The sequence below is a fragment of the Canis lupus genome, chromosome 2 (genome assembly GCF_003254725.2).
Source record: "Canis lupus dingo isolate Sandy chromosome 2, ASM325472v2, whole genome shotgun sequence".
NCBI lineage: Eukaryota > Metazoa > Chordata > Mammalia > Carnivora > Canidae > Canis > Canis lupus.
In genome coordinates, this window is record NC_064244.1 from 1,274,137 (window position 1) to 1,418,315 (window position 144,179).

The 144,179-nt window shown below is 38.1% G+C and overlaps 1 long non-coding RNA gene and 1 pseudogene across 2 annotated transcripts; both read left to right on the forward strand.

Moving 5' to 3' along the window:
* Nucleotides 1-36,939: 36,939 nt before the first annotated feature.
* LOC112678995 (60S ribosomal protein L36-like) lies at nt 36,940-90,747 on the forward strand (annotated as a pseudogene).
* Nucleotides 48,399-50,399, forward strand: LOC125752124 (uncharacterized). Of its 2 annotated transcripts, none has more exons than XR_007405041.1 (3): nt 48,399-48,476; nt 48,854-49,040; nt 50,142-50,399. It is a non-coding gene; the product is annotated as an uncharacterized LOC125752124 (long non-coding RNA). The 2 variants fall into 2 exon arrangements; XR_007405042.1 differs by having other exon boundaries at nt 48,410-48,476; nt 48,854-48,924.
* Nucleotides 90,748-144,179: the final 53,432 nt, after the last annotated feature.

The following is a 144,179-nucleotide window of genomic DNA, read 5'->3' on the forward strand; positions in this document are numbered from 1 at the left end:
CACTGTCCTTGTTAAGATCCCTCCTCCCTGGGTTAAGCATCTCCTCCCCCAAATCTTGTCTATTTATTGAGACCAAGTTATTCATCTTAAAGACTGCTTTCAACCTAAATATTACATTCTAGGATAGCGTAATCCAACAACAGTTTCTATGATGATGGAAATGTTCTATATCTCTTCTGTCCAATATGGTAGCTACTGGCCATATATAGTTATTGAGCACTTGAAGTGTGGCTGATGTGACTGAGGAACTGAGCTTTTTGCTATTTTATCTTATTTTATTTTAATGGACTTAAATTCAGGCAACCACATGTAGCTAGTTGCACCATATTGGAAAGTGCAGTTCTATCTAGGCAAAGTGATCAATCCATTCACTGTCTCTGGAATATGACTTGCTATTTTCCTCTCTTCACATATCCATAAGAGAAGGAACAGTGCCTTTTTTATTCACCGCTGCATCCCCAGTGCCTAGATAAAGGCTTCACATGTGGTAGGTTCCTAAAGATCAACTTTCAATGAAGAAATTTGTCTCTTCCACCTAACTATCTCTTCATTATTGTAAAAGTTGTGCTAATGTTTACATTTTTCAAAACACCAATAGCATGTGGTATTGTGTACCTCATTTAGCATATAAAATACAGTATAATTATATTGTTAAATGTATTCTGATATGCTTTGCTTTTGATTTTTCAAGTTTATTGAGAGCAGAGACCAAGTCATATAACCGTTGAATCCCACAGCACCAAACACTGGACACCACATGTAGCTAGTGCACAGTCACTATTGGTTCAATAGACAGTTTCCCTAGCTCCTTTATGCCACTGAAATCTCAGGGCACTGGCATATCACATTCCCTCTAACTGAGGCTCTGGCTCATCCTAAGAGGTACGCTTGACCATACTTTGTCCTGACATCCAAGAAAACAGCAGAATCTCACAAAACTTATGTTTCTTCTCTCATTAATTATGTGACCTAACTATATTTTCTTATACAGAGAATCAAAATAATCATAATTGTCATATCGAATCCCCCAAGCTATTTTGATTTAATATATGTGAGTATTTTATAAAATATAAAACGCCATGCAAATACAAAATATTTAAGTCAACACTTAGCTGAGGCATTGAGATTTTAGGCAAATTACTGGGGTAAAATACTAGGCCAGGGTGACTGGGTGACAGGCACTAAGGGGGGCACTTGATGGGATGAGCACTGGTGTTATACTATATGTTTGCAAATAGAGCTTCAATAAAAAATATATGTAAAATAAAATACTTATATCCTTAAAAAAATAAAATAAAATACTAGGCCATTTTTTCAACAAATATTTATTGAGCAAAATCACTCTGCTAGATACTGAGAAATCAGTAATAAATAAGAGCCACATGGTTCTATACTTAAAGAGTATCATTGTAGTGCTAGAGACAATTTTAAACAAGAAACATAACAAATCATGTAATATTGTGACATGAAGGGAAATGCAAGGTGTTATATGCGTGTATGAGTATAGGAGGAATTAACTAGGTAAAGCTGGGCAAGGAAGAGCATTTCAAGCAGATAGGACAGCATGTGCAAAGACCCTGGAGGGTGAAGAAGCAATGAAAGACCACAGTAGCTAGAAAGCATAAGTCAGGAATAGTGGGAACAGGGGCACCCATCGGTACCAGGAGGAAATGAGAGATAAGGCTGGAGAGATAGGTAGGGGCCATCAGTTTGAGCCTGTAGGATGGTGGTTTTTATCCCAAAAGCATTGGAAAATCACTGGAGCATTTTTAAAAGGTACATAATATGAAATGATTTGTATTTCTTTAAAGATTTTTTTATTTATTCTGAGAGACAGAGAGAGAAAGAGAGGCAGAGACATAGGCAGAAGGAGAAGCAGGTTCCCTGAGGGGAGCCAGATGTGGGACTCCCAGGACCCCAGGATCATGCCCTGAGCCAAAGACAGACACTCAACCGCTGAGCCACCCAGGCATCCCTGATTTGCATTTCTGAAAGATTCCTCTGGGAGCACTGCAGAGAATGAACTGGACTACTGCAAGAGTAAACACAGGGAGAATATTGTGAGCAAAAACAAAAAGTTCATGCGGTAAACTAGGCTAGAGGTGGTCTCAACAGAAGTGATCTTAATTCAAACTATGGTGTTAGCAGAGAAAAATTAAATCCATAAACGTACAGATGCAAGAGATTTGTAAAAGAGTAAAACCTCAAGACTCCTTGATTGATCCTCTATGAATGAATGTGAAAAAGTAATAGTAACCATAAGAAAGCACTGTAACATAACACCTACCATCAAGAGTAGTAGTAAAGAGCTGACAGTTGAGCCCATGCAGCCTGGCCCGAGGGTCTATTGGAGTAAACTTCAACACCTCACAGCTACTCATAACAGGAACTTTCTACTTCCCAGCTCTAGGCACTAAGACAGGAATGCTGTATGGAGTGGGCCTGGATATAAGAGAGCCACAAGTTTGTTTTTGGAGATTTTGAAGATGCAGTCCCTGTGAGATGTTCAAGTCATCAGACATACCAGTCTGGAGCACAGAAGGAAATTCTGGGGTGGAGATACAGAGAGTTGTTTATAGATAGGTGGTAACTGAAGCCATGAGTTTAGATCAGACACCAGCAAACTACAGCCCTACAAGCCATAGTTCTTGTAAATAAATATTTATTGGAATACAGCCAAGATCATTTGTTCACCTAACATCTGTAGCTTTTTTCTTACTACAATGGCAGAGTTGAGTATCAGCAACAGACAATTTACCATCCATGCAGCCTAAAATATTTATTACTTAGCCATCTATAGAAAAGTTAGCCAACACAAGTTTAAATGACATCACCTGGGGAAAGACAGTATAATGTGAAAAGAGAATTTGACCACCATGTTGGGGCTCTAAAGCTGAGGAAAAAATCAAGGCATGATGATGGCAAGATTGACTGATACTCTGTTGAATCAGAAGAGTTTGATTCTTAAGCATAAAACTGACTTAATTATCTTACAATTAGAACAAACTGGGATGCCTGGGTGGCTCAGCGGTTGGGCATCTGCCTTTGGCTCAGGGCATGACCCTGAGGTCTGGTGATCAAGTCCCACATCGGGGTACCTGCGAGGAGCCTGCTGCTCCCTCTGCCTATGTCTCTGCCTCTCTCTCTCTCTCTGTCTCTCATGAATAAATAAATAAATAAAATCTTAAAAAAAAAACAATTAGAACAAACTTCTTCATTTTTACATGGTCATTAACTCAACACCAGATTTAAAAATTCTCCCCCTTTGTAATCAATGTAAGATATTCAGCTTCAGTGGAATGCAAATATTGAATTTTACTTAGAGATTTTGACATCATAATTATTAGCTTATAATTATCCCTAGTAATAAGAAGTATCTAGCTGTTAGTGCTTCCTCTGTACTTGCCTTGTCCTGAGGGCTTACAATTATTTGAGTCTTACAATAACCTCATGTCTCATGCATTGTCATCTTCCTTACTGGGTAAATAAGGAATCAGAGGCACAGAGAAGTCAAGTGAGTTACCTGAAGTTGAACAGTATTTAGTAAAAGAGCAAGAAGTCAAGCTCAGTCCCCTATACTATACTTCCTCTCTGGCAAATAAATAGGAATATTTTACATATTCAATTAAATTTAAATTATACCTGTATTTGTATTAGATTTTACACTTCTCAGAATACTTGTAATTTGAACTTCACACAGTTTTACGAAGGTAGACTAGAGCAATTTTATTATTCCCTCTCTATGATCACACATGGAGTTTTAGATGGAAAACTAAGGCACAGGAAGATCAGTTATCCCGACTTAAGTTCATGAGGTTGTCAGTGGCATAGCCCAGACCAGAAGTGGAGTCTCATTCCTTTCTCTCAGCCTTTTTTCCTCAGGGGAAAATAATAATGCTCCATAACCCCAAACTAACATAATGTTTCTGCACTTTCAATTTTGATCCCAAGAGCCATAAAGTATACTGCTCAACTTCCCCAAGATTTTCCAGGAAAAAACAGTCGGATTTTTCAGATCAATTGACACCAGCCAACCCAAAAGGCAGGGAAGATATTTTTTTTAAATGGCTAACTAGCAGTTAGTTTAAATATCTTAACTTAATATTCTATTTTTACAAAATATTTTTACTTCTCAATATATAAGATATTTGCTAAGGGTTGTTTCCCTTGATTATACTAAAATATATTTTCAAATGACAATTTCCAAATAAGGTATCTTTAATAAAGCTACAGTGACATTTTCGTTTTGTTAGTAATTACTTTCCTGTGTTTTACCTTTGTGGGCAAGAGCTAAATGCTATATATATTTTTTATATATATTATATATGTATATATTATCTCCAGAGGCAATCTACTAAGCTATTCCTTTTTATGTTTACCAAAACACTGCCAGAGTAGAAAGATATCTTCTCAGAATAATTCTAAGTTTCTGAAAATCTGTCAAAGCCCTCTAGACAGTCCTGGCCTCACCTTACAGGATGCTCAATACGGCATTGTTGTTACCTGTACATTCTACATACCAAGAAGAAACAAAACATGTTTTATAACCATCAAAATCAGATGAATGTTCTCAAACATTTGGATTTAAAGTTTAAGACAGAGGTTGTCTTTCTGACATGTAAGAATGGTGCATAAGGTATAGAAGCTTATTCCTCATCTTCTGCAAATTCTGTGAAAATGAAAATTTTAAATGAGAAAGATAATACTCAAAATCAAGCAGGAGAGGGGACGTTAGTGGATGAAAAATCTTGACAAATTTTATATGGCAGCCTGTACAGAAGAGCAAAACCTGCCTTTGCAAAGCAGCCAAAGCCACAACCTAAAGGGCACATAGTTAGCCACACCATTTGGAAATAAGTTACCTTGTTCAACAGAGCCTCAAGGAGATGCAGGTATTGGAAAAGCAGTATTAAGGCTTCATCCTCCACCCTCTGCCCAGGACACATATACCCAAGCGCCTCCCCAATTCACCCCACCACACTTGAGCAGGAAAATGGAGGATTTTTTCCTCCTGAAAAAGCTAAATGAGGGAAACCTGGGATCTGGAAGCATGAGCCTTAATAGAGAGCAGAAGTGCATCATGGGCTACAGGAGTATTCATTCAAACATGCACACAGCATGATCAGACCCTTGGCCCCTGACAAAGGCAGCCCTCTAGTTGCCGGAAATTTCAGCAGAAATTGAATAGCTATAGAGAAAAGGCCTCTGAATCTGATCCGTTAAATTCATCCAATGAAAAATCCAGCTCCCTACTAGTTACCCAAAGTGAAGCCTCCCAGCTGGCAATCCTACCCAAGTTCACAGATGTGTAAAAAAAAAAAAAAAAAAAGCCCAAAAGAGGAAGAGAATAAAGACAAATGAGGCAAATAGAGAGAATGCAGCTGAAAGATACTTTAAAAACACGAACATCCTCAGAGAAATACAGAGCATTATATTACATCAATGAAATGTCATCAAGACGTTACAGTAAATGAAAAATCAGAAAACAAAAATTCTTGAAAAGTAAAATTATAAAAGGCATACAAACCTAACAGTTAAGTGGAAATGGAAGAAGTCAATTAGATACAGAACAGAAAGGGAACATCAAATAAACCTTTATTGTGTATCTCCCTGTCCTAGATATTGTTCCAGGTAGGAGGAATATGAAATAAACAAAAGTTCTGCCCTCATACAACTTATATTCTCACAAAGAAATAAAATATGTGAGAAAAGAATAATATTTGAATCCCAGTGACCAAACTTCCAAAAAAATATGAATTTCAGAAAGAGTAAATGGAAAGAAACAACAATAACAACAACAAAAAAAAGAGATGGAATAAAATTTTCAGAGAAACAGTACAGGAAAGTTTCCAAAATTAAAGGATATAGGTCTCCAGATTAAAGGAGCTAACAAATGTCCAGCATAACAGGTCAGAAAACCAAATATGGAGATTCCCTGAAAGCTTCTAGATCTAAGCAATGGATTACATTTAAAGTAAAAGAATCAGAATTCTCAATAGAAATAATGAGCAATAGAGAAATAATGAGAAATAATTAGGGTTAATGCCTAAAATATCTTGGAGAAAATTATTTTTAGCCTAGATACCTATAAACAAATTATCAAGTTTATATGATAACAAAATAAAGATATACTCATATGGTTGAGGACTCAAAAATATTAACTTTCACACACACTTCCAAATATTACAAATGAAGACAACAAAGATAAGGAGTCCAAAAATAGGAGAGTTTCAAACCATAAAGTTCAAGACTGATGATAGTATAAAAGGACTAAATAACAACCAGTCCAAATTGAAGGGCCCCAGGAATATAATTGTGAATGTTAGAGTGTAGACTTTAAATGTGAACAAAACTCCAGAGAACACAGCCATAAATTTCCAGCAATAATTCCTATAATACATCAAAAGCACAAACCTGGGGATCCCTGGGTGGCTCAGCGGTTTGGCGCCTGCCTTTGGCCCAGGGCACGATCCTGGAGACCCGGGATCAAATCCCACGTCAGGCTCCCGGCATGGAGCCTGCTTCTCCCTCTGCCTGTGTCTCTGTCTCTCTCTCTCTCTCTCTCTCTCTCTCTATGTCTATCATAAATAAATAAATCTTAAAAAAAAAAAAAAAGCACAAACCTACTCTGAAGAAGACATACATACTAAAAATTATCTTTATGGGCAGTCCAGGTGGCTCAGCAGTTTAGCACCAGCTTTAGCCCAGGGTGTGATCCTGGAGACCTGGGATCAAGTCCCACATCAGGCTCCCTGCACGGAGCCTGCTTCTCCCTCTACCTGTGTCTCTGCCTCTCTCTCTCTCTCTCTCTCTCCCTCTCTCTCTCTCTCTCTCTCTGTGTGTGTGTGTCTCTCATGAATAAATAAATAAAATCTTAAAAAAAAAGATTCCTATTATAAGTCCTCCACATTTTTAAAATTTCTCTTATACCTCAGAATTATCCACAAAATTCTATTTTATCCAAATCATTTTCCATTGGTCATTAGAAATCTGGCTTGCAAAAACATTTATACATGCCAAGAACTTATAGCACTTAAAACTGTGACTTTTAACCGTTATCACTTCCACATCACTATTAGCTGGTAAATTTTATCAATCTCTATTAATATTATCTTAATTTAAAGATAGATCTTTGACAAACCATGAGAGACTCTTAACTCTGGGAAACAAACTGAGGGTTGCTGGAGGGGAGGTGGCTGGTGGGGATGGGTGATGGGCATTATAGAGGGCAGATGATGGGATGAGCACTGGGTGTTATATACAACTATGAATTATTGAAAACTACATCTGAAACTAATGATGTAGTATATGTTGGCAAATTGAATTTAAATTAAAAAAAGAACTGCAAAAAAAGATGCATCTTTGTACTTGCATTTGGTTGTCAGATTTTATGGATTTATTATTCTTCAAAAACATGTGCATGAGTTAATTACAATCCATATTAGAAAAGAGAAAATAAGACATTGGACAATAAGTCAATGTCTTATTAAAATTAAGTCAGGACAATGAAATATATAACTGGAGTCTAAAGATTTGGTTTTCTGTCAGTACCATTAAAATGTGGAGCCTTGAAAATCAGCCAAACTTTCCAAATATCAGGCTCCTGGCAAAAGCTCATTAAGCACCTACTGCACAGAACACAGTGCAGGAAACACATGAGGAAAATGTTTGAAGCATGGTCCCTCCTTCCCTAAGAAAAACGTCTATTGGGAGATATGAGACATGTATGCCCATGAAAATAATTATGTGATATAAAGTCCATGAGATTAGTTTCAAGTGAATAATACAGTCAAAACATGTAAAGAGGACTAAAAAAATTTCTGGCGAGGGTGCTCAGAAAAGGTTTTGTTAAGATTCAAGCAAAAATTAAAGAGTAATATGATTTTTCTAAATATATGATCCAAGTATTCAATATAATTCAAATAGGATATCATTTATACAAGTTTATCTTGGCTATGTTATTTAGCCACCTTAAAGGTCAAATTAGGTCAATCACCATCATTCACCAAATTAGATCAATCACTGTCAATCACCATTTTTTAGCAAGGAATTGTTGAGGCAACCTTTCCCTTCCCTTTCACTGATCATTCTTCCCTTTCCCTGCCCTCAATCCTTGTTCTATTCTATCTCCTCACCCCCAAATACCAAATAAATGAATCAATTGCAAAGTTGTTTAAAAAACAAAATAGCACAAGTATTCAAGGACGTTATCCTTGCAGGTTCTATTACAGATTTTCACATGGATACAGTAGAGTTAAAAGTGCACCTGCATATTCTGTAGGGTTTCCACATTTCATTATAACTATACGAATTTTTTTACACTGAATTTCACACAATAGTGCCAGCTTGAGTTCTTCCAAGTTTACCATAGACCAAAAGACCTCAGGAAAGAGCCTACAAATGTTAAGAACTCCGTGCTTTATTTGGGAACCTGCTTTGGCACATTTAATATCAGCCCCCAGCCCCCCAAAGCAGGTCCAGTGTAGAGGCATATAAACGTCATCTGTCAAACTTACTGTGGCTACCAGTTCAACAGCCCAGTTGAAAGAAAGCTGTTAGTGGTAGTAGGGGTGTTAAAGTACCAGACATCACAAATCCAACTCTTTCAAATGTGGTTTTGTTCTCTCCTTATGATTGTCGTCCTGAATCCTGGATTCCCAGAGCAAATGTTTCTTAGTTAAACAAATTCATTCTAAATCCAGTTGCTGTCTGTCTCAGGGACCATTTCCCAAAACACGGCCAAGTGTGCTGCATCAGGCCTCATGACATTTCTGACCCCAAACCAACCACATCAGCTTACCATCAGATATCCATCATGCATGTGTTGGTAGAGCTTTCAAGGGGGCACATGATCTCTTGTCAAAGGGAAGTCTTCACTCCAGAAACTTTTTAATGTTCTCTCATCCTATCTTTGCTTACGTGTACTAACATGCCCTTGGCTAATGTTAAAAATGTTTTATCCAGAATTGCATCTGCTGGTTGTCATGGTTCCCAAACTAGCAGTCTCTTTGTTGCTTCAATACTATTATTCTTATTGATACCTGATATGGAGGATGATGAGATGGGCAATATTAGAGCTAACCATGAGAAATGCTAGCATTCTGCCCTGCCCATCACCCTTGTTGGGTAAAATTCCCAGAGAAGTGCTTTCACGTGGAACCCTAGCCAATTAAGGAGACTGAAGCACTCCTTTATTGCTATCTGGACTTGTAACCCACACCCCAAGGCTAGACCACTGGGCTCAGTCTCAGGCTCTGATCAGGACCTTTCCTTTTTCCACCAAATCCCAATCTTGTGATCAGAAAATAACTGACCACAGCTACAAGCAACATTCCCAAACATCCAAGCCTCCAGTCAAACAAGAGCAAGTTGGATGTGCAAGAAGGGGCTGAGCCTAGTGGCCTCCAACAAAGATAACAGGGCACATGGATCCTTGACGTTTTAAGCTTGTGAAGTAGCCAACCAGAGTCTTGGAATGTAGTGATCTCTACAGTTGAGAAAAGGAACTAGGAGGGAGAGAAAGATTCAGAACTTTCCTGTCCTTCAGATAACTTACAACTACCTTACAAAACTTGGTATGATATGTGAGGAATTTCTCCCCAAGAAATCATAAGGTTTTTGAAAGCAGGAGCCAATAAATAAATATTCCTTGAATTTCTTTGAATCCTACCTTCAGGAGCACTCACACAAGACTGGCTATGAAAAGAAACATTCATGGATCAGATTTCTTAACCAGCCTGTGGCCTGATTGATGCCACCTTGATGCCCCCCAAGACCTTTCTGATCTCATTTTTCACTTCTTTGTGTCTAGGCTTTACTTAGTACATCGTGCTGCAGTTGCAGGATCCTGTGGTGGTTTTGCCAGATGGTCCTAGGCCAAATGAAACTTACTGACCACAAGCTGGTACACACCATAATCTTCCTTGGGCTCCTGCTGATACATGGAGCATGGTGGGTATGCAAAGCCACAATCCTCTGGAGCACATGGAACTTTGCACTGGGAATCTCCTGTTGCTTTCACCGAACAAAGACACAAGAAGATTCAACAATTTTATATAAGGGCCAACAATTTTATATATTCTCAAGTTTAAAAATTACAACAATAAAAATAGAGTAAGATAAGGAAGTAACCATCAATTTGCCCAAAATGACCGTAGGCTTAAGTCTATTTAGCAGTTGCAGAAGGATCAGTCATTTGTGGAACAGAGATTTGTGTTCTAGTTCTGACTTGTCCACTAATTAGCTATTTGATTTCAGGCAGCTTGGTCCATTGGGTCTCTGCTTCCTCATCAGTAAATGAGGAAGTACAAAGTCTAAGGTCACTTTCAGCCTCATAAATTTACTAATTTTGGAAATAGTCCAGAGTTTTAGTTAGAAGGGTAATAAAATAATTTACTTCATGAATTTCAACATTTAGAAATATAAATTGGTTGTTCAGATGAATACTCTTGGCTACCAAGAGTGAATAGTCTCTTCTATCATTTTATTCATGTAAAGTTAAAAACATTCAAAGTCTGCACAGAGCAATTTTGTATGAATAATTTTAATTTAGTTTTTTTCCTTTATTTTCCTTTTTAGAAATAAGAAAAACAAATGGTGGGAAACACTAGTAATGTGATACTAAAATCAATGCCAATAACAACATTATGATTCTGACTGTAACCTTAAGTCACCCACAAGCCACGTAAGCTGCTCATTCTTAGAGCACTAAGAAGCTTTATACATTTCATGCAATGATGGAAATTCACAAAAATTGTACTGATATTAACTTCTGCATTTCTACTGTTGGTGAGGTTATTTAATATATTTAATCTACTGCATTAATGTGGAGGAAGTTTGACTAATATAATTGTGCAATATGTATTTGGAGAGATTAGTTTGGGAAAATGGCCTTTCTAGATATTACACCTATTTAAAAAAAAAAAAAGGTATTATATGTTCTCCTGAAGAACTAAAAATTAGGCTTAATCCCTAACAAAAGTATTTGGCTTCTCTCTAAAATAATTATCTAATTAAAAAAAATACTATTTCATCTACCCTAAGTGTTCTCCAACCAAATCTTCCAGTACTGTTGGGGAGATCACTTTATTCCTGGCTGCCTTCTTCTGCCAGACATTGCCTTTGACATCTCTGACATCTTTCCATCACTGCTGCAGGGGGAAAGCATGAAACGTGCTCCAAAGAAACTTGGGGCAGTGCAAAGTGACAGCAAGGGGAGCAAACATTGTCACACAGTCCCAGAAAGGCAACAAGCTCTGCAGGAGTGCAGGAGCTGTAGCAACTTACATACTTTTTATTGGCATGCATACCATAACTTAGAGGCACTGACTCTATTAGGAATTAAAATGTTCTCACCACTGCTCTGCTCCTTCAGGCCACAGTAATGTTGGAGGCTTATTTTGAAAATGTACTTCAGCAGCAAACTCTGGGGAAGGGAACTATGTAGGGGAGGGGGTCTTCATGCAAAGTCTGCACCATCAATAAGAAAAATGGGTAGCAGAAGCTGGGGCTACCTTGGGGATATGTACAGTTAGAGAGGATGGAAATAGGGTAGGAACTGTTTTATCTCTGATTCGATCTCAGGGAAAATGACTAGGTAATAAGAAGAAAATTAGAAGGGTCCATAGAAAATGGCTAGGAACTCTTCTCAAATAATACCTGAGGGACAATCCCCCCTGTAATCCAAATGTCTCTTGATATCTTCAATTCTAAGAAAACAAAGGCATGTACATATGCACAGAACTCAAAATTTTAAAAGTACATAAAGTATAGAATAATGGGAAAAACAAGAGCTTCTGGCATTAAGATAGGCCTGGGGTCCAATCTTTCATCCACACATTTGCAAACCCAAACAAGTATCCTCAGCTCTCTGAGCCTCCATTTCCTTTTCTGCTTCCTTTCTGTTCTGATCTGATAGGCACTGACAGGTGGTGCACACACGCAGGGCTTTCACCAGGGGAAGGCAAGGGCTTAGTGAGGATGGTGGGATCCATCTCAGTTGATGCCCTGTGGTGACAGGAACAAGCCTTTCAGTTTGAAGGATGTTACCCAGAGCCTGGCAGTCATTCAACCCACTCCCAAGGCTGATGGGTCAGGCAAACTCACCCCCCCCCCCCCACCAATCACCACCACCACCATTGAAATGTTGTTTGCCCTGCCTTTCACAACCCACAACCTTATATCAGTTTCCTGGAAGGTGAGTCATGGTAACACAAGAGCACACAACAGAAATTATATAAACTACATTTCCTTCTCCAAAACAGATTAAGAGGTGCAGTGTTGTGGACCTATTCAGATTGTCCGTTCGTGCTAAAGGGCACACGGAGGAGCTGGGAGGTGCCCAGCCAAGCAGAGGAAGCTGCACCAGCATTGACCTCATTTACCCCATTGACCTTCTCAGACTTTGGATCAGGAACCTGGCCAGGAGTGTTATTCTCACAGGGACCCCATTGTTTTTTCTATCAAGTCAGGGCCTGCTGTTCTAAGGATTTCTCCTGCTGTATCTCATTTTGGTCTCTGAGGAATCTATTCTCTGACAATGTGCAATGCAAAATTCTCCTCAACAGGAATCAGAGTTGCTGCAGACTGACTGGCAGCCTCCCTGAGAAACTGCCAACCGGGCCAGGGCTTTGATAACAGATCATGAGAGGCTGGAATCAGAAAGCTTGAGAGCCAAGCTCAGCTCCTTCCACCAAGATGGACCTCTGTCCAGTCTATCCCAATCTAAGAACAGTGTCCATTCCCCCAATGGACATTCGCTTACAAATAATCTTTCCCAGCTTTCAACAGTGTCCCAGAGCACAGTCCCACAGAGCACCTTTCAGAGGACCCTGAACCCCAAGCCATGGTTTCACTTCCTGCTGCCTGCCTTGGGAGACATGGCTGGCCAGGGAAAGGGGCCAGGGAAGAGAACTATGCTATTCCGCACACTCTGTCCTTGACCAATCAACTGAGAATTGTCTGGTTTCATAGGAATGTTTTGTGACAACAGCCCACAACCTGAACAGTCCCCTCACAAAAGGGACTTTTGTTGGCCATGTCTAGCTGCTGTTTTAAGCTCTACCTTTACTCCTTTCACTGTTCCTTCACCTGCACCCCCACTCCCAGACTGAAGTCTCCTCAGGGGAGCCTTTCCTGATCACTCTTGAAAAAGTTTGGCCTGGGTCTGTTCTCCCTCAAAGCTTCCTTCCTCACATGCCTGCCACATTCCCTGGCCTCTGTTAGTGCATTCCCAGAGACAGGGTCTGAATCATATTTTTCTCTGAACCTTTCCACCCACCATAGTTCCTGAATTAAAATCTAAAAGTAATTAAGCATCTGTGTTTGACATTTTATGCATTCGAACATTTGATTCTTACAATGATCATTCCCCAGTTTACAACTTGGGGAGACCCAGACCAAGTTAAGTAATTTGTGCAAGAGCACCCTGTGACTGATTCCAGAGTGGGATGTTTCCACTAACACCTGTAATTACACGTACTTGGTAGGCACACAATAAATGTCTGTCAAATTAATAAATAGATGCATAAATGTGTTTAAATGTTATCTACCTACTACATAGCATTTCATTTAATATAAATTTTCTTAATTTTAGGGAAACACCCAAAGAGAATAGAATTGTTCAGATATGATTACACAATGACTTTTTAATAAGGTCAAATGTAAGAGTGTTACTGATGAATAGCTCCCTTTCTTGCAGAGGAATATAACAAGTGGGACCAATTGTCAATTGAAGCAGAAAAAAATTTCTCTACTTGGAGTAACCACTCAAGAAAGATATTTTGGAATCCCCATCCCAAGAGATTTTCAAAGAAGATAATGTAGAAACCAGCTGTCCTGAATGGATTAGTCATTGAGTGAGTCTTGATGTCCATGGGTAGGTTGTTCTAATAAGAAGCCCCCTTCAAGAGTGTCATTCGCCATTCATCATTGGTACCTGAGGCCTGAGGTAGCAAGCCTCTCACCTGGAGACAGTAGGACTTCGTGGAAAATTTTGGAGCTGGAGTTCCACCACAGACCACACCTGGTGCCATTGTACAGGTTAGTTCTGGACATCATTGAGACATAGCATTTTGAATTTGTTTTAAAACATCAGCCTTCTCTTCCCTCACAAGCCTGTTGTCATGCCCTTCTCTTACTCACCTCTCTCCTCATTCTTTTCTTTGATCAAATTCTTCCCCACAAGAAATTTTTGCTGTTTACATACAGGGTAATAATTTGCTATAGTATCTGCCTTTTAAATACCTCTCTTCCAGAGCCCCTCTGGCCCCGTGGTCACTTATGACGTCTTTGAGCACCAACCAGCCTGATCTATTCAAGAATGCTTCCCTAACTTTATGCCTTATATGAAACACATCCAAGTACTCTCTTCACACACTCAAGAAAAACGAAAACACACACTCTTTATCTCTCTGGTAATAATTTCATCTTCTAGGCAATTGGTATTCATTTAATCTTTACCTTTATGAATAGTACCTACATGAATCCTCGTGTAGGTACTATTGGTACCACAATTGGTAATCAAGTTTATAAGAGTTCATCAGAAGCTTTTATCCTAAACTGAGATCATAATTAAGCACTATCACAAAAGTGCCTAGTTTGAGTCTGATCTGGTAACAACTGAGCTCCCATTTTGAAGTGAATTTATGTAAATATAAATGGTTATATCTTTAAAGCAGGAAAGATAAGAGGTGTATCTGCTGCTGCACGCAGGAGCCATGCTCCTAGGAGGGGCCCACTTTTCCTGTAGGTGTAATCGTGGCTGTCTAATATTAACGCTGTACTGACACATTTACTCTAACTTTGAAGGACCTTATTGAAACATAAGTTGGAGTTAGCTATGCAAAGTCTCACTGCAACCTGCACATTTTTAGGACCAGTTACGAGAAACCACTACAAGTGTTTCTCTGGCCTCTCATGTCTCTCTTCCCTACCACAGGGCTCTTTGGCCACAAATGACCTCAGGACTCAGCAGCAAGCCAGACAGGGAGAAGCACAGCCCCAGCAGCTGGTAGTTGTTAGGCAAAGCAGTGATAAATCACTTGTTCTACTGTCCCTGTTAAGGCTCTGAATTTGTAATATATGTACTGGCAAGTCCCAGCTAGGATATGTTTAATTATTTATAGCTGCTGCTAGATTCAATTTTTATAAGACTTGAGCATATGTATAAGTATTCTACAGTCAATGAAGCAAATAAAATAATATCAGGTTGAATATAATGCAATGGAGCTTTATTACAATTTAGAAAGAAAAGCTTTCTACATATTTAACCAAAGTCCACTGTCTGCTATCAACTACTGAGTCGCTCAGTGCTTGGCTTCCCAGTACAGCTACAGCACAACATGAAACAGAGTTAGAACAAGCATCCAGTAGCATGAGTGAAATGGAGCACACAAACTTACAGCAAAGCAAAGTGTGGAATTTTAACTACAGCAATACTGGTAATACCCTCTTGGGCCACAGTTACTGTCTGAAATGATGAAACCGATTCTTCCAACAACTCAATCTGCATGTTCCAATGTCTAAATGATGGTTTCTTGCTTTCTATTTATTACTGTGTGGTGAAACATTGCTATTTGAATCCTTGGCATCAATGGTTATTGAGCACTCCACATATTCTACTATTTCTAAAAACAAAAATTTCTTAAAGGGTAAGCATCATTTGTTTTAGAAATTCTGCTTCGAAGATGAGAGGGGAAAAGGAATGACTTACACAAATTAGGTGGGTACCTATTTCTAAAATGTTTCTGGTCACTAGCAGTTCATTTTTTTGTTTACCATTCACTTTCTTAAATTGCTTTATTTTACCTCTTCAATCTGTGACTAGGCCCAAGACCTAGAAAAAAAGTAAACACTCTATTAGTTGATTCATTTTTTTCCCTTCCCAAATTCACTGAGCATTTACTATACGCAGGACGCTCTGCTAGACAATGAAAGTTCAATAATTAGCTGGTCCCCACCCTCAGAAGAGGAGAGAAATATAAGAACTTGAATCAGTAGTTGCCGCATCATCATAGAAGCATTTGGACAAGGTACTATGACGGCCAAAACAACAGAAAGTAACTAGCTCTATGCAGGGTATTAATGGGATCATCACTCTAGAGATAAATCATCAAAAATGAGTAGTTCACCTGGCAGATAGGGGTAGGGTAAATCGGTCTAATGGAAGGAGACACATGAGAATAGCACTGAAGGCTGGATACCAGAGCACATACTCAAGGACACACAGGTGTGCGCTCCTGAAATGTTAAATGCCTACTGTGAAGCAGCAAAAGGTGATAGGGGCAGAGCCAGTATGCAGGGCATTACACACCATGCCAGACATTTGAATCTTAACCCTGAATATGAAAAGGAACCTTTGCTGGATTGTAAGCAAAGGGGTAAAACACTCCCATTCGCATTTGAAGAAGGAGGGGCTAACAGTAGTATGCAAGGTGACGGCAGGTAGGAGACTACCACAGCAACCTCAGTGGTAGCTGGAAAGGGCTCACACCAGATCACAACACAGGTGACAGCAAGAAGGGAGTGGAAAGTAGAACTCAGCTCCCTTACTTTTTCTATGACTCGTGAGTTACATCCTGGGTAGAAGAGAAAACAAACTTTTGAATGAAAAACAAGTCTTTTACGGTTTAAATATTGTCTTTAAGGTTCAAGATTCAACTCCCTATCAGCACTGGTTAAATAGTCTAAATAAGTCTATCCTTTTGGGGAAATGTTGACTCTCCAACATAGGGTCTAGGTGGATGAGGTATCCTACTGCCTCCTGCCCTTGGAGTCATGGCCAATTGCCCTTTTGCCACAGAAAGAAATGATCCAGAGGCAGGTAGGTGGGCAGACAAAATGAAGAGCATGTGAAATTCTCCTCTGACCACCTCTGCTTTCTCAGTTACACAGGAAGCAGGACTATCAGCTAAGTGAAGACGGAAGGAAAGGGAAGAGAGGAGGCAGAGTTGTGGACAAGGGCCAGGAGGATCAAGGAAATGTGGCCTGACTGCTTCACACAATAATGGCCACTACAGGCTTGTGATCATAAATTGACTTAGCCCAGTCAGCCTGGGCATGTGTGTTTCTCTGGCCACATTTAGCTACTCAGTAAGCACCAGATAAGTAGAAATTGGATTTAAGCTGTGTTCAGTTTTGCAAGGTAAGTCTAGAAGAGATGGGAAAGGAATAGAGGATGAAATAAGAAAGTGATTCTAATGATTAGCTGGTATCTAAGCTGGGCACTTGAGAGGAAGGAAGACAGCAAGGGGATGAGGGGCAATAGGACAAATGAACAGTTTGGTCCAAGTATTGTTGAAGACAGGGTAGGAAAGGAAGCGGGTGGAAATAGAAGAAGGATGTGGCTGGAGACCAAGATGCTTGACATGGATGTTATGGAGATTATCATTGCTGTAGGTTATGACTGCAGAATAAGAGGCGGACATGGAATCAGAGTGAGATCTTTGGAGAACTGAGACAACAGAATACTGAAAGGACCATTTGTGAAGATATTTAAATCGCCACAAATTAGGGTAATAATTGTATTGAAAGAGCAGCAGTGAGCCATGAGAGCAACCCCAGGGTTTGAGATGACTGCAACAATAGTAGAGCAGTGACAGGACATTCAAATCGAGGGCTTCTGAGAAGGCCAGAGAGGGAAGAGAGAGTCAGGAAGTAGTGATGCAAAGAGGAACAAGGTGTTAGCCAACCCCACACAGAGGCCCAATGTTAGAAGTGGAGACGCAGAGCAGCTTTTTGAAAAAGCAGCAGGGAAATGAAGCATTAGCTTCCAAGCTATGAAATGAGGCAATAGTACCAAGAAATGTGCTATTTATCTGAAATATTTCTTCCTGCTCAGCAGGCTGCCTTATTCACTATTTGCAAAGATTTTTTAAAAGAGTGATGATTCTGAGGCTCTTTAGACAAAATGTGTTAAGTGTTAGCTTTGTGAAGAAGGACGTTGCTCTTAGCTCAGAGCAAATGTGAGAGTCTGTTAACACTAAATTGTGCGTACTGTATTTGTCTTCAGAGGCAAGAAATCTAGAGTGACAGATCAGAGTTTTCCATTACCACTCACTTTAGTCTTTGTCTTGAGGAAATATAATAGGCAGCTTGGAACAGTGTACTATTGTTCACATTATATTGGTGGGAAGATTAAGCTCTTAATTAATCAGGGAATGGTAATTGATAATTATAAGTCCCTGAAAATAGTCATGATCACTTATAAGTCCATGAAATTGATAATTGTCTTTTTCCCTGAAAATGATCATGATTGCTCATGAGTCTTTTTGTAATGAATGCTGAATCATTGTTCACCTGCCTGGGAATGAGATCTCAGGATTTTCTCAATGTGGAAGCCTTCCCATTATTCATATCAGCCTCCTCTTTTGAGAGGGAGATTTCCAGATTTAAATATACCTGGAAGAATAAAGGAGCAACAGGGGGAAAAATTAATGAAAAGAAAACCAAACTTTTCAAGCAAAAGTGATTCGAATTCAATGCCCAAAGAAACCTGGTGGCAAAGTCACTTTAAAGATCAGAATTCAGAATCACAATATTAAACCTTGTTCTTAACTCTTCCCTCACTGGCATCATCTTTGTGGGAAGAAAGAAAAGAGGAGAGAAAGGGAAGTAATGACAAGCATGAATACAGAATAACTGCCAACAAGATTTTTAAATTCTCCTCCATTTCCTGACTTTAATGGTCTCAAGTTAAGGATTAACTTTATCCATGTTCTTCAAGTTATTGTTTTCCCAAAAACCATCTTTCTTGGCTATGTTGAGTCAAAGAATGAGTCAGAGAGTTCTTTCAAGTCACAGAATCTACAGTGCATCTTCAGCAGAAAAGTTCCTCTCCTGGCTGACCTGCTATTACCCTGGTGGTAAGAGCATCCACATACATCCACATAAATGAGACAAGCATGTAGCTGTATTTAGCAAACACAGACAATACTAATGTGTGATGTCATAGCATGAACCGCAAAAATGAAAGGTTCACCAGGAGAATTCTCCTGAAGAGGTCATGTAAATTGTCAGTACTAGACATGGTAGTTACACGATGCCTTGATCAGCCATTGTACTAATGTTTATTCAGACGGATGTAGAGGAAGAACTATTTATTCAGCCAACTGCATTTGCCTGTTTGGTCAGGCAACAGTTACCTTGGATTGTGAGACAAACTCAAGAGCTGTTCAGATTACCCTGACCGGCTGAACTAGAGCTCTGGCTAACTGTGTGCAGCATGTTCCCAGTGCTTGGTAGAATCAATGCAGGTGCACTCAACAAAACTGAAACAAGACAATAAAGATTTGCAGGACAGTTAGGTAAAGTTATTAGCTACTTAATAAACAATGACAAAAGATTATTTGCATTATCAGAAGCAAAGTCACCACAACATTTCTTTGAATAGCAACTTCTCCTGAAGCAATTTAAAACTTAGTTTTCAAAAAATAAAAAAAATAAAATAAAACTTAGTTTTCCATTGAGAACATTTTATTAACTATTATGGGAAATGAAACATCCCTGTAACTAAGGATTAGCCTGTTTTAATATCCCCAGTCCCACCTCATGCCAGCGGATTTGGAGAAGTGAGTTGAAACAAAGGCTGAATTTCCTGGTCCCTTTTTTCTGCAAACACATAAGAATCCTTCACTCAAACACATTCCCAGTTAAGACCATATAATCTTTTCACACAGGGTTTGTTCAAGTATACCTTTTAAAAGGGAACACATTTGGTTTGAGTGTCGCTACTCCTCTCATCTTTTGCTCTCCTTTTTGTCACTCTTGTCTCAGCTCTCAAAGCTCCCTTGACTGCCCCTAACCAACAGACAGGAACCCACATGAAGGTCTCCCATGGCCCCATGCATGCTAGCTCTTCAAAACTTATCCATCCTCTTTCTTTCAGCCCTAGTGTCTATAAGTCTAATTTTAGAAACAAATCCAATTGTGGGTATTAATGGATAATAATTTTTATAGCATTACTTCTTTTATGTAATATGTTTGCATTTAAAGTTGACACCTGCTAAAGTACTGGAAACCAAAGTCCTCCAGATCACTGGAGCTGAGGATTTTCTCAATGTGGCAGCCTTCCCACTTACTCAGATCAGCCTTCTTTGAGAAGGAGATTTCCAGATTTAAATATATCTGGAAAAATAAAGGACCCATAGCAGGGAAGATTAACAAAAAGAAAATCAAACTTCTCAAACAAAAGTGATTGTTTGCCATCTCTCTTCCTGCTCCCCAGACTGTTGAAGACCCTCCCATCGGTAATCCAGAAGGACACCCCTTGTAGGGTCACAAGCTCCAAAGGATATGAAGCTGCCATGCATATCTCATGAGTCACATGTAATTTTTCATGCGTCTTACACTCACTGATGCCCACTAAACTGTGATAAGGACTGACATAGTTTTCTTTATCATACTGTGACTCCAGCCCAGATGAATGAAGGTTAATTTTGCAGGAAGCAGCAACCCAAAAAACCTCTCTCCTCATAAGAGATTGGCATGTATAACCACTAGGATGGAGCATTAAGGGTTAGAAGTTCAGAACAATCCCAGAGAGGTAAGTTTTTTTTTTTTTTAAAAAAAAGACTTATGAAGGGAAGTTGAATGAAAAACTGTTGAATAAAGAAACACCCGATGAAGGTGGTTCTAAGTGAAAGCAGCAGATATTGGAGGACTGATGATATGAAGCAAAAGTCAAAATGGGATACCACCAAGAAGTCATTCCTTAGAGGACGTCTGGCACCAGAAACAGAAGATTGAGTTCAAAGCATGTAACTCAGAAAAGAGACTATGTAATCAAGGGGAACTCAGATGCAGAGTCAAAATAGGGAGAGATGAACAAGTCAGGAAATCTAAGAATAATGCATGGAATAGCTTATGATACTATTCAATTATTTGTATATTCAAGAAATATTTCTTAAACTATTATTATATATCAGAAATTGCTTTAGGAATATGTAACATAATGGTGAAGAAGATGTACATAGCCCTTACTCTCATGAAGCACATAATCTATCAGGGAAGATACATAATAAAATAAGCAATAACTATAAAGGAGACATAGAGGACACTCTGGAAGAAACACAAAGCACCTAACCACTCCATGTGGGTGGGAAATAGGTGAGGTCAAGTGAGGGTTTCCCAGAGGAAGTAGCAAATAAGCACAAAGATTAGGTCAGAAGTTCTCAATTCAATTAGATCCTTGCCCTCTTTGCTGCTAATACTTCACAGCATACTCCTTAATATGCTGAAATGAAATTAATAGGTAATGTAACCATCCTATATGTATAATTTAATCAAAATTATTTCTTTGCTATAATAAAGGAAAGAGCAAAAAAGCAAAAAATACATAATAAAATGCATTTCAGTATGCAAGTATATTGCTCATTTAATCAGGAGGTCATAAAATCAGCATGAAAGTGACAATCTCGAATACAGACTGCTATCAAGATTTCTAACCTAAAACCATGAGGCCATTGCTATCATTGGAGTGATTTCTTCTGTGGATGATGAATAGGAAAGTTTAAAAAAAAACAGAATTCTATCTTCCTTTGTTTTGCACAGATGAACAGGGAGTGTGGGCCCGGTGACACCTGCCCTCAGACTTCAAACCTCCAAAATGGTGAGACAATAAATTTCTGTTGTTTTAAGCCATCCGATTTGTAGCACTTTATTACAGTATCCCAGAAAACTAATAAACTTCCTATTGGGGAAGTCCTGCCCCAGCCAGGGCTACATGATGAGTAGGTCAGCCTGCCTCTGGGTCCCGTACTAGCCAGCTTACTTGGCTATCAATCCTAACACCACATTCTCCAACTTTGCTCTTTTTAACTTAATATTTCGACCTGTATCTGTCCCACCTAGCTTAAATTCTCAAATTCTTTAGATCCCCGAAAGGGTCAGGGGTTGGGAACCTTTCAGAAATACCAATGGCTAAATACGTATACCACAAATCTCCACATTGTACAGAATCTCTTTAGGGACAAAAATTATCTTTTCAAGAGCACATTTCTTGTCATCATACAACTTCCCTTGGTATTCCATACATTTTGCCAATAGCACTGCTAAATGAAAAGTTGATGAAAGAAATAAAATTATTGAAATCAAGCAGCTGTTGAAATAATGAGTGCTAGCCACAACTGCCATACTGCGATATATAACCTAATCTCTAGGCTAATGTTAGGGTAAAAGAACTTGGTGTTTCAAAGTGAGAGTGAACCTTAAGGACAATGTGCAGTGTTCTGTCCACAGAGTGGCAGGACTAGATGGGGTAGGAGGTACTCCTGCAATCCAAAATGACTGCATCTAGAGATGGGGGATCCATAAATTAGCAAAGAACAGAGATAATTTTCTGATTCTAAGGTCAGTTGCCTCTCCAGTGCACCAAATTGTTAGAGTGAAAATAGAGAAATAACTTCCAGGAAAAGCATTTCCGTTTTACAGGGCATGTGACTTATTTATAAATGGTTGCTCTCAGATCTTCCTGCAGCACCAGGAAATGTGAGATGTGGATTGCTCAGGCTTCTAGTGAGGCTGACACATCAGGACGGGGCCGAGAAGAGATATCAGAAACCTACACTGACCACAGAAAAAGAAATCAGCAGGGAAATGTGAGTCCATTTGTCTTCTGTCAAATTTGAAGATAATATCTATTCCTTCTTCAGAGGCATCCTCCATAGCAAAGTGGGAAAAACTGTGGCTCATTGCTCTGCCCACAATGGCCCACTGTGTTTCTGCATCTCCAACCCTGGAAACAGAGCTCTCCAGGATTCACATCTGGCTACAGCATGGATGAAGTGTGAACAGGTAGAGAACAATTCTATTCATCTCTGGGAGTTACTCTTACCAACAGAATAACTCTGAAACTTCTAGGGAAGCTCAGCAGATGTATTTCCTAACTTTCGTGTCTCCATAATAAAGAATTATTGGCAGCACAACATACATGTATGTTTCAGTCTCAGAGCTAGATATGGTTGCCAAGTGATCTGAGAACAAGTACTCTGTGTTTTGTATACTTTAGCTTTTAAGAACAGATATCCTTCCAAGGAAACAATTGTTCAACCATTTAGAAGTACCCAAGTACCTGACCTCTTGAAAGTGGAAAAAGTGAACCTGTAATGAAACTTAAGAATGCATTTTGCACCCTTCTCACTGCTCCCATCATTCCCTAAAACAAGCAGAGATCTGAGAGAATCTAACAAGTCTATGTCCATAGTCCCTTAACTGTCAGCTGGTTCCCTATAGAGCGTGTAATAGTTAATGGCTCATCTTGAAATGGATTTCAGCTGGGAGTTAGCACAGACTGAATTTAGACACTTCTTGGTTTAAATATGGCCTCCACTATTCTAAACTGTTTGATGAGATATTAAAGCTTTCTGAAGTTCCAATTTTTCATCTCTAAAATCCAAATAATAATATGTATTTCCAGGAGTTATTATGAAATTAAATAAAATGTATGAGAACAACTACCTTCTGTAGTTTTGAAATGTACCACTTATTTGCCCATGCCTTAGTATCCTTGGAGAATAATCAAGCACAGGGATGATGATGGTGGTGGTAATGACTATAAACGAATATGTAGCATGTACAACCTGCTAGGCACTATTCTAAACTCTCAATGTATATTGATTCACCTAATCCTCACAATGGCCCTACAAGGTGTTCTACAGATAATGAAACCAAGACCCAGGGAAGTTAAGTCACTTTTTCAAGGTCACATAGCTAGCAAGCAGTACAGCCAGGATTCCATTCCAGTCACAGGGGGTCCTTTGCAGGTAGTTGCTACATAGTCTGCACTCTTAATCATGACACATATTGCCTCTTGCAGTTTGATGATAACCATAGGTCTTTGACTCCCAGTTTCTTCTTTTAAATAAGGTTCTTTAGTCTCCTTTTTTCTGTTAGATTGAAGAAAGTGCCCCTGCATGTCTCTTGCAATCATTGGTCTAGAATTCTCCAGAGGTCTGAATGGTTTGTCCTGTCTTTCTTCCTCATCTGGAAGCCCTCCCCTCCCTCTCTGGGCTCCAACCACACGGGTTTCCTTTTGCTCCTCACACAAAGCATACTCTCTCTTCTGCATGGAGCACTCTTTTCTCTACCTTCTTTTCCTTGAATGCCCTCTATTTATCCCTCAGGTATCAGCTCAATTGTTATCTTCCCAAAGGAAGCCTTTCTCGACCTCCTTGACCAGATGGCCTTCCTCATATGCACAGCTCCATGGACCTCTCCTGAACAGCACCCATCCATGAGAATAGAGGCTGTGTGCCTTTTTTGCTCTTCGTGTGCCCACAAAATCTAGTCAAATGCCTCACACATAGCAGGAGCTCAATAAATATTTGCTGAATAAATGAATGAAGCTTGTTCTGTTGCTGAAAATGGCCAGCGATGTTAACCCTCTCATCGCTTCTAACTTACCTCTGCTACTCCCACTGGGCTCAGAAACCTTCAGAGAGCCCTTGGAAATACAGAAAGTGTCCTTCTATTATAGTAGAGGATTTAGGGGTCACTTCTCTTTAGTTGTTCAATATACATATAACTCAAAATGCTATGATTGCAACCCTTAGCTCATTATTACAATAAACATTTAAAAGACAATATATACATATACTTGAGGTCATATCCATGCTTACCTATGGCTAAACTGTAATCAACAAATTCTTGCCCAATCAAAATTAGTTGAATATTTGTAAATCCTTTACTAGAGAGTTCCCTAAAAGGTTATATTTTCCCCCAACTCGTACTATAACATTATTAGATTTCAAACCTCTTAAGCATGGTTTAGCTTGTAGCAGGCAGCAGCTTACCATTCTGGTTTAATTTGTCATATGCATGGCAAGAGAGAGATGAAATTCCAGTTAAGGAAATACTATGAACTTTTGCCTTCTTATATTCACTGTTCTTTTAACTTAGATATCTTCAGCTTGAAATACTTGGTAAGCACTTTATTCTTAAGGGCTATTTTATTTTTTGTTTTACTCTATGACTCTCCTATTTCTAGCCATGGGGTGAGTTACTCTCTTATTAAATTACAGGGAATGTGTCATATAAATATTTTAACATTTTAATTAATTGTATTTTCATTATGCTTGTCTTGAGGCTTCCTCAGCTAAGAGTAAAATGTATTAAATCTAAAATAGAAAAGCCATGATTTCAATTAGTTCCTGGAATCAGTTTCTGTTTTAGACCAAAAAAGCTGCTCTACTGTGACTGAGGTGGCACAGATAGTCTCTGTAGGGCTTATTCTAATGACAGTCAAGACTCTTGGCCCCAAGTTAGCAATATTTTTCCAACACAAACACACACACACATACACACACACACACACACACACACACACACACACACACAGTTAATACCTGTCATTACTCCATTATTTCTTAAGTTCTAAGATGAAGGCTTCCTGGCCTTTTAAAATACCACTTGAAGGTATTAAGCCTTATCAGTTCATAGCTTTGTTATCAGCCAACACCTTAGTTGACAACCAGCTGAGGGTGAGAGCTTGCTAGGAATGTGACCTGCATAGGTGCTGGGCTGCAGGAGGAGAGAAGGGGTGTCGGGAGGTAGAAGGAAAATGCTATGGGGGCAGAGGGAAGCTCTGGTGACAGCTTGATGCAGGATGCAGCTGGCCCTGCTGCCATTAAGCATGTTTGGCTCAGTGCTAGACTTCAGCTTCCTGAAGAGAAACATCCTGGCCTGTGGAGCTAAGGAGTTAAGGAATGAGGTTCAGTCAAGGGCAGACTTGGTTGGAGAGAAGTTTCACTCAACCAAGAGCAGGAGTACAGAGCCTGCTGTGGTCATCCATCAGTTCCTTATACTTTTCAGACTGGTAATATCAATACCCTCATCCATATTGACAATCAGCTATACCATCCATATAGACCAGCTAGCAGTTGTATAACATTACTGCATCCCAGACACCACTCTGAATGCTTTATATGTTAGATGATAGATGATGTGATTGGCCATCTTTTACAGATTAGAACTGAGGTTTAGAAAAGTAAAGTAACTTCCCAAGAGCAAACAGCTAGTAAATGGGAGAAGCAGGAATTAAACCCAAATTTGGCTAACTCAAAAGCCTAGTTTTAGCTACTGTATCTTTGAGCTTCTTTGTTTACTACTCTTTAACTACTCTTTTAAAAACTATTTTGCTTATTATCAAAACAACCCGGGGAATACAAAGGCTGTGCATGCTGTTATTTCCATTTTAGAAATTAAAAAGCCAAGCCACAAAGGGATATAACATTAATCAGCCTGGATCTGCAGCCAATTGCAGAGCACAGATAGAAACATGTCCCCCAGGTGCCACCCAAGACTTCTGGTAGAAGGTGTTATATGTTCCTTTACCTACCCCAACGATGAACACCAAATCTTTATTCATTTGCTTTTGTGTTAGCATTTGTTCTTTACCTACCATTGAGAATATATCTCTGCCAGAGATAAGCCTCTGTATCAAAACATCTTCTCCAATTTGTTCATGGATCCAGCTCTTTGAATATCACTTATGTAAAAATCATTATATTAGGAAATTCTAGTCAGGGTAAAGTACAATAACCATGATTATTATAAGCATTCCTAAGAAAGGCCTCCAGTGATCACTTAGATTCAGGAAAGTCCCCTGAAGAAATGGAACAGAAGACCCACAAAGTAGTTGCCAACAAAGCTTTCCAACAATTTTAACAAGCAGCCCTAATTTTTTATTGACTTAAAGGGAAATAGAGTCAAGAGGGAAATTCCAATAAAAGTGTAGGTAAGTCAAAGGTTTGTTTTTGTTTCTATGGATTAGTTCTCACACATTTGCTGTGACTAGACTTTTTTTTTTTTTTTTTTTTTTTGGTAATGTGTAATTTTAACTACAAACCTAGCATTAAGCAATGTACCAGTTTATTTCCTGATGAACTTGAGAAAGGTCAGAGGTTAATTGAGCCATGCCCAGTTAAAGGCCTTAAGCCTGAAGGTACAGCTTCTCACCTCAGTGCAGTGCATTACAATGTTATCAGAACCTTGGATGGTTCAGTGACTTAGTAACAAATGGACACGTGAATATCTTAGGTTTAGAGAAGCCAATCTAATTCTGTCATAACTGTGCTGCACTAAATAAATGACTCAAACTTCCTGAAACCTTAAGAAAACACAAAAGGCTCTTAGTCTAAGAGTCTAGACCTCACCAATATGACCTACATCCCTACACTCACTACAGAGAACAGAAGCAACTGAAATTTATACTTATCATTAACTATCCAGAGTCAGATCTGCCACAGGCTCCAAAGCTGAATTTTACTGAGGAAATTTAATAATACATATTAACAAATGGTCTAAAGGGGATTTAGAAGGGACCCCTCCAGAAAACACACACACACACACACACACACACACAAAAGCCCTGTGTTGGACACAGATTCCAGTGAAAAGTGAGTTCCAAATCAGACTTATCTTTGTTGTCTGGAAGCTCAATGCATCTAAAAGAGTCAAGGGGATCCCTGGGTGGCGCAGCGGTTTGGCGCCTGCCTTTGGCCCAGGGCACGATCCTGGAGACCCGGGATCGATTCCCACGTCGGGCTCCCGGTGCATGGAGCCTGCTTCTCTCTGCCTGTGTCTCTGCCTCTCTTTCTCTCTCTGTGACTATCATAAATAAATAAAAATTAAAAAAAATATTAAAAGAAAATAAAAAAATAAAAGAGTCAAGAAGAGCAGATCTTGTGAAACACAATTTATTGATTTCCATTTAGAACTTCAGTGAGAAGCTAGTCAGTAGATGAGGTAAGATAGAACAATTCAACCTCTAGATGTTCTTTCCAAAATTTTCTGTCTTGATCAGCAAAACTGACTAGAGAATGGTAATGAGGAGTCATGTGAAAGTAGCACTGAAGTCCAAAATCATAACAGGCATATAACTGCCGGAACAGGCATTTAAGGATCCTTTACAAATAGATAAGCTATGGCAACTGCTGTATAGATTTCAAATCATTTTTCTATTTTCTCCTAACTGTTCCTTGTTTCAGCCATAATTTTAAAAAGAAGAAGAAGGAAGAAGAGGAGGAGGAACTGAAACAAAGCTTGTGCTAGAAGCACTGGTCTGTGAAGAGCTTTCAAACCTCTCCAGAGTTAGCTCAACATATTCCTGAAACCCACATTATTTGGGACAAGAGAAGAATGTGTCAACAGAGTAGACCTATGAACTGATTTCTCACAGTGACAAACAAATGCAATGTCTTTGACAGAGAGGATTACAACTAAAGAAAGATTTTTATATTCCTGGGCATGCTCTAAGGCCTGGTCTATTCATTTAGAGCTTTGGGGACAATCTTTCAGAGTAATGAAAAATTACTGTCAGGCAGCCCGGAGGGGCTCAGCGGTTTAGTGCCACCTTCAGCCCAGGGCCTGATCCTGGAGACCCGGGATCGAGTCCCGCGGCGGGATCCCTGCATGGAGCCTGCTTCTCCCTCTGCCTGTGTCTCTGCCTCTCTCTCTCATGAGTAAATAAATAAAATCTTTAAACATAATAATAATAATAATATCTTACTTGTCCTACTGAAAAAAGTCTGAAGTTTTAAATGATTTTAATCACTAGTCTTTTAAAATTCCACTTTAAACAAGTTCAAAAATGCTTGATAGGAGGATGGAGTAGTGATATTACTCATATCTAGGAAGATAAACCAAAGGTACAAAATTTTTCTTGGCTTATATCTTCCCATATTTTTACCTTGGTATATAAACCTTTGGATCTGAAGGGAAGTATAGTGCTTAAAAAGTTGCCATTTAGAGTGAGTTTTTCTCTTTTTAGTCATATTCTCTTAGTAATTGAACTACTTCCCAAAGGTGGCACTTTGGGAAGCTCTAGCCACACTCTATGACACTTTCTGTAGCAACAATTTGAGTTTTAGTTATATCCAGTCAAATTGAGAAAGACCAGTCACACTGCTTAGATCATCTGAACACTCAGGACTGCCCCACCCCTGTGGCAGGGCCACAGAGAATAAATGAGCTAACCAAGATGAACCATGCATCCTGCTATGTGTTTGCCTTCCAAAAAGAAGTCTTCTGTCCCTAATAAAATCTATTTCAATAGGAATCCACTAAAAAATTGTAATTCAAATTTTAAAAATTTAAAAAAGAACATGTCTCTTGAGCTCAGGCAACAAACAGAATATAAAAATAGGTCTTAAAAAAATACACTGAAAAAAAAATAAGCAAGAATATGCCACAACTTTATATGTTATTGCCACAGGAATAGGCAAGATTTTTCTTGAGGTTTTTCTTAAGTTCCCAAATTCCATACAGTAAATAAGTGTTACTTTGAAAGTCATTAAAAACATAAAGTAGAAAGCAAATCTAGAACTTCTAGCCAAGATGGCATTATAAGGCTATGATTTGAAAAACTCTCCATTCACCATACATATTTTCTCACAGATACTATTTTTTAAAAGATAAAATTAGAAATACAGAGCAAGGGATCCCTGGGTGGCTCAGCGGTTTGGCGCCTGCCTTTGGCCCAGGGCGCTATCCTGGAGACCCGGGATCGAGTCCCACGTTGGGCTCCTGGCGTGAAGCCTGCTTCTCCCTCTGCCTCTGTCTCTGCCTCTCTCTCTCTCTCTCTCTGTCTCTCTATTTCTATCATAAATAAATAAATCTTTAAAAAAGAAAATAAATACAGAGCAATAATCTAAAGCAATAGATTAGTAGTCATAATGCAGAAAGAACCCCACATAATAAAAAAGTAGGTAAAAAAAAATACAAACAGATATCCAAAGGACACAAATAATGATTCAAAGGGGCACATGTACCCCAATGTTTATAGCACCAATGTCTATAACTGCCAAAATATGGAAAGAGCTCAGAAGTCCATTGATGAATAATGGATAAAGAAGATGTGGTGTATATATACAATCAAATATGACTCAGCCAGCAAAAAGAATAAAATCTTGCAATTTGCAACGACATGAATGGAACTAGAGTGTATAATGCTAAGTGAAATAAGTCAGTCAGAGAAAGACAAATACCATATGATTTCACTCATGTATAGAATTTAAGAAATAAAACAGATGAACAGACAGGAAAGGGAAGGAAAAATAAAATAAGATAAAAACAGAGAGGGAGAGGCAAACCATAAAAGACTAAAGATTTTATTTATTTATTTGAGAGAGAGAACAAGAGAGAGCACAAGCAGGGGAAGAGCAGAAGGAGAGGGAGAAGCAGGCTCCCTATTGAGCAGGGAGCTGGATACCACTTGATCCCCAGATCCCAGGATCACGACCTGAGCCAAAAGCATGTGCTTAACCAGCTGAGCCACTCAGGCATCCTAAAAGACTCCTAACAATAGGGAACTAACTGAGGGTTGCTGGAAGGGAGGTGGATGAGTGGGTGGGGTAAATGGGTGTTATATGCAACTAATGAATCACTAAACTCTACCCTGAAACTAAAAAAGAAAAAAAGAAGAAAGAAAGAAAGAAAGAAAGAAAGAAAGAAAGAAAGAAAGAAAGAAAGAAAGAAAGAAAGAAAAACAGAAAATTTCAAAAAGATACCCACAGTCTTTAGCAATCACTCTAAGTTTGAAAAAAGATATAATTTTATATGCATAATCTTAGCAAAATTTTAAAGTGTTAAGTTTCCAAGTATTGGCAAGACTTTGAGGAAATGGAAACTCTCATGTTGCGAATTGTTGCATAGATTCATACGTCATTTCAAGAATGATTTGGTGAGGTCCAGTGAAAGTGAAGATTGGCATATTGGACGACTGAATGTGGAAACTGTTACAAAGTACAACTTTGCCACTAATGCATAAGGAGACATGTGCTAGAATATGTACTGCTGCATTGCTTGAATATTGAACAATTAGAAATAATATAATAAAGAAAAAAGATAAATAAATTGCAGTATGTTCAGAAAGTAGATCACTTTAGATAAATCAAAATAAACAAGTATAACTGTGTCAATATGGATAAATATTAAACACATTAATTTGAATAAGAAAAGCAAGTCACAGAATTATATATGCAGTATATATCAAGTATCTATGACTTGCTTTTGGTATGCATTACCATTTGTGTGAACTTTTAAGAACACACATTGAATAAATGCCAGCTTCTTAATATTATCTACCTGGCAGGGAGGGGAGGAAATGGATGAAGAATAAATATACAGTTTTTCAAACATATCTCTGTAATATTTTATTGCAAAAAAACACCTTCAAATACTTTAAATATAGCATTTGTTATATCTGGGTAATTGAGCATATGAGACTATATCTTATTATTATCTATACCCTTTAAAATATTTGATATATTTCAAAATTTAAAATGTCAAATTAAGTGTCCATGGGATTTGTCAATTAATAGATCATTGTTGATTTTAGCTGAATAAATTTTGGGAGTGGCACAGCAATGTCCATATTTCAGAGGCTAGAGAGGGAGACAGAGTTGAGATAAAGGCTTGTTGTTGACACAGAGGAAACCCGAGCCCTCATAGAGACAGTGTGGTATGAAAAGAGCTGATGGAGAAGATAGAGCATGGAAGAGTGGGGAGATGAGAGAGACAATGATTAATCCCTGAGTTCATGAAGGATAATTGGACTGGGAAACTAAAGAGGAGGAGATAAAGTACTCAAAGTATTTGAAATGGTAAAACATGGAGCCTATGCTACATAGTAAGAAAGGTTGAGGTCATGGAACGGCTGCTAGAAGTGAGAAGCAGAAGGACTCAAGAGTGTGGAATGTTCTACAGTGTGAAAGAGCAGAGGTCATGGGATTAAGACAGGGTAATGTTGGGAATGTAGGAAATTGTGATCAGATAGCAGAAATCAGTAGCAGAGCAATTCTGGATGGTGTCCAGGTCTAAGCAAACACAGAGTGAACACAGTCAAATGGAAAAAACGGGTGCTGAGGAGGTTACACTTTACACTGAGTGGTCAAGGTAAAGGAGTGACCAATCTGGACTCTCAGATCATCAGGATTGAGCCAGGACCTGGGAAGGGAAGGGAACAGAGAAAGGAAGACTGAGCTAAATGCTAAATGCCTCAGTGATAGTGGGGGAGGAAGGGAATTATAAAAGAGGACACAGATGACCTTCCCTAAAAAGACTGACATTACTTTTGCCCAAAAGAACGTTATTAGGAAAGGTAAATACTATTAGCAGAGGTAGCTTCACCATTGCTTGGTCCCTCTTATGTGCACAGGCACTTCCAAAGATGAGGGAGGAGCCCCAGAAGTACATTCACAATGGCACATGCTTCAAGTTGCAGAGGTAAGATATTTTAAGTGAGATCAAGTGAAGTTTCGGTCTCTTTCTACTCCAACTTCCCCTCGGTCATATTACAAGAGTGTCAGGCCGAGTTGCAATGGCCTTGGGCATTTTTGGATTCCGGTGAAGGAGGTGAGTTAAGGGTACATTTAATTTGGATCTAGAAGGACATATTTATATTGTTTTCAGTCACTCCCATGTGGCTATCACCAGCCATCACAGGGTAGGAATGGCTTCCAGGAATAATCCTACCGTCTACCCAGCCGACTCACTTGGCATCATAATAGAAGGGTTAAGGCCGGAGGTTTCCTTGTTGTGAGAAAGAGTCCCATGGTGCTCAGTAATAAAAAATGAGAAACAATGTTTGAAACAGATGGAGGCAAAAGCTAGTTTGTGGGAAAACCTTTAAACCATCTGATGTGTAAAACTGTAAATTAAGGAAATGTAATGAAAAAAGCACTTTATCAGCATGTTGTGGATTAGTCCAATACGTATATTGTTTCTTGCATTTGTAAAGTTTGTGGTATTTGTCAGCTTTTGTAAATTTGTGATTTGCTGTATTTTTTCCATTCTAAATAAACATTCAATTCCATATTTAATTTTATATTCATAATTTAAAGAGGGCCCTCCAAAATTTTACAAGCTTCCTCAAAATTTAGATCCATTTATGATGGTTAAAAATTGGATTCAAAACAATAATAAAAGGTAATTAAGAATCAACTTTGTTTTTCCATCTTTAGTTCACAAGATTTTGTCTTTCCTACAAAGAAATATAAGATTTAGCCAAACATCACTTATTGTATTAAAATTTATGTAATCACTATTTTCTTAAAATGGAATCCAAAGACCAAGGAATAAGACCAAAATCTTGAATACAGCAATTCTTGCCAAGTTTAATGACCTGTTAATGGGATGAGATTTTCCATGATTTTATATTTCTAATTGCTTTTTTATTATTGTTTGGATGAACTCTGCAAAAAAAAAATATAGCAATCATAGCCTTTTTTTTAATGGGGATGCCAGAACTCTACTCATTATATAATGACTCCAACAATCCTGTAAAGCACAGTCCTTATGAAAATAATTCGAAGGTAGCAGGCACAGGATCTCACAGTCCACCTAAATATGGAAGAAATTAATTCTATCCATAGAAAAAGGAAGAAGACGACTGCAAAACCCATAAGAAATGGAAACCCACTCAGCTCTGCCTGTCCTGAAACAGCCTCAGTAAATGATGGTCATCTGACTTACATAAACATTCTTTTTCTTAATGCCAGGTTTTCCAAACACCTAGCCATTCAGATTGTAGATTTGAATTAGAATATTCTCTTTAACAAACTTTCAAATGATTTACTCACCCTAAAACCAACAAATGGCTAATCTCCTTGTCTTTCCAACAGACATCTCTGCATATTTTAAAGAAATCTTTTGAGATAGTTTGGCCTTTCTTCTTAAAATGCCTATAAATCTGTTTTGTTCTGCTATTTAAGAGAAAGCAATGACTTGCCTACTCAAGAAAGGTGTCAGCTGCTCATTGTGCTCATTCTCAAATTCTCCAGTGCCCTTGCTGCAGAGCACATTAGAACATAAAGTTCACCAGAGCTTTGTCTAATACCTTCCCCATCTGTTCTCTGCTTTGGGGGCCCTTGGTGAAATTTGCTGCTATGGGTAGTATAATTTGAAGACCACAAACAAAACCTGCTCCAAGACGAGGAGCATTTAATGAACAAAATGTTTTCTCTAAGTGCTCTTTGCCAGCAATTGGTATTTGGAGTGGGAGGCAGGAAAGAGTATTCCTTTTGTCAGAATTTACTAATAACTAGGAGAATTCATTTTTATTTTCTCTTGGATTACCTGTTTCTTTCTTTCTTTCTTTTCTTTCTTTCTTTCTTTCTTTCTTTCTTCCTTCCTTCCTTCCTTCCCTCCCTGCCTTTCTTTTTGGTACAGAAATAAAAACAGAAATCGGTATATTGCTTAATTCTCTGAATTACAGATCATTTGCTTTTCAAAAATGATTCCCTTGTAGAATAATAAGCCATATCACTCAGGATAACTGGCAGTGACCAAAAAGAAAACAAGATCTTAGGACTGGATGAGACTTAAAAGGCCATTCGTTCCTGTGCTTGCATTTTACCTGAAAGCTAGAGGGGTGGGATTTGCCATAGACTGCTAACAGCAGCAGACTCCAAGACCTCTACTTTCCGTTTTATTTCATTTCCCCATTATACTAAGATACTCCTTGTGAATTAAAGTTAAAATTAATAATTATATAGTTTAAAAGAACACCTTTTTCTATATTTTTTTACCTATTTGCTCTTCAAGAAATAGGTAATCTAATTATATCTTTTTAATCTGGCCCTAAAGTGTCTTCCATTCTCACCTCCCACCCCTAGCCCTCCGTAATCTGTGTGCAGCAGTAAACTGTCTTACTTGTTAAGTTTTTTAGTAACTAGACGGAAATGAGACCGCCAAGGCAAGCGAGGGTCCAAGAACAGATTTTATTGCAGGCACCCTCGGGCGAGGTTCCACGACTCACGGGGGAAAGAGAGTGAGTCGAGGAAGTCGCGCCAAGACAAGGTGGTAGGGGGTTTACATAACGTTGTAAGGCAGAACGGTTTCCTATTGGTCGGCTCATATGCAAAGGAAGGATTGCAATCCAACCAGTCAGAGTGACCCTCACTATGCAAAGGAAGGATTGCAATTCGACCAGTCAAAGGTGACTTCCTCCTCTGGGGTTTGAAGGGCATTGGGTTCGGTTGGGGAAGTCCAAAGGAGAGGTGTAAGGGTCTGCTCAAGCTGTCGTCCCAAGTGGAGGTGGTGACAGGAACTTCAGCCATTTTGGCGTATCCGCCATCTTGAGGAGTTTCCCTTCCCGCCTGGCCCCAACATTACTCAATACCTTCAAACTTTCTTGATACCTTCCAGCTTTGGTGATTTCACTCTTGCTTGAAACATCCAGTACTTTCCTTCCTAGTGGACAGGCAAACCCCATTAGCCATTCTAAACGTTAACAAATTCCTGCCTCCATTGCCCTGTGGAGTCCCAGTGGTGTGCGGGTACTTGCTCCCCTTGGGACACCATTCCATTAGCCCTGCATCCATCTCATGTGGAAATTTTTCATTGCCACTTTGTATTATTCTTACCACATGGGGCTTTATTTGACTTTTCCCATATTTTTGCCTTAATTTCTCAACTAAATGGGAAGACTTTTAAAAACAGAGCTATTTTTTGACATGATTCTCTGAACTCTCCAAAAAAGTATTTAGTACAGTTCCTTACTTATAGCAGGTACTCAATAAATATTCTATTTATCTAGTTTTGTCTGCCCCTGACACTGATTCTAATGTTTAGGTAGAATTCCATCCACTTGTGGTATACATACATTTAACATAACCTAGAAGAATTATTTATCTCAAAATGTTATGAAGATGATGAAAGAATTTGTTGAAGATGACTGAACACACTGTCTGCAATGAGAATCCTGACAATTTACTAGGTATACTTTCATATAATGAACTATAAAGGAAATACAGTTGTTCTGATACAAGTCCCCAGTTTCTCCTGGTTAAGAAAATACTGATAATCCTCCCCAGCATGGCTAGAGATATTACTCTATCTGGATCTTCTGAAGGCTTCCCTTTCTTCTATGCCACAACTGTTGTACCAGAATATTTGTTTCTTGCAAGGACCCATAAAATTAAGTGTTGGCCTTTGTTTATGCGCTGACTTTAAGAAAGGGGGTAGGTACTGACTCCCTACCAACTGTACCAACTGCAGAAGACACTAGAGATGCTGTTCAAACCTGCTCTGGCTGGTTGAGATTGCAGGTGCTTCTCCTTGCTGGAACTCTGGGTCTGTGATCTCCTTCATGGCTACAGTCTCTCCTAGGATCAGACTTCCTTCCTGCCTGGTAACTGTGGAAGGCAGGCCTTAACACCCCTTTAGTGGAAGATCCAGGTGTGCAGGCATGTGTTCAGTGTAATCCTCCTCTGCAACACAACTATTCAGCCCCCTGGGAACAGTAGCTTCAGTTCTTCATCATTTCATACCCAATTTTGTGTGGGCTTCAAGTCAATTCAAAGGAAACAGGGCCAACAATTTTTTTATCAGGCAGATGACAAAAGCTCAAAACGCTTGAATAAAGTTATATCTTTCACTGGGAAACCTTGGTGAAAATGTCAAGAAAACTAAACCTCCTTGGACTTTGTAACATCATTTTTTATGTGAAGAGTCCCTTAAAAACTATTTTAAATCTTCCAATATAAATGACCTCCATGTGAAATTCAACAGTTCAAATTATGAATTGAAAGTCTTCAAATAGGCTCTTATAGTTCCAGAAATATACATACCTCAGTACATACAAAAAAAGAGAAGCTACCTCTTTTAAATGAGTATTTCAAAATTACCTCATTTTTAAAAAATATTTTTTAATAGATTTTATTTATTTATTCATGAGAGACACAGAGAGAGAGAAAGAGAGAGGCAGAGACACAGGCAGAGGGAGAAGCAGGCTCTCAATCCCAGGTCCCCAGGATCACACCCTGGGCCTAAGGCAGCACCAAACCGCCGAGCCACTCGAGCCACTCGAGCCACTCGGGCTGCCCAAATTACCTCCTCATCTCTTGGTATTGAAGCACTGACTGCACCAAAGCTCTAACAAGTGCCTCAGGCACAGATCTTTTGTGACACTTTATACCTGGTTCATGGTTATTGTGACATCATGTCACCCTATCGGGTCTCCCTTGAGGACTGTATTGTATCAGATTCATCTATGTGTCCTATGTAGTAACCAACTTTGCACATTTCAGCTACTCAATCAATATGGCTGGGAAGGATATGTGAATAAGTGCTTTCTTATATTTGGCCAGGTCAGAAGAAAAACATACATTCTGATGCCAGAAGTAGGATGTCCAGACCCAACAACCACCCAAAGGTAACATATCAGTATTACTCTCATTGTATAATTCCTGCAAAGGAGAGTCACACACCTAAACAAGTGTGCTCAATATGCAATAGCAGGCTAAGAACTCTCAACCGATGAACCTACCTTTTACTCCAAAGATGGGCATTCTGTGAGTGACTTTCACTTGTTCTTTCAGTCACTCAGTAAAAATTTGCTGAAGTTATAAAACATGCTGGGCACAGTGCTAGATACCGGACATAAGAGATAAGCAAAGCATGAACTTTATTTTCAAGAAGCCTCCAGTCTATTGGAGAAGACAGATATGATGAAAATAATGCCAATTCAAGTGACAGATCAAAAAAGATCAAGTGCTAGGAAAACCAATAGAGAGCATTTAAAAATGGAATCTTTTTCCATGTAGGGATCCAGGAAAGATTTCCAACAGGAGATAATGTTTGAACAAAATTTTGTTAGAATATTTTAGAATGAGGAAATAGTCCATGCACTGGCAGGAAGTTAGGGTGAGAATGACTAGGTCAGGAAAAAGATTCGTTTACTATGGCTACAATATAGAATGGGGCAGGAGCAAGGGCTGAAAATGAAACTGAAGGAAATAATTTGGGACCAAATTGTTATAAACATACGATAGCAATATATAAAAATTTTGGAATCTACTAAAAAAATATTGAAGTGCAATACAAACTCGATGAAAGAAAGATAAAGCCATGGAAATAAGAAAGTAAGAAAGATCCGAGAGATGCACATCCTATACATAAGTATATCAGCTACGTTTCATTGGTTGCTTAAGTTTTTGAGAAGCAGCTGTGATTAATATAAGCCCAAAGGGCAGCTATTGACAAGATCTGGGGACTCACTGTGTCATCCAAGCAAGGTTAGAGATCTAACCTGGATAGAAGCAGAATGCTTGCCCAGGTCAGGGGAACATCCTGACACAATTGAGGAAGAAAATGAACTCCAGCCCTGGTTGGTCTTTTAATCACTCTATTCAAAATTCAAATTCCACAGGGGAGGACTCACATTCCTTAGCTAGGGAAAGGCAGAACTCCCAGATAAACAATCCCGCAGAATGTATCCAGTGAGGGAAGTGCAATTCCCCAAAAAGAAATCATGCTAGGGTCAATGACAAACAGCCAAAAAACACGAAGACAAAAAGTTCACTGCAATAAGCAATACTGCAGAAGGTGAAACCAGCACAAAGAGAGGAAATACTTAAAGACTTGAGAGGAAGAAATCCCTAGACTGAAGAAAGGCCTGAATCCTCACATCTGTATTTCAAACAACCAATTTGAAGCATTAAAGATGAGTGCAATGCCTAGATAGATCCTATGAGCTGTTTTAATTCCTCCAGGTGCACCCTGGGAGCTTCTTTGGCCATGCCTCTGGATCCTGCTCTGTGCAAGGGAAGAAGTAATCTATTGTTCCCATTACACTTAGAGAGATGGATAGGGAGAAAAGGAGCCAGGTCCACAATTGAAACTGTCCTTAAATGAAGAAAAATTCATTCTTGGGTATCTAATGGTCATGGCCAGAACAGATGGGTCAGATTGGGAAAGCACCGTTAAGGCACTGCTTCTATGTACTGGGCATGATGGGGGCAGGAGGATAAGAATACGGTTCAGATAACTTTGGATCACAGTATGAGACACTGTCTTCAGGGAAACCCTGTCCATGTTGGCCTTTAGGAAAATAGTTACCTAAGTTCATTTTTTAAAATTCCCTCCCTTTGTCCTTGGAAAGGGTGAATGTGTGTTGCCCAAGTGTTACTCACTGACCAAAAATCCCAGGGAAGGTGAAGGAAGCTTATCCTCACACTACACAGATAGAGACACGGGGAGGGACTGACCAGTGTGGTACAAAGTGCACTCTGGATGATTTTGCTTGACTCAGAAACCCAAACTCATGAAGGTTTACCGTGCTTAAGTCTGATGTGTTAGCCAAACCTTCTAACATGCTCTGGAAAATTTGTGGCTGTGTGGATTAGTGGGTCCTCTTACATACCCTGGAGAAATGAGGTACCCATGGAAAAATTAATGGAGCTCTACACTTAAGATTTGTTTATCGTATATAAATTATACTTCAATTGAAAAATATCTGCTAAGGCTTGAGGATAGGATGTTCTAACAATGTGGCAATGGGCTCTCTCAAGAGAGTGGAAGGGCTGGGTGAAACTCAAGGGAGAAAAGCAAGAATCAGGGTGAAGCAATGAAAGAATTCCAATGAAATGTTTATCTTTGTTTTATTCTTTTCCCTTTGCCTGTATGGAATATTATACTTGGCAACCTGTGTAAGAATTTTTTCCTGTTTTATAATATCTTCTAGTTACCCTCAAATTTTTAGTTAAAAAAAGCTATAAGATAGTCTTATGGGGAATTAAGGAATCTTCAGTAAAGAAAAGTTGGCCTTATCCTGCTGAAGCATAAAGGTGGCGACAGAAGCTTCACAAGGACAGATGAAGGATTCGAGGACTCAGTGGATCAGTCAACACTGAAGAAGGCAACGACAATGTTGAAGTATATACAAGAGCAAACGTTTATTTCCCTAAAATCTACTGCACAAAGAAGATCTTTGTTATGCCAAGCTGGGAGCTGATGCAAAGATCTTTGGAGTCATTCAAAAGATACAGAACAAAACTAAAGAGCATCCAAGCAGAAAGAGCAGATTACTGGGGGGGGGGGGGGGGGGGGGGGGGGGGGCAATAAAAGTTGCTTCAGATTTCTTCTCTGCAACTCTAAATACCACAAGATAATGGATCCAAGAAATTTATACTCATTCAAATATTCAAATACAAGGAAAACAGAAATGCAAACTCTCTCTCCCTCTGACGTGCTCTCTCTCTCTCTCTCTCTCTCTCACACACACACACACACACACACACACACATACACACAGAGAGTTTGGGAAAGTACTGAAAGAGGAAATTATTGAAAGATATAATCCAAAGAGATGGATAAGATTAAGTAACTCAAGACTGGGAAATTGGTAGTAAAAATTATAGGTAAAAATAATTACTCCAAGAATAGAAAAGATACAGTAAAAATTATAGCTAATAAGACATAAAACCAGTTCTAAGACATTATTTATATGGTCATATAAATGAAAGCAAGTCTCAAAAATATTATCATATATGTGTATGATGTAAAGGTAATTTAATAAAAATCATCTGTATCTAGAATTAAAATTATATCAAAACCAGCTAGAAAATGGAGTATGTAATAAGGAGGAATTATCTTTCTAAATTTGTCTTCTTAGAAGGAAGAAGTAGCTAGTTACTATTTCACTCATGGTGTGAACCTTAGAGAAAAATGTATTTAAATAGATTTTTCAAACTTAGTAACAAAGAAGGAATAAAAATAACATTTAAAGCCACTAAGTTACTTGAGAGATGAAATATCTAAAAACAACAAAAAAAAAACATAACTCTCGGAAGATAACATAACTCTCGGGATGCCTGGGTGGCTTATTGGTTGAGTGTCTGTCTTTGACTCTGGTCATGATCCCAGGGTCCCAGGATTGAGTCCCACATCAGGCTCCCCTTAGGGAGTCTGCTTCTCCCTCTGCCTATATCTCTGTGTCTCTCATGAATAAATAAATAAAATCCTAAAAAGGAAAACCTAACTCATAGTAAAAGACTTAAGTTTTTTTTAAAAAATAACAGCAAATCTCTACAATTTCTGTTTAATATTTTTGACCTAAATTGCTTTCATTCACATTACCTTTCCAGAATAATATTTCATTCTTGATATCAAATGCATTTGGTTTATCTTAACAAAGCTTTGATCTTTGCTTCTTGGGCACAAAGTTGTGTGGGGAAAATGATGAGACTTTCAAGATGGAAACCTTAATATTTCATAGAACTTTTTTACTTAACTAGTAAGCTCCTGAATTGAAATTTTGGCCGTAGGATGAAAATTTCACCATCGAGGGCAGAAAATACAACTCTTTTTCATTTTGTTTTGTTTTTTTCCTCCTATTTATTTTTTTCAGCTTTATTGAGGTCTGATTAACAAATAATCTGTGTATGCATTTAAAGTATACAATCTAATATCTTTATATACATACATAATGAAATGTCACCCCAGGCAAGTTAATTAAACTACCCATCACTTTCTATACTTACCTTTTGTGTGTGTGTGGTCAGGACATTTAAGATCTACCCATAACAAATTTCAAGTATACCACACAGTATTACTATGGTCATTGTGGTGTATATCACAATACCAGAACTAACTCACCTTATAACTGAAAATTTGTACTCTTTGACTAACTTCCCTTCACATCTTCTACCCTCAGCTGCTGGCAACCACCATTCTGCTCCCTGTTTCCATGAGTTTCACATTTTTAGATTCCACGTGTAAGTAAGACCATGCAGTACTTGTCTTTCTGTGTCTGACTTATTTCACTTAGTATAATGTCCTCTACACTTATTTGTGTTGTCAAAAATGGCCAGATTTCCTGCTTTTTTATGGCTGAATAATATTCCATTATTCCAATATTATATGTACTATATATAGCAATCTTACCAATAGTGTACAAGGATTCCCTTTCTCTACATCTTTGCCAAGCCTTGTTATTTTTTGGCTTCTTATAATAGCCATTATTAAGCCACAATAATAGCCACAGGTATAAGGTGATATCTCACTGTGGTTTTGATTTGCATTTCCCTAATAATTAGTAATATTGAGTGCTTTTTTTATACATCTGTTGGCCATTTACAAGTCTTCTTTGGAAAAATGTCTATTCAGGTCCTTTGCCTGTTTTTTTTTTTTTTAAGATTTTATTTATTTATTCATGAGAGACACACAGAGAGAGGCAGAGACACAGGCAGAGGGAGAAGCAGGCTCCATGCACGGAGCCCCATGTGGGACTCGATCCCAGGACCCCAGGATCACACCCTGGGCCGAAGGCAGATGCTCAACCACTGAGCCACCTAGGCATTCCATCCTTTGCCTGTTTTTTAACTGTATTATTTGTTCTTGTTTTTTTGTTTTGTTGTTGGAGTTTTGTTTTTGCTATTGAGTCATATGAGTTTCTTGTATATTTTGGATATTAGCCCCTTATCAGATATACAGTTTGCAAATATTTTCTCCTATTCTGTAAGTTGCTTTTTCATTATATTGACTGTTTCCTTTACTGTGCAGAAACTTTTTATTTTGGTGTAGTCTCATTTGCTTACTTTCGCTTTTGTTCCCCCACTTTTGGTGTTAGCCAAAAAATTATTGCCAAGGCTAATGTCAAGGAACTTTTTACCTATATTTTCTTCTAGAATGCTTATTATTTAATGTCTTACATTTAAGTCTTTAATCCATTTTGAGTTGATTTTTGTATATAGTGAAAGTGTCCAATTTCATTCTTTTGCATGTGAATATCTAGTTTTTCTTTTTTTTTTTTAATAAAGATTTTATTTATTTATTTATTCCAGAGAGACACAGAGAAAGAGAGAGGCAGAGACACAGGCAGAGGGAGAGGCAGGCTTCACGCAGGGAGCCCAAAGTGGAACTTGATCCTGGGACTCCAGGACCACGGCCTGGGCCAAAGGCAGGCACTACACCGCTGAGCCACTCAGGGATCCCGAGTACCTAGTTTTTCTATCATTTACTGAAGAGACTATTTTTCCCCATTGAGTATTACTTTGTTGATGATTAGTTGACTGTATACTTGTAGGTCTATATCTGGGCTATTTTGTTCAACTTGTCTATGTGTCTTTTTTTGTGCTGGTACCACACTTTTTTTTATTACTATTTTGAGACTATAGCTTGGTAATATAATTTTAAATCAACTTTGTTCTTTTTTCTCAAGATCTCTTTGACTATTGTGATATTTTGTGGTTCCAAATGATTTTGATTGTTTCTAGTTCTAGGAAAAATACCATTGGAATTTTTATAGGGATGTATTAAATATGTAGATTTCTTTGGGCACTGTGGATATTTTAACAATATTAACTCAGTCAATCCATGAACATGGGGTTTATTTATGTCTTCTTCACTTCCTTTCATCAATGTCTTGTAGTTTCTTGTAGTTTCTGATGTGTGGGTCTTTCATCTTCTTGCTTAAACAATTTCCTAGGTATTGTATTCTTTTTGATGCTCTTATAAAAGGAATTGTTTTCTTAACTCATTTTTTAGATAGTTTGTTGTTATGTTATATAAGTACAACCTATATTTGTATGTTGATTTTGTATCCTGCAACTTCACAGAATTTTGCTGATTGGTTTCATCATGTTTTGGTGGAATCTTTAGGGTTTTCTATATATAAGATCATATCATCTACAGATACATTTTATTTTTTCCTTTCTGATATGGATGCCTTTTTTTTTTTCCTCATTACTCTGACTAGGATTTCCAGTATTGTGTTGAATAAAAGTGGCAAGATTTAGCATTCTTGCTTTGTTCCTGATCTTATAGGAAAAGTTTTCAGTTTTCACAGTGAAGTAGTCATTAGTTGTGGGGTTGTCATATATGGCCTTCTTTTTGATAAAATATATCCTTTCTATATCTAAGTTGTTGAGAGTTTATCATGCAGAATGTTGAATTTTGACTAACAATTTTACTGTATCTATTTAAATTATATGATTTTTATCCTTCATTCTATTAATGTGGTGTATTATATTTATTGCTTTGCATATGTTGGATCATCCTTGCATCTCAAAGATAAATCCCATTGCTCATGGTGTATGATCTTTTTAATATGCTGTTGAATTCATTTTGGTTGTATTTTGTTAAGGATTTTTGCATCTGTGTTCATTAGGGATATTTATTGGCCTGAATTTTCTTTTCCATAGTGTTCTTGTCTGGCTTTTTTACCATATTTCTCCAATATTAAGAAGCTTATATAAGTTGAATTTTCCTGTTATGAACAATTTGTGTATTTCCCCTTCCCAACCCATCACTGAGAGTTGAAATTGTAAGGGTTTTCTTGACCTTTAAAAAGAATCATAGTTTTTGCCTATGCTTTCCATACTGTGAAATATTACTCTGTATGATTTATACAAAAATTCCTATATTCATATATCACAAAAACTTTTATCATAATTATAAAATTATAAGCTCATCCCAATTGGCTTTCCAATATCAGCTATGACTTTTATAGTATCTGACTATGGTATTTCTACAATGTCTACTAAATACAAAAAGCTAAGTAGATGCCTTCTCACTTTTTCTTTTTATAAGCTAAACCCTGACCTAAATCATTTGGATTCTAAAGATTTTTTAAAAATGAATATGTATAGCTCTATTAACTGACAATTACAGAAGGTAACATATACTCAAATCTTGAAATCAGTTCATTGTTCTTAAATTTCTATCACCACTCTCAGGGGGAAAAAAAAATTATATTGGCAAAAGTTTTAAGTCATTCTTAATATTCTACAGACATGTTGAACAAGAAAACTTTTACACTACCAAGAATAAAACAAAAGAAAGAAGAAAGAAAAAGAAAGAAGAAAGAAAGAAAAGAAATTTGAATAAAGTTGGCTTTTATTCTAACTGTGAAGCTCTAAGTTTAAAAAAAAACATAGTTTTATGTTACTATCTTTGAGCTAAATGAACAAAAGTCCTACAAAATTAATTGTCCCTCAAACATTCAGATAACACATTGTACCTCTGGATCTCAGTTGTTCAGATTGTTTCAGTTGTGGTCAGTCGTAACTTAATAAACATGAATTAGAACTTGGGCATTTCCTAAAATGCCTTTCCTGCATATTCAGGCCCAAATCATATAGTCCACTTACAGAAATAGCCATATGACCCACCCTCTGTTGTTGGGACTATCGGCACAAGTAGCAGAACTAGTAGGCACAGTCACATAGTCACATAGATATGACTATGGCCTTATAGATAAAATAAATAAATAACTGAAGCTCACAAGTGACCTGTATGCTAATGAAACATTCAATTCTTCTAAATGTTGTCTCAAGCCATCAAGAGTGAAATTATTTAGGCAAGCCATGGAGGAGTATGAAAACAATGTAATATTTATTTCATATTAAATACCTTTTTAATACCTAATCTCCTGGGTTTATCAATTAATATTGATTGCCTATATTTCTATGTTCATTCCTCTTTGCTGGTCAAACTTCTGTATCAGCCCTGAGCATTCATTGAACATACATTATACAATAGGCACGATGCTGAGCACTTGACTTTTACCATCCCATTCAATATGCCATGGGTTCAGGGCTCTTTTCTTTTTTGAAGTATTATTTCATGGGATTTCCCTTTAGTTTCATATGTTTTGGTTGCTTCTGCTGTTGCAGAGATGTCATCCAAAAATTGGGTACAGATGTATTTTTAAAAAAATAGCATAAAATTAACAGAGATTATTCGACACTTATCAGCAACTAAAATGTCAAGAAAAGCATGCCATGACATGTTCCAATCCAATTAGATCTGAAGAAAGTTGCGACTTAAGTCAATTTATAATCACTTAACAATTTGGACAAGCTTGATTGAATTAAGCATTCATTTCCATTTCAGTATAGTTAGTTATTCATAGAAAAGTAAGGGGAGCTTAAATCAAGGTGGGGAGATGGAATTCTTCTCAATTAGAATTAGATTCCATGTATATTAAGCACTGAGGCTCAGATTCAGACTCTGCCAAAACCATCATACAGTTGTTCCTCAGGAGTTACTGAATAATTAGAAAAATAGACTAGGGATGCTTCCTGGGAATGTGCATTAATGACTTTCCATCTACGAGTTTGGCTCACCTTGGTTCCTGAAAGAGGAATCACCCTCTCTCCAGTTCCTGTGACACCTGAATATGTTAGAAAAGCCCCTCTGTCTCCAAATCATGTTAAATTAAGTGTAGTTAAATTAACTTTTATCCCAACTATGGTTACTGTAAGTATGAAAAGAAAATATTTATGTGAATTTATATTAAATAAATGTGTAGAGATGAATGCAGTGTGGAGCACAAAGCAGCATGGATGTTGCCCCAACTCACCTACTTGGCCTAGAGGCCTAGTGCCTGTACAGCCTGTACCTTACCTGGCTAACTGAGGCCTGAGGTAGAAAATGCTAGAGCACAGGGACTGTATTAGGCAATCTTGGTTATTATTTTATTAAGATTTCTTGCTAAAACTTCATGCATGTTCTCTCTCCAGGCACAACCCAAATTCATATTATACTTAAAAGTCTACATCAAAGTAAAAACATATTACTTATGTTTTTATATTCCTCAGAAGAACCATAACCAACTGCTAAAATGAAAAGCATTACCACAATACCACCATGCATACACATACACCCCCTATACTAAGTCTTTGTCAAACTTCTAATTATTGTTGAACTTGGAAGACAAAATTATGGATTCTGGTGATGAGCAAATAACTAAAGAGAAGGCTCCAGCATATCCTGAGGAGATCAGAAAGGCAAAAGGTATTAGGAAAACAGAAACAATACCACATATTTTCAACAGAAGGGCATGAATACACTGAACTGATTACAAAACTATTGGAAGGGTTGAGGAAACAAAAACAAGCAGTAAGTTAACCCAGAAAGCAGTAATTTAGGAAGCCTACTGGTGGTCAGAGACCAAAGCTATTGGTGACTCCATCCTTCTAATAGGACCTTATGCTTACTGGCAGAGAGGGTCTCTTGGAGGAATACCCATCCCTTCCCTCACTGATACAAGCTGAGACCAGCTGTGACTCACACACTATAGTTACCGTCATCTTGGATCTTCTGTCCAAGAGGTAAGCACAAATAATAACAGCAGAACAAGGGGCCAACGTGAGGGATGTGGTCATTCCAGTGCAAAATGAGGTTTGCATGAGAAGAAGCAAGATATCCAAAGGGAATAGGTAGTTGAAAAATGGACTGACTTTTGTTGAGAGGAGATGACAAAAAACAGATGTTAGACTGTTACCAAGTTAGTAACACTCTTCATTTGGATAGCTAGCTACTCCACTAGGTATCTTTACAAACATCACTTCATTCAATCCTCACAAATTGGCACTAGAAGGGACATAGGTCACAAGAAGTAGCATAGGATGGTAGAATAGCTAGAAATATAAAAAGTCTATGTGGTACCCCAACAGAGAGTGAAAAACAGAGCTTCAAGAAGAAGGTGGTGGTAAAATGCCAAGGGACATTAGAAAGAATTTCCTGCCCTTGGAATTCTGGTAGCAGAGAGGCAGAAAAGGAAGCCACTGAAAACCTTGAAAAGTTCATTCATGAGATCAGAGGGGGACAGAAGCTGGACTACAAAAGCAAAAAGAATAAATGCAGGTAATAGATCTTATTCATTTGGGGTGTGTGTGTTTTTGGTTTTGTGAGGCTCTTTCTTTCTTTCTTTCTTTCTTTCTTTCTTTCTTTCTTTCTTTCTTTTTTTTTGTGAAGCCTCCACTTATAATAACATTTACATGTTATAATAACATTATAATAACATTTACATTTTGATGTCTTAAAGACTGAGATTCAAATTCTTTCTCTCTTTCTCCCTCCCTCAGTTCCCCAAGCTGAGAGTGGAAGGGCTACCAGGGGTGAGGAGAAGACAAGCTTTGTTTTCTCTTTTTGACATTCTACGCTTTTTACATACAAAAAAATGTGTCAGCACAACTTTACCTTTTAATTACCAAAAAGAGGGATCCCTGGGTGGCACAGCGGTTTGGCGCCTGCCTTTGGCCCAGGGCGTGATCCTGGAGACCCAGGATCGAATCCCACATCGGGCTCCCGGTGCATGGAGCCTGCTTCTCCCTCTGCCTGTGTCTCTGCCTCTCTCTCTCTCTCTGTATCTGTCATAAATAAATAAAATGTTTAAAATAATAATAATAATTACCAAAAAGATTCAAGCCTTAACACATAAATATCCTTATTGATTATAACAACTATTTAATTTTGTCAAAGTTTTGAAGTTCTCAGTCATCCCTATTAGGAGCTCACATGCAGGGGACACAGATCCTGCTCCAAGAATCTATTATCTGGAGAGTCATTCTAGACCGCACTACCATCTCTGGTGAAAGGTGAGTATAAATCAAAAAGAGGGCATTTAAATAGCCTCAAGTTTTCTTTTCACTCTTTAAAAGTGGGCTGGAGGCAATCAGGATTAGCCGGTCTTTGGACAGGCAGAACCTAAGGCCTGAATGGCTCCTGTTGGCATCTTCAAGTCCCTGCAGATTCGGAAGCCTCGCCTAATTGCTGAGGGGCATTTCCCAATCACTGAGAATTTGGAGCTTGGCTTCATCTGCTCACCAGGTTACAGTCTGTTATGCTGTGGCAGCATCGCCTAACTTCAAATGATGGATTTCCTGCCAGAGCAACATGATTTCACCGGAACCCACTTCTCCTCCCCCTGGGGCATTCCTCCCCCCTACTTTTGGCAGACAGCGTGACCTCAGGTAAGGTTCCTATTCACGTTAAGTAATTGTTTCCAAATAGACCAATGAATCGGCCCCTGTCTATTGCTTGGGAAATAGAGTTGTTGCCTGACACGAGTTCCTTTATGTGACATTGAGCATTAAAATCTTCCACAAACCACGTCGGGGGTGTGCCTGCCCAACTCTATGTCTGCAAAGAGAGAAAAGCAGCCTTACCCTCATTTTACAGAAATAAAGCAAACATGACCAAATCAATCACTAAGAGAGGCTTCTGGCAGATGAATCAAATAACACCCACCCTCTGGTATTATGTGGAACCCATTGGACTTTGTCAGCCCCCCCCCCAGTACTGCCAGGTATGTTAGTCTGTGTCGTACCATTAGCCACTGTTGTTACAGGGGAACCCCATGGACTGTTGGAGAGACGGGAAAGGGAGCAGAATTCATTCACCCCCAGCGGTTGCTGACCTGTGAGTCTCTGGAGACCGCATTCTCTGCTTCTCATTCTAATTCTGAATTACACTCTCATCTCAATAATCAAGGACAAACACCACCTTTTTAGTGAAACCTTGACCAATTGTATCAGGTCAGAGTCATTTCCTGCCCCTTGGAATTCTGATAGCTTCTAGACTGTCCTACTCAGTAGTGATTAGGTGTTGGTACCTCAGAGTGTCATGTACATTTGCATACACTGCTTCTTCAGACACTACTTATAAACATAGTGAGGATGAAGACTGCCCCCTTTGTGCCCAGTGCAAGTGCTGCCTTAACAGATGTGGTGATGATGCCACATTTGCCATAACCTGCCCTGGCCTGGTCCTCAGGTTCCTACACAGATGAGTGTTAGGTATCTTAGCAAATCATCACTTTACTGAGGACAGGACCATTGTCCTACACTCCTTGGTTATATTCACAATGCTTAAGACATTCTTGATGCCAATCATAAAAATGCAGTGCTTGGGTGATTAATTATTAAAGTCATCTTTATTCTTAATTTTAGTTGAGGATGTGCTAGTTCACGGTAAAACTGGATGTGAGCACACCCTACCCCTCTAGTCTCTTATTTTGAACATCCAAATGGTCTAAGATGTGTAAATCACCACATTCATCACCAATGCAGTTGGTCACAGTCTGACACAGGGCCTAAAGAGACATGTGAAGTTGCAGGCTGCTATATTAAAAACCAGCATCCAAACTGTCAAATTACAAATAGTTCAAGTCTGTGCCTTTTATATCTCAATTAACATTTTAAGCCAATAAGAAAATATAAATATACTAGTTCTAACCCGTATTTGGGGAGGGGGAGAAGAAGATGCAAATATTTGAAGTGAATAACTTTAGACTTCAACTTTGAATAATGTGGAATCACTTCCCTAATATATAATAAATTATTTTCCCCTCAGCAAGAAAACTAATTAATGAGCAAAACACAGACAGACTATCACCAACCCTTAACAGATCCTTATTTTTAATTGTCAGGATATCAGAAAAGGTTGTGTTGAGAAGGAACAATTTCCAATTCCTTCCCTTTCCAGGCTTCCTGCTCTGGTTAACAACTGTGATAAGTAAAAGCCAGAACTCTCCTAAAGAAGAATAATCAGTGCACTGGCAGCTTAGGACCCCAGATACTGGTTAATAATTGAAGTGCAATAAGCTCTCAAGTTGTTTGCATGTGCTCTTCCCACAGAAATTTCTTTTGGGGCAAAGGATGCCTTGGAGAGGTTTCCCTCACTTCCATCAGAGAGGAGACCAGTCTGGAAATGCCAAATCCAGACCCACAGAATGAATTCAGAGATACACTGCAGACCTCCCAAGACAGAGGCTTTTACTTTTCAAAACAGAGGATTTTACTTCTCTTTATTGACTAGCCAGCCTCAAAAAAATATCATGTTCGTCTTCATGAATACGATCTTTAATTTGAATGATAAATATTTCTTGCACCTGCTCAAGCTCTTAAATGTTTACAAGAAATCTAAAATGACTAACAGATTCCATCCAGCCTACCAGGCCTCCCTGCCTGAGGGTGATCTCACCTCTCTCTGACCCCTCATTCTCCCCCTACGAGCACCTACTGCAGCTCAGCTCAACCCATCTACAAGTGACTCTGCTCTTTGCTGGCTCTCTCCTTCAGTCTGTCCTGTTAGTGAGCTCTGCAGTATCATTTAACTATCCCTGCATTTTACATTTTGGCTCCTTAACTGGACTGAAGACTCCCAGCAGGCAAGTGTTATATGAGTGAGTCTATTAGTCAGCAGCTGTTTCTTCAAACTAGTTTCTAAGAAATTAACCCTCTTTATCAATGGTCAGGCTCTAGCTTCTTGATAATTCATAGCAAAAGAGATTCCATGCAAGTAATGAGAGTATACAGATGCATGTGGGTTATTCTAGAGATGGAGAGTAACTGGAATCTCAGTAATTTAAAGGGGACTCAACATCTAAGGATAAGGATTATGAGATTCACATCCCTAAAAGTTTCCTGCCTAATTCTGTGTTCTAGCCATCTTTCTCGGGGCACTGGGTTAATATGAAACAGAAATGGCTCTCAATCTACTTGTTAAAAAAAAAAAAAAACCCATAAAATAGCTAACATTTATCGCATACCACCATGCGCTTAGCATTGCTCTAAGTGCCTCACAGGTATCTTATTTCATTCTCAGTGGCCCTATGAATAGATACTACCATCACCTCTGTTTCACAGAACAGGTGATTGAGCCAAGAAGCATTTGCCCATGCTCAGAGTGCTGGGATGGGAAGAGCCAGAAAGTCAGCCCTGCACAAAAGCTGTTCCTCACTTCTGCACCACTCCGTCTTCCCTCCACCTACTTCCAAATACAAGGGCTCTTCTCTTTGTCTTAATGTATCTTCTGGTACAATACTTCACCACAGAATTGATGAAACTGATCAAAATTCTCTGAATGAAAATAGTGGATTTTTTTAAACAATCCACCCTTTCTACCTTAATAATTTCTGATTGAGCTACTATACAACTACAGGAGTGCCATTCCCATTGTCTTCTATATAATAGTGGCTCTGGATTTATGCAAGGTAGCAGCCTAAAACCCAACATCCTAGCCTGCTTCTTTCCACCTTCTTATTAGAGAATCAATATGTGTTATTCATTTGAACATTGTTGATGCACAAAAATGCCTGAGACTCCTGTGTTACCTGGGCACTGTTATAACCTAAGATTCCACTGTAGAGACCAATTCCAACTAACTTCAGCATAAAGAAAGAGTTTATGGTTCATTTAGTTAGGAAAGTATCTGGAGGATGTACACCTGACTTCAGGCACAGTGGAATCCAGACATGCAAATATCATCAAACACAGTCTTTCAGTTTGCTCTGATTTCTTCTGTATTGGCTTCATTCTCTTCACACAATCATCAGCAGATTTAGGCTCAAAGCTAGTAATTACATAGGACAGAGAGTACTGCTTTCATATGGCTCTAGCAACAGGAGGCCTGGAAGGACTGTCTTGGGCCCATTTTTCAACTCTGTGTGGCCTGAAGAATTCAGAATTCCCAGTGACCAAGCCAATGTGCTCTGGCCCCCTGTAGAGAGGCTAACCTGCCCCCCACCTGAACCCACATGAAGTGGGTTTTACATAAAAAAGAGAAAAGAGATGGTGAATAGATAAAAAACAATACATTTTAATAGAGATACCATCAATACACATATCAGAACACTTTTAAAACTTACTCCCAATTATGTTCTTTATATGTAATACTTTATTCTTTGTAGAATTCAATAGATCTGACGAACTAAAGAGGTGTGCAAGCCATAGATAAGCAAACTGAGTCTCAGTTTCTAGTAAGTAAACTGTTCTAAATGGCAATTAAAAACATTCCTTCTCCTAAAAAAAATAAAAATAAATGACAATGTAATTTTTAATTTTTATTTTCTCCATTCAAAGTAGACCAACTCAAGGAATTATACTGTACTGACAATTAAAATTACATTCTTCCTGGGCTTCTAGGTCACAGAATTATGTAAATTCTTTAATGCTTTCAATAATTAGAATCACAAGTTAACACAGCTTTCTAAGCAAAACACTGCAATTACTAATGTTTACAGAAAATTTTTATCTCTAAAGAATCACACATGGCAGCAGTATTTACAATCTGACTTTAAAATTTTGAGATATGTCCTGGAAAACTCTAAGTAGTTTCTAAGTAGTCTAAAATGTATTAGGCGCATAATGATTTTGCTTTGTATATCCATTCATCAAGTGAAACCATCTTCTTTGGAATGTTACTTTCTGGAAAGAAAAATAATCATATGCACTACATCATTCAGACTGTCTTTGCCTGTTCAGGATGCTATAATAAAATACCACAGACTGAGTAGCTTATAAATAATAGAAATTTATTTCTGTTCTGGAGGCTGGGAAATCCAAGGCACCAGCATGTTCAAGTTCTTGTGAGGGTCCTCTACCTGGTTCATAAACAGCAACTTCTCACTGTCCTCACATGGCGGGAGGGGCTAGGGGTTCCTCTGAGGAGTCTTTTATAAAAACACTAGTCTCAATTAGGAAGGCTTCATCCTGATGGACTAAGCACATCCCAAAGGCCCCACCTCCTAACACCACCACCGTTGGGGGATTAGGATTTCAATATATGAATTTGGGAGGACATCAATATTCAGACCATGGCAGACTACATTCCCAATCTGTAGCTCCATGAATTCTAACGAGGTAGACTGATGCATATCATAACAGAAAAGATATTATGCGCACAACTGAAGCTAAATGCAAGGATGCACCGTGTGTACCTAGGAAAGCCACATTTTGATTTTGATCTATATCATTCAAATATTTCTTTTAAGGAACTAAGTGGGTTGATTATTTTTCTATAAAGATCACTCTAGGAGTATCTGGTTGGCTGAGTCAATTAAGCTTCTGCCTTCATCTCAGGTCATGATCTCAGGGTCCTGGATTCGAGCCCCATGTCAGGCTCTCTGCTTCTCCCTCTCCCTCTGCTCTGCCCCACTCAAACTCTCTCTCCGTCTCTCGAATAAACAAATTAAATTAAATGATTCTAATGTAAAAATATTTACCATAAGTTCCAAAATATTTGAAGAATAAATTGTAAAGCTCTCATTTTGCCTCTAAACTTTCACTTCACTATTAGAAACTAAAAACAAAAACAAAAACAAAAACATCCATCATTGCTGAAAGTCATAGCTTCCAAACATATGTTTAATACATCCAGTAAGAACACACAATATCCAGTAAGGTATAAAACTATCAATAGATGATCTGTTTCTTCTACCAAGACTAATGAAGTCTCTACCAAGACTAATATGTGGAAACCTCCAGAAATTTAGGGCCATGTAGCCAGAGCATAAATTTACTCAAACTTGTTCCCTAAAAAAAAAAAAAAAAAAAACTTGTTCCCTCTCCTTGGCCTATACACTCCTTCAAATCTTCCATTTTCCTAGGGTTTCATTTTTCATACCAGTTACAATCTTATCATGTAGCATTTTAATGCCTAATTTAATTCTGTATTTCCATTGTCTTAGAGCATACCTTTTTTAATATTTGTAAACGAAAAAGCTTTTAATCCACACTCTAAGACTACCTGTCTTTTATCTTCTTGAAAAGTCAAACTGGTAGTATTCAGCTCTTATAATCATTCCCAAGCATGTTAATATTTGGCTGCTTTGTTCCATGGTCAAAAGAAAATGTGAGACTTCCCATTGACCTACAGCTGAGAGATGTGCTGGCATTTCAAATGACAGCTCAGAAGCAGTAGCCTTCGGAAGGTAACCCACTGCTCTCTCAAACCTAGAAATTCAAGCTTTTCTTACTGATTTAGCCAAAAGGATGTCATGACACCCATCATTATTCCCAGTATGGAGTCAGGATGAGTACCTTGGTCCAAATAAGAAATTTTATTACATGGAACTGATTGTGAATTTTATAATAGCATTTAAGTTCTTTTTAAAATATTAGTAGATGTGTGCTGCTTTGACTCCAAATTCCTAAAAAGAAAGGTTGTTCTCACAATGTTTTTACCTCAATTGTTATGATATTTGAAGCCCTTATATAGTATACACTATTTTAAAATGCCAGACAACTCTTTGTTTTATTGATGCCTGATATTTGAGGCTGGCTTGTACCTATTCCTTCTACTCCTATTTAAAATATGTAAACACAGATCCTTTCCTAATACTAAAAGATAAGAGGTTTTGAATTTTTTAACTTATTGTTCCTAGTTTTAGGACTGTCACCAAATCCTATCCCTTCTAACTCCTAACCATCATCTGAATTCTGCATCTGCTCCTTAACCATAATTGCCACCAACTTCTCACTTAGATTCCTGCATCAGTAGCTTAACTAGCCTACTATCTCACCCATCTACAATCCATCCTCCTTACCATCACTGGAAAGCTTTTTAAAATCCTTCCAGGTGGGTATCTATAAAACAAATGTTAGGGGTTGTACATACTGCAATTTGCCTACGCATTATTGATACTTCTTTCATACTAATAAAATTCTTCATTTTTATACAGTGACAATGTGTCCAGTTAAAAATACATATTTCCCTAGACTCACCATGACCAGTTCTGGCCAATGATATGTAAGCAGAAATCTCTGGGTGAGACTTCTGGAAAGCTTTACTATCCTGATCATGACATGGGCCTTTTGTCCTTTTTCCTTCCTTCTCATTTCTATCTGGAATGGATCAACAATGGCAAGAGATAATGGCAGCCACTTTAACACCATCAGGAAGGAATAACTCACAAAGGTTGAGGAGGAAGCCAACTGAAGAGTTTGAGTCTCTGACAGTACCTTTGAGCTGTCACATCAACTCTGGCTGTACTGCACATCTCTGGCCTTTCTTCCCACTTCTTATGGGAGAAAAATAACCTTTACTGTTTTCTGAGTTTCTGTTTCTAGCAGTCAAACACAATCTAACTGATAGAGGAATCAGAATAAAAGCCTCATAAATTCCAGGTCAAAGGCCAGATGGTTCCAGGATTCAATGTAAAGTCACCTCACCAATAGGATTAGATCATAGACAGCTCATGCCAGGCTATTTTGCTTCTAACACCAAAATATTCATTTCCCCACATCTAGAGGCTATGTCCTGATCAAATGGTTTCCCTAAGTAGAGCTCATTAATACATGCTCTTTATGTAGAATAATCAATGTACAGATACATAGAGAATATTAATTCAATTCAAAGCTTTATTCTATGCACTGAGACTAGTAAAGAAAGTAAAATAGTCTTTATACTTAAGAAACTCACAATCCAGTTACGAACAAAAATAAAAAAAATATTGTAAAGAAAAGAGTCGATCTCAAGATAAGATTAGAAAACTTCATAAAACAATGCAGATTAATCTTTTTTTAAAAAAAGCTATAGAGACAATGAGAGTGTTAAAGAAGCTTAAATCAAGAGACATGCTCTTTAAATACTAAAAGGAATAAATAGACATTAGAAGTGTTTTTTTTAGTCGTTCAGCTATAATAGCATGGTAGATTCACACTTTGATGTATCCTCTCTCTTTCAAACACATATCACTTATAAATAAAATGTAGAAATTAAAATGAAAAAAAATAGAACCAGTTTCAAGAATAAGAAAAGGATATCCACAGAAGACAGAAGCAAAACAGCAAGTCTGGAATAAGGCCACAAACCTACTGGTGGTGGTAGTCAGAGGTTAGTTCCTATGGGTTAAACAAAACCAGGTGTTTTTTATGTCACACCCTGACATGCCTGGTCAGGGTGAAGGTAAGAGACTAATTTCGTGCTCTGTGCTGGCAGATAAGGAAACACTTCTGAACCTTACCTAAAAAACATATTTGAACAAGCTACAGGCCTAGAAAGATAAGAAAGCTCAGACATAGCTTCATAACCAAAAATTGAACAAGCAACTTGCTGACTCAGTAACTGAATCTGTAGTATTTTTACTATGACTTGGGTTATGTATCCCCAGTATCCCCAAAATCACCTTATAAAACCTGGCCTGGACCATGGTCAAGAGAAACCTGCTAGAGAAAACTGAAAAACCAATAGCAAGTAGGAGTAAGAATAGAGAAAGAATAGAAAAACTAATTTAAATAAATAAATAATTTACCATTTAAAATGAGCCTGAAAATAACTATTCTAACTGGTGTGAGGTGATACTTCCTTATAGTTTCAATTTACATTTCCCTGATGATTAGTAATGTTGAGCACCTTTTCATGCACATGTTGATCATCTGTATGCCTTCTTTGAAAAAAATATTCAGATGCTATGCCTATTCTTTAATCAGATTGGGCTTTTTTTGATATTGAGTTATAGAAGTTCTTTATATATTTTGGATATTAACCCCTTATCAAATATAGGATTTGCAAACATTTTCTCTTTTTCAATAGGTTGTCTTTTCATTGATGCTTTCCTTTATCTGTGCAGAAACATTTTAGTTTGATACAATCCCATTTGTTTGTTTTTGCTTTTGGTGTCAAAACCAAAAAATCATCACCAAAACCAATGTCAAGGAACTTACTGCTTATAAATATAAGCAAATTATAAGAAACATTAATGATAAAGAGAAATTTTAAAAGCTACTAGAGAGAAAAATACAGTTTACCTAGAGAAGAAAACATAATTACACTGACATCAACAACAATAGATTTCAAAAGACAATGATGTAAAAGAAATGAAGTAAAGCAACTCTCAATTTAGAATTTTATACCAATCTCTCAAAATTAAGAGCAAAATACATGAAAAAATTAAGAGTTTATTTCCCTAGTTTCTAACTTAATGAAATTTTAAAGTATATCAAAAATAATATTGATAAAAGCATATGATAAAAGCATGCTGGTTAATTTAATTAAAATTTAGTGGAAAATACTAAGTTAGCTCTTTTTTATTAAAGAAACACATCAAAACAAAACCCTAATCATAAAAGGAGGGTTAGGGAATGATATTTAATGTCATGTTCAGAAGGAGGGCAGAAATATTGAATAACTATAAGTCTCATTAGAAAAATATATGATTTAACAGAACATCTGGATGGCTCAGTCATTTAAGTGTCTGACTTTAGCTTAGGTCATGATCTCAGGGTCCTGGGATTGAGCCATGCATTGAGCTTCATGCTCAGCAGGGAGTCTGCTTGGATTCTCTCACCCTCTTCTTCTGCCCCTCCCCCTCTCAAATAAATAGATAAAATCTTATTTAAAAAAAAAGAAAAATATATGCTTTAGGGTGTATTTTTAAAAATATAATAAATAATACAATCTATACCATCTAAACCAGCAAACATAAAAGAAATAATTTTTATCAAGAAGACTTACATCTTTATTTCATTAGGACATGAAAATTATATAGCTCTGACCAACAGAGAGGGATAGTGGCTCTACTCATGTAAAGGATGCAGTTATATATAGTAAAAGCAAGCAAATAACCAGCAGACTACTCAGAGACTTAAATAGGGAGTTCTAGGAGGTGAGATAGGCATTGGGGGCCTGATAAGGTCTCCACATATTCAAAATAGACTCATTTTCCAAATTTACTATAAAGCTATACTCATCAAAACTGTGAGGTGTTGGGGGCACCTGGGTGGCTCAGTCAGTTAAGTGTCTGAATCTTGATCTCAGCTCAGGTCTTGATCTCAGGGTCATGAGTTCAAGACCTCCTTGCACGGAGCCTACTTAAAAAAATTTTTTGAGACTTTGATGTGAGGATAGTCATATATCAATAGAACAGAATTAAAAGTTCACAAACAAACCCTTTCATTTATTCAAATTAATTTTTCACAAAGATTCCAAGATAATTCCATAGAGAATTGATTGTATTTCCAATAAATGGTGCTGAGACATTTAGGTAACAGTGTGCAAAAAGGAAAAAGAAAAAAAAAGCACCTGGGTATTTCCGTTGTTTAAGCATCTGCCTTCAGCATAAGTTATGATCCCAGGTACTGAGATCAAGCCCCATATCAGGCTCAGGGAGCCTGCTTCTCCCTTTCCCTCTGCCTGCTGTTCCCCCTGTTTGTACTCCCTCTCTCTCTCTCTCTCTCTCTGTCAAATAAATAAATAAAATCTTTAAGAAAAAAAAAAAAAAGAAACTTAAGACTCTACCTGACACTATACACAAAATAATACAAATGGGATCCTAAACCTAAATTAAGTTTTTTTTAATAAATTTATTTTTTATTGGTATTCAATTTAACAACATACAGAATAACACCCAGTGTTCATCCTGTCAAGTGCCCCCCCCAGTGCCCGTCACCCATTCACCCCCACCCCCCGCCCACCTCCCCTTCCACCACCTCTAGTTCGTTTCCAAGAGTTAGGAGTCTTTGTTTTCTGTCTTTCTGATATTTCCCACACATTTCTTCTCCCTTCCCTTATATTCCCTTTCACTATTTACATTCCCCAAATGAATGAGAACATACACTGTTTGTCCTTCTCCAATTGACTTACTTCACTCAGCATAATACCCTCCAGTTCCATCCACGTTGAAGCAAATGGTGGGTATTTGTTGTTTCTAATGGCTGAGTAATATTCCATTGTATACATAGACCACATCTTCTTTATCCATTGATCTTTCGATGGACACCGAGGCTCCTTCCACAGTTTGGCTATTGTGGACATTGCTGCTAGAAACATCGGGGTACAGGTGTCCCAGTGTTTCATTGCATCTGAATCTTTGGGATCAATCCCCAACAGTGCAATTGCTGGGTCCGAGGGAAGGTCTATTTTTAACTCTTTGAGGAACCTCCACACAGTTTTCCAGAGTGGCTGCACCAGTTCACATTCCCACCAACAGTGTAAGAGGGTTCCCTTTTCTCCACATCCTCTCCAACATTTGTGGTTTCCTGCCTTGTTAATTTGCCCCATTCTCACTGGTGTGAGGTGGTATCTCATTGTGGTTTTATTTGTATTTCCCTGATGGCAAGTGATGTGGAACATTTTCTCATGTGCGTGTTGGCCATGTCTATGTCTTCCTCTGTGTGATTTCTCTTCATGTCTTTTGCCCATTTCATGATTGGATTGTTTGTTTCTTTGGTGTTGAGTTTAAGAAGTTCTTTATAGATCTTGGAAACTAGCCCTTTATCTGATACATCATTTGCAAATATCTTCTCCCATTCTGTAGGTTGTCTTTGAGTTTTGTTGACTGTATCCTTTGCTGTGCAAAAGCTTCTTATCTTGATGAAGTCCCAATAGTTCATTTTTGCTTTTGTTTCTTTTGCCTTCCTGGACGAATCTTGCAAGAAGTTACTGTGGCCGAGTTCCAAAAGGGTGTTGCCTGTGTTCTCCTCTAGGATTTTGATGGAATCTTCTCTCACATTTAGATCTTTCATCCATTTTGAGTTTATCTTTGTGTATGGTGAGAGGGAGTGGTCTAGTTTCATTCTTCTGCATGTGGATGTCCAATTTTCCCAGCACCATTTATTGAAGAGACTGTCTTTCTTCCAGTGGATAGTCTTTCCTCCTTTATCGAATATTAGTTGACCATAAAGTTCAGGGTCCACTTCTGGGTTCACTATTCTGTTCCACTGATCTATGGGTCTGTTTTTGTGCCAGTACCACACTGTCTTGATGACCACAGCTTTGGAGTACAACCTGAAATCTGGCATTGTGATGCCCCCAGCTATGGTTTTCTTTTTTGCAATTCCCCTGGCTATTCGGGGTCTTTTCTGATTCCACACAAATCTTAAAATAATTTGTTCCAACTCTCTGAAGAAAGTCCATGGTATTTTGATAGGGATTGCATTAAACGTGTAAATTGCCCTGGGTTACATTGACATTTTCACAATATTAATTCTGCCAATCCATGAGCATGGATGGATTTTTCCATCTCTTTGTGTCTTCCTCAATTTCTTTCAGAAGTGTTCTATAGTTTTCAGGGTATAGATCCTTTACCTCTTTGGTTAGGTTTATTCCTAGGTATCTTATGCTTTTCGGTGCAATTGTAAATGGGATTGACTCCTTAATTTCTCTTTCTTCAGTCTCATTGTTAGTGTATAGAAATGCCACTGACTTCTGGGCATTGATTTTGTATCCTGCCACGCTACCAAATTGCTGTATGAGTTCTAGCAATCTTGGGGTGGAGGTTTTTGGGTTTTCTATGTAGAGTATCATGTCATCGGCGAGGAAGGAGATATTGACTTCTTCTTTGCCGATTTGAATGCCTTTAATGTCTTTTTGTTGTCTGATTGCTGAGGCTAGGACTTCCAGGACTATGTTGAATAGCAGTGGTGAGAGTGGACATCCCTGTCTTGTTCCTGATCATAGGGGAAAGGCTCCCAGTGCTTCCCCTTTGAGAATGATATTTGCTGTGGGCTTTTCGTAGATGGCTTTTAAGATGTTGAGGAATGTTCCCTCTATCCCTACACTCTGAAGAGTTTGATCAGGAATGGATGCTGTATTTCGTCAAATGCTTTCTCTGCATCTAATGAGAGGATCATATGGTTCTTGATTTTTCTCTTGCTGATATGATGAATCACATTGATTGTTTTACGAGTGTTGAACCAGCCTTGTGTCCCGGGGATAAATCCTACTTGGTCATGGTGAATAATTTTCTTAATGTGTTGTTGGATCCTATTGGCTAGTATCTTCTTGAGAATTTTTGCATCCATGTTCATCAGGGATATTGGTCTGTAATTCTCCTTTTTGGTGGGGTCTTTGTCTGGTTTTGGAATTAAGGTGATGCAGGCTTCATAGAACGAATTTGGAAGTACTCCATCCCTTTCTATCTTTCCAAACAGCTTTAGTAGAATAGGTATGGTTTCTTCTTTAAACATTTGATAGAATTCCCCTGGGAAGCCATCTGGCCCTGGACTCTTGTGTCTTGGGAGGTTTTTGATGACTGCTTCAATTTCCTGCCTGGTTATTGGCCTATTCAGGTTCTCTATTTCTTCCTGTTCCAGTTTTGGTAGTTTGTGGCTTTCCAGGAATGCGTCCATTTCTTCTAGATTGCCTAATTTAGTGGCGTACAGCTGTTCATAATATGTTTTTAAAATCGTTTGTATTTCCTTGGTGTTGGTAGTGATCTCTCCTTTCTCATTCATGATTTTATTAATTTGAGTCTTTCCTCTCTTCTTTTTAATAAGGTTGGCTAATGGTTTATCTATCTTATTAATTCTTTCAAAGAACCAACTCCTGGTTCTGTTGATCTGTTCCACAGTTCTTCTGGTCTTGATTTTGTTGAGTTCTGCTCGAATCTTTATTAACTCTCTTCTTCTGCTGGGTGTAGGATCTATTTGCTGTTTTTTCTCTAGCTCCTTTATGTGTAAGCTTAGCTTTTGTATTTGAGTTCTTTCCAGTGTTTGAATGGATGCTTGTATTGTGATGTATTTCCCCCTCAGGACTGCTTTTGCTGCATCCCAAAGATTTTGAACGGTTGTATCTTCATTCTCATTAGTTTCCATGAATCTTTTTAATTCTTCCTTATTTTCCTGGTTGATCCTTTCATCTTTTAGCAGGATGGTCCTTAACCTCCACGTGTTTGAGGTCCTTCCAAACTTCTTGTTGTGATTTAGTTCTAATTTCAAGGCATCATGGTCTGAGAATATGCAGGGGACGATCCCAATCTTTTGGTATCGGTTCAGACCCGATTTGTGACCCAGTATGTGGTCTATTCTGGAGAAAGTTCCATGTGCACTTGAGAAGAATGAGTATTCAGTTGAGTTTGGATGTAAAGTTCTGTAGATTTCTGTGAAATCCATCTGGTCCAGTGTATCATTTAAAGGTCTCGTTTCTTTGGAGATATTGTGCTTAGAAGACCTATCTAGTATAGAAAGAACTAGATTGAAGTCACCAAGTATATTATTATCTAAGTACTTCTTCATTTGGTTATTAATGGATTTAAATATTTGGGAGCGCCCACATTCGGGGCATATATATTGAGGATTGTTAAGTCCTCTTGTTGGATAGATCCTTTAAGTATGATATAGTGTCCCTCTTCATCTCTCACTACAGTCTTCGGGGTAAATTTTAGTTTATCTGATATAAGAATGGCTACCCCTGCTTTCTTTTGAGGACCATTAGAATGGTAAATGGTTCTCCAACCTTTTATTTTCAGGCTGTAGGTGTCCTTCTGTCTCAAATGAGTCTCTTGTAGACAGCAAATAGATGGGTCCTGCTCTTTTATCCAGTCTGAAACCCTGTGCCTTTTGATGGGGTCATTAAGCCCGTTCACGTTCAGAGTTACTATTGAAAGATATGAGTTTAGTGTCATTATGATATCTATTCAGTCCTTGTTTTTGTGGATTGTTCCACTGAACTTCTTCTTAAAGGGGAATTTTAAGAGTCCCCCTTAAAATTTCTTGCAGAGCTGGTTTGGAGGTCACATATTCTTTCAGTTCATGCCTCTCTTGGAAGCTCTTTATCTCTCCTTCCATTTTGAATGAGAGCCTTGCTGGATAAAGTATTCTTGGTTGCATGTTCTTCTCATTTAGGACCCTGAATATATCCTGCCAGCCATTTCTGACCTGCCAGGTCTCTGTGGAGAGGTCTGCTATTACTCTAATACTCCTCCCCATAAAAGTCAGGGATTTCTTGTCTCTTGCTGCTTTAAGGATATTCTCTTTATCTTTGGAATTTGCAAGCTTCACTATTAAATGTCGAGGTGTTGGATGGTTTTTATTGATTTTAGGGGGGGCGGGATCTCTCTGTCTCCTGGATCTGAATGCCTGTTTCCCTTCCCAGATTAGGAAAGTTTTCAGCTATGATTTGTTCAAATACATATTCCGGCCCTCTGTCCCTTTTGGCCTCCTTGGGAACCCCAATTAAACATAGGTTTTTCTTCCTAAGGCTGTGGTTTATTTCCCTTAATCTATCTTCATGGTCTTTTAATTGTTTGTCTCTTTTTTCCTCAGTTTCCCTCTTTGCCATCAACTTGTCTTCTATGTCACTCACTTGTTCTTCCACATCGTTAACCCTCGTCGTTAGGACTCTAGTTTGGATTGCATCTCATTCAATTGATTTTTAATTTCTGCCTGATTGGATCTAAATTCTGCTGTCATGAAGTCTCTTGAGTCCTTTATGCTTTTTTCTAGAGCCACCAGTAGCTGTAAAATAGTGCTTCTGAATTGGCTTTCTGACAGTGAATTGTAATCCAGATTTTGTAACTGTGGGAGAGAGGACTGTTTCTGATTCTTTCTTTTGAGGTGAGGTTTTGCTTCTAGACATTTTGCTCAGTGCAGAGTGGCCAAAAACAAGTTGTATTGGGAAAAGGAGTCAAAGAGAGGAGAGAAAGAAGGAAAGAAAAGAGAAGGAGAAAAAAATGGGGGGGAAGAAAAAAAGAAAAAGAGAAAGAAAAAGAAAGAAAGGGAAAAAAAGGGTGGGGGAAGGAAACAAATCAAAAAGCAAAACAAAACAAAACAAAACAACAACAACAAAAAAAAAAAAAAAAAGAACCACGGGGGAGTATCCTCTGATTCTGTATACTTTAAGTCCCTAGACTTCCCCTGGAACTTGTCCGTCCAGCTGGTCTTCTGGGGGAGGGGCCTGTTGTGCTGATTTTCAGGTGTTAGCACTTGGGGGAGCTGCTCTGCCCCCTGCCTGGTGCAGGGCTCAGTTGGGGTTGTTTACCCCGTGAGGCCCCAGGAGGAACAACCCCAGTGGCGGGGCAGCTCTGCAGCCCTGGAGTCAGCTCCTGCAGTATCTCCGGAGCTCTCAGTCTGCAGGGCCTGGAGGCTCCGGGCCGGGCCGCTGAATTGCTCAGGGGGCAGGAGCGTCCTCGCTGTCCTGGGCCCTCCCGGCCTCTGCCTGTCCCGGGGGAGGCCGGATCCTGGGCTGTGTCCCGGCGCCCTGTGCTGGGGCCTGCGCTGGTGGATTCGCGCTCCCGCCCCGCAGCCCCCTCCGCGGAGCCGCCCCCGAGCCCCCCTGAGCTGCTCCCGCCCCGCAGCCCGCGCTGCAGCCCTTAGGGAGCTCGGCGCACTCTCCCGGGGCGCAGGTGCCTGTTAGTGTCCCCGGGAGCCCGAGGGCATCCCCGCCCTCCTAGGGTCCTGCTCCACCTCCCTGCGAGCCCCTTTCCGCCCGGGAAGGTCGGTGCAGCTCCTGCTCCTCCGGGACGGGGCTCTCCTGTCCTGGGGACACTCGCCCCGGCCTCAGCCCGGCTCCTCGCGGGCCCCTCCCCCTTGGAGGCCTTTTGTTTCTTTCTTTCTTTTTCCCCGTCTTCCTACCTTGATAGAAGCTGAACTCTTCTCACTGTAGCGTTCCAGCTGGTCTCTCTTTAAATCTCAGGCCGAATTCGTAGATTTTTCAGGATAATTTGAAGGTTTTCTAGGTAATTTGGTGGGGACAGGTGACTTGGGGACCCCACTCTTCCGCCATCTTGCCCCTCTCCCTAAATTAAGTTTTAAGTGATAAAACTACCAAAAGAAAATGAGAAAATCTTTGTGACCTGACCTTGGGTTAGGCAAGAAAGGTTTTAGGTACAACACTAGAAGCACAAGCATAAGAAAAATGTTAAATTGAACTTCATTAATTTTAAAAATATTTTGCTTCTAAAGACACAAGTAAGTGGAAAGATGAACCATACACTGGAAGAAGATATTTGCAAATCATATATCTGATAAAGAAGTTGAATCTAAAATATATAAAGAATACAACTCAATATAAGAAGAAATAAACTCAATTTTTTAAATGGGCAAAGGTCTTGAATAGATTTTTCACCAAAAAAGACATATAAATGACTAATAAGCACATGAAAAGATATTCAACATCATTAAGCATTAGAAAAAAGCACATTAAAACTATAATGATATAATGCTATATATCCACTAAAATGACAATATCCAAAAAGACAGGCAATGCCAACTATTGGTTAGGATGTAGAGAAACTTAAGTCCTAATCAATTGCTGATGGGAATATAGTATTGTACAGACACTTTGGAAAACTGTCTGGCAGTTAGTTAAATAGAACATTGTCATTTACTTTAGCAGTTCCACTCCATTTTTTTTTTTAAGATTTTATTTATTTATGAGAGACACAGAGAGAGGCAGAGACATAGGCAGAGGGAGAAGCAGGCTCCATGCAGGAAACCTGATGTGGGACTCCATCCCGGGACTCCAGGATCATGCCCTGAGCTGAAGGTAGATGTTCAACCAGTGAGCCACCCAGGCATCACAGCAGTTCCACTTCTATGAGTATATCGAGTGAAAAATTGAAATATGTCTATCCAAAGACATGTTCCAAATTCATAGCAGCAGTACCATAATAGCTTCAGCCTGGAAACAATCTATATAATCATCAACCATGGAAGGGATTAAAAAGTATCATATCCATACTATTCACAAATGAAAAAGAACAAAATACTGACACATACTACAACATCAATGAACCTCAAAAACATCATGCTAAGTGAAATAAGACAGACACAAAAGATTACATATTGTGTAAGTTCATTTATATGCAACGTCCATAAAAAGTAAATTTCTTAGAGACAGATCAGTGTTTTTCTAGGACTTGGGAGACAGAGTAGGAGCAAGGATTGATTGCAAAATGGCTTGAGGGATATTTTGGGGATAATGGAAATGTTCTAAAACTATATAGTAGTGGTGGTTATGCAACTCTAAAAGTTTGCTTTAAAATCTTGTAATTATGGGGCACCTTGGTGAAGGAGGCAGATTTCCTGATGAGCAGGGAGCCTGATGCGGGACTTAATCCCAGGACCCTGGGATCATGACCTGAGCCAAAGGCAGATGCTTAACTGAGCCACCAAGGTGCCTTTGGCTCAGGTCATGATCCCAGGATCCTGGGATTAAGTCCTGCATCAGGCTCCCTGCTCATCAGGAAATCTGCCTCTCCCTCTCCCACCTCTCCTTCTCCCTTCTGCTCATTCTCTCTCTCCCTCTCTCTCCCAAATAAATAAATAAAATGTTGTGATTGTATGCTTATAATGGATGAATTCCATAGTATGTAAATTATATCTTAAATTTGTCATGAAAAAGTTTTTATGAACAAAGATAACTAGAAAGAAGAACCACAGAAAAATCTGCAGAAAGCCAAAGGAGTGAAATAACAAAGACACATATAAGTACATATAGAAATGAGTAAAAAAGAAAAAGTTAATAAAGAGAAACAACACAAGAAAAAGTTGGCACTTGAAGAAAAAAATTCAAAATGGATAAATCACTGGCAAACAAAAAAGAGAAAACACATGATTAAACACTATGGAAATAACAAAATAACAGAGACACAATAGAAATAGATTAAAGAAGGATAAAGATACATTCAGGTCAGGAAAAAATATGAAAAAGTTATACCAGAGTCTTCTTACTGGAGCGGGTAAGCAAGTAGCAAAACATTAACTTGTGAATATAAGAAAAAAATTACATACTTAAGGATATTAAGTTAAAGGTATGAGGAAAAAAAGGACAAAAGGTAAAATAGATCTTAAAATGTGATAAAATATCTATCTAAAGACCATGTATATTCTGCCCACAAAATATAAACAAAACCAACTCAAATCTGAAATCCTGGGAAGTTTTATGTGGTATTTGCCATATATGAGTCCTGTAGAGGAAAGTGATATTCAATTAGAACAATTCATATTGAATCAGTATGCAGAAATTATATCAAAATCATGGCCCATCATCAAGTGTGACTATAAGAGTCCACACTACATGTGCAACTGCATCAAGATTTCCTAACCAGCCATTGCTTTTAAGAGAGCATCATTTCCACTTTGTTATAATTATTGATACTAATATGTATCTATCAAAACTGCCAAGTGCAATACGAAAGTCCTATTAGTAGTACGTTTATTACCATAATTAGTAACAATCTGAGTAGCCTAAAATCAAAAACCACTCTGAGAAGCAAGTTAGCTTTTCAATGCTTCATGGTTCTTTCTGATATCCCTGTTTGAGGGATTTAAGGATTTGGTGATTCTTCACTACTGTGAAAATAAATTTCTTTAAAAAGTCATTTAAAATAGAGTCAACAAGGTCTAAACAAGGAGCTCTTGCACACTACCATTCATACCCCCCAGAAAGCAGCTTACTTTACACACCCCAACAGAGAGCAGAAACTATTTCTCTTTGCCCAGTAACATCTCAGCCAATAAGAACTCAGTGAAACAGTTCTTCCCTGCTTCCTCTTTTCCCCTATAAAAGCAAACCCTTTATCTTTATCTTTACCCTTTAAAACTTTATCTTTATCTAAACCCTTTAAAAACTTTATCTTATTACAGCCTGAAACTCCATGGCATTCGAGCCACTTACCAATGTATAAATTGGCATTCTGTATATTTAGTAATGGTTCCATTTATTCAATTAACCTAATATTTGTTAAGAGAGTCTTCTGCACAAAACACTTTCAGATCTCATAGGATAACAAATAACTCATGAATGAGACACAGTTCCATCCGTTTAGCTTTCAGCCTATTTAGGAAAACTGACCATATAAATGAATGCCCAGGTGTAAGGTAGATGGCAAGAAGTGTGGAAGCTCTGGAGTTTAGCTCTGATGAAGTGATGTAGGAAGACTTCAGGAGAGAGCTGCAGAGACCAGAACTGAATAAATGGATCTGCAGGTTACAAAGTGAAGGGAGTATTTAAAAAAGAGAAGATGATTTGAACAGAGGCCCATAGTAAAAGAAGCAGAAAAGGTGTTGGAACAACAGTCAGTAGACCTATTGGGTTAAATCTCCGGGTTCACCAGTGAAGAGGGTGAAAACAAGAAGGCCTAGAGAGCTGAGGAATTTGAACACCAAGGAGAGAAGATGAATGTACATCTCTAAGGAATTGGGAATCACTCAATGGTTTCTAGAAGAGTAGGGGAACAATGTAATCAGATCTCTCCACAGGCTAGATAAGTGGACAGTGATCTAGGCAAGAGGGGAATAGCAGTCAGCTCAGGGCAGTAAAGACACGCATAGAAAGTTACAGGAAATATACTTCAGAAATAGAAACTCCTCTTTGAAGATCCAACTAAGTCATTACTTCACAAAGAGCCATTTTTGTCAAATCAAATCAACATCATAACTTGATAGTGTCTTTCTTTTTCTGGGATATAAATAAAGTAAGACCACTAAATATTTTTCCTCTGTGTAGAGAATTCTCTCAACCTAGATTTGCACATCTCTCCAAAGTTAGAAAGCATCGCTTGCTTTGAACAAACCCCACACTGTACAACTGAATACAGATATTTTACATGAAAGTCCTCAACTACACAGTTCAAGTACAAGACTAGAAACCTCATTCTCCAAAGTTCAAACATAGAGTTTGAACATAAGCTCCTAGGTTTCTGAAGGCAGAAAGTGGCAGGCATAAAAATCTCAAAGCTCATGTTTCTGATAAATTCAAAAAGCTAATGAGTGTTAAATCCCTCGCCTCTGTTTCCTTGGGTCAGCTTTCTATATTCCTGGCATGCAGAAAGTGCTTGGGGAGCCCCCAGCCTTGTCATAAATGTGCTCATGGCAAGAATGATAATGTAATATAATTACAATTCAGACTTGCTGGTGTGCAAATTTTATTTAAAGATTTCTACCAAAAGACCTCACAGCACACTGAGTATCTTTGGATCACTTCCCAACATTAGGCATTTTACAATTCTTCCTGTGGATCACTCTCACAGTGACTTGGTAAAAAAGGGTAGGTAACTTTATTCCCATTTTACAAAGAAAGAGCAAGTCCCATATAAGGTACACGAGCAGCACCCTGCTAAGATATTTGAGGATAATGGTGATTCTTCACTACTGTGAAAATAAATTACTTTAAAAAGTCATTTAAAATAGAGTCAACAAGGTCTAAACAAGGAGCTCTTGCACACTACCATTCATACCCCCCAGAAAGCAGCTTACTTTACACACCCCAACAGAGAGCAGAAACTATTTCTCTTTGCCCAGTAACATCTCAGCCAATAAGAACTCAGTGAAACAGTTCTTCCCTGCTTCCTCTTTTTCCCTATAAAAGCAAACCCTTCTCCCCTGTTCTCTGGACTTGCCCATGGTTTTCTATAATTTGCTTGTCCTGAGTTGCTGTTCTCTGCTGTTCCCAAATAAACTCATTCTGCTGGCAAAATAGCTGGTATCTTTGTTTTTTAAAGCCAATATTACATGGTGTCATAAGTGAGATCCAAAGGCAAAAAACTGTGGAATTAATGACCTCTGGAATCATGTGAGGTACCCACTTGAGCCTTTTGAGCTCTCTGTTTCTATGACTTGTCCTTTTTCTTTTAGCATGGTAAGTATCCCTCTGATCCAAGCTCCCTCCTTTTAGTTAAGCTGTTTGACTTTATTCAGGATCTAGGTTTTTTTTTCTTTTTATAAAGGCATTGTCCTTCCTGTTAAGGATATTCTTCTGTTTTCCACATCATTTTTCTGTACCATCTCTGATGACACTAATTTTAAAGTGTCAAGCCCATAATAGAAGACTATAAGGCTCAAGACCTCATTATCCCCTGCTCCAGGTAAAGGTCAGCCAATATCATTTTGCCTTTACTTGGGAAGACAAGCAATACACCTGGATAGTAACACCTCAGGGTTTTACTGAAAGTCCTTCCTACTTCTTCCAACCTTAAAAGTGGACTTAGATGATATAAAGTTACCTGGACTTTATTACATTATGTAGACTACTAGCTACTCTGCTCCCCTTCCCACACCTCTTCACAGGAAGACATCTACCTATGAAAACTTTGAGCCTTAGGTAGGCGTAGAGTCTCTGAAAAATTGCAATTCTTGCAATTTACTCAATGTCAGGTTTGATGTTTGGGACACATAATCTCAAAACAAAGACTATATTTAGATTCAACTAGGTTTCATGGTATCCTGAACCTCTCAAAACTCAAAACTAAGGGGAAACAAACAAACAAAAACTCTGATGCAATTTCTTGGGAAGAAAGTCCTGAAGGAAATCTTGATTACTTCTCCCTGTGCTTGGACATCTCAATTATCAACTTCCCTTTTTCTTTTTGTATTTGAAAGGGAAGGGAATGCCCTTGGAAAACTCACCCAAAAACATGAGGACTACCATTGACCCATAGGGTGTTACAGCCAACAGCTAAACCCTGTGGCACGAGGTTACACCCCCTTGCCTCAAAGCCATTCCTGCCACTGATGTCAAAGCCACTAAGGAGATAGTCATGGGCTCCCCTCTAACCATTTTTGTACCTCTTGCAGTAGAAGCTCTCCTGAACTCTCATGATGCTCAACACCTTTCAGCGGTCTTCTCACCCACCAACTATGAAATCCTCTTGCTAAGCATTTCTCACAAACCCTCTCGATTCCTAATTCTACCACCCTTCTTCCATCCTCTAAAAGCTGTCTATACTCCTTAGGACTAATTCTGATAGATTACCTCCAAACCCACTTAAGTTACAGAAAACTCCTTTGGATAACAATGACTTTTCATGGTTTACTGATGGTTTATATTTAAAAGGTAAAATGTTAAGTATTATGCTAGGTATTCTATTACAAGTCTTTTTTTAATTCATCCAGGCATCACCTTGGCCCTTGGCTATCTTGGCCCAATTAGCTGAACTGTAAGCTCTTGGTTGGTCCTGCATTTTTAGCCAAGGGCAAAACTACAAATATTTATCCTGATAGTAGGTATACCTTTGTAGTACCTCATGATTTTGGAAAGAATGCTACTTTCAAAGGAACCAACAACCAAACCTTTGTCGTAGTCCTAAAGGATGTTCCTCCAAACAATAATCTAGAAAAATTGACTAAAGATACACAACAGTTTGGCCCCAGAAAAGGAATTATTGGTTCAGTGAAAAAAAAGAAAACTCTGGCTTGGGACAAATAATCCAGTCCTGCCAGAGACCCTATAAGTTCCCATTACTGACTACTGTACATGCATTGAATCATTGGTCTACCTATAAAATGATAACCTTTATGAACCAAAAAGCAATTAATAAGATACTAACAAGGCTGCAAAGAGTACCTACTTCACTTGCCCCAGCTGCCTGAAATACAATTCAGAAAAGCTGTCTTCACTGCTCTTGGACACTTTAAATTGCCTAATAGACCCTTTGAAATTTGGCAAATGAACTTTATTCAGCTTCCCCAATCTCATGGAAATAAATATATCTTGGTAATGGTTTGTATGTTTTCTCACTGGGCCCAAGCTTTCCCTTGTAGATAAGCTACTGCTACTTCTGTGGCAAAAATCCTCAAAGAAAAAATTATCCCTACCTGGGACTTCATAGTGATCTCAAACTTCATAGTGACCAGGGAACCCACTTGATTAGTCAAGTGCTTTGCTACATCTCAGGTGTACCCCTTTTGGAACCCATGAAGCTTTCACCCTTTGAGATAATCACAATATGCCCAATGTACTTGGTTTCTGCTGCTTTTGATTCACAGCTGGTAAAGAGGAATATACTTCAATATTGCAAAGGCCTAAATGCATCTGTGGAGGATAACTATGCTTTAGTAGGACAATCTTTTCACAGCATACTCCCAGGAAACAAAGAACTTACATAGCACACTTTGTAGCCCAGAGATATCTATTGGAAAAAATATTTCTAGAAAGATTCTCTTCAACCCTGTGGGAAAGGCCCCTATGAGGTGCTATTAACCAACACTTGTGCTGCCAAACTCCAAGGAATAGACTCTCGGATCCATGTATCACATCTAAAAAAGTACCAAGCCCTGACTGGACCTACAAAACAACTATTGACCTGAAAGTAAAAATTTTCAGGAATTGAAGCGGACAACAGCAAAGGGCAACAGCTTTGCCAAGATGACTAAACCAGGCCTCTATACCTTTATCTCACTGTTGCTTCTTAGCTTATTCCTCCCTTTCTTTTTTTTTTCCTCCCTTTCTTTTTTGACCCAACCTATTGCAAAAGGGGGAAATCTTTCTGTTATATCTGTTATCAGAAACTTATCTGTTTATGATGTCAGAAATCCCTTGTTCTTCCATGTTTAAATACAATCTGTTCTTCTGTACCCAAGGGAAATATAAATGATAAATATAAATTCCTCTTTGCAAGCCTTTTAGAAGAACTTGATAAGCTAGAATGGTTCTTTGAAGAATGTCTGCTCTTCATGTTATTCTGTATAATTATTTTTAAGCTTTATACCTATTGTCCTATTGCCTGTCAAAACTTTTATAGAAACAACTTGCCCAATTAAGTGATACTAGTTCAGCACCTCCAACATAAGATAAGATGATCTCCAACACTTATGACCTTGATAAGATAAAGACCTCAGCTGGGAAATGCCTGAGATTTCTTCCTCCTACCCTTCCTTGTTACTCAAATGTGGCCTCAATCATTTCCAATCTATGTACCTTTCTTCTGACCTGGGACATAACAACCAAGAAAGACCATTCCTGGCACTGAGTGATGAACTTCCTAAATATGAAAAAATGAAGAAAAAAAAACTGACTCTTGCCGGAGATACTTTTGAGGAAAAAAAAATCTTTTTTTAAGACTATTTATTTGAGACAGAGAAAGTATGAGCAGGGAGAGGGGCAGAAGGAGAGGATTCTCAGACTCCCCGCTGGGAACATACAGAGCCCAACAAGGAGATGGACTCAGGACTCCATCCCAGGATCCTGAGATCGTGACCCAAACCAAAATCGAGAGTTGGACATTTAACTGACTGAGCCACTCAGGTAACCCAAGGCAAAAGTCTTGATCAAAAGGGGAAAATATCAAAATAAATATAGAAAGTATCCAACTTATGATGGTACAACTTAGAATTTTTTGACTTAACAATGATGCAAAAGCAGCATGCATTCAGTAGAAACCATACTTTGAATTTTTATCTTTTTCCAGGCTAGCAGCATATAGAGCAATACTCTCTTATGGTACTGGGCAGTGGCAGCAATGATGTTTCCAAACTGTGGGCTAACATAGGCTAACACAGGTGTTCTACGTTTAAGGTAGCTAGGCTGAGTTATGATGTTCAGTAGGTTAGGTACATTATCTGATTTTAAAGTCAGAGACAACAGAGCAATAAGCCCTGAGGTCAGGACCCTTTTCTAAATGAGCAGAGGTCATTTAAAATGAAGAAGCCATGAAGGGGGAGATCTCACACACAATCACTTAGTCCCCAAAAGGGGCAGAAGACTATTTGATATACCTTCGCAAGAGGAAGGAAGAATTTCTCCTTGCCCAGCAATGGCTCAGTCAATGAAAACAGCAAAACAGCTGCTTCCTGCTTCCTTCTTTCCTATATAAAAGAAAACCCCTCTCCTCTGTTCTCCAGACCTACCTAGGGTTCACCATAGTTTATCCTGAATTACAATTCTCTGATATTTCCAAATAAACTCATTTTGCTTATAAAATACCTTGCTCTTTTGTTTATTATGGTCAACACAACAAATACAAAATTGATATATATTGTTTAATTGTGTTCCCCCTAAATTTCATATGTTGAAGTCCTAACCACCAATACCTCAGAATGGACTATATTTAAATATAGGATCTTTAAAGAGGTAATTAAGTTAAAATGAGATCATGAATAGGGGGAGCTTTAATCCGATATAACCGATGTTCTTATAAGAAGAAGAAATTTAGACAGACAGGTATAGAGGGAATACTATATGAAAAGACAGGAAGAAGATAGCCATCTACAAGCCAGAGGCTTTAGAAGAAACTATTACAGCTCTAGCAAATCTGTATGTGATATAATTATCTGTTTCAATAGACCAAATAGGTATAATTTGGTGAAATCTATCTGGAAAAAAAAATGGGCAATAGTAAGTGGTTTCATTGTCTGTTCTATTTTGGAAGAGCACTGATTGTAAGGCCTTGGTCTGTCACCAGCCAGCTGTGTGATCCCAGGAAAATCATTTAATCTCTCTAACCTTCATTTTCTCATAGATTGAGGAACTGTTAAACTAGATGAATATTTTTCAAACTGTGTTGAACAGAATCCCAGGGTTTCAGAAAGGTGCCCCAGGAATTGCCTGGAAAAGCAAGAGCAGTTCCACTTCTCCCTTCTTTCTCCTTGGGGTTTGGCATAAAAATGTAAAAATTCATTTTTAATGAGGAAATTTTAAAAAGAAAACCACCACTGAATGATCTCCAAAGCTACTTCTAACCTTTATGCTCTATATAATTCTATTAGCCTACAGAAGTATCTCCATTTGTTACTTCTGTGTTTATATAATATCCAAGTATTCAAAACAAAAGTGCAAGGTGATGAACCTAGAGAATATGTATTATAATGTTGCACAGGGTTTATCATCACCTTTGAAATTCTGGCCTGGATGATTCTTTGTTGTGGGAGGCTGGGCTGTGTTTTATAGAATATTTAGCATCATCCCAGTCTCCACTCATTCTATGCCAGTAGCAAACATCATCCCCCAGGTGTGACAACCAAAAATGTCTCCAAACATCACCAATGTACTTCCCATGATTCTCAAATGTACTCCCATGCACTTGGGACCAATGAGCATCTCCCACAAGTGAAAGAAAACAGAGACCAAGAAACAGTGACAGAAGAATGTTCATACGCTATGTTTTTTCTTTGATTGGGAGAACAGGTGAACAGTTGCCATACTGGTCATTTGAAGGAAGGTCAGTAAGGAAATTGTGTTGTCCTGCAGAGCTTGGTCTCATGGCCTCTCAGCCTGAAGGGTGTCATGGAGCTCTGCTCATTTAGAAGGGCCCTGACTTCAGGACTTACTGCTCTGCTGTCTCTGTCTTTAAATTCTTTAGTTATATCTTTGAATTTGTATTTTGTGAGTAAAGTCTCATAGGATGTCCAGTATGGTTTCCCTCTTCCTGCCTGCTCACCCTTCTGGGACTAGTTTCTGGCCTCCCCTTCTCCCCTCCTGCCCCCAAGAGCATCTCAAGGACAGGCAAGGCATCAGCCATCCCCACCCTATGCTGGCAGAGCCAGGAGCACAATTTGGCAGGAGCCTTCTGCCAACCCCCAGTCCAGGACAAGAATGTGTCCACTATAGAGGATATAATTCCTTGGCAGCTTGGTGGCACAGTTGGAGATCAACTGTCTTCTGTGATTTGGGGCTGCAGGCGTGGGAAGGGGAGACTAATTTCCCTGCCCCCAGAGAATACCAGACATTTTCACTTTGCAAATTCTATAGTTGGCCCTGCAGCCAACAACAGAAAACTAGAGTTTCTCTACCCCTGCCCACAATATACTTGGAACTGCCCTACAATCTCTTGGAAAGTAAAACTGAGCACTAATCCAGATCAGGGCTATCCAGAGGACACTGGGTCTCAGTTTACCCTCCACCACCATACACAAGAACAGCCTCCAAGACGTCAGAGGGATGTTAGCCACATGGGTGTGGAGACACAGGGTACAGGTCAGAACCAGCCAGGCCCAGAGGGAGTGCATACCAGCTTGCTGCAGAGAGGAGAGAGCCTCTTCAGGAACTACTTGTACTTCTAGAGAGAACCAGAAATATTGGTAATGTGAACTGACTGCTGGATTTACTGCTTGGAACTTACATGTAAGTAAGTAAGGAATGTAATGTAATGGATAAAGTAAGTAACATGTAATGGATAGGCTGGTGGTTTCTCTTTGCCAAACTTTTGGGTCTTGGTTCCCTTGACCCATTGGTGGTTTGATCTGCCTTGGAGTTACTGTTTCCTGATTTCCATCCTACCTTGGCTCTCCTGACTCTCTTGCTTTCTGGTATTCCCTTCATCTTCTTCAAGGGCTCCTGCTTCTCTGCTCCCTCTTGAAATGTTTGGGTTCCTAAGCCTCTTCACTTCTTACATTGTGGTCTACCTGTGCAATGTCCTTGGTATCATGGTAACGAACACCCTTTCTGTGCTGGACTCAGCATTACATGCACTGCTCAATGCAAAATGAAAATGTGGGTCCCTTACCCCCAAAACAGAGCAGGATGCTGTTAAAGTTCTAAAAGAGAAAGCTTTTCCTTTCTTTTGCACTGTCATTCTTTATTTGGCATGATAGGTTTCATCTCCTATTTAATGTCACTCTAGAGAGAAATTAAAATTTTGAACTATTGCATTAGTTTTACCAGCATCTATATATTGTTCAATGCCAGTTTTAACTATAAATATAGGAGCATTTAACTCTTATACAATGTCACCAAAATTCCATAATACATATTTCATAGCTTATATGTACATATACATGTATTACCAAAAGAGTAGAAACACTGCACAAAATCATTCCTACTGGTTTTATTTCATTCCATGTTAGTTCAATCAACATTCTCTACTTCTCTTTACTTACTAATGAGTAAGGAAACAATGGTAAAGGATCTGTGGGTCTCTCCATCTTTTCCTTCCCTTCTGCACCGTCTCTACAGTGTATTTGGATAATTATGGGAATTAACACAAGTAAGAAAGGATATGTTTGGAATCCGTGGTCATTTCTGTTTCCTGGAATCCCATTGCCTTCTTTATGTATTCAAAGGAAGTTCCAGTTTAAACTAGAGTGACCTCTCAGGGTTGTCAGTACCTCCACTGAACTCTTACATATTGTGGGTCCACCAGAATCCTGGACTCAAGGAGCATCAAGAATGGTACGTGTAAGTGAAGCAAGTAGGAACCATGGAGCACACGCACATTGTGGAATCTCCTCTTCTCACTGCTCCATTGTCGCATTGCACTTTGCAAGCTCTAAGATAAATTAGTAAGAATTTCAAGACAGGGAAAGCAGACCATTAAACCAAGTGCAAGGCCCTTCAGGCATACACACCTCCAGGCCCAGACCACTTTTATAAGCAGTAAACTTGAAGTAACTTACACCCCCTGCAAATGTTTAGCTCAGTGTATAAAACTGATGTCCTCACTCAGCTGCATCTCTATTTCCTAACTCAGTAAAAGGCTCTGCCCTTTTGCCTCCCCATCTGCCATTTTTCTAAACCATGATTGCTAGACTCTCTGCTTTCCTCCTTATGCTCAGTTCTAGTCATCACCTCTGGAGTTAGTTTTAAGGCCTGAACACCTCACTTGAACATACGGTCCCTGATGACTCCTGCCATGTTTCCCTGCCTCCAATCCCATCCTTCCATCTATCCTCCATTTCAGAGATGTGCCTTTCCAAAAGTGGTTGGATTTCCTTGCTGCATAAAACTCTTCCTGGCCATTCCATCCCACTGGGGGAGAAGGGATCATTACTAGTTCCTTTCATTACATATATGCCTTTTTGTGATCTGGGCCTGACTACATTTCCATCCCCAAATTGTCACTCATCAACACTGACCTTCCTTTGCTAATATCCTAATTACAAATTTCTGGAACTCCCTCCCCAAGTATGTCATATTTTCTCAAAGTTCTCTGTGCCTTGCTCATATTATTTCTTCCTCCTAGAGAGTCTTTCCCCAGCTAATACCTACTCGCCCTTCAAGACTGAGTTTAAATATACTTTTCTCTGGAAAATCTTCCCATATCACCCCACTGAACCTGTGTTAACTGGCTCACATTTACAAATTTTTTGCAATTACTGCTATTCCCAGTGACTATATGCATTACTAGCTTGTTTGTTTTCTGTCTAAGCTGTCAATGCCCCTAGTACGAGGGTTGTGTCTTGTGCATTAGTGCATCCCCAACAGATAGCATGGTGCCTGAAACATGCCAATTGTTCAATGGTCTTCACTGACTGAGAGATGTGATAAGAATAGATGAATCACAGAGTATCTAATTGACTGCAGTCTGACTATTCCACTTTTAACTGTCTTGCTTTGTAACCTTTCTTCTAGCTAATTAAATAATGTATTGTTTCCTAGGAACCATAGTTAATTAGGCTCATGTTTTTCAGAGACATTCTTTTCCCTACAAGTACCCAGTAATGTCCCAGGGACCCAGAACATGCTTGCTTTTGCTGTGTCCCCTAGAACCTAGCAGAGTGTCTGAAATATAATAGATCTAAATAAATATTGAATGAATCAAGGAGACCCATCCTTCAATGCCCAGTTTTACTCTTCAGGAAACTCTTTAGTATCCTGTGAAAAAAAGCAGGGAAAACTAAAGCACAGAATTGTTTTTATATTTGGCTCCAAAAAAGCATCAATGGCAAAGCCAAAAATAATAGGCATTTATTTAATCCCCACACGTTGAAGAAAGAAAAAAATGCCTATAAAAATAAATCCTGTGAATGCTTTAATTTTTTGCCAAAGTCAGAGAGATATACCAATGAGCTGGATTACCACAAGGTAAAGAATGCACTCATCTCTGTGATCAGAGCAATCTTTGCATCATGTTAGAACTTGTATCCTGATGGTGTAGGGATGGACTGAATTAAACTGTTGCAACTGAAATTAATTGATCATTTCTTGTGACAAAGTGTTCTAAGTGTTACTAAAGCCCATACAAAAAAACAAAAAACAAACAAACAAACAAAAAAAAAAACACCACGCGGTTGGAGCTCTACAAGGAAATTCTTACTGCAGAAGGGCAGAATTGTCATCAAGTTCTGAACTGGAATAATCATAATATTTTATACAATTTCTAAATAGTTAAAGGGTCATTTTACAAGTTAATAATCTTTCTTTTTACCCTGGGAATTTTCCAAAAGGCTACTAATGAACCTAGAACATTTCCCATTATCATTACATTGACTGAGGTGGGTCATGCAGCAATAGGTCAACACTGCATTAATTCTAAAAGCAAACTTTTCACCTGGAAATAAGGGAGACCATGCAATCGCTATCCACCTTATATTCTTTCCTAAAGAAAGAAAAACAAAGGGAATTTCCTATTGTCCAAGTTCACCAATGACTAGACCAAGAAGACTGTACTAGGGTCATTCAAGTTGTATTGCAATTCTCACAGGTAAATGTCCACTTCCAGGATACGCTCATGTTTAAAAATTTTATTGTTATAGCTACTTTGTGTTAGGTTTCTATTATTTCTCATCAAAGATTCCTTTCGTGAGGAATAATAGAAACCTGACACAAAGTAGCTATAATAATAAATATTTTTTGCTAACTTTTTCATTAAAAGAGAATTTGGAAGTAAGTATGCTTCCAGGTTGACTCAGCACACTGACAATCATGTCAAGTATCCCATTGCTTTACATTTCTTCACATTTTTTATGCTTAGTATTGGCTTTAACTGTAACTGATCATTGTTCCTGGCATCATATTCATGTGTAACAGTGTAGAGAAAAAGAAGAAAAACAACTCTTTTCTGGCTCTTTTTTAAGGGCAAGAAAACCTTTCCTAGATGTCCTCCAACAGACTTAACATCAGCTGTCATTTTGTATATTGATTCACAAACCACTATGGTCTGAATGTTTGTGTCCACCTCCTCCCAAATTTCATGTGTTAAATCCTAATCCCCAAGTGAGGGTATGAGGAGGTGGGGCCCTTGGGAGCTCTGCCTTCATGAATGGGATCAGTGCCTTACAAAAGGAGCCCCAGAGAGTTTGCTTGTCCCTTCCACCATGTAAAGGCACTACAAGAAGTCTGAGACTCAAAAGAGGGCTCTCACCAACCCTGCTGGCACCCTGATCTAGAACTTCTAGCCTCCAGAACTATGAGAAATGAATTTCTGTCATTTAGAAGCCATATAACCTTTGGTATTTTGTTTTAGCAGTTCAAGACAGACTAAGACACAGACACTAGTGACTAAACCAAGCATTAGGAAAAAATGAATCTGAATAGGTCAGATTTATTTTCTGAGGCTGTATTTGGTAAATAAAGTGCCACCCATAATGGCCAATATATGTAGGCAAAGCATTGCTTCCCCATCTGCAATTTCACTGTCGAAAGTCTGAAACCCTAGGACAGGACAGATCCACCCACAGATGGAAGAAGCTGAGTCCCTTGACATCCCTGCTAGCCAGGAACACCTACATCAGACTTCTAGTATGTTATCTTATGGGAACTTAGGTGGTTATGTATACCAACTAATGCTAAGGTAGTTATGAGGTATTTCTGGAGCAACACAAATTTGTTGAGAATAACTGAAGTCATATTTTAGCTTTTAGGGAAGAAAGGAATGTTGTTTAAGAACGAACATCACTGTTGTTTTAAAATACAAGTAGCAGGGTACTGCCTTTGATTCAACTATTTTAAGTCCTTGTTTTCTCAAACTAAGTGCTTGCTGTTCCCAAATATGCAAGAATAACTTTTACACTTTTTCCCTCCAACACTTGTTGATTGGCTTTGCAAAAATAAAGTTTTAAAATAAAAAAAAAATTCGGATTCGGGGTAGCATAAAATGCAATTATAGTCAACATACCATAAAGAATTTACAGCAGGTGTCTGTTTCCTGTTCTCTCAGGAAAAAGCCTATGAAATCCCTCCAGGGTGGCTGAAGACTGTCACATGTCCTGTGGCCTTTCTGGAATATCTACTCCTTGATTCAGGAAACCTGGTACTTGGCCTTGGGATTTGCATATGCTCATGCTCATGCTTAATGGATTTCTACAGAAGTCTGCTCTCCCCTAATACCCTTGAGAAATTCTGAGCAAAAACCTATATAGCTGTAGCTGACTGTTTAACAGGAAAATGTAATGTTGATGTGTCTATGTTCCCTCTACCAAATCTGACTCTATCTACCCTGTGATAAGTGGCAGGGGGCAGAGAGGGTAGCAGAGTGGGCGGGCAACATGATATAGAGCAATTAGTATCATTTTATAGAGAAGACTTGCTGTCTGATTAAAGTTGGAAACTAAAACAACTTTTGCAGCACTGACCCATGAAGGACTTAAGCATCCTCCTGTAGCAGTCACATGAGATGGTTATTATTTATTCACATCTGACCCAGCCTTCTCTAATTTGTAACTGCATTAAAGTCATACTCTTGGCTATATGCAGATTAAAACTGAGTAAGGCAAAAATGTGGAGTTCAGGTAATTCATTTTGGAGAACACATATTTTGAAAATAAAACTAAAACATTCGAGAACATTTTCCTCAGAATGGTTTTTAACCTTTCAGAAACTCTAAGGTGAATGAAAATTCTTCAAAGCAAAATGAGTATACTATTCCTTCTTTTATTCTATGCCTATATCAAAACCAAGAGTTGAAGGAGAGTAAAAGGGGAGAAGGTATTGGAATGCACCAATTTTAGTCCAGTTTGTTGAGGCAGGCTTTTTGAAATTAGTGGAGTTTTAGTTTAGGTAATGACACAGATCAAAAATTAAGCACACCAAGGTTGAAGGTGGTAACTCAAGAATAAAATGTCCTGATCCAGGCAGAGCTCAGAGATGAAACAGAAAGAATAAATAGAAAAGCCAATCTGATTTTCCTTCATCCATTCAATCAGAAGCTTGGATTCAGAGCTAGACACAAACATCTCTTCTCTGAGTTTACAAAATCTATCTTATGCCAAAATCTGGACTCTCACTACAGTTTGCCACAAACTGTTTTTCTTTTTAGCAACAAAATATAGTAACAAGATATATCAAGAAGACATAGATTCTCTACTAAACTATCATTATTCAGCTAGTTCATGCTTCCTTCTAAGGTTGAGTTAGAAGATACTAGTCATAATGATTTCTGAAAAATTCAAGAATGAAGATTTAGAGGAAAAAGAAAATTTAGGTTTGCTTTTGTTCCAAAAGCATCCTTGATGGAGAAATAAATTAATTTATAACAAAAATATAAGTTCACCAAAAGAATAAAGCTCTAAAACAAGCAAACAAAAAAAATGTACATCTTTTTGGTCTATGATTTCGGCCAAAAGATCCAAAGCAACTCACTGCCCTGGCTTGCCTAATCATCTCAGCTAAACACTTAGCAAGTAGGTCAGTTTGAGATGCCAGGAGGCATCACAGAGAGTTGCTATTTCAACCACCCTACTTTGCAGATAGGGAACCAAAGATGCAATGACTTCCCCAAAAAGAAATTGAGGGCTTCACAGCACCCAGGCAAGAACGCAAATTGGGGTCTTCCTTCTCCAAGAAACTGTGCTCTCCTGGAAAGACATTCCTCAGTCAGAAAAAAAAAAAAAAAACAACAACAAACCCAGTTGTCATCACCAGAACATTTTTAAATTAGTAGATTTTAACTGATGGAAAGAATAAGTGAAGTTATAGGATTTTGATAATTTGATTAAACAATGTTTACTTTTTCTTCTGTAAAGTCTTGTCATGGGTCCACTTGTTAGGAATTTATTTAGTAAAATAGATTCTCAATTTACCTTTGGAAACACAGTTCAATTTTCTTAAGCAAAATAAATGCAAATCTGCACCAAACTTCATTTTTATCTTATGAACTGAAATATATTCTCCTCATCTTTCACAAGAATTTGTGAAGTCTGGACCACTTATTTCAGAAGTCATCAAGATGTAATAAATGGAGCCCACATGATAACTGCATTGTGTTTCTAATTCCATTGGCAACTTTATATGTACAATACTTGTAGTCCAAAACTGAGAATTTTGCCTTTAATCTTCTACTTCCGCATAATTATTAAGTATATAGCCTCAAAACATGCAAATTTATACTACTGAATGGAAAAGGAAAAAATGTAGTTAGAAATTCTGTAAAACTCCTGGGAAAGAAAAGGAAAGTTTAGTCTAATAGCTTTTGCATATTGGAATTTGCTGCATCTTCTGAACAAATATTTATGGAAACATAATCAAGACTTTTTCAAGCTTCCCACTTCCTTTTTAGCATTCTCTTCCAATGTCGTCATAATAAATTTAGCATTACATTCATTTGTCCACCTTGCTTCTTATTTAAAAAACATCTGAATGTACATAAAGCAAAATCAGATTGATATTGTCAAATTTAATATCTGTGAGTTCAAATAAAAATAATCACTGGTCCAACAAAAACTGCAACATGCAGCTATTTTATGGATTTCAATTACAGAAAAAACTATAAATACAAGACACAGAAACTCTGGACAAATCACACCATTATTCCAATTGCCTTAGCAGTTTGTCTAAGCACATGAAAAAAAAATCTATGAGACCACAGGTTAACAAATATAAGATTTACAAAAGATAAATTAAGAGCAATATGAACATGTCATCTCTTTCTAATCCAGTAAGAATTCCTTTCATAACAGACCAATGATTGTATAGTTTAAAATGCTACAATTCCTTCCCAACTTTTGTCAAAAATATATTGATGTCTCCCCATATTAACTACTCTACCTCTACCTTTTTCTCTGAACCCATCAAAAGAATATTATTATAAAATGGGGGGGATTAAAATGAAGCTAAAAATGGGAAGAGGGAAAGAAGACAGGAGGAAAAACCCTGAGTCTAAGAGACTCTATATGATTTTCAACCTTCAATTTAATTTGCTCAGCTATTGTGACACTAAGTGACCCATTGGATCCTGCACACTGGGCCTAAAATGACCATTCTGTGATTGATGCATTAATAGCTGATCTGATTGACCATGTTGATCAGCCCTAGAGAAATATCTACTGATTTAAAACCAGTCCTGGGCTTATGTATTTATGAGTCCATAAGGAATATTCAGTTTCACTTGGTAACATTAGACAGAAAAATCATATTATTAAGAAGGTCAGCAATCAAACAAATGAACATTTAGAATTTTGACTTGTCTTGCCAACCATTTAACTCATTCCTTCCTTTCATAAAAATAGAAACTCATTCTTTCCTTTCATAAAAATAGAAACTTTATACAGAATAAGCAGTCAACTTGGCCTTTGGAGACCTTCTATCATTCCTTAAAGATAGTTTGGTACCAACTATACACAAATATTTCTTTCCAGACAGAAAATTAACAACCTTACTATCTTGGATCATCCTATTTCTCTAGCTTTAAAGTTCTTCTTGTTTATTTTGTAAATTGACCCTATTCCTTGGGTATTCACACCCATTTCCTTCTTCTCTATAGGAACTTCTAGCCTTTCTCTTTCATGATCTATGTCAGTGGTCCTCAACCAGGATAATTTGGCACCCCAGGGGATATTTGACATTATCTGGAGATACCGCTGGTTGTCACAACTTGGGCAGAAGGGTATGGGGGCATTGCTACTAGTACCTGTAGGATAGAGGCCAAAGATGCTGCTGACCATTTCACTCAACAAAGGAAAACCCTCCCAACAGAGAATTATCTATCCCAAAGCTCAGTAGTGCCAATACTGAGAAACCCTAACCTATATGATGCTGTTCATCTAGCCTTTGAAGACCAATAAATGTGATGGGATGCTCTGCCTTGGCTTTCCCAGCAGCTGTTTAAATACAGATCAAATCTCTCTCTTTTCATCAACATATAAAAAGGATTTAGTCATGAGACTGCATGAGTTGTCCTGGGAAATGAGTATAGATATTAATTTTTAAATTGTTTTAAGAGGTCAAAGAACGGTGTCCTGGGCCAGGCACTCCAGCATGTAGAGATTGAGGAGATGAGGAGGATCCAGCAAAGGAGGCTGAGAAGAGAGGCCACAGGGGTAGGAGGAGGTCAGGGCAATGGTGTCCTGGAAGCCAAGTGCAGACAGTGTTCTAGCAGAGTGATCAACTGATCCAATGCCTGATAAGTCAGGCAAGTTGTGGACTGAGAAATGGCCAGTAGACACCACTTTGTGGAACCATGAATGACTTTCATTACAGCAGTTTGACGGAGCAGCAGGGGCAGAAGCCTGACTAGCAAAGTGTTCAAAAGAACACCCAGTGAAAACTGAGAAGGGCATCCACAACTTTCAAGGAGAATGCCCCCTAAGTCCCATCCTGAAGAGTCTTTTGTTGTTGTTGTTTACCCTTTAGTCACCTTTAGGAGACTTTCTCCCCATCAGTTATTTCAGAAGTATCTGCCATAGACAACACCTTTGATTTGGCCTTATAATTTGAACAGCTCTTTCCTAATTAGAGCAAAACAAAAGGTATTTTTTAAAATCCTGCTATGACCCAATGTTTTAAGAAATACTTCCAGCTCACATACCATAACCTTCAGGCTGAATCCCCTCGCACTTGTCAAATGACCCTGACATCTGTCTGGTTGACTTGTATCTGCATCTTGCCTCAATGTCTAGCTTCTTAGACAATATTTTGTTTGGACTTTGCCTACATTTCTGCTTTAACCTTTCATCCTAGATTTTTATTATTGGTTGGTTATTACAAACTCCAGACTCTACAACATGTGGACTGAGCCATTCTGACCCCTGCCCCCAGCTCAGGCTCCAAGGTGTCCCAGCCCTAACGCAGCATTTCAAGTCCCTCTACTTCCAGGCTTTTTAAAGAGTACAATACTATCTTTAACTAAATTCCAGACCACAAATCTTTTAATAAAGCAAAGGTCTCATTTTGGATCTCTTATGACTGATTTGATCTTATTTATATCATCTTACTTATTTTAATAATGTTTCTTAGAGGTTTTGTGGGGGGGCGGTGTTTACAGACTGCATAGTTGGCAGAATTTGTGTTTTTAATTCTTATGATAGCCAACCAAGTTTTCCAAAACAATTCTTATATATGCATTTAATTAGCAATAACAAAGCAATTTGTATTGAAGTATAATTGATATGCAATATCCTATTGATATTGATATTTGATCCTATTGATATTCTGATTTGATATTTTTATGCATTACAAAATGATCCCCATGATAAGTCTAGTTACCATCGGTTATCATGCAAAGTTATTACTTATTGACTATATTCCCTATGCTATACATTTTATCCTCATGACTTACCTATTTTATAATTAGAAGTTTGTACCTCTTAATCCCTTTACCCATTTCACTCGCTCCCAATCCCTGCCTTTCTGGTAACCAACAGTTTGTTTCCTGTATCTATAAGCGTATTTCTGTTTCATTTTGTTTGTTTTGGTTTTTAGATTCCACATACAAGTGAAATCATAGGGTATTTGTATTTCTCTCTCTATTTCACTTAACATAATATCCTTTAGGTCCATCCGTATGGTTGCAAATGGCAAGATTTCATCCTTTTTTATGATTAATATCCCACTGTGTATATACATATGTAAACAATGATTAATATTCCATATATACACACAGTACATTGTCTTTATCGATTCACCTATTGGTTACTTCTATCTCTTAGCTATTATAAATAATATTGCAATGAACATAGGGTACATATATCTCTTGGAATTGATGTTTTTGTTTTCTTCAAATAAATATCCAGAAGTGGAATTGCTATATCATATGGTAGTTTTATTTTTAATTTTTGGAGCCACTCCCTACTGTTTTCAATAGCCATTGCACTAAATTGCATTCCCACCAGCAACATATAAGGGTTTCCTTTTCTCCACATCTTCAACACTTGTTTTTTGTCTTTGTGATAATAGCCAATCTGACAGGGGTGAGGGGGTGAGGTAATATCTTATTGTGGTTTTGATTTGCATTTCCCTGATGATGAATGATGTTTAGCATCTTTTCATGTGCCATCTGTATGTCTTCCTTAGGAAAATGTCTACTGAAGTCCTCTACCCATTTTTTAATTGGGTTGTTTTTGGTTTTTGATATTTAGTTGTGTATGTTCTGTATATATTTTGGATATTAATCCTTTGTCAGATGTATGGTTTGAAAATATCTTCTCCCACTCAGTAAGTTGCCTTTTCATTTTGTTGATCATTTCTTGCACTGGGAAAAACCTCTTTAGTTTGATGTAATGCCATTCATTTTATCTTTTGTTGCCCTTGCTTGAGGAGCCTGGTCAAAAAAAACAAAACAAAACAAAACAAAACAAAACCATTACTAAGATCAATGTCAAAAAGCTTACTGCCTATGTTTTCTTCTAGGATTTTAATGGTTTCAGTTTTTTCATTTAGGATTTGTTTTTAAAGATTTTATTTATGAGAGAGAGAGAGAGGAAGAGACACAAGGCAGAGGGAGAAGCAGGCTCCATGCAGGAAGCCGACTTGAGACTTGATCCCTAGTCTTCAGGATCACACCCTGGACTGAAGGCGGCGCTAAACCGCAACCGCTGAGCTACCAGGACTGCCCTCATTTAGGATTTTAATTCATTTCGTTTTCCTGTATGGTGTAAGAAACTGGTTCAGTTTCATTCTTTCACATGCTGTCTTTTTCCCATGTATATCCTTGTCTCCTTTCTCATAGATTAATTGACCATATGATGGTGGATTTATTTCTGAGCTCTCTGTTCTGTTCCATTGACCTGTGTGTCTGTGTTGATTCCAGTACCATACTGTTTGGATTACTATAGCTTTGTAGCACAGTTTGAAATCCAGGAGCATGATACCTTTCTTTGTTCTTCTTTATCAAGATTTCTTTCATCAATGCCTTATAGCTTTCAGAGTACAGACCTTTCACTTCCTAAGTTACATTTGTTCAACTAGGTGTTTCATTCTTTTGTAAATGGGATTGATTTATTAATTTCTCTTACTAATGAGCTTTAATAGCTCATTACTAGTGTATAGAAAAACAACTGATTTCTGTATGTTAATTTTGTATCCTGTGACTTTATTGAATTATTTCTTGACCTTTTTGGTGGAGTCCTTAGGGTTTCCTATATACAGTATCGTGTCATCTAAAAATAATAATAGTTTGACTTCTTCCTTTCCGATTTGGATGGGTTTTGTAAGGGGTTTTCTGGTTTGGCTTTTTGTTTTTGTTTTTGTTTTGCCTATTTGTTGTGTCTGGGACTTGCAATACTATCTTGAGTAAAAGTGGCAAAAATGGGCATTCTTGCTTTATTCCTGATGTTAGAAGAAAATCTTTTAGCTTTTCATCCTTCAGAATGTTAGCTATGGACTTGTCATATGTAGCCTTTATTATGTTAAGGTATATTCTTTCTATACCCACTTTATTAAGAGTTTTTATCATTAAATATATATTGAATTTTGTCAAATGCTTCTCTGTATATCTATTGAGATGATCATATGTTTTTAAATCTTTGTTTTCTTGATGTGTTATATCACAAAAGCAGTATTTTTTGGTCTTTTTTTTTTTTTTTTTTTGGTATATTTTTTTATTGGAGTTCAATTTGCCAGTATATAGTATAACACCCAGTGCTCATCCTGTCAAGTGCCCCCCTCAGTATTTTTTGGTCTTTATAGAAGTTAAGAAACTTGGAACTTTTGCACTAACCCACCAACCAACATAGTCTTTATCAATTTTATTTGGAAATATAAATGTCATATTTTATGAAATGTAGATTGTTTCTTTAAAATATCTCTGTATATGTAATTCTTATTTGTAATTACCTATAGTTCCACAGCTCACTTTCAGTCCTTTCCAAGTAAAGTTCTTTGTTTTGTTTTATTTTTCATTGTTGTAGAAAATGTTTTTGACTAGTTTATGTAGGTAAGGTAGTTGGATATTTCCTGGATGACTGCACTTTTTTTTTTTAATTTTTATTTATTTATGATAGTCTCACAGAGAGAGAGAGAGAGAGGCAGAGACACAGGCAGAGGGAGAAGCAGGCTCCATGCACTGGGAGCCCGATGTGGGATTCGATCCCGGGTCTCCAGGATTGCGCCCTGGGCCAAAGGCAGGCGCCAAACCGCTGCGCCACCCAGGGATCCCATGACTGCACTTTTAATTGAAGATTTTTATTGAGCTAATTGTAAGGTCACATGCAATTGAAAGAAAAAATACAGACTAATTCTATGTACCATTTACCTAGTTTTCTCAATTGTAATATTTTGCAAAATGATATCACAATCAGGATTTTTATGTTTATAGAATCCACCAATCTTATCCAAATTTCCCCATTTTTTACTTGTGTCTGTGTGTGGACACACGTGCACACTACAGTTTTTTTTTAAGATTTCATTTCAATTCAAGCTAGTTAACATATATTGTATTATTTGTTTCAGTGGTAGATTTAAGGATTCATCACTTGGATATAACACCCAGGGCTTATTACATCAAGTGCCCTCCTTAATGCCATCACCCAGTTACCCCATCGTCCCACCTACCTCCCCTCCAGCAACCCTGTTTGTTTCTTATAGTTAAGAGTCCCTTACAGTTTGCCTTCCTTTCTGTTTTTATTTTATTTTTAATTCCTCTCCCCTCTGTTCATCTCTTTTGTTTCTTAAATTCCATATATGAGTGAAATCATATAGTATTTATCTTTCTCTGCCTTACTTATTTTGCTTAGCATAATACAATGTCGTTCCATTCACACACTATACAGTTTTATCACTTGTGTAGATTCATGTATCTACCACCACCATCAAAATATAGAACAGCTCCATCATGGCATGGATCCCTACAGTTGCCATTTTAAATCACACCCACCTTACACTCTTAACCTTTGGCAAACACTAACTTGCTTTCCAAATTTCAAAAATGTTATATAAATAGAATCATAAACTTTGGGGATTGGTTTTTCACTCATTATAATTCCCTGAAGATTAATTCAAATTGTTTTAATAATTAATTGAGTGTATTAATAATTTGTTCCTTTTTTATTGCTGACAAACTGTACCACAGTTTGTTTAACCATTTGCCTATTGAAGGACACCAAGGCTGCTTCCAGTTTGGAGCTCTTAAAAGTAAAGCCGCTTTAAAAAAAAAAAAAAGTAAAACTGCTTGAACATCAGTGTACAGGTTTTTGTGTGAACATAAATTTTCATTTCTCTGTTATAACTGCCTAAGAGCATGATTGTTAGGATAAAGACAATAGCATGTTTTATTTTTTTAAGACACAGACAAGCTATTTCCCAGAGTGCCTATACCATTTCATGTTCCACCAACAATGTATGAGTGATCCAGCTTTTTCACATTCTTGCCAACATTTGGCATCATCACTTTTTTTACTTTAGCTGTTTTGATAAATATGTAGTAATATCTCATTGCAGTTTTAATTTGCATTTCCCTGATGGCTAATGATGTTGAACATCTTTTCATGGGCTGGTTTTCCATCTGTATACTGACTCTGTTGAAATGTCTGTTCATGTACTTTATGTATTCTCTAATAACATTGTTTAGTTTTTTACTGTTGAGTCTTAAGAGTTCTTTATATATTAGACACTAATCATTTGTTCAAACCTATTGGTATTAGGTTTACCAATACTTTTGCCCAGTATGTAGTTCGTCTTTTCCCTCTCTTCACATGAGCTTTCACAGAGTAAAAGTTTTTAATCTTGATGAGGCACAATTTATTAATTTTCCCTATTATGGATTATACTTTTGTTGTTTTATCTATAAACTCTGCCTAACTCCTAAAGATTTCCTTTTATTTTTTTCTAAAAGTTTTATAGTTTTACACTCTACATTTAAGTCTTTGGTCCACTTTGAGTTAATTTTTACGTAAGGCATAAGTTTTAGGTCAAGATTTCTATTTTGCTTACAGATATCCAATTGCTACAGAAACATTTATTGAAAAAGCACATCAAGTTCGTGCGGGACAGGATCCGGGAGGTGTGCGGCCTCGCCCCGTGCAGCGGCGGGCCATGGAGCTGCTCAAGGTGTCCAAGGACAAGCGCACCCTCAGGCTCATCAAGAAGCGGGTCGGGACGCACGTCCGCGCCAAGAGGGAGACAGAGGAGCTGAGCAACGTGCTGGCGGCCATTCGGAAAGCGGCCCCCAAGAAGGACTGACCCCCCTCCCCACCCCGTAATAATAAAGCCTTCTCGGAACCTCGGGGTCTTGTGCTGGTCCGGGCGCACCAGGAGGGTCGGGGTCAGGGTGGGGGTCGGGGCGCTGCACAGACACGCGGGCAGCGGGCAGTACTGGAAAGGGTTTTAATCATCATTAAAAAAAACAAAACAAACAAAAAAAAAAACACTCCTTTTCATAGAAAAGCCTTTCTTGGCATCATTCATAATCGACAACTTGCCTGGGTGCAAAAGGCTTGGTCATTTCAGTGAGCATACAGGCTACATGGTCCTAACAATGTCATATGTTTAGGTGAGGAGGGCACTTGATGTAATAAGCCCTGGGTGTTATATCCAAGTGATGAATCCTTAAATCTACCACTGAAACAAATAATACAATATATGTTAACTAGCTTGAATTGAAATGAAATCTTAAAAAAAAAAACTGTATGCAAAGGGAGTAATCAGCACTTACCAAGAAGTCCAGCAACTCAGGTTCATTCAGAGACCTAGACTCCTTTCTTATGCAGACCCAGCAAGTCCTCCAGGTACTGATCTTCTCCCAAAAGTCCAGGCTGACATTCCAGTTTGAGGAAAGGAACAAAAGAGCCCAAACCAAGCAGTCTCAAGAGGGTGACTTGACACATCAATTCTGATCCTATCTTACTTGCCCACACCGTCACATGAGCACACCCAAGTAGAAGCAAGGCTGTGAAATGTAATGTCTATCTGGAAAGATAGGTGACCAGCCAAAACCAAAGGTTTCTGTTTTGAAAAAGAAGCAAGGAAGAGTGAATGCTAGGGATAGTGATCTGTTTCTGCCCCAACAGGTTTGCTTACTTCTCTTCAAAGTTCTTTGTTTCAGGCCAAATTTTCTTCTTTTATTTACTGTTCTTTTCTTTAAGATTTATTTATTTATTTTAGAGAGAGAGAGAGAGAGCACAAGCAGGAGACACAGAGCGAGAGGAAGAGAGACTCTCAAGCAGACTCAATGCTGAGGGCAGAGCCCAACGCAGGGCCCGATCTCACAACCATGAAATGGCAACCATGAGACCATGACCTAAACTGAAACCAAGAGTCAGGCACTTGGACCCAATGGACTATGCTGTCCATCTAGATGCCTCTTGTATTTGCTATTTTAAAGGTGTGTCTACAGTTATCCTCATGGATTCATGGCTTTCTTTCCTAAATGCTTATAGAATTTTTTTTTTTTTGTCTCCAGTGTTTAAAATTTTGGTATGATCTCTAGGAGTGGGTCTTCAATAATTTTACCTAGATCATTTTAAATATTTTCATTGAAGTCTTTTTTAGGTCAGGAAAATTTTCTTCAAGGTTTCTTATTATTTATATTAAATTTGCTCTGTTTTATCAGCAAGTTTATTTTCCCTTGACTTATTTTCCTTATTCTAATTATCCATTGACTGTATCTCTGATAAGTGCCCTCCATAGCTATTATTTTTTTCTCTTATGTTTTCATCTCTCTCGCATTTTCCTTTTTGTTTTCTAAAAATTCTTCAAGTTTGCTTTCTGTTTCACTGATTTGATTTTCTTCACTTAGATATCTATTCACTGCATTTATTGAATTTCTTGTTTCTTATAATAATTTTTTTTCAGAAAAATGTGACCATTTCAAAAATGAATCAGAAAAATATGTTTTCTATGCTCCCTCCATTCATAGGGAGATTTATGCATTCCAGTTATTGAGTATTGCCAAATAAAAATGAATTTGGTTGTGTTCCAAATTCACAAAGCAACCTTTGATCCAATGTAAATGAAAAGAAAATTGAGTCAGTACAAAATGATTTAGTTGGGCAAGGGGTAGAAGAAGGGGATTTTGTTTTTATCTTTCTTTAGTTGTCTTCTGCTATGGTTTGGAAGGTAGATACTCTGCTATTAATCCAGGTGAAATGGACACCTTACAGATCATGGTGTGTATAACCACACAGGAATCCTCACTTCTATATTAAATAGATGGGTCTCCAAAAGAAGCCCTCCTCCAGGCTTTCATTATGTGTGGCAGCCATGTGAAGATCAAGTAAGGGAGCCTTAAAAACTGTTGGGATCCTAAAGCTATTGGTTCACATAGGTCAGGAGAAGACTAAGAATTGGACATCCTGAAGTTCTATAAATCCATTTCCATTTACTACCTGTGCCCCTGATGAAGATATTCTCACTTTTCAGTGGCAGAATTTATCCATAAGTTAGGTTGGGCACTCCTATGATCTACAGCTATGCGATAGTTTTGCTAAGGAGTAGTGCCATTATTTTGACTTTTCCGGTTTTTTTCTCCCTTCAGTCCAAGCCCATCAGCAGATATACAGCAGAAATTTCTCTAGGTTTCTATTATGTATATATAGCAAAAAGTTTGAGAGAAAGGGGAGGGAGATAGAGAGGAAGGGAGAGAGAAGAAAATTGGTTATTTTAATGGGCATTTATGGGTGGGTAAGTTCTATGTCTCTAGATCACCAATACCCAAATATACCCAAATATCCTGCCCTACTACTTAAAATGCCCAACTGTGTCCAAACTGCAATATATCAATGGTCACCTATAGTTAAATTAGGCATAAATCTATTCAACTGCACCCCTACCATAACTCCCTCCTCCAGATCTTCCCTCCCCCTGGTTTTGTAGTTTCCAGTCCCAGTGCAGACATATACCCCAGGAGAACTCATTCTGTGTGACCTACCAGTCAGCCATCAGTTCCTCAGGTTCTGAACTCAAGGCTCGAGGTGGGCCACAAGCACTCACTGGTACCAGACTGCAATAAAATGCCTTGTCTGACTCTTTACTTAGTAGATGTGGTGTGTTTTCCCCCTAATGTTAAAACCAGATTCAAAATGGTCCAAAATAAGCAATTTGCTGTCATTAGATATTTCCCGTATGCCACAGAAAGAATTCACACACCATACCTATACCATCAGGAATCCAGAAAGCTCTTACATTCAACCCTTACAGCCAGTTGCTATTCATAAAGGCTGTTCAGCACCTTCAGGTCACTCATGAATTACTTTAGTTATTCAGGAATTGAACACCTTTGAGACCTTTGGGTCCCTGTTATAGTACAGAGCCAAGTATTGTATTACAAGTGCAAATATTAATCATAGCAATTAGGCAGGGAAGGGAGGTGTCAAGCCAGTTCATGGTTCCTGGAACAGAGTTAGGTTACCACACATGTATTACCCAGAATATTGTTGTAGTCAGCTTCTTTAAGGCCATATTGGGACCTCAGATGCCTATCTTTTAATTTCCTTGATAGTTTTTACATCCTGAACTGCTATTCTCCCAATAGTGACAACAAAAAATACTATTTTAGTCTGCATTTGGGTCACCTATCTTACACCGGCCATTTTAATTATGTAAAATATAAACCAGCCTCAAAAAATGCCAATCCAAAATGTTTTTTAAACACTTTACATGTGGACAATGCTTTTACCTAAGCACATTCTCTTCTTTCACTTCTAGAAAGGCACATGCCATGCAGCCAGGTGCTAAACTATTCAGGAAGTGCAACATAAGTTCAGTGAAAAAAGAAGTCCCAGGGGCACAGTAGTGGAAACACTGTATGAAGAATTCAGGCCTTAAGTGAGACTCTGAAAGATAAGTGGGCTATAGAGAGGTGGCTGGGAAGGAGGACATATTGTGACTGGAGGAACAGCATATATAAAGGCATGGCAATCAAATAATTATATCAAACATATAGAAGATATTGCTCTGTGAGATAAACAAAGAGAATAAAATCTGTCCTTAAGAAGTATAGAAACTGGTTGGAAAAATACATACAGAGTTAGCAATACATTTCAGAGTTATAGTAGCCATAAAAAGCATTTCTGGATAGAGTTGCTATAAGCAGAGGTGTGGATGTGAGAATGACGGAGAACTGAGAGGTCAGCACATGGGAGTCTGGTGGGAAATTAGGTGAAAGAAGGAAAGTGAAGCCAGTTAGGGTTTACATTTGGTAAATTCAGTCTGTGTATGTCCTTGGTCCAAAAATCAACATGAAGGAAGTCATAGTATAACACTTAAAAGTTTATACAATTACTTCAACTCCATTGAAGTATTGGTCCCCGTCACCACACTGTAAGGCAGTAGACTGATTATTAAACATATTTAAAGTTTAAATGTAAAGTTATTAATTTAAAGGTAAGAAAATCAAGACTCAGATTGATCAATACCCCAGCCACTAGTTTTCTTGATTTTAAGGCCAATTATCTTTCTAATCTTGCTGATTTTATGAGGCATAAAGTTGGGTTCACTTAACTTTTATGGAAGACTTCCTCTCTGTCCAGTCCATTTACATATGTTATCCTAAGATTCCAATAGCACTAGTAGGTATTATTCAGAACTGAAGTGGTAAAGAATAAGTTAGACTTATCACAATAAAGGAAAATGAAAAGGAAAGGGATATATGGCATGAAAGAATCAATAAGACTGAAGGACTTATCAGTCACTGAGGGCTAGGCACTTTCACTTTCATGAGCCTCTTCTTCCACAAAATGTATATACATAGTGATTTCATTGGTATAAAGAGGAATATACCAGTACTATATATTTAAACAAGTTTTTTAACCTAATTTTTTTATATCTTTTCAAAGAAGTTAAAACATTGTCATGGTCTTCCAAAACTATCATAGGTCCTGGCCATTGTTATGCCTAGTAGACAAATAAGTTTTGGCTGAGGAAATAAAAGGAGTTTTAAGTAACTGCAAAATTTTTAACAAGACAACCTGGTAGGTTCTGTAAATGAAGTAGTTAAGAAAAATTAATTTGAAGAGGAAGATAATTTTGATTTTGTACATGTGGAACTTGACATGAATAAAGAAATCCAAATGAAGATGGCTTGTAACTAATTTGCAAAGTACCATCTAGGTTCATGAATATTTAAAAATCAATGGCATAAAGGTGTTATTGAAAACCATGAACTGAATGATCTCCCCCAAGGAAGTGGATTATAGAGGGATTCACTGGAAACTAACAGAAAAGGCTTATGAGGTGTCCCATAGTTAAAGAGGTATCAGAGGAAGAGGAACCAGCATTACCTGTAGAAATGGTGGATTCTTGTACTTCTGAGACAGATGGTTGGTGTTGGTGATTGGGATTGTGGGTATACTTTATTTTCAACATGAAATCCCAATTATAAATGATATAATTATGAAAATGAAGTAAAGACACTAGTCACATCTTTTTCATTCTTTCTTCCTGTGTCCTTCATTGCCCTTCAATACCTAACATACACACACACACACACACACACACACACACGATTATAAGCTTCTCACATTATGGAACATTTGTAAATGTCTCCATTCAAAGATATCTTCTGAATAAAGACATACAGATTCAACTGAAGAAAACAACCTGGTAACTCAGCAACTTAAGGCAAATATTCACTTTCAATAAAGCAAAAGTTAGAACAGTACATTTATGGTCAAGGCATGAGTAAATGGGAAATATGGAGCTTTTCTTTCACCTGAAGAAAAGTTTTCCTTACTGGTAAACTATTAGTTCCATTGTGTGGAGTTTAAGTAGATAGAGATAATGCAGTCATACTTATAATTTATTATGAAAGTCTTCTTTTCTATACTAACATTTCCTTAAAGAATATTACCATTGATGAGGATTGCAACACATTTCCCCTGAGACTGTAGACACTAGATATTTCAGTGCAATTGCAATAATCTACTCAGAAACAGATGGATTTGTGAATGATTGATGGATGAACAGGGAGGTGGTTGTTTAAGGTCAGTCATCTGAATCATGTCTTGGGAGAGCTCCCATAAAGTTACATAGGATGAAAAATTGGGCCAGTATTCACATGCCTGATTATTGAAGTAAGAACAGCTGCATTTATTTCAACATTCTCAGCTTCACACATACATATATGCCAGTGAAGCTTAGAGGTTAATTGTAAGAAGAAAATAACGAGTAAGATAATAAGAAAATAGAACTGAAAAAATTGCCCTGGAAAACTAAACACATGCCTCAGCTAGGCTGGAAATAAATATTGATAAATTACTAAGATATAGTACAGAGGAGAAAAATAAGGAAAAATATGAGAGGTTACGAGATTTGGAGGAAAGAATGAGAAGCTCTAACATGCATGTAATTGGAATTTTAGCAAAAGAGTAAAAGTAAAAAGTACAGGAAATATGTACAGATAATAGCTGAAAATTTTTCAGAATCAATTAAAATCATGAATCTACAAATAAAAGAAAAACAAAGTGTCCCAAGCAAGTAAACACAAAGGAAACATTAATTCTTCAAAAACCAGTCAACTTGAGGGACACTTTTAAGGAGAGAAAAGATCTTAGAAGCACCCAAAAAGAAAATCTAGATCACCAACTAAAGAACAATTAGACAGACAGCCGACTTCTCAGCAGTGACAGTGGAAGACAAATAAGAGTGGAATACCTCCAAAATGGTGACATTTTCCGTCCATATAAAATGGTATATGCTACGCTAAGGCCTCAAGAGCAAAGCTCTATTTTAAGAACAAAGCAATAATCAAAACAGTATCAGACTTTTAAAAATCTGAAAAAATTCTAATGAAAGAATTTTAGGAAGAAGGAAAAATGATTCCAAAAGGAAAAATCTATGATATAAAAAGAAATGGCCAGCAAAGAAACTGGTAAATTCAAATTGGTAAATTAGAAAAAAATTAAACATAAGGAGTTTACATAATAATCAACACTGGTAACATTTAATATGTGAGGTTTACAAAATAGAAGATCAATCTCAAAGATTGGGCAGCAATAGCAAATTCATGTGTTGGGGTTATTGGAGTATGGTTATAAGTCCTTGTATTTTTCTAAAAGAGGAAGAAAGTTACTTATTTACTTTACATTTAACAAGTTCAAAGGAAACCAATATAACAAATAAAATTTAATTTCCACATGATAAGAGTTGAAATGCAAAGGGAGGATATACAAAAGACAGAAAGAAGGAAGGGGGTGGTTGAAGCATAATAGAAGTAGGATAAACTAAATAAAATGGTTTAGAAAAAAAAAATGGTTTAGAAAAATCCAAAGATAAACAGAAAGCCTCCCAGTTAAGAGACACAGTATGATCACAATCTCTTTGAACAAATGGGATCTAGTCACAACAAACAAAGAAAGCAATGTCCAGAGAGCAGATGACCTATTACTAAAAATTAGGATATGCATTACTAACACATATGCTAAAAGTGTGCAGAAAGAGTAGGCAGTGTAATTTGGCAGCAGCAAACATAACATGGTTTGGTCCCAATATTCTGTTCAAAACTTGTGTGATCTTGAACAAATGTTTAATGTTACTTTTACTTTCTAAAGCAATAGAATTGAGATAATTATAGTACTTATTTCAGGGAGTTATTGGGTAGATCATACAAAATAAAAAATGGAAAAGTGCTTACAACAGTGCCTGGCTCTGGGATATGCACAGAGAAATTACGATTAGGGTGGGTTGAGGGAGCTTTGGCAAGTTTTAGACTATGGAAAAGTCTCAAATTTAAGGAATAGTCAGTGGAATTAGAGAAGGTAAAATAGTAAGAAGGACAAAAAAATAGGAAAAAAAATGAGCAAAGACAGACAAAACCATAAAGATGAGATGCAACTGGACTAGGATGGAACACAGGTGGGTGGGCTGGCTGGGGCATTCTCAAGTTTCCTTAGTGTCCCATTTCCTCTCAACCTCTCTTGTTCCTCCAGAATGTATTGCTGAAAACCAATGGTTACCATGAGAAAACATCTGTATCTGAAAACAGCTGTATGCACATTTGTCTCATTACAAGAAAAAAGAAACTTTTTCAGAATCTGGACATTAATGGTGTGTGTCACGAGCAATGCCATGAGAAATCCAGGGAGAAAAATGTAGTCTGTGTAATTAGTAGCCTTCAGGCTGTAAAGCTTTTGTTTCAGACAATGTCAAACACAGCAAGATCCAGGAAGGCAGAGCCAGTTGCCAGAGCAGAAGCCTAAACTCATATTGTGTCTGGCTTTGCAACACATTACACACTTATACATACAAGCACGTCACATGCACATGCATGTGCATGCATGGCAAAATACATGTACAGGTACCACACATACATGGCACATGGGCACATGTATGTATATATGCCATGCATGCACACAGCACGTATACCATACTTGTGTACACACACATGCATGGACACATGCACGCATGTTCATGTACTGCATAGTGCACATGCATACATGGAAACATGTACATAGTATGCAATACATACATGTACCACATACACATACCACATGCATGGTCATGCACTGCATGCACAGACACATGTCATACACATGTATACACATATATACCACATGCACGCATGCACACACACACCAACATATGTATACATACTGCACGTGCACAAACACACCTACCAGGAAAATAATTATTTAAACAGCAATTAACAACAATCAGATGTACTTATAACTAGCTTTATTTTAATTCTATATTGATATTTCTTGTGTTCTTTCCAATTTTTGAATCATAAAGATAAGCACTATCAATATTAAATTTATTTTAGGAATAATTAAGTATATTCTTAAGGGCTTACATTATTCAAATACTACTCTATGCTTAAATCTGTCCTGAGTAATGAATTCATTTATGTACCTTGAGAATACAATGATTGTAATTTTATAACTAAAAAACTGTCTCTCTCCAAATAGACAGTGAAATGCTGTATTACATTATTATATTAGACTTATGGTCAAATTATAGCTATAAAATAAAAAACATATTTCTGTGTAATCCATTGAATACTATTAAATTTGAATAGGAAATTTTTGGCACAAAGAATCCAACACTTGTAGAACATACCACAACTTTCTGAATTATCTGTTTGTCTTTATGCCAATATGTAGTGATTCTGCCTTTTCCAGTATTTTCCCAACTCAGTCATGAGTCTAAAATAGTTGTACTTTTCACCACTTCCCTTGGTAGCATAGTAGAGCACAAAGTTGCATATGATCATGCTATAACTTACCATGGACTTGTGAAGAAACCCTTTCTCAGATATTTGTGTATATATCTGTGTGTTTGTGATCCAATGAGTCAGTTAGCTCAAGAATGTGTAGTCTTAGCAATTTGTTTTAGGTTTCTACACAAAATAACATAATTTATAAAGTGTATATGGGATTATAATCGTTTATCAAAAGTCTTTCTTTTAATGAAAGGGGGTTTATATTGAATTAATAAATTTAAAAATTTATTAATGGCTCGTGAAAACCAGAATGAAGTCCAAGAGTTTAATGTAAGTCATCATATCTTGAGGTTAAAAAAATTCCTTCAATAAGGCCACCCTAACAAGACTGGCAAGACCCAGGGAGTTAGAAAGTTCACACATTGAACACCAGCCAGTGCTGCTACTCAATAGCTAGCTTGGAGCTGGGATGCAGTAATAGAGGAATGATATGCAAATGCTGGAAAATAGACCCAGAGCTCTAATTAGTTTTTAGTTAATTGTCTATGAAAGCTACTGTGTCCATTTTTGTGTCCATATATTAAAAGAAATATGAAGACATGAATAAAGATCCAGGGAAGATTAAAGACTGGCCAAAATGCAGAAAGCAGGCCTGCGAGAGAGAAAGTGGTATGATGTTGTTTCAACTGGATGTAGAAAGCAGAAGGGAATCTGGTCTCCCTCTCCAGGACTAGAAAAGTTGATTCCTCTATGTACCTTCCTCAAAGGAGAGAGAATGGATTTGTGCACTAAAAGGTGGGGTGCTGGATAAGGGTGAGTGTGGGAGGACACATCCTAATATGAGCTTCTAACTCAGGATCCCCTCAGAAGGCCTCAACCTCAGGCATTAGTTTCCTGGTAAGAATGGGCTTAGCGAGGCATCATACTATAGAAGTCAGCACCACATTGCACTGTAGTAGATGAAAGCATGAGGTCTCTTCACTTAAGGGCACAGGTCTAGAGACAGATAGCTTGAGATCCCATTCCGGCTGAAAGCTGGGCAAGTTACTCCACCCTTCTGTGCCTCTGTCTCTTCAACAGTAACAAGAGGATAATGATTGTATGTACCTCCAAGCTGTTGCAAGAACTAACAAGTCCATATGTCGAAAATACTTGCTCCAGAACATGGCACTTGGTAGACCTCAGTTAGGTACCTCATATGATTTCACTGTACAGTCAATGAGGATGGTTGACAAAAGAGGAATATAAGACTAGGGGCTTTCCAGAACATCCTGTATGCCTTACCACTATTTAAACTATTAATGACAGTTCCTCATCAGTAATGGTGGCATGAAATGAGCTTGCACTGGAGGTCAGAACGTGTGGGTTTGAGTTCTGGCTCTGTCATTCTCTACTAGGGCCATGAGGAATGCATCCCCTCTCTCTGGATCTATTTATCTCAGTGCTATTATGAAGATCAAATGGAAATATACATTTATCATCTACCTTGTGCTGATTATTGCTCCCTGGCCTGGCCTGCTCTGAAGATGGGCAGACGAGTGGGGAAAATTGTCGATGTGGAAGTCCTCACCAGGTGCTAGAGTAAGCTACAAAGTGCTGAGCAAGTGTTAGTTGTGGATGTGCACATTACTATTCCTAGGACATGACTGTAAAGTAATAGTAAAAGAAGAAACTTTGAAAAGTGCTTTAAAGTTCAAAGCGGTGTCTATCTAATGTATGCAGGCTAAGTGTGTAGTCAATGAGCTCAAACTCACTTGTGAAATTAATGAGATCAGAAAGACCCCCTTTGGGGTGAGACACTGGGATTCTCAAGCTTAGGGCTGATGCCATGAAACTCTACACTATTTTTCTTCTAAATTTGTTTTGGTGTGATTTCAGTTATTCCTTTCAGTTTGTCCCCACCCTTTCCATAAGGGGCCAGTCAAGTCACACTGAATGAGTAGTGCATTCCAGAAAAAGCCTCATGTTTGACATACATGAATGTGGTGGTGGCCCATACATGTCCAAAACACCTATAGAATATATAGGATAGCCTTGAGGCAACAAAGTGTTCCTCCCATAGATGAGAATTAATATATCAGTAAAAAAACATTACGATTTATTGGAAAGTTATCAAATTGAATAGTTAATCAACTTAAACAGGGGGACTCACCCGTCCTAGTAGAAGAAGTGAAGGAAATGACCAACCACTCCTCAGAATCAGCCTTGTGACTATTGTAATATTTGTTTCAATCTTGCTCAAAAATTATTTAGGTTATTTCCTGCAATTGATAGAATCGTCCATTAGTGCAATGACATTGGTAGTCCAAGAGTCAAGGAGATTTTACTCCTTTGGAATGTTATGAAGCTTCACACAGATCTGCTCTGCTAGAGTTTATATACTCTAACAGTATATAGATGGTTTAAAACATTTGGTTGCCAAATATTAGTCAACATATGGACAACTTAACCTCTCCTGGGTTCACCAGTTTTTACTCTGACCTGCGGGAGGGCGCGGGAAGGGTAGGGGGAGTCAGACTATGCCAACTCAGAAGAAAGCTTCTTGTTTCCAGAACTGGCTGCCCTCCCAATTATAAATGAAGAAAGACTCCTTTTTTCCATTTCCTAATGATGTCCACAGTTGAAGTGCAAACTGACTGCAGCTAAAGATTTAACTGGAATATTTCAAGGACATTCATCATGAATGGATACAGAGAGACCAGACTCCTGTTTCAGCTTCAAGGTTTAAATGTCAAACACCTGCAGACACAGTTACTCAACCTTAAAAATCACTCCATGAGTACATTGCTCTGGTTCAGAGAAAATCAAACTAGTAAGTTAAGTTCAAGTAAGTTAAGTCCTAGTAAGTAAGTTAAGTATCAGGCTTGGGGAAGAAAGGGTCCAGAGGGTTGTAGGAGGGCAACGAGGGAGGGATTCATGATTATGGACATTTGCTCCATTATACTACAGTGTGGACTCCGCATACTGAAAAGCTCTATCTGTATATACATTTGGATGGAAAGAATGAAGGATGCCCTGTGTGCTTGAGGAATCAGTCAGGTGTAAGCAATTAAAAAAAGCTCTTCCTGAAAGTGACCTAAAATTTTGCTTGAAGAATTTTAATAGGGATTTTAATATTAAAAGAGCTGCTTCTTTGTTTCACATTTAAGTCAGCTATTGTTTCTAACTTCTTAGGCCTAATTCCTGAGACTTAAAAGACCATTCATTAGTATCAGTAGATTTCCAGAGCAGAACAGACATATGTCCTTTATTTCAATGCATGTTAAGAGTATGTTCTCGTCCTGATTTCTTTAACCTCTACACCTAATTTCCTTCTACTATGCATCCACTATGTTCTTTCAGTTAGTCTGAATATAAGTGAAAAACAAAACACCATGCAAACCAAGGATGGAGTATACTGCCAGGAACTCCTGACTTAAAGATGTTTCAGAATTCTGACAGGCCGGCCCACACACCCCAGATTACACTCTTCTCAACTGACCAAATTCCATAGCATCTTATTACTCATAAAATACACTTTTCCATTTCCATTGAGCATGTGGAAAGGATTCTTGCTGTACTTATGCAAAAATCACAGCTGAAAAACATCCTAGCTGCCCAGCAACATCCTGTCAGCCAGAAATGATCCTCTCACCCCATGATGGCTCCTGACTCTCACTGTCTTCTACCACAGCACAGGACACAGAACTGACAAGAATGGCTAAAGAAGAGGAAGAAAGAAAAAGTCCAAACCTGGAGTTAGTACAAGACAAGCTGGAAACATTTGCAAACTTATGATTTTACCTAACACCATGAAAATGCTGAGTTCTAGTATATCATCACATGTATACAAAATACTTATAACTCCTACTGCTTGTACCCCAAAAAAATCTAATATTTGTTTTCTTTTTCTGAACACCCAGTGGAAACCCTACTGGAGGTTATACCCAGGAAAAAGAAAGCTCTCTTGATTCACGCATCCTTCCTGAATGCTAAACAATGTAAAACAACTCAAAGTAATTTTTTATTTATTCATGGGGCGGGCGGGGCGGGGGGGTGGGTAGTGGTGTGCAGAGACACAGGCAGAGGGAGAAGCAGGCTCCATGCAGGGAGCCTGACGTGGGACTCTATCCCAGGTCTCCAGGATCAGGCCCTGGGCTGAAGGCGGCACTAAACTGCTGAGCCAACCGGGCTGCCTGCAATGTAATTTTTTTAGCCTAATAAAATCTCTAAATTTGCGTTAAGAATTTAGTCAATGCCACCTTCCTAATTAATCCTTATTAATTACAAATGAGAATGTAAAAGGGACAGGAAATGCAAATCCAGCTTCTAATCTTGAATTTAAGGACCCAGTTAAAAGACAAACCAGTTTATCTCCAACAAAAAGTAGATCTTAGTTTATCTTTCCACTTGTTAAAATTTTGGCTTATGCAACTTTCTCCCTTTTAGAGTAGTCTTCCTTCTCCTGACTGACTGATGAAGAACATAATGCATCACTATCTATTTTTGCCAAAACTGCATGTGATCATTTCAACCAGATTAATGGAAATTCTGGGCATATATCAGTATAACATCAGTGTAAGAAGTGATCACAACCTAACTGCAAAATTCATAGCATGCTTTCACATAAGAGGAAAGCTTAAAGACCAAATAATTAGCTATAAATGTATTCTGTTTAAAGCTGGTGGTCAATTTATCAAAGGAAATTTACACAAAATATTTGTTTCACCTTCCAAAAGTAAGAGCTTAAAAACTCAGGTTCCTAATAGGATGGCCATGAGAAAATAACTGTCCTTTTACATCTATACTCAATCAGCTGGAAATGATTGGCTCTAATCCTTTCTCCATGATTGTTCATTAAAACAAAACATTCCTCAAAGGGCACTTTGCTGGGTGTTGGAAATATGAGGATAATTTGACGTAGCCTCTTCCATCAAGCGGTTTACTACCTGATAAATATAGAACTAATTTTAGGACAATGTGAAATAAGTTGCAATGTAAGTAGGAATAAACCAAGAATTGTAAGTGCACCATTATCTGAGAATCCCTTGTCAAATTTACTTATAGTAGGAACTCATTTTTTATAAAATATTGGTTTCACTTCCCAAAGGTAAAAGTTCAAAAACTCAGGTTCTTATTAGGAGAGTCATAGGAAAATAATTGTCACTGTACCCACCAGCACCTAAATTCAATTTCTGTTCAATTGATATGATCATTTATTATGCCTATGCTGTGGAGAGCACCCACAGGGATGCAGTCCTATTAGAGGGTATGCCACAGGGTTCTCAGCTTCTGCAAATATTCCAATATTCCAAGAATTACTAGAATATTTGATTATTGAAATTATTTCCCATATTGTAAGCCTTAGAAGTTCAAAAACTGTGTTTTAAAGTTAGCCTACTGTGTGTGTTAATTTTAAATGTTGTTTAGGATGGTTTCCAGGACCATAAGATGAATTCCCTGTGTTTCTTTTTAGCAGCACAATTGCAGGCTGCAAACACAAGCAGACCTGCAATACAGACCCACTCTAAGGTGGCAAAAGTCATCTCAGGATGCAACAGGAAAGTTTAACTGGAAATTTTCCCCCCTCTCATTTCTAGTTCAATGTTTTCATTGGAAACATTGGAAACTGGAAGGGAAGGTAAAAAAAAAAAAAAAAATAGAATAAAAGCTCCAGAGTTTAAAAATGTCAGCATTTGATTGATTTGAGTAGCTTTCCTGGTTTAACCAGTAAGTTGATTTGATGCGTTCATCCATTAATACAGTAAAACACATGTTAAAGATTACAAATTGTTTAACAAGTTTTGACAAACAAATCTCCTGGTGGTGCCGAAATTTCTGAGAAGCAGATGGAAGAGGGACAATTTTATAGATTCCCCTTCCTATCTGCACAAAGCCACAGAGGTCTAAAGTAGGTATTAGTGAAATAAGGGACATTGTCAGACAATAAAGAGACACAATTGCCTCCGTTAGCACAACAATTAATTTTGTTTGCAGAGTACCAGTCAGTCTATTTGTTACCAGGAATGTGCTAATTATTCTTGCTAATTACATGCAAAACATTCATTATCACTTATAAGTGGAGCCGGACCCCTCAGGTTTCAGTGACAAATTAATTACTGTGTTTTCCTTCTGAATGTATTTCTAGTCAGTTCTGGTATTAACTGAAAAATAAGTGGTTTAGCAGCCTGCTTGTCTCTCAGAGCTACTCATTAAAATGAATAGTAGGCATGCAGAGCTATATCAATTTTCCTTCCCTATTCTATAAGGGTGGCAGTCCCTGAAATTCTCCAAAGTTCTACCACAAATTTATAAACCCTGAAGCCTGGTGAAATGCACGCAGCTGTGCCATTTAGTACCAGATGCATATTTCCACCAGCAGCTGCTCATTGAACCTCAGAAAGAAGGCAAACTAAAGAGAGAGGATCCTATACCCTATACACTCAATCATCTGGAAATGATACCCTATACAGACACCGGCCCCTTTGGCCTTGCCTTTTAAAAGGTTGGGGCAACATTTTGTTGCCTGGTCCAAACTTAAGATAACTGAATTTAATCTCCCTTCAGTGTGGGATTCAATCACAAAGCAAATCTTGAATTGCTCACTTCTATGGCCCCTTACATCTTGGTTGGGAACAAATCCAACAATATAGGTGCATACAGTTGTATTCTAAATGTGGATTACGTTGGAAAGACCAGAATCAGCACATATATAATTCTGCCTTGACCCTATAGTGCCTGGAGTTGTTCTGTCTTGGCTGTGTCTGATAGGCAGACCCAATCTTTCTCGCTCACTCTCTCCTCTCCAAACTAGCAGCCAACTAAAGGCTTAGGGAATGAGAGGATGGATCTGAAGGGCTTTGGGCCCATTCTGATGTGCATCCTGGATTAATAATTTAGAGTTAGCTCTCACTGACTCCTCTTCCCACCATTTAAGCTCACTTTCTGGAAGTCTTTAATAGAAAGTATTTCAGAAGAAAAGTTTGCTCCTGAAAAGGACATGGGAGAAGGTTGTGGTGCCACTGCCTCCACATCCCCAGAAATCCATCTAAAACTAGTTCAGGTACATGGCTCCCTGGAAAGTCAACATCATTTCCAATCCCAATGGGTTAAGACTGGACCAGAGCCTACACTGTGTGTAGGAAAACCTCTCTCCATTTTAATCAATCATGTTCCTTTAACCACTACATGCCTACGGCTATCGTGACACATCTTCCAAAGATCAGGTTTACATGATCCCACAAGTCTGTATCCATGTTCTTTCTAAACCTTCCTCTTATGGGTCCCTTCATAGTTGCTTTGGCTCTTCTCAGGGACATGTGCCTTTTATACATTTATTATTTGGCCTGTTTCTATACTAGCTCTAAAATGGTAAGGAAGTTTTCACTGTCACATAATTTACTCTTTCCACCATTTTCAATTTAAACAGTATATACAGGAAATCCAGGAAGCTAGATGACCATCTGCTGGAGGTACACATAAACTTCACATTGAATGACCCATTGTAGTTGATTTTTCCAGAACTGGGTTTTTTTGGTAAATCCAAAAAACTTTCATGTTTTACAAAGAAAGAAGTTTAGAATTTTTGTTTCTCTGCTTTTAGTATCACATTTCTTTCTTTCTCTCATTTCTTTAAGTTTGTGATCACCTTTGTCTGAAATGTGTAAGTTTAAATAAAGTAAAGCTCTATGTGCCTTAAGACAATGAAACCAAAAGTGCCTGTAATGGGCATATTTCTGCCTTATTTCTGCTGTGATAACAGAGAGGGCATCTAGCTGAATTTAACCTCTGTAGCAGGTCATAGCTGTCTCACCCTCCCTTTCTTCACCTCCCTGCCCCTTTCAATGTCCTGTACTCTATCAGCTTACCACCATGTTCACACCTTGCTTCTGCTTCTCCCTCTTTTCCCAAATCCCATCCCATGTTTTCATTCATTTTCTAGCGTTAAACTATTTACATTTTTAACTATTTACAAATTTTACTATTTACAATTTTACTTTTTTTTTACTATTTAATCACTGTTTAACACTTTTTATATATTTGTCTTTTTCCTGTTATTTCAAGAATTTGCTAATATCAAATCATTCAGGCTAAAGTTTTAATATGTTATTTTAGCGAGACTTCTACCACTTGTAGACCTTCAAGGGAGTTCTAGAGATTAATTTAACTCAAAGGGATGAATTTCTAATTGTGAAAATGACTAATAATGTGTCATCATGGTGACAGAATTATTTTGGAAGTGGCAGGAGGCCCTTGGCAATCCAACTGCACAATCATACACAGTATGTGACCACTTGTCCAAATGAAACATAAATCCTGCCTTCCATTTTTTCTGCTCTTCAAGACCTTTAGGGAGAAAGACCTCCCTGAGAGAATACACTGAGGGAATTCTCTACACTTATTCTGACCTGTGCAAATGAGTATCTAACAAAAGCTTCAATTTCTTTAATAATAGGTGTTCTAAAATAGAAAGTGGCTTTGTTATTCTGAGGGTAATTGTCTATCATGCACTCCTTGAAAGTCAGTCTAGATAAACTTTGAGATCACAGACCAGACACTTTTGCAGGGAGGGTTAACAAAATGCACCATGGAGTCAAGGAGATGTTGAACTTGCAACCTAATTCTTAATATTCTGTGACAAGTCTTGGTTTCTACATAAGACATGAGAACATCACAAGGTAGAATGAGGATTAAAGGTGAAAAAATATCTGACATTTAAGTGCCTTATTGGCCGTAAATCCTGGCATAGTTAAAGAACAGCTTCACCATCTTTGCATGTTACTTGATTTTGCACACTGTTGTCTTATCCAGCTCCTCAGAATTAAAGAAATAAGCAAATCCCAATTCTACTAATCTAAAAATTGAAGATCTCTTCCCATTTAGTTTACACTTTCAAAACAAAACAAAAACTCCTCCCACAAGAAACTAAAAAAATGTTTTTATGAATTTCTGGTATTAATCAGTACTATGATGCTGTGGGCCTGGGGCCTAAAAGATTTTAGGACAAGCAAGGGAAGTGGAAAAGAGGCATGGTAGGGCAGAAGAAGGAAGAAAGCTGGATCTAGGCTGGTTTTGAGGATAATTGGCACAAGTTATAGCAACCTTCTCCTGACAGTAGAGTTGCAGATCCAGCTCTCACAAGCCCCACACTGCACATGAATATGGAACCCTCCACCACCAACATCCCAATCTGAAACAAACGTGCCATTGGCAGCAGATAAGAGGAAATGTCAGGGGAAACCTTGACATATCTTGCCCTAGGACTGAATTTCACCTGGCAGACCCATGTTTCCAAAATCTTCTGTTCCTTTCTTCCCCTACAGTTAAATTAACTCCAAAATTCTACTTCTTGGGACCCGTTGCAAAGCTCCAGATTTCATGTTTTCTTTCTACACAAATTAAAACTACACAGTATATCCTTCAATAGCACTCTTCTTTAATCAATTCTTGCTGAGAATGCTGTGCTCCACTCCAGTGTGAGGGAGCATCTGGCATACCACTAGTATGAACTACCAGCCCAGAATGAGTGCTCTAATCTGTAACTGTCCTTCTTCAGGTGTTTCTGCTATAACTCACCCTCTGCCCTCTTTGGCAATCTAAGCAGCATTCTGATTATCACATTGGTCATAAAGGCATCTTCTCTAAGATAATAATCCATTTCCATTTGATAACTTCCAAATCAGTTTATTGGGAATATCATAGAAAGAGTAAACTTAATGAATGACCTTTCTGAGAAATAATGTCAGAACTCAATTTCTGCCTCCTCTCCCTACCCAAAATCTCATGACAGAAGGATCTTAATATAACCAGAGTTCCTTTAAGTTTTATTAGGTAATAAAAAATCATATGTGCATGTCTTATTTTCTCTAGGACTTGCAATGTCACAGAAGATTTTGATCAGTGATGTTTAGACCTCTAAAAGAAAGCTACTCAAATTCATTTCAGGGGTACCTGGGTGGTTCTGCCTTCGGCCAGTCACAATCCCAGGGTCCTGGGATCAAGCCCTTCATTGGGCTCCCTGCTCAGTGGAGATCCTGCTTCTCCTTCTGCCTCTGCTCCTCACCCCCCTCCACTCTCTCTCAAATAAATAAAATCTTTTTTAAAAAGTCATTTCAAAAGAGTGTTAGAAAATACCACAGAAACTTAATTTTTGGATTTAGATGGCTTTTTTTTTTTTTTAAGCAATTCCGTGAATTAGAAATCATCCAATCAACAAAACAAAAGAGCTGTGAAGAGCAATATGAAGCTACAGTTTTATAGCCCAAGGTTAGCATGAACAAAAGTTATGCCAGGCAAACATGAATTGGCTGATGCAGGGTTGCTTTCCTTATTTGCATAACAAGGAACTTGACTAGGTTAGGTAACAGCTGAGGAGGCAAATTCCAAGTGGCTGGGTTTTGGTTTCCTTACATAGGCCGCTGGTTCTGGTTTGCTTACATAGGCTGCTAAGGTACTAGAACCTAAATAATTTAGTTTTAGTCAGCTTAGACTACTATTACAAAGTACCATAGACTGGGTGGCTTAGGAACAATTTAAATGTACTTCTCATAGTCCTGGAGGCTGGCTGTCCGAGATCAGGATTCCAGTACGGTCTGGTTCTGGTGAGAGCGCCCCTCCATGTTATAAATTGCTGACTTCTTCCTTGTATTTTCATGGTACAAAGAGGGCTGTCTAGGTTTCCTTTCATAAGGTCATTAATCCCCCTCATGCGGGTGAATCACCACCCAAAGTCTCCCGCTCGTAATACCATCTTATTGGAAGTTACAATTTCAACATTATAAATGGGGAGTGGAGAGGACACACTCAGTCCATTGCAAGCACCTATGAAACTGAATAACATAACCACAACCTAGACAGTGCTTAATGTATAACAGTCATTTAATAAATTCTTGGAAAATTAAGTTGCTGGGTGTCAGTTGGGAGCTCTCTAAAATCATCTGCCCCAGTATTTAACATGAAGTCAGGTATCCATGATAGGGTATTCACAGTAAAAGAGAAGTTCCACCAAAATACATGAAAAAGCATGTTCCTTCCAGGGAAGTATTCAAATTTCTTCACAAGATTCAACCAAATTGATTTATTTAATCAGTAAAACAGATCTAGACTCTTATTTTATTTTTATTTATTCATGATAGACACAGACACAGAGAGGCAGAGACACAGGCAGAGGGAAAAGCAGGCTCCACGCAGGGAGACCGACGCGGGACTCGATCCCGCCTCCCCAGGATCACACCCTGGGTCAAAGGCTGGCGCCAAACCACTGAGCCACCCAGGGATCCCCAGTAAAACAGATCTAAATGCACCTTGAGCATTTGAATCTTGAAGGACAGGGAATAACTAGATAACTCAGCTCCCCCATCTACTCCTTAACAAAATAATAGTCCAAGGCCCTGCTAGTGCCTTGTGCTGAGATAAACTGGCAGCTCAATGACTGATCTGGACATAGATGTAATTTATTTGGCCAGATCAGTGTATAGATTTTTATGAGCTAGAATTTAAAAATTAGGAGAGTTCACATAATATCTATAGTTCTAAATTCTGCTTAAAAATCATAAGCTCTGGAAATACTAGGCCACCTTCCTATATGACAATAATTGGCTGGACCTAGTACAGGCCACCCTCTGGAGCAGAGGCCAGTACTCTTGAGGGCTGTACTCTACCCCCACCTTATCTGCTTGGCCCATGTTGGCATGAGAGTTTCTGACTGAGCTGTAAATCAATAATAAATATATTTAACATTTATTGATTTTTCAGGTATTCTTTAAGATTTATTTGTGTTTTATGTGAGAGAGAGAGTAGGCAAGCCCTGGGTGGGGGCAGCATGAGGAGGGGTAGAGGGAGAGGGAGAGAGAGAATCCCAAGCCCCATGCAGAGCTTGGTCCTACCACCTGAGATCATGAGCCCAGCTGAAACCAAGAGGAGACTGCTCAACAAACTGAGCCACCCAGGTGCTCCTCAGGTGTTCTTTAAAGGTTATACTAAACCTGAAGAAAATCTTTGCAGAAAAAAATGGAAAGACTTTCTTGCCTTGTATAATTAAAAAGAAGAAAAGATCCCTAAGAAAGTGAAAGGTTATTAAAGGCTTCTTTATTATTCCTTCTTTATTCCAAATTCACATTGGAGGAAGAGGAGGGCTCATATTAAGACCTGAGAACCAAAAGGATAAAGTTGACCATAGGGCTGAACATAACCAGAAATTCCAGCCAGGAGGTGGTACAGCCACCCTGTATAGGAACAACTCTATTCCTGAATGGGGCAAGGCGGTGAGATGAAACCAAACCAGTCTGATGAGAAACTAAACACATTTTTGTTTCTAAGGTGTATCCCATAATCAGATTGCTTTATAAAGCAATGCACAGCAACAACAACAAAATCCTATCAGTCTTAGAGACAGTCTGAAGTCAACTTGTTCCCGATGCATGAAAACACTGCATGAAAAACTAGCCCGGCAGAGACCCCTGGCAGATGCAAGCCGGCAGGCAATATGCTATCTAAAAGACCAAGGTAATTAAAACAATCTCCAGAAGATGAAGGAGTCTTATTCACTAGGAAATAAGGTAGACTGTCAGCAATTAAGCAAATCAGGACAAGAGAGGAAAAAGTGATCAGAGAGAAAGCCCTTTCACAATTAATATCAGCCTTTAACAATGCCACAGCCCACAGCAATCTCGCTTTCCATGGCTTGTAAATCCTATGTTTAAATTGCAAGTCACAAATAACATTTGAAATTGCTTCACTGTCCGAAAAACAGTCAAAAAGAGCACAGTTAAAAGGACCCTTGGAGATCACCTAGATTAGAAATCCTCATTTTACAGATGAGGAAACTGAGTCTCAGAAGGTAACTGTTGGCTGTCCACAGCTAGCCAGCTGCTCAGAGTCAGCTAAACACAGAGCTGAGATGAGTGCTGCCTTCCTTCCCTCCTGCCGCCACAGCCTTCCCATTTCTGAAACAACGCACAGCATGTCACTCAAGGAAATAGGAAATTCTCTGATGCTTTGAATAAAAAATAATATCTCTTTAGAAAAGAAACTCTAAGTAAGAGAAATAGGAGATGGAATGGGCCTACTGTTTCTTATTAATTGATAAGGATTCTTCTGAAAAATGCATATCATTTGTAACTCTCATCTTCCACTATGCTACTCTTTACCTCAGAGTAGAAAATATTTCAAATATTTAACAAATGAAGCTAATTATTCAAAAATAGCTGAATCTCTAATATAATACCTAAGAGAATTCATTTTTTGAACATTTCTTCATTTCCAATGTAAATCCCTGGAAGATAAAACAGCAGACATGTTTGGAGAAAGAAGAAAACCCTACCTTTATTTTCAGGCCTGCACTTGACTCAAGAAATAGGTTAATTATTAAGTTAGTTTCATTTTTAAAAAGCAAATGTAATCATTCCTTCTTTATTCCAAATGTATGCTTTACTTAGGAGTAGAGATGTCATTCTATTTGAAGAACTGTTTGCTTGAGTTCAGAATTACCCCAGGGCAATGTATTATTGATAAATCCATTTTCTTATATAATCATCACTTCACATTTACAGAATTTCATAGAATTCCATCTCTAACCTTCATATGGTTTTTCTAGGCAAGGGTGCTATGGTCCACGTTGCTCAGAGAAAATAATCCTATTCTGCTAGGTTACTAACTTTTGTATTCGAAGCCTTAGAATAGTTTGACAAGACTTTCTCACAGAAAACACACAATTCAGGTTACTTGTAGCTATAAGGTCTGCAACATTTTAAGATTCATATGCTTATCTGCATATATTTACATGTATTTAAAGCACCTCCATTCAAAAGTATAAAGGTCCACTTTATAGAGATGAATATGGAGGCTATGACTGAGTGACAACACAAAGGCTTATTTAAACATTACTGGTCTCTGCATTCATTTATTTTCTGATGACAGAGGGGTCAGCTAAGGAACTTTATCTCTAATATGCTTCACTAAAGCAGTATTGTGCTTTTTTTCTTTCTTTTTTATTGTTGAGGGCTGGTTGGTCGGTTTGGGGCTTGTTTTTGCTTTTTTGTTGTGTATTTGGCATTTATTTGTGCAATGGGAGGGAAAAAAAAAACATGCCAGTTAACATGAGGTGAGAAAAATGCATGGTGTACTATAGCAGGATACTTGGGAATCTCTCAAGTGTTTGAATAAACACATACCACACCAATTAAAAAAAAAAAAAAGAGCTAGTTTAGCAAAAAGACAAACATAGTGCTCTGAGGCTGTCCAATGGGCAGGCATGTCCAAGTGCATTCCGGGAGCCTGGGACCGCACTAACACTTCCTTCCAGCCTAATGGGCTCTGAGCCCCATCCTTTGTCTGCTGATTAACTGCTCTGTTCATTGACCAAACCACTAATTGCATGTTCCTTATAGTTACCCTCCATTACTGTAAGAATTAATGAGACACAATTACAGCTCCCAGAAATCTCAGGCCTAGCCAACTACACAGCACTCCAAGTGAATTAGAACTCTTGAAGAGAAAAGAGGAAAAAAAACTAGTCAATTGTTCACAGGAAGCAGAATGTTTTTTTGTTTAAAAATTTGTATTTATTTGAAGTTGTTTCATAATTAGGCCCAGGGGGTGGAGGTAAGAGGAAAGAGAGAAAGGGTGGATAAAGGACTTGGGAAATCATGAACTTTCACTGAGAAATCATGGTAAATGCAAAGAAATATGTAATTCAGACGTAAGAAAAACTTAGATGTAAGAAAAATAAACACAATCAATGCTGCAAATTGTACATAAAACCAGTAAGAGATCAGCTACTTAAGTAGAGCATACAGTACATAGAAACACACTGTAAGAACATCCTCTTAGTTCCATCCTACACACAAATAATATTTTGTCCAACATTTTGCCCAAAATTCTGAGTTGTATTAATATTCCTCAACTCATGGAATCTTATGTTTGTTAGACTCCATGGCTCATTTGCCAAGTTTTGTGAAAAAATTCCAAGTGGCCTAAGAGGGGATGATGGCTTGTAATATAGTGGAGGGAAAAAGAAGTAATTTGGCCTTTACCAAATTTTTTCAAATAAAAAAAATTGATTCTGAGCATGGAAATAATTCCAGGATACTTTAAACTGCAATTATTCTAAGACTCCTTATAGGTTTTACTGATCTTGGTTTTTTTCTTTTTTTATATAATGACTTGTTCTCAAAGGTTACTTTATCACCAGTCTGATAAAAAGTACTAATATTTTAATCCAATGTTTCCCCAAATAAGGATATATTTGTATATTGACATATATAAATATGTTCACCTCAAATGAATTATTGCTGCCCTCTCAAAGGTGGTTTGTGTGTCCACACAGCCCGTCCATCCCATCAGGGCTGTGTCTACCTACACATTTCCTTCCTCCTTTGTAGAATTCCCTCACCCTCCCCTGCCTCTCAAATCTTATCCGTTCTTCAAGGCCAGCTTCTTTATACCTACCTCCCAACCCCATCCTCCCGTCAAAAGAAATTTACTCTCTCCTTTGACATTCAAGGCACATATTGCTTGTACCAACTTGTACCAAACATTTGTCACTTAATCATATGCAGTATCAACTTTTCTGCAAATAAATGCCTGGGTCTCTGTCTAAACAGTAAATTCTTTAAAGAAAGGAGAGAAAACTTTTCCCCCTCCCTCCTCTACTGCTACCCTCCATCCCAAGGGTCATTTAGTGTTGCCTTATTTGAGAACTTAATAAATATCTTAGGAATGAACAAAGCCATGAACAAATGAATCAGTTCAAAAAAAGGTACTTGGAGTGCAAAAGTACATGATAAGAAACAGGAATGACTCAACATGCCAAGAGGTCTATGAACAGATGTAGAGAAAGGTGGCTGAGGGTTAGGGGCCCAATGTCTTCCTCAGATCCTCTTTATTTGAATATGCTTCAGTGGGAAGGGGCTTTTGAATAACTTTGAGGGAGGAGAAGGTTACTCTGGAGTTCTAAAAGTATAAGAGCTCATTATAGGGAGGGGAAATGATCAAATGAATGGATTAGTGGGGCAATCAGAATTGTTGTGAGATGAGACATAAGAACTGGGGAAGAGACTGGGAGTAAAAATATTGGGTATTAATATGGATATAAAGAGAGTGGCCCATACAAACATCCAAGGAGAATGTTCATCTTAGTATGTAAATTAAGAACAAATGAGGTGGAAGCAATGAAGTGGAGACAGGAAAGTGAGCCCACAGTATGTAGTTTCCTTGCTCTTTAGGAAAGGATTGAGGAGGATATTGTGAGAAGAAAGGAGTACACAGTTGCAAGTGAAGATGAGCACAAAAGGAGAAATAGAACAAGCAGCCTTAGCTCCTCAGGGCAAGGAAAGACAGACTCCCTATACACTGGAACTTCTACCGGTTTCAATTAGCTTTCAAACAATTGCAGCTAATGGTTATCAGTACTGGAACCACATTCAGAAACTGAAATAAGGCTAGCTAAGAGGATAGGCTACCTCGGTTTTCCTCTCAAAACGCTAATATGTCAATAGGTATTCAATCTGGACAGGAAGTAATAATCTTAAATAAATCTGGAATTTAAAAGAATTCCAGTGTGGGGAGGGGAGACACGAAATACATACATTTATTCCTGACAAGCACATTGAAAAGTACAGCCTTAGGGACAAGCACATACAGAAAGAGGATAAAGAATTTTGAAGACAGAAGTGACCCAACTACATAAGCCCAACATCCAGGTTGTTTTGGTAGTCTAAAGACTGTCACACTAAATTTTTACTGTATATTCCCAGATGTTCAGTATGTTGTCAACACCATCAGAAGTAAGATTTCATAACTTTGGGGATGCTGTATTGGTATTATTTAAATTATCAGATAAATAAAGCTTTATCTAGTTATGGTTTTCAACGGGACTCATCAGCTACAGGCATCTTATAGGATAGAGGCAACCAAAACCAGAACAAGACGAATTCCATCACCTTGTCTACTCAATTTAAGTCACCTAACTTCATCAGTAAAGTACTCAACTAGAAATTGCATCCATTGGGATCCCTTGGTGGCGCAACGGTTTGGCGCCTGCCTTTGGCCCAGGGCGCAATCCTGGAGACCCGGGATCGAATCCCACATCGGGCTCCCGGTGCATGGAGCCTGCTTCTCCCTCTGCCTGTGTCTCTGCCTCTCTCTCTCTGTGTGACTATCATAAATTTAAAAAATTAAAAAAAATTAAGAAAAAAGAGAAATTGCATCCATTAATACAGTGCTTCAATTACAAACAAGCAGGTCAAAAAATGCTCGACCTTACTAATAGTATTATTACATATATATGTAAGTATATTTGTTCTTATACGTGAAGTTTAAAAACCAATAAGAACTTTTTAAACATTTAATTGATTCTAGAAGATGGACAATGACCAGGGTTCACTAACAAACTGGTAAACAGAAGTTCAAATTGGTACAAGCCTTTTGGAGGGTAATCTGTCACTAGTTATTAAAATTGAAAATATGCATATCCTTTAACTCAGCAATTTTACCTACAGAATTTTTCCTAATGAAATTCTCTCACAAGTACACAAAGATATTCCTTTCAGCATTATTTCTAACTGTGGAAAAATTAGAAACAGTGCAGTTATTCAACAATAAGCAATTGGTAAAATAAACTATGGCAAACTATAAACAATGAGATAAGATGCAGTGCATTTTTTAATGAACTTATAATCTATATAGGCTAACCAAAAAAAATGTACTAAATATGGTTAGTGAAAAAGTTAGTGCCAGAATGTATTTATGATATATTAATATGCATAGTAGTATAGTAACTACTACAACATATAGTGACAAAATTTGGAAGAATACACATAAGTTATGAAGGTGTGGTGAGTGGCAGAAAAAAGATTACAAGAGCCTATTCATTTTGATGCTACACATTTCTGTGCTCTTTTGAATTTTATTATAACAAGAATATATTACTTGTGTAATCAGAGAAAAAAACTACAATATAAAGAGTAAGTGCTCTAACTCTTTTGAAGTTTCTTCCCAGTCAAGGTCAGCAATTCTACTACATGTGAATTTTGCCTTCCTGAGCAGCATACTAAACAACGTTGCAAGCACACCCAAATGAGTTGGTCAGGCACCTTCTCAAACTCTCCAGATTTTAATCAGCTTATTTCCACATCTACCATCAGTCAGTTCCATCATACTATATATTCAAAAAAAGTTCAGAGGAGACTTGTAGCTATACTGAAAGAAAATGGGAATAATTTTAGAATTTTTAAATTAACATTGCTCATGTAACTTAGACTCTTTTTAAATAACATACTTAGATTTTAATGTATTTCAGTGGCACAGATCTGTTTTTATATTTTAAAATATCGTAGTAAAGCCACTTTGTGAGGTTAATTTAAACATATATATAAATATCAGTGCATGAATACGAATATATAAGCAAATCCACACCTAACTAGACTCTCCATAATGGAATCAAATGTCAGCTTTAAAACATGTTGTTAATTTTCCAAAACTGTCACTTGGCCTCCTCCCCACCACAGAGCAATGTGCAGTTTCATGCAATATTTTGTCTATTTGTTCTTATGTATGAATATGTAAACCTAGTGACTTCCAGTTTCTGGTCTAACAAGTGAAGAACTAAAAAGTTGCCACTGCAACTTAACAAGTTAAAAGCTGACCAAACTAAAAAGTCAATTCCCGGAGAGGGGCAAGACTGCGGAAGAGTGGGGTCCCCAAGTCACCTGTCCCCACCAAATTACCTAGAAAACCTTCAAATTATCCTGAAAATCTATGAATTTGGCCTGAGATTTAAAGAGAGACCAGCTGGAATGCTACAGTGAGGAGAGTTCGGCTTCTATCAAGGTAGGAAGACGGGGAAAAAGAAAGAAAGAAACAAAAGGCCTCCAAGGGGGAGGGGCCCGCGAGGAGCCGGGCTGAGGCCGGGGCGAGTGTCCCCAGGACAGCAGAGCCCCGTCCCGGAGGGGCAGGAGCTGCACCGACCTTCCTGGGCGGAAAGGGGCTCGCAGGGAGTTGGAGCAGGACCCAGGAGGGCGGGGATGCCCTCGGGCTCCCGGGGACACTAACAGACACCTGCGCCCGGGGAGAGTGCGCCGAGCTCCCTAAGGGCTGCAGCGCGCACGGCGGGACCCGGAGCAGCTCGGGGGGGCTCGGGGGCGGCTCCGCGGAAGGGGCTGCGGGGCGGGAGCAGCTCGGGGGCGGGGGGGGCTCGGGGGCGGCTCCAGCAGAGGAAGAGGCTCCGTGCGGAGGGGGCTACGCGGCTCCAAACTAGAAGTCCCAACGACGAGGGTTAACGAGGTGGAAGAACGAGTGAGTGACATAGAAGACAAGTTGATGGCAAAGAGGGAAACTGAGGAAAAAAGAGACAAACAATTAAAAGACCATGAAGACAGATTAAGGAAAATAAACGACAGCCTGAGGAAGAAAAACCTACGTTTAATTGGGGTTCCCGAGGGCGCCGAAAGGGACAGAGGGCCAGAATATGTATTTGAACAAATTCTAGCTGAAAACTTTCCTAATCTGGGAAGGGAAACAGGCATTCAGATGCAGGAAATAGAGAGATCCCCCCTAAAATCAATAAAAACCATTCAACACCTCGACATCTAATAGTTAAGCTTGCAAATTCCAAAGATAAAGAGAAGATCCTTAAAGCAGCAAGAGACAAGAAATCCCTGACTTTGTTGGGGAGGAGTATTAGGGTAACAGCAGACCTCTCCACAGAGACCTGGCAGGCCAGAAAGGGCTGGCAGGATATATTCAGGGTCCTAAATGAGAAGAACATGCAACCAAGAATACTTTATCCAGCAAGGCTCTCATTCAAAATGGAAGGAGAGATAAAGAGCTTCCAAGACAGGCAGGAACTGAAAGAATATGTGACCTCCAAACCAGCTCTGCAAGAAATTTTATGGGGACTCTTAAAATTCCCCTTTAAGAAGAAGTTCAGTGGAACAATCCACAAAAACAAGGACTGAATAGATATCATGATGACACTAAACTCATATCTCTCAAAAGTAACTCTGAACGTGAATGGGCTTAATGACCCCATCAAAAGGCGCAGGGTTTCAGACTGGATAAAAAAGCAGGACCCATCTATTTGCTGTCTACAAGAGACTCATTTGAGACAGAAGGACACCTACAGCCTGAAAATAAAAGGTTGGAGAACCATTTACCATTCAAATGGTCCTCAAAAGAAAGCAGGGGTAGCCATCCTTATAGCAAATAAACTAAAATTTACCCCGAAGACTGTAGTGAGAGATGAAGAGGGACCCTATATCATACTTAAAGGATCTAGCCAACAAGAGGACTTAACAATCCTCACTATATATGCCCCGAATGTGGGAACTCCCAAATATTTAAATCAATTAATAACCAAAGTGAAGAAGTACTTAGATAATAATATACTTGGTGACTTCAATCTAGCTCTTTCTATACTCGATAGGTCTTCTAAGCACAACATCTCCAAAGAAACGAGAGCTTTAAATGATACACTGGACCAGATGGATTTCATAGATATTTACAGAACTTTACATCCAAACTCAACTGAATACACATTCTTCTCAAGTGCACATGGAACTTTCTCCAGAATAGACCACATACTGGGTCACAAATTGGGTCTGAACCGATACCAAAAGATTGGGATCGTCCCCTGCATATTCTCAGACCATAATGCCTTGAAATTAGAACTAAATCACAACAAGAAGTTTGGAAGGACCTCAAACACGTGGAGGTTAAGGACCATCCTGCTAAAAGTTGAAAGGGTCAACCAGGAAATTAAGGAAGAATTAAAATATTCATGGAAACTAATGAGAATGAAGATACAACCGTTCAAAATCTTTGGGATGCAGCAAAAGCAGTCCTGAGGGGGAAATACATCACAATACAAGCATCCATTCAAACACTGGAAAGAACTCAAATACAAAAGCTAAGCTTACACATAAAGGAGCTAGAGAAAAAACAGCAAATAGATCCTACACCCAGCAGAAGAATAGAGTTAATAAAGATTCGAGCAGAACTCAACGAAATCAAGACCAGAAGAACTGTGGAACAGATCAACAGAACCAGGAGTTGGTTCTTTGAAAGAATTAATAAGATAGATAAACCATTAGCCAACCTTATTAAAAAGAAGAGAGGAAAGACTCAAATTAATAAAATCATGAATGAGAAAGGAGAGATCACTACCAACACCAAGGAAATACAAACGATTTTAAAAACATATTATGAACAGCTGTACGCCACTAAATTAGGCAATCTAGAAGAAATGGACGCATTCCTGGAAAGCCACAAACTACCAAAACTGGAACAGGAAGAAATAGAGAACCTGAACAGGCCAATAACCAGGGAGGAAATTAAAGCAGTCATCAAAAACCTCCCAAGACACAAGAGTCCAGGGCCAGATGGCTTCCCAGGGGAATTCTATCAAACTTTTAAAGAAGAAACCATACCTATTCTCCTAAAGCTGTTTGGAAAGATAGAAAGAGATGGAGTACTTCCAAATTCGTTCTATGAGGCCAGCATCACCTTAATCCCAAAACCAGACAAAGACCCCACCAAAAAGGAGAATTACAGACCAATATCCCTGATGACCATGGATGCAAAAATTCTCAACAAGATACTAGCCAATCAGATCCAACAGTACATTAAGAAAATTATGCACCATGACCAAGTGGGATTTATCCCCGGGACACAAGGCTGGTTCAACACTCGTAAAACAATCAATGTGATTCATCATATCAGCAAGAGAAAAACCAAGAAACATATGACCCTCTCATTAGATGCAGAGAAAGCATTTGACAAAATAGAGCATCCATTCCTGATCAAAACTCTTCAGAGTGTAGGGATAGAGGGAACATTCCTCAACATCTTAAAAGCCATCTATGAAAAGCCCACAGCAAATATCATTCTCAAAGGGGAAGCACTGGGAGCCTTTCCCCTAAGATCAGGAACAAGACAGGGATGTCCACTCTCACCACTGCTATTCAACATAGTCCTGGAAGTCCTAGTCTCAGCAATCAGACAACAAAAAGACATTAAAGGCATTCAAATCGGCAAAGAAGAAGTCAAACTCTCCCTCTTCACCAATGACATGATACTCTACATAGAAAACCCAAAAGCCTCCACCCCAAGATTGCTAGAACTCATACAGCAATTTGGTAGCGTGGCAGGATACAAAATCAATGCCCAGAAGTCAGTGGCATTTCTATACACTAAAAATGAGACTGAAGAAAGAGAAATTAAGGAGTCAATCCCATTTACAATTGCACCGAAAAGCATAAGATACCTAGGAATAAACCTAACCAAAGAGGTAAAGGATCTATACCCTAAAAACTATAGAACACTTTTGAGAGAAATTGAGGAAGACACAAAGAGATGGAAAAATATTCCATGCTCATGCATTGGCAGAATTAATATTGTGAAAATGTCAATGTTACCCAGGGCAATATACACGTTTAATGCAATCCCTATCAAATACCACGGACTTTCTTCAGAGAGTTAGAACAAATTATTTCAAGATTTGTGTGGAATCAGAAAAGACCCCGAATAGCCAGGGGAATTTTAAAAAAGAAAACCATAGCTGGGGGCATCACAATGCCAGATTTCAGGTTGTACTACAAAGCTGTGGTCATCAAGACAGTGTGGTACTGGCACAAAAACAGACACATAGATCAATGGAACAGAATAGAGAATCCAGAAGTGGACCCTGAACTTTATGGTCAACTAATATTCGATAAAGGAGGAAAGACTATCCACTGGAAGAAAGACAGTCTCTTCAATAGATGGTGCTGGGAAAATTGGACATCCACATGCAGAAGAATGAAACTAGACCACTCCCTCTCACCATACACAAAGATAAACTCAAAATGGATGAAAGATCTAAATGTGAGACAAGATTCCATCAAAATCCTAGAGAAGAACACAGGCAACACCCTTTTGGAACTCGGCCACAGTAACTTCTTGCAAGATCCATCCATGAAGGCAAAAGAAACAAAAGCAAAAATGAACTATTGGGACTTCATCAGGATAAGAAGCTTTTGACAGCAAAGAATACAGTCAACAAAACTAAAAGACAACCTACAGAATGGGAGAAGATAGTTGCAAATGACATATCAGATAAAGGGCTAGTTTCCAAGATCTATAAAGAACTTCTTAAACTCAACACCAAAGAGACAAACAATCCAATCATGAAATGGGCAAAAGACATGAAGAGAAATCTCACAGAGGAAGACATAGACATGGCCAACATGCACATGAGAAAATGCTCTGCATCACTTGCCATCAGGGAAATACAAATCAAAACTACAATGAGATACCACCTCACACCAGTGAGAATGGGGAACATTAACAAGGCAGGAAACCACAAATGTTGGAGAGGATGCGGAGAAAGGGGAACCCTCTTACACTGTTGGTGGGAATGTGAACTGGTGCAGCCACTCTGGAAAACTGGTGGAGGTTCCTCAAAGAGTTAAAATAGACCTGCCCTACGACCCAGCAATTGCACTGCTGGGGATTTACCCCAAAGATACAGATGCAATGAAACGCCGGGACACCTGCACCACAATGTTTCTAGCAGCAATGGCCACGATAGCCAAACTGTGGAAGGAACCTCGGTGTCCATCGAAAGATGAATCGATAAAGAAGCTGTGGTTTATGTATACAATGGAATATCACTCAGCCATTAGAAATGACAAATACCCACCATTTGCTTCGTCGTGGATGGAACTGGAGGGTATTATGCTGAGTGAAGTAAGTCAATCGGAGAAGGACAAACTGTATGTTCTCATTCATTTGGGGAATATAAATAATAGTGAAAGGGAATATAAGGGAAGGGAGAAGAAATGTGTGGGAAATATCAGAAAGGGAGACGGAACATAAAGACTCCTAACTCTGGGAAAGGAACTAGGGGTGGTGGAAGGGGAGGTGGGCGGGGGGGTGGGGGTGACTGGGTGGCGGGCACTGAGGGGGCACTTGACGGGATGAGCACTGGGTGTTATTCTGTATGTTGGCAAATTGAACACCAATAAAAAATAAATTTATTATTAGAAAAATAAAAATAAAATAAATAAAAAGTCAATTCCCCTTCTTAGGTATTTCTGAGAAGCAAAATCACAAGACAAAATGCGGCCTGAAGATTGGAGAGACAGTCGAGTGGATACAGAGAAACAAATTTACCAGAGCAGAGATGACAAGCAGAAGCTTCTCCTGGAACTAGTGCTGAGGTAGGAAAATCTAAACTGTATTGCACAAATTGCTGGAGACTCCATGTGGGCAAATTGGCGAGCCAAAAATTCTACAGGAACCCAAATGGGGAGACCTGTATGATTCTGTGTGCTTCAGCTCCATTAATCCTACCAGGTCTTCACAATTAATATTGGAGAAAAATTCCATTGAACTTCCAGCAGGCAGAAAGGAAAACGAAGTACTTTGAAACTTGCCAGAGCACCTATTCTTCACCAGGTCTGCTATCAGGAAAGAGTAGTCAACAAGACCCTAACCTACTAGGATTTTATCAGAGTCTAACCTACCCGAGGGAAGGGGAATACCCAACAGCAGCCAACTCTCATCATTCTGTCCCACCTAAGAGGCATTAAAACAACTGGGAAGCACTTGAGAGGTTCACAGTCTATAGACACAGGCCCATCAAAAGATTGAGATCTAATTATTGGACTATAAAATGCTTTCCCTCCCCTCACACCTTACCACTCCATTACTAAAGGACTACTTGCTTATTACTATTCCTTTTACCCAGTACATCATGCCCGACTTTTAACAAAAAATGCGAAGACATTCTAATGGCAAAAACACAGTATGAAAAGATAGAATAAGCATCAAAACCATAGTTATGGCAGAAATATTGGAATTATCAAACCGGTAATTTTTAAAACTATGATTATTATCCTAGGTGTTTTAATGGATGAAGTACACAGATAATGAAACAGAGAGATGGAAATTCTAAGAAAAATAAAAAAGAAATGCTAGAAATCAAAAACACTGTTACAAAAATGAAGTATGGGGCAGCCCAAGTGGCACCCAGGTGGCATGGTGTTTAGCGTGGCCTTCGGCCCAGGGCATGATCCTGGAGACCCAGAATCGAGTCCCGTCTCAGGCTCCCTGCATGGAGCTTGCTTCTCCCTCTGCCTGTGTCTCTGCCTCTCTCTCTCTCTCTCTCTCTCTGTGTGTGTGTGTGTGTGTGTGTCTCATGAATAAATAAATAAATAAAGTATGCATTTGATGGGCTTATGAGTAGTCTAGGAATGATGAGGAAAAAATCGCTTAGCATGAGGCTATGAAAATAAAAACTTCCAAAATTGAAAAGCCAGGAGAAAAAAGACTGGAAAAAATAGAACAGATTATTCAGGAACATTGGGATAGCTACAAAGAGTGTAACATATGCTTAATAGCAATACCAAAGGAAAAGAAAACAGAAAGGAAGAAATTAAATATCTGAAGGGATAATGACTGAGATTTTTCCAAAATTAATGTCAGATGTAAAACCACAGACCCAGGAATGTCAGGGAACACTAAATAGAATAAGTGGGAAAAACACAAAACACAACCCAACACTAAAGCATATTATTATACTCAAACTTGAGAAAATCAAAGATAAAGAAAAAATCTTGAAAGAAGTCCGAGGAAAAAACACCTTAATTATTGAATAGCAAAGATAAGAATAATTTGACTCCTCAGACATCATGCAAGCAAGAAAAGAATGGAGTGAAATATTTAAAGTATTGAGAGAAGAAAATCCTCAACCTAAAATGAGGAATTAACCCTCAAGTGAAGGAGAAATGCTTTCTCAGAAAAACCAATATTGATGGATTTGTTGCAAGTAGACCTACCTTGCAAGAAACATTAGAAGTTCTTCAGAGAGAAAGAAAATTTTTTCAGTGGGTTAAGTGTCTGATTTCTGCTCAGGTCATGATCTCATGGTCCTGGGGTAGAGCCCCAGATCAAGTCTAATGTCAAGCCTCCCATTGGGCTCTGCACTCAGCATGGAGTCTGCTTCTTTCTCTCCCTCTACCCCTCCTTCCACTTGTACTCTTTCTCTCTCTATCATATGAATAAATAAATTTTTAAAAAAGGAAAATGATTTGGTCAGAACTTTGGATCCACATAAAGAAAAGAAGTATATCAAAGAATGTATTAATGAAGGTAAAATAAAAACTTCAATTTTTTCATTTTTTATTGTTCTAAATATGTTTTAAAATAACAATAACAGTCTATTTGCTATATATAGATATATGCTATCTATCTATATGCTTATGTATTAATTAGTGAAATGAATGATAGGAATGGCACAAAGGACAGAAGAGAGGAATTAGGTATATTGCATTATTATAAGTTACCTGTATAACCCATGAGGCAGTATAGTGTTATTTGAAAGTAGACTTGGGTTAGTTGTAAATATATATTGCAAACCCTAAGATAGCCCCTTAAAAAGTAAAAAAAAAAAAAAAAAAAAAAGAAAGAAAAAGAAAAAAAGAAAAATATAATTGACAAGCTAAGAAAGGAGAGAAAATGGAATCATATAAAATGACCAATTAAAATCACAAATGACTGAAAAAGTGTGGAAGACAAAAAATACAAAGAACAAGAACAAGAAATAGAAAAGAGCAACAAATATGGGAGATATTGGCCCAAATATGTCAATAATTACTTTAAACATCAATGGTTCCAATTAAAAGGCAGAGATGATCAGAGCAGATCAAAAAGCAAGACCCAACTACATGTTGTCTGTAAGAAATCCACTCTAGATGTACCTGCGTGACTCAGTTGGTTAAGCATCCAACTTTTGATTTCGGTTCAGGTCATGGACTCAGGGTTGTGGGATAGACCCCCACACTGAGCTCTGCACCCAGTGAGGAGTCTGCCTGAGATTCTATCTCTCCCCCTCCCTCTGCCCCCTCCATGCTCATGTTCCCTCTTTCTCTTGCTTTCTAAAATAAATAAATCTTTTTTTAAATGAAAGAAACCCACTTTAAATATAAAGACACATATAGATTACAAGTAAAAGGATGAAGAAAGATATATCAGGCTAACATTAATCAAAAGAAAGTGGGAATAGCTATATTAAATTTGGAACAAACATTATAGAGCAGAAAGTTACAGGGATAGAGATAATGATAAAGGGATCCATACTTCAAGAAGGTGTAATAATCCTTAATTGTATATAATTATCCTTAATTGTATATACCTAATAACAGAGTATTAAACTCTATGAAGCAAAAACTGAAAGGAGAAATAGATGGCCCCACCATTATAGTTGGAGATTTTAACACTCCTCTATCAGAAATAGACATAACCAGCCCGTAGAAAACCAATAAGGATATAGTTAAACTCAACAGCACATCAATCAACTGGATGTAATTGATGTCCATAGATGATTTTATTCAGCAATAGCAGATTATATATTATTCTCAAGATCACCTGGATCATTTACCAAATCAGACCACATTCTGGGCCATGAAACACACCATAACAGTTTAAAATAATAGAAATCATGCAACGTCTGCCCTCAGGCCACAATGAAATTAACCTAGAAATTAATAACAGCTAGGAAAATCTCAAAATATTTACAGATTGAACAAAATATTCTTCAATAACACATGGGTTAAAGAAGAAATCCTAAGGGAAATTTAAAAACATTTTCAACCAAATAAAAATGAAAATATAACACCAAAATTCACAGAATGCAGTAAAAGCTGTGCTTAGAGGAAAATTTATAGCATTGAATGTACAAAACAGAAAAGAAGATGGTAAAATCAATAATCGAAGTCTCCACCTTAGAAAACTAGAAAAAGAAGAGCAAATTAAATCTGAAGGAAGAAGAAAATAATAAAAATTTGAGCAGAAATCAAAGAACTTAAAAATAAGAAAGCAAGAGATAAAATTAACAAAACTAAAGCCTTTTCTTTGAAAACATCAATAAAATTGATAAGCCTTTAGGCTAAGAAACAGATAAAAGACACATATTACCAGTGACAGAAATAAAAGTGGGAACATCACAGATCCTAGGTGTTAGAGTAGGCAACTAGTTAGGTTTTAACAGGATGCCTGGAGACTAGAAAAGGGGGAGTCATGGCCAGCCCGGCTATAAGAAAGTCAGAGGCCTACCCTCTAATAGTGAATAGTAATAGTAATTATTCCTTTAATAAACCTTCCTAGTTACACCACTCAACTGCTGTGTCTGGTTTGTTCTTGAGTTCTTTCTTATAATGAGACTAAAAGCCTCTGACAACATCTTTGGATTGAGCTGGGTTGAGGCCTCAGGGCCTGGGGTCTTCCTAGTCCACCTAGCAACACATAGGTATTAAAGGAATATTATGAACAACTTTATGTCCACAAATTTGATAACCTAGATGAAATTAAGCAATTCTTTGAAGGACGCAATCTGCAAATTCACACAAGAAGAAAAGACAATATGAATAGATCTGTATCTATTAAAGAAAATGAATCATTAATTAATGACCTTTCAAAACAGAAAACACCAGGTCCGGATGAGTTCACTGATGAATTCTATCAAACATGTAAGGAAGAAATTATACTAGTAGTCTGCAATATTTTTCAAAATATAGAAAGCAAACAAAGAAAAAAAAAAGAGACAAACCAAAACTCAGACTCTTTAAATATAGAGAACAAACTGATGGTTACCAGGGGAGGTGCATTGGGTTGGGAGTGTGTGTGTGAAATAGGTGATGGGGATTAAGAATACATTAATGAAAAAAAAAAAAAAAGAATACATGAATGATACAGACTCTAAGTAACTAGAAATGAGGGGAACTTCCTCAACTTGATAACGAACATCTACCAAAAACCTGTAGCTAGTGGCCTAAAACTCAAAGATCAGGAAAAAGGCAAGGATATTGCCTCATTGTTTTTCAGCATTGTATTGGAGGTGCTAGCTAATGCAAGCTACATAAAGGAATTAAGAAGTATATCGGGAATAAAGAAATAAAAATATCATTGTTCACAAATGACATGATTGTCTACATACAAAATCTTAAAATATCAACAAAAAAGTTCCTGGAATTAGTTAAGGATTATAATTATAAATAATTATCCTACAAAGTTGTAGGATATAACAGTAGTTAATATACAAATGTTGATCACTTTCCTAAATACCAGCAATGAACAAATGGAATTTGAAATTAAAAGAACATTATCATTTATATTAGCACCTCCCCAAAATGAAATACTTAGGTATAAATTTAACATAACATGTACAAGATCTATTGTGAAATCCCTGTACCTTCTACTCAATTTTGCCATGAACCTAAAACTACTGTAAAAAATGAAGTTTATTAAATAATAAATAAATAAAGCTTATTATTTTTTAAGTAAAATCATAACTATCCCACAATCTATAAAATGGCCAAGTTCACTGTGTCATGTTCAAAGTGAGTTCCTCAATCAGAACAATTATTGTAAGTAATTGGAATTTGTCTAGATTCATTATATTGTAAATACAAATTATTTTGAGTTTACGATGCTAAAAAGATTGACTCTTATTAATGTGTCATGAGTAAGAATATGAAGTCAGTGTTTCTCACAAAACCTCGTGTTTGTGAGAGTCTGGGAACTCTGAAGATGCAGGAGATCCAGTCCCCAAAAACAATTCTGTGCTTAAACAAACATACAGTCACCTATTTCAAGTCTAAAGAATAGAACTATCTGCTAACAAACATGGATACCTGTCAACTTTATTGTTCACGCCATATTGTTGTTTCTGTTACTGTTACTGCTACTATGGTTGCTGAACAGATACAATTTTACAATTAAAGTGCAACATGGAGGCATACCTTGGTTTGTACTAGAGCTGGGTCCAATTTAGTCCATGTGGACATGCTTGGTGTGTCTCATACCTTCTGTCTCTCTCATACTTTGTATCTATACGTTCAAAGGAAAGAGAAAATTAATCATCTATTTCTAATTAAAATATAAAATTTTTCTATCTGAAATACCTAGATTACTGCTTCACATTTCAACTCATATTTTACAAAGAATGGAAAACTTTCATCTATTAGTAGAGTAACCAACTCTAGCAATCCTTCCATGAAGATTCAGAGGCCATATTAAAATAATACATATTGTGAGGCAAGGATAATAGCTTTGTACATCTAGCCACTAGCATAATACTCAATAAATGCTGTTGATGTCCTTTAAATTCAAAGGATGTCACAAATAATTAGTTTTCTGTCAGTTTCTCCAAGTAAATCTTGGCCTAGTCAGTGCCACCCCCCATAGCTCTGAGCTTCTCTTTCTGGAGAGAACTGTTAGCAGTGAAGAACACAAATAGTCTGGGTCCAAGTGATCTGTGAGGAGAAAACATTCTTCAAAAGTTACTAGCAGATATTCTCAATGCTGTGAAAAAAAACAAAAAAAAAAAAACAAAAAAACCTGCAATCTGACAGGTTCAGGAGGCCTCTAACTATGCTGAAAACTCACTCTGCATAGGTGTCTTACTTCATGGAGCCATCACTCCAACAAGACCCCATAATCTCCTATTTTTGGCCACTTGCCAAAATGCAAGATACTCTGGTCAGTCATTTTCTTACATATTATCATCTCCAAACTATGTTTCTCCCAACCTCCTCTGCCCTCCAACTTCTGCTGATCTTCCTTTGCATTGTACTATAATATTCTCTGGACCTTTTATTTCATTGTAAGTAAAGTATCTTATATCCTCAGCCTCTTGTCTCTTTGTCCCTTCATTTACTGAGTTAATGAATTCTAGATACATCACACCATTCTTTTCCCTTTAAGTCACCTATGAATCCAATAATCAGAACCATCACAGACTACCTCCTCCTCCCACCCACCCACACACAGTCATTTCTTTTGTAAGGACTTTGGCAGTGGCTCAAGTTTTTATTTTTATCCCATTATCTACCATCATTATCACAGGGCATCAATGTCCATATGGAGGAGTTACATTTTCTTTCCGTTAAAATGTAGATCATGAAGACCTTAACTCTTGTTTCAAAAGGAAGACACCAGATAAACTAAAAGTATGTCACTAATAATTGGTGGCTCCAAAGTAATCTAAATAAACCAAGTTTCAGAGAGGAGCAAGCCCTTCATAGATTAGCAGAGCTCAGCTGCCTCCATATTTGGAGCTGGTCACTGCCTCATCTGGGCATGAGCAGAGATCAGGGCCTGCCATAAGTAGACTTTCCTGGGATGAGAGGAAGCAAGCCAAACTTTTAAAAAACAATTGGAGCTAGCATGACAGATTAAATTCTGGAAGAGTCCCAGATGCAAAATGAATCTATTAACCAAACAATTCCACCCAGCAGGAATATTGTTGAATAAATTGTCTTTGGAGTGGAACTGGAAAGTAGAAAGCAATTTTATAGTGTTATTCAGTGCTTAAGTTCCAGGGCACTGCTGCTATTGAATTTAGAGGTAAACTGAAACTAACTAAAGCTGGAACTGAACTTCCTGCCAGCCCAAATCCTGATAATATCAGCAAGATAAGTCTCTCTATGATGGCAAGGGTAATTAAGCTGAAGGGCAAAGAGAGATCCCTATAATCTCATTTGAAACCACAGAATAACTGAAATTGAATAAAGCTGTGGCTTAATCCCCAGCTCAGCTTGATTCGGGGTGGGATCCTCTTACCCTGTCTTACAGAGGAGTTGGAATCAATACTTTATCTGAGAAAAATAAGCCAAAAAAAAAATCTAGTTTAATCTCTACTGCTTTTTTATTTTTAAAAAAATGTCCAGCATACACATACAATTTAAGGATTGGGAAAAAGCAGAAAATTGACTAATAATCAAGAGGAAAAAGTCAACAGATGCAGGTTGACAACTGCTCCAGCTTTTGGAATTAGCCAGTAAGAATTCCAGAAAACAATTATCATAAAAATGTTAAAGAATTTAGAGGAAAATATGGGTAGAATGAATGAACAGATAGGGAATTTCATCAGAGAATTTGGAGTTCTAAAATTTCACATAAAAATTCTATACTGAAAGATCAAATATTTGAGATGAAGAATTTAGTGGATGAGCTAATAGACTGACACAGCAGAAGAAAAGAATCTGTGAGCTAAAAAACAAATGCACTGAAAATACCCAAATTGAAACATTAAAAAATGAAAAAACTGAAATTAGAAGACCTCTAATAGATAGTATAGTATAGAAGACCTCTAGGATAATTCTGTAATATATGTAATTAGAATTCCTGGAAAAGGGTAAAGAGAATGAGAAAGAATAAATATTATCCAAAAAGATTTCAAAACTTATAAGTGACCCCTCAGATCCAAGAAGATTCACAAAACTCAAGCAGAATTTAAACATTAGGTATATCATAATCAAAGTTTCTGAAACTCAAAGAATAAACAATTAACCCTTGAACAACATGGAGGTTGGAGGCACTGACTCCCCGACTCCCCAAAAGCTTAACTGTTGACCAGAAACCTTACCAATAGCACAATACATATTTTGTATATTACTTGTATTATATACTTTACTTTTACAATAAGGTAAGCTAAAGGAAAAAATGTTGTTAAGAAAATTGTAAGGAAAACAAAATACATTTATAGTACTATACTACATTTATTTTTAAAAATCCATGTATAAATGGACCTCACAGTTCTAAACTGTGTTGTTCAAAGGTCAACTGTGTAAGACAATGGAATTACATCTTTAATGTGCTTAAAGAAAAATATTAGCAATTTATAATTCTTTTTGATATATAATTATATTATATACTTATAATATACCTATACAAAATTATATTATGCATATTATCTATATAATTATAATTCTTATAATTTCTTATAGGCAACTTCTTCAAGGGATGATTTACATGTACTGCATTTATCTCATACAGCTTATCTGTCCACCCCATAGCAATATGTGACACCTTCCCACACCACACCATTTGAACTACTCTGACACAGATCAGAAATTACATACTGTCAAATTGAATTGATATTTTACAATGTCATCTGAGCCTTTCAACAGCATTTAACCTTGTTGACCACTCTTTCCTGGGAATTATTTCTTCTTTGGCTCTCCCTTTCTGGCTCTCTTGTATTTCTGATTTTTTTTTTCAGTTTCCTTTATAATATTTACTTTCCTTTACATGTTCTTTTTTCCCATTTTACATAAGTGTCTGGGAGTATGCTACCAGCTCTAAGATTCTAAGATTTTAAATGGATTGGTAATAAAAGATAATGCATCATTTGTCTATATGTGAGTGTTTCAAAATAGTAATGACTTTATTATTAGAAAATAAAAGTGACTATTTGAACTGCAATTAATGCCATTAATCAAGTAAATCACAGGGGATACTGACAACTCAAAAGGATGATTCTCTAAATTCTGAGAAAAAATTTTTTGAGTCTCTAATTTTTGAGAAAAAAAAATTTTTCACATTTTTGCCCTTAAGTCAGTAGCTATGTTAACAAAAATCCTAGTTCTATTTAAATTAAATTATTTTTTCCTATTGCCAGTTAGATGCCAGTTGCTATCTTTTAGGACACCATGAGATTGACATTCCTTAAAATTTATTTTCTTTTATTTTCTTGTTCTGACTTAAAATATAAAATATTAAGAATAACCTCCATATCCTCTGGAACCGATAAAGATATTCATTCTAATTTATTATTTTGCTACTTGCCTTATACCACTTTTACTGTTATATCTACATTTGTTATGTAGGAATGTATTTTTTTATTTACCTATTGCCATAGTAATGCCGTGTAACAATCATAAAACATCAGTACTTACAATAATAAATATTTATCTTTTGCTCACAAGTCTATAAGTTGCTGGGTGATTTTGCTGGGTCACTCAAAAGTCTGTATTCCACAAGTGGGTTGACTGGGGCTGGCTATTTTAGATGGTCTCAGGTGGGGAAAACTGCGCTCTCCTCCACGTATTTTCTCATTTCCAATGGGCTATCCCAGGCTTGCTCTCATTGCAGTGACAGGATACCAGGAAACCTAGCAAAAATTGGCCAGGATTCTGGGGGCCTATGCTCTGGAGTGGCACATAGTCACATCAGCTACATTCTGTTGGCCAGAATGAGTCACAAAGCAGATCAGATTTAGAATGGGAAGACACAGTTAGTTCATTCTTCACTGGGAGTGGCTGCAAGATCATATTGCCAAGGATATGGATACAGAGACGGTTGAAAATTTGGGGTTATTTATGCAATCAATTTATCAAAGTAGTCAATTTTATTTTTACTATGACATGGTTTACACAGATATCCACTGAATGTTGTTACTTGTAAATTTATTCTGTTACATTGTTTGTCATACAGACACATCATATTCACACATACATTAAAAGATATATCTATGTGTGTCTGTGCTGTGTACAAATTTCACACACATACATACACACACATACGTTAGTATCTAAAGTTTTACTTTTTTATGTAAGTGGTAGACTATTGTTATTACTGCATTCTAAGAACTTATAATTTTGTATTAGACTCAGTTACACTATATTTCCTTGAACAAATGTTTTCCCTAAGGAATTTTAAATCATTTTCAATGCATGTATGATTTACATTTTTTAAATTTTTCTGAAAAATTAGAATGTAGTTTTAAATGTATTCAGAAAAAAATATTAACACGTATCTTTTATAAGTGTATAGTCATATGCAGAAGTGAATAGTTTCTTCTTCCCTCTTTTAACTTGAAAAAACTTGCCTTGGGACGCTTGGGTGGCTCAGCAGTTAAAGTGCCTGCCTTCAGCTCAGGGCATGATCCTGGAGACCCAGGATGGAGTCCCACGTTAGGCTCCCTCCATGGAGCCTGTTTCTCCCTCTGCTTGTGTCTCTGCCTCTCTCTCTCTGTTCTCTAATGAATAAATAAATAAAATCTTTAATAAAAAAAGAAAAGAAGAAAAGAAAAGAAAAGAAAAAAAAGAAAAAACTTGCCTTTGCTTGCTCTCTACTTGTATGATGTGAGCTTGCTGCTGTTTAAATGTCATAATGTTGGACATTAAGAAAACACGAGAAAGATCATTGGAATCATGATGTTAGAATTCCCCAGCCCCAGCTTTACACTCTTTGAGTCTGTGGTCAGATACTGTGTGCTACAACTGCCAAAGGGTAGGATTCCCAGATGAGACTTTTAAGAAAAATATCTCTGAAATGGGTGCAAAAGAATATCTATAAACTCACTCCCTGCCTCATCACTTGTTATGTAGGTGGAGGGTGCCAACCTGGAAACAGGTGATCAAATATTAACAAGGATGTAACCAATATAAACATTTATGAAAAGTTTTGTAGATGAGCCAGGGCCTCCCATCCCCTATTCTCTGGGGCTAATACCTATTAGGGCATTATTAGACCAATAAATTCTCCTAAGACTCAGCAAAGACTGCACCCCAATCAATAAGAGGCCCTAATTGCTAACTACTCCCACACAAGCTCTTCTCTTTATTTCTTTTTTTTTAAAGATTTATTAATTAATTTATTTATTTATTTATTTATGATATACATAGAGAGAGAGAGGGGCAGAGACATAGGAGGAGGGAGAAGCAGGCTCCATGCCGGGAGCCCGACATGGGACTCGATCCTGGGACTCCAGGATCACACCCTGGGTCAAAGGCAGGCGCTAAACCTCTGAGCCACCCCTCTTCTCTCTATTTCCTTTAAGGATATCATAAGACTTCAGTGCCTTTCACCTTGATTACTGCAAGTCTTGAAATGAGCGTGCCTGTCTCTGTTCTCACAGTAAGTTGTGTTTTTGGTCATATCACCCTCCTGCCTAATGTTCTTCAGTGGCTACCAGTGCTTACATAATAAAATCTAAGTCATATTACCGCCCACCGCCTCCCAAGTACCAAGGTACATTCCTGCTTCTGTACTTTGTTTATACTGTCCCCTGGTTCTGGATTGCCCCTCCCTACTCACCATCCTTGGCATTGCTTTGGAGATGAGACCCAAATGTCACCTTTTGTATGAAGCTCTCATGAACTTCTCCCCCTCCCACTCTCTACCCTCAGTAAAATCTGCCAACTCCCTTGATTAGACAGTGCCTGACTCTGCACAGGTACCTACAGGACTCCACTGCACTTGCTACAAGGAGATCTCTCTCCAACCTGGCAGTAGCTCAAGAGCAGGAGCCAAACTTCTATTGTAACCTGAGTATATGGTTACAGTATAACTGCCTGCCATATGAGAATTTACTGTGGTAAATGGATGGATGAGTTCTTAGGACTAGAGCTGTACCTAGATGCCTAACCAGTCTGAAAATTTTGAGTAAACTCCTTAGTATTTCCTCTTTAAGCAAAGAATTTCAATTATAATCAATCAATATAGTCAACATAAGACTTTCCTCAAATAAACAACTCCCAAAAAGGATGCCACTTACTACAAGCATATTAGTATCAACACACAATTAATAAAACAACTGACTTCTGTCAGTAACCAAACTTATAAAGTATTTAAGTATAATCTCAGAGGCTTGAAAAATGATTCTTATTTTCTGTAGGCATTATTAAAAATCCATAAATTCCAGGTATTCAAAAAGGGAGAAATAAACACATTACAACCAAATCATTGTCCATATTGTAAAGAATCTCATTCTTGAAAATTGTAGTTTTTCAGAATGTAAGAGCATGAGACCTCCCCATAGTTTTAAGCCTGAAACTGCAAAAGTCCTTGTTAGCCCGGGTGTCCCTAAGAGGGGAGCTTTAGACAAAGGTGACCCCAGGACACAGAAGGGAAAGATTAGGGAGGATGAAACAAGGCCAAAGGGATAGCAGCTTTAGGGATGTATAATTGAATTCCCCACTGCTGCAGGCAACTGGTGCTGGATCCTGCCAGGACCTTCTGAGGAGCCTTATTGAAGTGTATGTCATAACTGCCTGCCTGGGCGAGGTAAAGGGGAAACGTTTATCCATTGGCTTTAGCCCCTATTGGTCAAGGGTGGCCCCTCAGGCAATACTCCCGATTAACTACTCCCCACCCCCAACACACTCACACTCCTGGTTGCTGATGCCTGAGTGTTGAGCCAGTTCCCATGGTTAGGTATCCCACTCAGTGAAGCTCCAAGACTAGTAGAAACAGGAACTGTCGTGTTGAGGTGATTACACCATCAGATTATACCTGCACAAAACTGTTTGGAGCTTGCACAGGATTGGTCATTACAGTAGCATCTGGAATAAAATGGAACTGGGATAGTGGTACACAAGCTGTGCCTGACACACTCAGGAGCCATGTCCCCCACCCCACCCCTCTAATGTATTCAGTACATATGCTTAAATAATACATTATGATACTTATGCTTATTATTTAACAAACTTTTGAATATAGTGTTCTATCCAGATTTCCAGAAACCTATTAATAAGATTTGTTTCACTCCCAAGTATATTCCTCTCATTCATTAACTGAATGGTGTCTAACCCACACAAGAAATGTAATGGAATATTCATTCGTTTATTCATTCAGTTAATGCTTTTTCAGCATCAAATGTGTGCCTATCAATGTGCCACCTGCTGGAAATACAGCACAGGCAAGGCTTAATTCTCATCCTCACCATCCAGGAGAGGAAGTTCATAAGAAGCTCTGCCATTTTGCTGGAGCCTAAGTGCTGTAATAGAAGATGAATGGAGGGGCGCCTGGGTGCCTTAGTGGCTGGGCCTCCGACTTTTGATTTCGGCTGGTCCTGATATCTAGGTCATGGGATCCAGCCCCCATCAGGCTTCCCACTCGGCAGGGGAGGCGGGGGTGTCTGCTCAAGATTCTGTGTGTGACTTTCTCCTCCCAGCTCACTCATGCTCTCTCTCTGTCTCCCTCTCTCATAAATAAATAAATAAATAAATAAATACACAAACAAATCTTTTTTAAAAGAAAAAGATGATGATGGATGGAATCCCAGTAACCAAGTACAGAGGAGGCACTGATCAACAATGTGTGATGAGACAAATAGAGCTCAGGATGCAATTCCAAAAGGAAATGATGCAGGAGCTTAAGCTTGGAGAATAAATTTGTTAGCCAGATTGATGAGACAAAAAAATAAATTCCAGACGGGAGACACATGTGAGTAAAGGCACAAAAGCAGGAGAGACCAATTGACCCATTCTGGAAACTACAGTGGGTCTGTACAACTGAAGCAGAAGGCAAAGGTGCTACCATCAGGAGACGTACATGAAAGGGCACATTAGAGGACACTGTGTATCAGACCGTGAGGTGATTAGGGGGCAAAAAAGGAGTGCTGTGATCAGATTTGCAGTCCTATGGAGAAGGGCAATGAAACAGAAGAATATGTTAGGAAACGATGGCCAATAGTTTAAGTTCACCCACTCAGCCAACATTCATGGTGTAGTATGTGCCAGGCATTGTTGTGGGAAGGAGGAGATGGCAATGGTGGTGATGGTGTTGGTGGTTGTGATAGAAGTGATGGTGGTGCTGGTGGTGGTGATGTTGTGGTGGAGGTGGTGGAGGCACTCAGGATGGCAGTGCTGTAGTTCAGTCCAACTCTCAAGGTCTGAGAACCAAGTGAGCTCAGGGTGTAATATCCAATCTCAGGGGAGGAGAAGACTGATGTCTCACATCAAACAGGCAGAAAAGGGGAGAATTCTCCCTTCCTTTGACTTTTGGCCTATTCTCATGGGTGGCCATGGCCTCGTGGATGACCTTTGGCCTATTCTCATCCGTCCATTGAGGATGGATGATGCCCACTCACATTGGGGAGGGCAATATGCTATCAAGTCCCATGATTCAAATGTTAACCTCATACAGAAAGATGAGCTTATCCTCACAGCACACCTAGACATAGTACTTCTCCAAATATCTGGGTACCCTGTGATCTAGTCAAGTTGACATATAAAATTAATCATCACAGATATTATTTTTTTTGTAGGGAACTCACATGAGACATCAACAGATACACAACTACCAACCATTTGGTAGAAGTATTTACAAAATACAGAGAAATAATACTAGGGAACAACTGAATGTGTTGAAAAGAGCTGGGAAAGGCCTTCACAGAGATTTTGAACAATGATCACTGAGTTTGCTAATTGGAGGAGAGACCTAATGCTCTAAGCATGTGACAAAGTATTTACAAATCTTGAAGATGAATTGCCTTTGCATTTGTTACATTTGTTCATGTAACAGCAAGAACATTCCTTGAACAAAAACATTTTTATTTGCATTTAATCAGTTGATATAATTTGCGTCTTTTGTCAGTTATGTTTGGATCAGCAGAGTTCAGCACCTGTTACTGTATTTTCAGCTTCCAACAAGAGGATGATAGCTGAAAGTGGCCCAGAGGACACATTACCTCACATTTCCTGGGATCTGGGGGTGGGGCACTGCAACACTGGTTAATTCTGTACATCTATGACACTACTGAGACAAGGTCCTTTCTCTTTATTTCTTTGTTGGCCTCTGTGTTGGTTAGTTTCCCTCATAGTTCCAAAGTGGTTTCAGATTGCTGGTTACAGCTCCTGTCTTCACAAAGCAATATCCAGTGGCAGAAAGAGGGGTAGTCTCTGTGTCTCCAGCCTTTCCTGGAACAGAATTGGGTGACAGGCCACAATACTGAGATCTGGCTTGCTGAGGAGGGATCACTTGAACAAAATCAGGGCTTTGCCAGTGAGGAAGAAGGGTAGGGAGATGGCCTTGTATAGGCAATAGGTGTCTGCTAGAACCCCCAGGGGGTTACGCCACATGGTAAGAGGCCAGTACTTATTTGGGTCTAACTCCTGCTGCTCAAGGTCAGACACGGTATAGCCTAGTCATCTTCGAAGAAGATCTTCGTGCTCTTTGTGTGTTAATTACCCAGCAAACTTAAGTCTGTTCTCCTCTTCTCCCCACCGCTGCGTGCAGGTGGGATCTGTTAATAAGGTTCCAGTTATTTATTTTACTAGAGCAATGTGTTTAGCTTAAAAGGATAGTATATGCCTGCTTTCAGAAATCCAGTGGCCTCTAGGGCCTCTTGGCTGGGCCAGGCTGGAGAATGACTCTGTCTGACAGAACGAGCTGGGTGGTCTGTACTGTTTGCTCATGTCCCTGTCTTATTACAAACTCCCCGAAGGGCAGTAACTTGAAGGAACACCTTACTGAACAGGTGGGAAGCATGACGCTTAAGGAACTGTGAGATGGAAATTTAATTCTCACCTGTATGGTTTCCTGAACCATGTGGGGCCGAATAATGAAATCTTGCAAGAAGCTGCAGAGAACGTGGACTCCAAGGGAGTCATATGGGTGTTTCAGACTGTAGTTATATCCACCTGCCTCCTGCCTGCAGCCATTGCCCACCGCCCCCCCCCCCCCACCGCCCCAACAATCCAGTGTGGAGAGAATTATGCTCCATGCAAGTTCATTTGTCCTTTACCTTTCCTCTAGCATTTCGTGTCTTATTCAACTTCACCTTCTGTACATTACTCCTATCTTTACATTTCATGCTTCTTAAGAAAATCTTTGTGGCACTATGACTGAGCGATGTTTCTGTAATTGGTCTTGGCAATTGCCCTTCTTCTGTATGTAGCTGCTAGTTCCTTGCTTACTCTTGCCTGCAAACCCTTTAGTAGAATGTGATTGCTGGATCTGTTAGGATAGGGTTTCCTACCAGGAGGTTCCCCCGTCTCACCCACGGTAAACCAGATTCACCCAGCTGGCTTTTCACGTTATATATTTGCTCTCACCCCCACTTGTAAGTCTATGCTTCAGTAAACCACTGTCACTCTTGGGGGAAAATCTCTTCTTCAGATATATTGCTTTATCATGTTCTGCTACTTTTGGGAGCTAAAAAGGAAGGATTCTTGTTTTACTTGATGGTCTATTATCCTGTTGATTAAATCATTACGGCTTCCAGTGGGATCCACATGGTCACTGGATTCCTATTTCAAAAAATATGCCTATCTTCACATCTCCTGTGGCATCATCTCTTCATTTTGTGATGTCTTTGGTCTTGTCCTCCAGTCTTAAAATAAATAGAACAAAAAAATTCACGTGATGTTTTATCTGTCAAAACTCTGAAAGGATTCATTTTCTATTAGGACTCTATTGGAGTTTGGTTGCCTCGTGGTAGTAAAATACCAAGGTTTCTGCTGGAAGGTAATCCATTGAAATTATACTTTCTGAGTTTTTTTTTTATTAGAGTAAAAAAAATAGGTAAAACTAAACGGAGTGAATCCTGAACTATAATTCATAATTACAGAGTGATGAATATAAGCCTTGTTCCTAAATTCCCCAAGTGAGCAATAAAAACTGTACTTAGGAAATGAAGTTTAGGTTCTATGCTAATAGTTACTACAGAGAATAGTCACTTCACTTAAGAACAGGAGTGACCGGAATAGAGACAGAAGTAGTTTGATCTGTGTTGATATGGTAATGTATTGGAGGATAGTGAGGAGAGACTGAGTGGAAAAGGTTGGCGTGGAAAAATAAGGTTAGCTGCCATTGATAGCATGGCTTTGATGTGCAAGGTTTTGAGCTTGACTTTTTTTTTTTTTAATCATTTAGGATGTTTTGGCAACCAGTAACAGTGAACCCTGTTAACTGAATCATGGTCAGATGGGAAGTTATTTTCTCACATAACAAGAAGTACAGACAGAGGGTAGATTCCCAGGCTGGCTGATACAGATTTTCAAAAATATCATCAGAGTCAGGTTCTTTCTACTCCTGCCTCCTCCTCCTCCTGCCTCCCTTATTGTTGACACTGGTGACCTCGAGGTCAGGACACAGCCCTGGCAGCTCTCGGCTTCACATCCAGAGACAACATCCCATGAGGTATAACAAACGCAAACAACAATGGGGCCATTTCATTTGTTTTCCCTTTCTTGGGAATACGTCTTTCCCCAAAGTCTTCTGGAATACTTCCTGGCTGTATCGGGCTGGACCCCTATTCCTAAACCGGGCTTTGGTAAGGGAAATGTGATTACCATACTGGCTTAAAGAAGTCAAGTTAGCCCGTTTCCTGAGCTGGGTTAGTTCTTTTTCCTGTAAAGTACCTGGCCATGTGCAGAAGGGTGAAACATTAATAAAATTAGGATTTATAAGAAAAAAAGAAGAGAAGTAGAGATGGATGTTGGCTAGCAACCAACAATCTGCTACATGACTGTCCATATCTGTCTTTACTTGTGTATCTTTTTATTCATAATGTCTAAGCCTCATGGAAAAGCTGCTAGATAGATATTAAAACTGATGTTTTACAGATTGGGCTCATTCCCATACCATGTACGGTATCTCAGTGTGTTTTGTTTTTTGTTTTTTGTTTTTTCTCAGTGTTTTTAAACAGTAGAATCAGCCTTGTTGCTTATAAATATGTATTTTATCTTCCATCAGTTATCTCATATCTTATTTTTCCATTATTTCATAATCCAGGGGGTAATACAATTTCTCTTTATCTCTGATCCCCATTGTGATACTTTGTTTTCCTTTATGGAACAAAATTATAAAATTATAACTTTATAATCATAAAAATTATATTAATGAACAATAGGAGATACAGAAAATGCAACAAATACATGAGCCATAATAGTCTGAGATCTCTTTTCTTTTAAATAAATAAAACTTTACAAATATGACTAAATTCTCAGCTTTCATCCTTCTTTATCCTAAAAATAAACAATCCCTTAAAGATACTGTGAGTTGAACCCTTGAACGTTTTGGCACTTTTTATACATATATAATACATGTACACGTACATATACATAAACTATATAGTATGGTTTTGAATGGATTTTAGATATTTTGCCGGTGGCATTATCTCTATCCTTTTATAGATAGTCTTATAAACTTAACATCATATTGCTTAATATTGTTTTGGTTAAAATTTGCAAACTGATCATAGTATTCCTTTGTATGAATAAGCCACTCTTGATTATTTACTCCATTGCTGTCCAGCAGTTTGGTGATTCCCATATTCTTACCAGTACATTTACTGTTGCAGGGAATTTCTTTACAGACATGCCCTTATGCGCATGTTCAGGAGTTTTTCTAAAGAAGATATCTATACTACTAAAGTAGAAATTGATTGGCTGATGTGTAGACTTCACTTAATTTCAAATTGATTCTTTAGGAGTTTATGATTTCCCACAGTCTCACCAACACTGGGGAGATCAGACTGCCAGTCTAATAAGTTTACAAAGGAAACTCATTGTTTAAAATCTGTGTTTCTGTTTGCTAATGGTTATATGTTTTTTGGCCGGTTGGGTTACTTTTTCCACAAATTACCTCTTCTTATTCTTTGTCCATTTTTTTTTCTTCTGCATTATTTTGCCTTTTTTTTTCTTTTTGATTTGGTGAAGTCCTAAAAATATCTTGGATATTCATCTTTATGCTTTGAAGATGTTTTCTCTGTGGCTTGCTTGTATTTTTGTTTTGTTTATTATATACTTGGTAATACAGTCTTAAAAATTTTAATCTGCTGAAATTTATCAATCTTCTCCTATATGTTTTTTTGGTCTTGTTTAAGAAATCCTCCCCTAACATATAAAGTTATTTATGCTATATTTTTTTCTTAAAGTTTTGAGGCTTTTCTTGTCATATTTAGGTTTTAATCCATATGGAATTTATTTTTGTTATTCATGTGAAGTAGGTGTCTTATTTCTTCTCACATGCATTGGCAGTTAAGATGATAGTTACGGAATGGTCCATTGTTTCTCTTCCTTTGTTAGGTCACCTCTAGTGTATTACCTGTACACTATCTTATATGTACCTGAGTTTGTTACTAGGTTCTATCCAGCTACACTGCTATTTTCTATCTCTGCACTAATACATATTTTAATCACTGTGGTTTTATGAGCTTTAGATTCTAATAGGTGAGGACACACTGACCTTCCTTTTCAAAATTACCTGGGTTATTCAGATTCATTTTCCTCCAAGAATTTTAGGACCACTTTGTTAAAAGTTCTGTAAAAACACTGTTGTATCTATAGTTTGTTTCCCCATTATTCCTAAGTTTTAGCATTTGAGTAGTTTTCTTAAATAATCTTGCCAGAAGTTTGTCCATTTTTTTAGTCTTTTCAAGAAATTTGTATTTGGTTTTGTTAAATCTAATTTTTATTATAATTACTTTTGAACCAAGAATTATTCAGAAGTGTTTTTTAATTCTAGTTTTTAATCATGCTTTGGTTAGAGGACATGTTCTGTATGATGTAGAATTTTTTTTTTTTTGAGACTTGTTTTGTGGCTCTGTCCATTGTCAATTTTTATAAATGTTCCATGTGTGATTGAAAAGAGTATGATTTTCCCTGTTGTCTGTAGGGTTCTATAAATGGCCACTTAGTCAATTAATGAAAAATGTAAGTTAAAATCTATCAAAAGTGTGAATTTCTAGGTCCTTCCCAGTAAATCCATTTTGTTAGTTTGCTTTTAGCCTAGGTGCATAAAGACTCAAAATTGTTAGTTTCCTCATGAATTGTTCCTTTCATTATTTCTTTATTCTTTAAAGTCAATTTTGCTGTTGGTTATATGTCTAGATGAGGCTTTATTGTTATTGTTAGTATTTTTCAGATATATGTCCCCATTCTTTTACTTTGAATTTTTCTGTCATTATGTTTAAGACGAGTCTCCTATTAACAACATATAACTAGATTTTCAAAATACAATCTGCAAGTCTCTGTATTTTATTTAGGAAGCCCAGTTTCTTTACATTTATTAAATGATGCAACATCAT